The sequence below is a fragment of the Vanellus vanellus genome, assembly GCF_965231255.1.
Source record: "Vanellus vanellus genome assembly, chromosome: 11".
In the NCBI taxonomy this organism is placed as follows: Eukaryota; Metazoa; Chordata; class Aves; order Charadriiformes; family Charadriidae; genus Vanellus; species Vanellus vanellus.
This window is the reverse complement of record NC_138916.1, coordinates 4,779,463-4,901,358: the sequence shown is the minus strand read 5'-3', so window position 1 is coordinate 4,901,358 and position 121,896 is coordinate 4,779,463. Positions and strand designations below refer to the sequence as shown.

Genomic DNA, 121,896 nt, shown 5'->3' with positions numbered 1-121,896 from the left:
ATCTCTCACTGCCTTAGGAGAACTGTGTAAGATTTATTGTATTCCAGTGCTAGATACAACAGTCCTATGGAAGCCTGTGTGTAGCCAGGATTAGAAGCGATCTGATTCAAAGGCCTGTACTTCAAACTGTAGAGGAACTCACTGCTTCTCCTGTAGACGAATGTATGGTGTGTGTGCTGTCTGCTTGTTCCTCCTATTGTCTTTCATCCATCTTTATAGGAAAAGGGAGGGCCACAAAAGAAAGGCACAACTAGAAAAATGTTTTGCATTACATTGGGTTCTCTCTTGGTATGGCCTCTCTTTTATATGATACTGCTGTGGAACACAGACCTGAGAGTATTATTTAACTCAGCTGTTTCCACAACAAAACTGCTTTCTCTGAAGGCTGAAATACAGTGAACAGCAATACTGAAACTCTCTCTGTGGAGAAACTGCCCTTCACAAAAGTAGCACAACCGGAGGTGTCTTTCACAAAGGACAACAAGCGGGTCTATGATGGTGCAGAATGTCCCTGGAGAAGCATCTTATCTGAATTTGTCAAGAGGCAAAGCTGCCATCATTTGTCTGCCAACACTTCATCTGCTTGTCACCGCATCTCCCAGCACTGACCCCAGAAACTCCTGCCAAAGTCCTCTGGGAGCAAATGCGTAGCCAGCACGTGTGAGGCAGCCACGCACCCTGGGGAGCAGAGGGTAAAACTGCCCTTTGCGGCAGGAGATTAGGATGCAGCCCTCACTGCTTCTCTGAGCTTCGTAATGAAACATGACTGCACCGATCCAATAAGGGTAAAAGCTATAAAGAAGATGCCACGCATAATTAATCTGTTCAAAGAAACAGACAGCTTTTGGCATCCTGAACATGCTTTACACAACTGAACTGGGGGACCTTCTCTAGGCACGTCTTGGCCACATCCTCCACCACCTTCCTTCTGTCTGTGGTCTCTCAAAGATATGCCAGACATCACTGCAGTCTAGAATAGGTAAAAAAATGCTATAATTCACAGAATCATGGAATGGTTTGGGTTGGAAGGGACCTTAAAGATCATCTGGTTCCAACCCACCTGCCATGGGCAGGGAGACCTCCCACTACACCAGGTTGCTCAAAGCCCCATCCAGCCTGGCCTTGAACACCTCCAGGGATGGGGCATCCACAGCTTCTCTGAGCAACCTGGGCCAGTGTCTCACCTCCCTCTCAGTAAATAATTTCTTCCTCATATCTAACCTAAATCTTCCCTCTTCCAGTTTAAAACCATTAACCCTCGTCCTATCACTACACTCCCTGATAAGAGTCCCTCCCCATCTTTCCTGTAGGCTCTTTAGGTACTAGAAGGGGCTATAAGGTCTCCCCGGAGCTTTCTCTTCTCCAGGCTGAACAACCCCAACTCTCTCAGCCTGTCTTCATAGCGGAGGTGCTCCAGCCCTCTGATCATCTTTGTGGCCTCCTCTGGACCCACTCCAACAGGTCCATGTGTTTCTCCACAGCTGGAGGCAGCACTGCAGGCAGGGTCTCACCAGAGTGGAGTAGAGGGGCAGAACCCCCTCCCTCGCCCTGCTGCCCACACTGCTGGGGATGCAGACCCGGATGCCGTTGGCTTTCTGGGCTGCCAGCACACATTGCCAGCTCATGTTGAGCTTCTCACCCACCAACACCCCCAAGTCCTTCTCCTCAGGGCTGCTCTCCATCCATCCTCCACCCAGCCTGGATTTGCGTTTGGGATTACCCCGACCCACGTGCAGGACCTTGCAACCACCTAATTATGGTTGCTCATGCCGTTTTGAGTATAAATTTTGCAACCGGTGTGTCAGTCATTCTGTCACAGCTCAGGCAGGCAAGGGCAGGGCAGGTCAAACAGATGCAGGCAAAAGGGGAAACGGATCCATTAGAGGCTGTGTCATGGGCATGTTTTTGGCAATCTTCTTGGCTGCCTGAGCCTGCTGGTGAGTCCTGGCGGCGTTAGCGCCTAAACCCTAGATGTTATCTACGCCTTATAGCCTGGAGAAACTAGTATTGCTTGACGTGGTCACCACTGTGAGTGAGACATCATGGGCTGCCACCGTTACACTGGAGATGGTGAAAAAAATCAAACTCCATCGTCCAGATGAGAAAAAAAGAGCATCATTCGAAAGCAAGAAAAAATATGAAAAGAAAAAACCCTCCGGAGGTAATCTATCATCACAGCCTGCGACCAGAGCAAGGCTCAGGCCGGCTGACACGTCAGATGACGACACCACCTCTTGGCGACGTCACGCGGGGCGGTGGCCAATCGGCAGTGCCCGCAGCCACGCTCGCGCAGGGGCCGCAGGCGCCCCCGGCTCGGAGCGCTTCCCCGGGGGGCAGCTCCGCCCCCGCTGCTCTCGTCATCTGCCTCAACAAGTACCGCGAGAGCAGACCGCCTCCCTCACTCGGCTGACTTCCGCCCTCTTCGCAAATTCTCGCGAGATCTCGGGCCCCTTTCTCCTCTGCGCCACGGCGGGGCGGCCCCAGCTCTCGCGAGACTGCGCCCAGCGTCCCGCAAAGGCGGGACGCTGGGCGCAGTCTCGCGAGAGCTGGGGCCGCCCCGCCCGGGCCCACTCCCCCCGGCCCCCCGCTCCCCTCCCCGCAGAGCTAATATGGTCGCCAGCGATGGACCCTGTCAGGCCAGGTCAGTGGGAGTGGGCCCGCCGCTGCCCGCGGGGACTACCTTTGGCTTCGGGGGACCCCCCCTCCCCCCCCCTCGGCCTGAGCCTTCGCTTCGCCCCCTTCCTCCGCGCCGGCCGGCGGCCGAGCGCGGCCCCCGGTGGTGTGAGGCGTTTCGCCTCTCCTGCCCCGGCCCTTTGTGCGGCAGCGTTGCACCGGGCCTGCGGCGGGCGGGAGCGGGTCGGCCTCGCACCCCCCCTCCCCGAGCCCGTTACCGCCCCCGGCGGCGGCTGCCCCCGCGGCGGGAGGCGCTTTGTTCTCGGGGTCGGCTTCGCGGTGGGCCCGCCCGCTGGCCGGCGGCCGTAAACCCGTCCCGCCGGGCCTCCCGTTATTCCTGACGACCGTTTTTGTCCCTCGCAAACGGTGCGGCAAACGAGGGGCGTCGAGCCCGTAAAGGTGCCCGCTCGTAGGGCTGAGGCCTAAGCGGTGCTCGGCTTAATTTGGGGGGCCATGCGAATTGTTTGGGTGCACGAGTGACGCAGTTTCTGTTAGCTGTCGGTGATGCAGCGTTTGCTTTGCAGTGGAACTGTAACTGTGGTGTATTAAGATCAAAGCAAACAGTGAACAAAGGGTAAGTGCTGTGCCGCAGATCCAGCGGTTGGGATTCGCGATCGCAGGAGCAGCTCAGTGATGTCAGAACTAACACCATTTTCCCCACTGCTTGTAATCTACATTTTATTTCCTTAAACTTTTACTATATGAAGCTCTCTAGGCTTGAGGCAGTATATCATTGGCACTGTCCCTTTAGTTTGCTAGCAATTGAATTAAAACAGTCTTTTTGTGAACCACTGCTTCTCAAGAAGCTATTATTCTCTCCACCTAATAGCTGTTAGGAGGTTTATTTTGTTTGTCATTAGTCAAGGCACTTAATGCTGTATGTTTTCTACTATAGTAAGACCTGTATCTCTTATCTGAGTTGGTGAGGTGCATTTATCCTGTTTTGTAGATGGTAAACTGAGACAATTAAGGTCAAATGTATTCAGGCAGGTGACTGTGCTGATTACTTGCATGACCTGTATGTACCTACTATTACAGATACTTTTAAAATTTCTCTTAGTCACACATCTACATCATTAGGTGTCTCAATACATTCAGAAACCTTTTCATATTATGATGTACTTACAGTCCTAGAGGAACATTACTCTTGGTAAAATCAGCTCTTATGAGTTTCCTATTAGTGCTCAAACCTTCCATTTTTTTCCTCTGTCAATGCTCAAACCTTCCATTCTTCTATGGCTGTAACTTTTTTTTTTTTTGGGTTTATTTTTCCCCCCAGGAAGCCCTTACCAGCCCGTAATTGAAGCATTAGAAAACTATCCACAAAAGAAGTTCTACAATGTCTCAAAGCTTGGAGGCGCCAAGTATGGTAATGATACTTTTTAGTTGTTTGCAATTAGGATGGTACCAGCAGTAAACGTGCACCGCTTACTGCTGTAAAATGTTAGGAGATGCAATTGTGAATACGTGAATTCTTAATAGGTATATTTGAAAGCTTATAATTTTCCAATCTGTTATTGCTTTACAAAGTTGGTAGGGTGTAATACTTCATGTACCTGCTTTTCAGTAAGGGAGAAAGTATCGTTGTTGGTAGAGTTTTCAGCAAAACCAAATCACAATAATTTCTCTTTTGGAAACAATGAAGTGACAGAGAACTCCTATGTAGTACTTAAAAAATAAATACAGTTTTTACTATAATTTTCTACTGCTTCTTGGTGTTCTAGCAACTTCAGAAAGTGGGTAACTGTTTACTAGAACATAACTTCTAGTGCAGTTGCTGCAGAAAGATGAGGTTTTGTGGTGTTCAAACGATTGCTTAATCTCAGCATGTCATTAGTATGTAATGTAACGTAACACTAAGTGGTATGTGCCAAAATGGCTTTTATTGGATCTCTGTATCTGGGTGCCTTTTAAAAAATAAAAAGTGTGTGCATATGCGATGGGGGAGGGGAGTACACACAGATGGAGAGAGCTATAGATCAGTGTCAGCTGGAATAGGCTTTGCTCTTGCAGATAATCAAAACATACTTTCATTATTCTCTCCCTTTGCTTTCATGTTAAACTCCTAAAATACTTACTTGAGGTACATATTAAAGGTATTTGGGACCTTTTTTTTTTTTCAGTTTCACTGGTTGTAAAGTCTGAATTACTCTCCTATATTCACAGAATTAATGATGTGTTTCTTAACTAAAAAATTACCAGTGGGTATTTCACTTCAAACCCATATTTGACAACACTAATTACTTCCCTGTTGTTTGAAGGGAAGAGAGAGGGTAGCTGGTGCACAATGGCTGCTGAAACTTTGGTGCAACAGCTGTGTGCTCTTGTGAATTTCTACAACTTGTGATAATGAAGTTAATGTTTCAGATAAGCACGTAAGAAGGAGGTAGAACGCTTCTGTTTGTGGCTTTGTCCAGGAAGAAGCAGTAGTGTGGTAGGAACAAAACCGGTCAGTTCTACAGCAGTTTTTTGGAAAGCCTCGTGACAGGAGTGGAAATATAAACAGAAGAGATTACTTTCTGCTAAGATGTGCCGTAAAGCTTGGAGCAGTAGCGGATATTCCTGAAAATATTTGGAGAAGGAGTCTAAATAGACTAGATGAAGTGTACAATAGAAACTTCTGTGCAGAAGTTGGAAGCTTCATATTAACTACATATTAGCAAGATATTAAGCAAAATTCAAGTGCAGTGTGGGACAGCACTGATAGCAAATCCAGCATCTGGAATTGCTCGTTGCATTTGCTCCTAGAATATTAATTTTGAGTTTTACCTGTTTGCCCTCTGCCTTGGGGCTTCTGACTATAATCTGACAATAAGTGCCTGTTTAAGTCAATCAGATTACTAATGTAGATGTTAATTGATTTATTTGCAAAGCCAGGGAGAAACTGATTTTCTAGTGTTAGGAATAGTATTCAGTTATGGGGAAAATGGTAGCTAGAAAGAGCCCAGAGGGATTTAGGGCCGAGGGGGCAGCTGGAGATCTAGTCCAGCATCTTGCTGGGAGTAGAGTTAGCTTGGAGAGCCTTTCTCGATTGAACTCCACAGATCTGCAAGGATGGAGGTTCCACCACCTCTCTTGATCCTGTGCTTAACCACCTTCCCTGTGAACTTTTTCCTTCGATCCTGTCACAGTGTTCCTGCACCATGTTTTTTTGTCCTTTCACTGTGCACTTCTCCGAAGTCAGTCCTCACCTTCTCTGCAGTTCCTATTAGGTTGTGGGTGATTACAGTTAGCTGTAGCTCAGCTTTCTCTTCTCAGGGTGAGCAGACCCAGGTCTCCCAACTTAAAAGGCCCTTTGCTGGGTGTGATCTCATTTCTTGAGATCTCCTGTATCCTGGGAGGCACAAAACTACCCACAAGATTGCAGATGTGAGCTTGCTAGTGCCTAATAGAGAAAAGTAGTCGCTTCTCCAGAGCTGATGGCTGCTAAGCAGCCCATTGGAAAGTCAGATTTATTGCTGTACAGATCTGATGCCTATACTTTTTCTTGGATTACAAGTAATAACAGTTTTCTTCTGGTAACTTGGCTTTTAAATAAAGTGAGGGGTGGCATTACAGCTGATTAGACATGTATTTGATGACATTCTGATATTATTTTGGGTGATTTGTCTAATTAGACAGCAATGGATAATATCTGAGAAAGACAGACAATGAGAACAGAGTCAGTAAAGCCTATATTACTAGTTTGTGGACAAACCTCTGGATTAGGTTGAGACCACCAAATATGAACTTCTTTTGTTAAAGCCTGAACTTCGTTGTCTCACCCTCTTCCAACAAACTTTTTTTATATTTCTCACTGTTCTCATAAAGTCATTTGCCTGCTTGAATGGTGCTGAAAATAATGGGGTTTGGGGAGAAATGTGATTTAATCTTGATATTTTTGTTTGCAGTGAATAGTGACATCTGCTTCTCTTTTCTCCTCCTATTTTTTACATTATCACTTCCAGTTCCCTAAATTTTCTTGTGCCAGAAAGCTGCCTCTAGTCAATACCTTAATCCGGATAACAAACTAACTAAAGTTGTGTTTAGTGAAATGTCATTCTTCTCTATAATTTATGAAATGTGTTTAATTTTAGGGCACATGGCAGAATAGTTTCTGGTCTTCATATAACTTTATTTAAAAAAAAAAAGACAATATTTAGCATCGGGTGCTTTTGGCTTGATATCTCAAGTAATGAAATGGTGAAATTTACAGTTAAAAAATATTTTTGACTATTCTAATTGTTGTTGCTTTTCACCCACTCTGATCAGTAGTCCCAGCTCTACATTCCTTGTGTCTCTCTCCTGCCAGCATAGCATACCTTCTTAAATGTCACTGTCATAACACAGGGCGGTCAAGCCATTGGTATCTTCTGTTCAAATCCCATATGATAACTCATCTTCTGCAGTGTATACATTATGCAACTCGCTGTTCCATATTGTGTAATGAAGATCAAACCCAAAGGCAACTGGAAAAGCAGGCTCCTGTAGCTCTCATCCTTCCAATCCCTAGCTAAGTGGAATTTGTTAGAAATGTGAGATTGTAATTTAAAAAAAAAAACCCAAACAAACAAAAAAAACAAACAACAAACAACTATGTAAACTGGAAGTGTTGCACTAATTAAGTCAGTTACTTTGCTTTACCCTAGATACTCTGCCTTATTCCATACGAGTGTTGTTTGAATCCAGTATCCGTAACTGTGATGGCTTCTTAGTGAAAGAAACAGATGCTATGAACATCTTGGACTGGAAAACAAAACAGAATGATGTTGAAGTGCCCTTCTGTCCTGCCAGAGTTGTTCTTCAAGACTTCACGTAAGTGTGTGTGTGCATGCACCAGAAACTCTGAAATTATCTGTGTAAACTCGCTGAGTTGTATGTACAGTTCTTTGGCTTGAAAAGAAATAGCACCTAGCCTTTTGGTACTGAGCGATGTCTTTTTCTCAGTAGAAACCCGTACGCTGCTTCTGCTGTCCAGTAGATTCCTCATGATAATTCCCTGAGATGCAAGGGTAGGAATTGTTCCATAGGGTACCCAGGTTTTAGTGCAGGTTGGCAAAGCTGATGCTGTTGGCCTACAAGGAACGCTTTACAGGCTGAGAGCCAAAACACAAATGGTAGGGGTGACATTTTGGCTGTAGCCAGATGACTGCCAGTTCATTGAAATATATAGAATTCTTGCTTGAGTTAACTGAAGATTAAGTATTGCTTACTCCACAAGTATATGTAAGCCAATTGAATCCATAAATAATACATGTATTTAAAAGAAGTCTCTTAGGATATTAACTTTCTTTCTGATTCAAGTATGGCATAGCTAAAAGGGCAGTCCTTCAGTAATTTGCAAATATTAAATTTAAGCTGTTTTGCTGACTCACTAACTATATATTTATCAAGAAGCGAGATAATTTAAAAAAGGAATTGTCATAATAATAAAAAGGAGGCAGTTTCTGCTTAGCAAGCAAAGTCAGAGAGACTTAGATAGTACTGTGTTATATAAACAGCGTCCTTTCAGTTTTGTACTTAGGTACACCTGTCTATGTAACAGCAACAAGAATATTTTTGTAAAACGCAATGAGCTTCAGAAATGGCTGGCTCTGTAAGAAGTGTAATAATACATGCTAAGGTGTTAATATGTGTAGCATGAGCATTGTTTGCATAGCAGGGTTCTATTTTAAAGGTAATAAGTGTCTAAAAGTTCATTTTGTAGTAAAATACCATCACACTTCAGAAGCGTAGCAAGACAAAAGAGAAATTTGTCATCTTTGAGATGTTCCTGTGTTCTTGCTTGGTATGTTATCTTCAAACATGTTGTTGCTTGTTGTGAATGAGTACCGATTCCATTAACTTCTAAAAGTATTTCAAGTTGTTTAAAATTTAGACAACAGAATAGTAGGGGTTTATTATATGAATTAGAAATTAGGTAGATCTAGACTTAAATAAGGTTAAAATGAAAAAGAAGCTTGTATGTTTTAGTGTTAATGTCCCATGTTGTTATACTACTTTGTTTTTCTGCCTGTTAGTGGAATTCCAGCAATGGTGGATTTTGCTGCCATGAGGGAAGCTGTGAGAAATGCTGGAGGAGATCCTGTGAGAGTCAATCCTGCCTGCCCAACTGATCTCACTGTTGACCATTCTCTTCAGATTGATTTCAGCAAATGGTAATGTACCTCATTTTTTTGATGAACCGTACATTTTTGTCTGATACTGAAGTACGGATTCACTCTGGTCTGGGTACTATCCCATCAAATCATTTGTCATGTGTGGATCCCTGAAACTATACCTGATGGTATCTGAAAGAGGGCTGGATAAAAATGGATAAAGTAACACTCTTGAAGGAGAAAAAGAATGGTGGTGAAGGGTTATAGGTGAAGGTGACTGACAACCCAAATTCTGGGCAAGAGATTGCTGAAATAACTGGATCTTTCATGGTTTCCAGAAAATAATATGTCTTAAGAGAATGAAGCAGAGAGAGTTTGTAATTTTGCTTTGCCCTGTTCTTACTGTTAAGGTTAAAGACAACTTTTTTTTTTTTTTTTTAAATGTGACTGCCTTGTCACAGCTCCAGAGAGACAGCTTGCAGTCCTACTGGACATATTGAAAGACTGTCACATCAGCCCATAGCTTAGGACTGATTTTTTTTTTTTATGGGCCTGGATTTTACAACAGATTAAAAAAGGCTGCATGTATTTGGAGAGAGAAAAGTGTACTTGTAGGAGTCTGAAAAAAATATTGGGACTGGAAAACTAACAGCATGCTCTTCCTTTCCTGACAGGCAGTAATTGGATGAAAACCGCCTGGGGCTGCCTTTTGCTAGAAACATAGTACTATAGAAGGGGAAAAACTTGCATTTTATTCAGTGTTTGCTGAAGTAAACACTGAGTGAACAATGCAGACCCCTCCACTGTCTCCCCCACCCCTCCATCATGGAGCCTTTCAAACTCATGCAGAATGGTGTAAATTACTCAAGTTCTTTGGGAAAGTTCATGGGGAAGAAGCCAGTGGTCACATGGACATGGTGTATGAGTCATTTCTGTAGAGGTTCCAAATACATACAGGATTTCAGTTTGGTTAGCGTTAAAAGAGTGAAGAGCAGGAAGCTACAAATCATGTGTTGTGTTGCATGTGTGTTGTTTCGGTGCTGTGGTCTGTCCATTCTTGTGTCTGGAGGGACAGCTGATTCGATTGCAATTAGGCTGACCTAAAATTATCAGAAAGACCAAGTGTTGGCAAGAGGTCTCAACATGCTGCTTTGTAATGATAAATCCGGCTTCTGTGGTTTCACTTTTGGAAAGCTTACAGGATCTCAGCAGCTGCTGGCCTATGATAAGAAACCCTCTGCTACAGGATGGTTTGTGCTGCTTTTATGCAGCTTCCATCTCCTGCTGATCAGGGGCTGGTGGACTAAGTTGGGATTTAGACAAGGTATCCTCTGAGGCCATGCAATATCCTGCAATTTGATAACATAAGTATCTTTCTGTGTTACTAAGGCAGAAGAAAGCAGCAGCTTTAATTAAGAATCCATGATTTGGTAAATAGTGAGAGGTAACAAGTCATTCATTTTTCACAAGAAGTTTTTTTTTTGCTCTCATGTGTAGACTGAATATTGTACAAATAGGGTAGCATGCTATATAGACTTTATTTTAAAAAAAAAAAAAACAACTTTCCTGTCTTCTGACTGACTTAAATAGTGCATAAAATTTATCTGAGCCTTTGAGAATTTGTATAAAAAGCCTAATTAAATAATAAAGTTACGTTTCTTTCCTTGAGAAAGCTTTGTAACCATTCCTCTGTGGACTTAATAGCACACATACAGCACTGTCTTAAAAAGAAACATGTTCAGCAAGTCCACCGCTTGGATGAGGCTTTACCCATGCCTTGGAAGTTTTAAACCCTGAGTTTAGCCTTTGCAACATTGTTTATAAAGATTTCTGGTCTGTTGTGAACAAATTGAAGGAGTTGTTTGTCTGGTGTTCATCTTTCAGGCAAGCCAGTTCTGTTCACTTACTTGTTACCACCCTACATTACTTAACTAAGGTTATCCAGTTGTAGTTTACTTTGCAACAGGGTTGTGGTAAAATAATTTTTTTTTTCAGATATTTTATAATCTGTTGAAGGGATTGTAAAAAAAAAAAAAAAAAAAAAGGGGGGGGGGGCAAAATTCCTAATGTCTAAACTATTGTTCTGTTTAATGTTACAGTGCAATACAGAATGCTCCAAATCCTGGAGGTGGTGATTCACAGAAGCCGATGGCAAAGCTTTCTCCACTTAAAGCACAGCCTCGGAAGCTGCCTTGCAGGGGTCAGACTGGCTGCAAGGGACCCTGTAGCACCGGAGAGTCAAGTCGCAACTCAGGACAATTTTCTGCCCAGATTGAGAACACACCTATCCTCTGTCCTTTCCACCTTCAGCCAGTGCCTGAGTATGAAAGCTTCCTTTTTTTAATTATTTGCACCCTTCTGTGTTGTTAAGCACTGCCTGTGACAGTTGTTTGTTGTGTTTTTTTTTTTTTCTAAACATCCTTCTGTACTCTTCTTCACATGTGCCACAGACAGGTTTCAGCATTTAGAAGAACGTCTGATGTAGCAGATTTGAATTAGTCTAAAATAATATGGTTTGGTTTTTGTTTTTTTTTTTTTTACAGGAAGGGCTTTACACAGTGCAGATGGCCAACTGTGTGACTCACGGCTGTGATTTTTTTAAATTAAATTTTGTGACTTCCCTTGTTTCTTTACAAGGACAACAAAGTATAGGAGTAATCCAAGGCTCTGGCTCGTATAGAAGAATTAAGAACTAGCCTATACATTGTCCCCAGCTTCTATGGAATCTCACAGTCCATCTGTTACTGCATTGAAATGTAATGAATATCCTGCCTGTACATAATGGCCCAGGGGAGCCTCATCTATCTCCCTTTTCCAGATTTTCAATATTATTAACTGATCATCACATACCATTCCAGCTATGACAATTACATGTAATCATCCTCCTCTTTCAGCTGCCACCTCTTTTGTCTGATAGGTTGTTCAGTTCCCTATCTTCCTGGGCTGGACAGGTGTAGAATCTAAAAGCTGATCAAATCTGTATCCCACAGTGATGTGATATGCTGATTGTCTTGGTGATTTTATAGATATGCAAATATTTCTGCTCAGTACAGGCACAGGAATGCAAAACTAGTGATGTTTTCAGCAATATTGATATTTCTGGCAGCAAAACCACAGTGATATTTATTAAGCTGCAGCGTGAATGATGACGATCGTGCAGGGCTTTGCAAAGCAGTATAGTCGCTAACCTTCTGACACTGCAGAGAAGAAAAGGAAGGGTCACGAAATAAAATACACCTCTAGAAAATTGAGGATTTCCTTCCTGGTATAAAGCAAGTGTGTTCCCTTCCTTGTCCACCTTCTCAAAGCAGAGGTTATTCCTCTTAAATTGTGGGTTATTCCTTTATAATGAGTATCAGTATCTTGATAAATAACACTTATTAAGAAAAGGTGGCTCATTTTATGAGACTGTGCTAATGAGTACTTGTGAAGAAAAAAATTGTGGTTTGGAGGCAAGAAATACAGAAGTGATAGTTACAATTGCCCTGATGTTCTACTCGGTTGCCAAAGGGCTACTACAGAACATGGAGAGTGAGTTGCGCAACCTACTGATTAGGAGGGGGAAAAAAGCTTCTGTGTATTGTAGTACATGCCTGGAATAGATCTCTTAAAATGAGTATTTTTGAGATCAAATGCTTTAGGCAAACTATACCTAGAATAAACATGTTCTTAAGCAGAGAACAGATAAAATCAGTTATTTTTCACTGTTTACAGAAAGCTTGCTGCAAAGAAGGAATTATCTTTGTTCTAACAAACTGCTTCAAATTGTGCTGCAGGCTTAAATGAGTCTTTCATCAAACAAGCGAAAATAACTTATTCTTCTCTAATTTGAAGTAGATTATGACAGTGTTTGTAATCTTGATATCTTCCTAGGCCTGAGACAGTATTGAAAAATCAAGAGATGGAATTTGGCAGAAATAGAGAGAGGCTTCAATTTTTTAAGGTATGTCTGTGTACTTGTGGACTTTGTATTTTGTTGTGTTTTGGTTGTTTTAAGAGCTTGCTCCCTTTGTCTGTCAGTGTTCAGGGTTAGATGACTAATGTAATCATTTGGAAATGTCAGACTCTCAAATCTGAATTCATATGGGGACAGAAAATTGGCTAATAACATGGCTTGTGACTGAATCTAAAAACTGTTAGGCAGCAGAAGTTCTAAGTCTAGATATCACTTAAAGGGGAGATAATTCTTTGTATTTCTAACTTTAAAAAATTCACACTGTTTGATTTGGTTCTTGCCAGTGTGAAGGTAGTGGACAAAGTAGGTATTCACAAAGCATTAGTCTTTTTAAGGCTTTTTAGTGAGCTCAGTGCCTTAGGTCACAATGTGTTTCTGAATAAAAGGTTCTTTTATCCATACTTCTGTGACAAATCTTACTGAAGTTGGAAGTGTTGAACAGAGGCTGGTGTTGAGACGTTGCTGCCCTCAAACTAGCCAGCAGTGCCAGTAAACTTACTTTTGATGGAAGTCTTGTGTGGCAAATATCGGCAGCTTTGTTGCTAGCCAGGGATTTGCAACGCTGGTATTTGATCCTCACCCTACATGGTTTAGGGATCCGATGCAGTGCATTAAAAACCTTTTCATACAGGTAGACTAGGAGGTTTCTTTCTGAAAGTTGCAAATTAGCTTTTACGTTATTGAAGAGGGAAACTGCCAAGCTGAATCTTGTTACAAGTTTCCATGTCAGCTTTTTTAAATCTAGCATCCTGAGTTTGCGTGTAGCAAGACACTTCTAAATTGCATCTTCAGTCCCATCCAGGAGTGTGAAACCTAAACTGAATTCTGCTATAAACACAAGTGCTTAGGTTCTGTTGTCTAAATAATAGTCTTAGCTGTGCTTGAAATCAGTTGTGTGAACTGGAAGGTAAGATTTATGCAGCCCTGCTTTTGACAGGTAAGTATGAATTATTGATCCAGCCTTCAACAGGAATGGAATGAATGGTTTTGTGGGTGATTAAGAATGTACAGAATCCAAGGCGACCACATACCTCTGTTTGACAAACGAGTAAAAGCCACTATTGTAAATAGCAAGTACTGATTTATTGCATATTAGTTTTGTCTTTTTAGTTATGTTCTAAGAATTGAATATACCTTTGGAAAAAATGCACCTTTTTTTTTTTTTTTTCTTCATTTTGGAAAACTTCCAGTGGAGTTCAAAGGTTTTCAAGAATATTTCCGTAATTCCACCTGAGACTGGAATGGCGCACCAAGTTAACTTGGAATATTTGTCAAGAGTTGTTTTTGAAGTTAAAGATTTCCTATATCCAGATAGCGTGGTTGGCACAGATTCTCATACAACCATGGTAAATGGCTTGGGTATCTTGGGCTGGGGTAAGTATGCTAAGAGTAACTTGGTAGCACTTTGAAAGGCGTACTAAAGCATTGCTGAGAAATACTCTCTTCCCACTGGATATTTCTGTCTTGAGCATAACAAACTCTGCCTTGAATTATTCTTCAGAATGTTTTTTGTCTAAAAGTAATTTCAACTAACATTTCTTCCCATTGAGAAACTGCTTTCTGTAATTTAAACAGAAAATAGCCAAAAACCCAATTGATATTCAAGTAAGTGCTGCTTGTACGTGCAGTATAAAATTTGTATGAAGGCTTCTTTTCTGTTGGACAGTTAATTTTAGATATAAAATATTTTCTAGTTGACTGTGAAATCTAACTTCAGGAGTAGTCCTCCTTGATTTTATTTTTCATGTACAAATACTTAACAGAGAACTTCTACATTTCTTGCTGTAGCCTTTAGGCTTAATAGGAAGGGTTTTATTAGATTTTTGGGACCTCAACATATTTAGTGTTGGTTACTGAACCTAATATTCTCCTTCCAGGTGTTGGGGGCATTGAAACGGAAGCAGTGATGCTGGGGATGCCAGTTACCCTCACTTTGCCCGAGGTGGTTGGGTGTGAACTGACAGGCACGGCCAGCCCGCTTGCTACATCCATAGATATTGTGCTAAGCATTACAAAGGTAAGAGTTCGATGCCTTTTCAAACAAAGAAAAGGTGATTGCGAGTTTTACCAGTGGTTTTTGAAAACTGAATTAAATGCTGGGAGTATTTTTAGTATACCTTTAATCATGGCAGCGCAGAGAGATACAAATATCTCTAACCGTTTTTATTTAATAGTCCTCCAAAGTAGTGTGTTCTTCTTTTCCCACTTTAGTGGTTTATTTACAGGCCCTTTTTCCACTAAAAAAATAATTGAAAAAAAAAAAAAAACAAACCCACAAAACTGTGTGCAGAGTTGAGGCCAGGGGAGATAAGCCCTGTTCTCCATTCTTCTCCTGCTGACAGCATGTAGGCTTCTTCTCTAGTTCAGAATTTTTTTCTGGATACCCTTTTTGTTCTGCAGTACTCCTGTTGGACACAAGGCCAACCGATGGTTGCAAGCTGGTATAATGTGAGAATGTATTTTCTGAAGACAGGGTTCTGCCAGGGTGGCATGAACTGTCACTGCTGTAGGTGAAGAGCTAGTGTCAAACTATTGAAGAGCTGTGATTGCTTTGAAAGCACATTCCTTTTTTTTTGTAGCATGACACTTTAAGGAGCGTGTATCTGTTCTCAGCCAGGAAGTCTGAAGAGCTCGGTTGCAGGTGGAAGCCTGTTTTATTATTTAAACTTCCAGTGTAGATCTTTAGAACCCAGTATGTTAATGGGGCTTGGGTTTTTTTTGCAAACGTGGACCTTAAGGTTTCAGATTTTGTTTTAAATGTTCATGACTTGCTAATTGCGAACTGTTGCAACATACATTGCTTGCATTGTACCTCTTCACATAACAATTGTTGTTGTGTGTTCTTTTAAACAGCATCTTAGGCAAGCTGATGTCGCTGGAAAGTTTGTTGAGTTTTTTGGGAGTGGAGTTTCCCAGCTGTCTGTAGCAGACCGAACCACAATAGCAAATATGTGTCCAGAATATGGTGCTATTCTGAGCTTTTTCCCTGTTGATAATGTGACATTGAAGCACTTAAAGCATACAGGTAAAGGTGAAATTAAAATAGTGGTTTATTGTAATAGTGGTTTAGATGTGATCAGTGGCAATACGTTTTTTCGCTTGAAACTCCGTAGTTCTTAAACAGTGTTTTGCAGAGTTCTGACATGGATTTAATGTGTAAAATTCTGCTGTACAGTAAGGGGCTGTGTCATGGGATATACTTGGCTGCAGCTTTTATCCTGTAGAATCCCATACAGCTGAGTACTACCTACCTCAAAAATTGTACCATACATATTTACTGTTGGCTTAGTGTGTGGCGTCTGGGTTATTTACCTGCGTTATTGACACGGGTATTTTCTTGTGGCCTGTCTTGTCTTCGTGTATCCCATGCATTTAAGTGAGGCTGTAGTCTTTGCACGCACAGCTCTGGCATGTGGATGGCTGGCTTGCTCTTGAGGTTTGTGACCAGTCTGGTTCACCTGTCTGATACCTGACTTACTAATGTTGAGTAACTTTTCAACATCCAGAGTCTTTGTTTTTGAAAGCATAGGTAAACCTTTAAAAGAAAAGCATTAAGAATATTCTCACTTATATTTTGAAAAGTGCATAGAATATAAATCTTCTCGATATGCAATGAATATCTTAACTACCTGAAGATTCCTTACAAAATCAAAATCTAAAATGATTACTAGAAATAAGTGAAACTGCAAAACAAATCACAACACGTTTCTGATTTTTTTTTCCACAACGATATTTTTTCTGTTGAAGAGCATTATTTCACTGACATGTCCAGCTAAGCTAGAAGGATATCAATTCCTTATTAAGCTACTGCAAATAGAGAAAGCCACAGGGTAACTGATATAAAAAAAATCTCATTCATGTTAGTAAGCCTTTCTGACACTGAAATCTGTCACTTTCAAATAACAGTTAAACATTTTTAATTTAATAACAAACATGTTTTGTCAGGGCAAAGCAAATGAAACATTTTCTAACAATAGCCAGTAATACTGGCAGTTATCAACTAAGCATATGATCTGTATTAAACAAGTAAATCTTAAAAGAGAAAAGCTTTATGAACTTCAAGGACAAATCTGTAAATTTAATTATAGTTACAACTGCTGAAGTTGGAACTACTTATTTTGTTCTTTGATATAAGAAGGAAAGTTAAGCTAATCTACAAAAAAAAAAATTAAAGTATTTTAATTTGTATATAATTTCTGAATAGCTCCTAGGGGTTGGGTTATGCAAGTAGTGTGCCTTGAAAAAAACACTTTGGATGACATGCTTAAACAGTCTTAATTTCTGAGAACTGTGGGTTTTGTTTTATTTTTTTAATGTGACTTTTCTCATGTTTGAAATAACCTTCCTAAGGTTTTGACAAGGCCAAGCTTGAGGTCATGGAAGCATATCTTAAAGCTGTGAAGTTATTTAGAAGTGATGAGAGTTCTTCCAGAGAACCTGAGTATTCCCAGGTACGCTTGAAATGACTTGGTTCTGTGTGTTTGATTCTCATAATAAATAACTGATGCTGATTTAACAATTTTGTCTCTTACTGCAACTTTTCATTGCCTTAATAAAAGTTGTATTTATTAACTCACAATTTTGAGAAGCTGAGTATGTTTGCAAAATATACAGGAGGTGGGGGAAAGAAGGGAAGTACAATGACGTTCATGTCTAGTAACATACTGAACTCCTGTCACTCCTGAGTGATCAAGTAAGTCTTATGGATGGTAGAAAAGTTAGGGATAACGTTCAAACATTTTGAATATGATGAATAGCCTTTTACAGTGGGCAGTCTTGAGAATGGAAGCCCAGAGTTTTAATGTCTCAGAACATTCAAATTTTAAACAAAAGAGGAAAAGAGGTCCTGAATGTCTCAAGAGTATATTCAATGTAATGTTGGGCTGGGATTGATAACGCATGCTTTTCTGTTGTGTGTTTTGTTTTTGTGTTGTGTTTGTGTGTTGTTTTTTTTTAGGTAGTGCAAATAAGTCTAAGTTCTATAATTCCATATGTCAGTGGCCCCAAGAGGTCCCAAGACAGAGTGGCTGTTAATAACATGAAAAGTGACTTCCAAGCCTGCTTGAATGAAAAGGTTTGTACAGCTGATGTACTCTTCAAAAGGTATTTCTTATAGTCTACATGAATAAATGTTATGTTAGTTACACCTTGCATACCTGCTGAGCCCTCCTTATCACGATATAAACAGCTTAGCCAATGATGCTCTTTTCTTGCCTGACAAGTGGCCCAAGGATAGTAGCTGATAAATCATAGGTGTGTCTGTCAGGAACATGAACTTCCAAAAATCCTTAATTTCACAGTTTAGACTTCTAGGGATGAAAAAATTGAAGTCATAAATAGCATAAGCTTGGGAAACACTTTCTCATTTTCGGAGTTCTTTAAACAGCTGTATTTTACTTAATTTCCAAAACAGAATTACCGTAAGAAAAGAAAACTTGGCATATCTTAAAGGAGATGCAGAAAGACTTCCAAGGTTTCTAGCTAATCAGTATTCTAGGTTCTTAACTTAGCGAATGATTTTTGCTTGCAGCTTAACTTGAGGAAATGTTAGCATGAGGAAATGAGCACAAAGGAAATGTTTTTACTCTGAAGGTGATATTTTTTGGTTAGGTATATGCATAGGTATCTAAGAATGCAGCTGATAAAGGAATGCATCTTCATGTTTAGTGTTTATCATTAAAGTTGAAGGCTGGCAGCAGTAGTAGAAACATATGCTTAGACACTGTAAAAATTCTGTTGGTTTTAGCATGTCTGGCTTGTGATGAGGTGTATAATACAGAATGATCAGTTGTGCTGGAGAGAGAAATCGTAACTGATCGTGGATCAGTTGAGGTTGAAAGGAACCTCTGGAGGATGACTTAGGTGCTGAAGAGCTGGAGAGTGAGAGATGTTAATTGATCTAGTCTGCTTTTAGTTAGTATCCTCTTCCAATTAAAATCTTGGGTATGGTTCTAATTCGGAAACAAGTATTGTACAGAACTAGACATGTACTGCTAAGGGTTGTTCTTTTGTGTATAGCAGGAAACGAGCATAGAGGCATGAACTGAGTACTGCTTTTAAAATCTGTTTAAGGGTTCCTAATGGGACGGCTGAATATTAATTTAAAATGAGGATTTGCTCGTTCTTGGTGTAATGTCATACTTTCTGTACTTTAATAACTGCTAACATGTATTTTTGTCATCTAGTCTGGTGTTAAAGGGTTTCAGATTGCAGTTGAGAAACAGAATGACATTGTACCAGTTCAGTATGAAGGAAACGAATACAAGCTATCTCATGGCTGCATTGTCATTGCTGCAGTAATCAGCTGTACAAATAATTGCAACCCATCTGTCATGCTTGCTGCAGGTATGTTGTGACTAGTGACAACTAATGTCATCTTAATGGTGCTCCCATGTTTACACAGCCTTTACTTTCGCTTTTGTAGGCTCTGTGTAATGACTTGATCTAAAGGTTTGAAACTGTAAACTTTTAGCCTTAAACTTGTTGTATATTCTGGAGGTTATATAATGAAAGTTACTTTCTAATACAATCTCAAAATTTGTGTCATAAAGCAATATTAATGCTAGTAATTACAAAATCTTTATATTTGGTAATCTTTCAGCAGGTAACCAGTTTTAGGGTAGGAGGTGGGCTTTAGCTTTGGCTCTGTCCTGGATGACAGTAGCTTGAACTATAGCTAGCTGCAGAGTCTGGAAAGACAATCCATATTGCTGAACAATTGACCTGTCCTTTAGCCACTAGCTCAGGAGTATGTGCTGCACCTTCTCAAGCTGCACACAATTCTCCCAGAACAGCTAATCCTCTCTCAGACCTTGCTTTCTTCTTTTGATGTTCTCTGTGGCCAAGGCAAGCTTCCCTTTGAGGCTGTGGCCTGTGTTAGAAGAAGAAGAAATTGGATTTGCGCTGTCAGCTAGAACATGGGAAAGAGATTTTTCTTACAGAAAAAAAAAATGGGTATCTGAACTATAGGAATGGTCTAATATCTAAACTGTAGTAGTTGCTTTAATAATTTTAATAAACTGAAGGTCTACTCATTCTTGGGGGGGGGGGTATGCTTAATTTAATTAAGGTACCATCATACAGACATTCTTTTAAGTAATATACAAAACATAAGCTGTTTGTTTCTTTTTTGGTAGGGCTGCTGGCCAAAAAAGCTGTTGAAGCTGGCCTAGTGGTTAAGCCCTACATAAGAACAAGTTTATCACCGGGCAGTGGGATGGTTACACATTACCTCAGTTCAAGTGGAGTATTACCGTACCTCAGTAAGCTTGGGTAAGTTGTGACTCCTGCTTCATTTGTCCTTTTAGGAAAATAGTACATGGGGGTTTTATACAGGTTGGTAAATATGGTTGCTGTTCATTTTGGATTAGCTAGTTCTTAACTTACTAGATTGTAACTTTAACTATTTGCTGACTTAAAGTTGTGGTTTACTCCATTTCATTCTCACCTTACAATTTACTATGTGTAGATCTCTCTCATCTGAACTGTCTTTTTTCAGTAGTGATCTACTTAATTGTAAGTGTCTTACAAGACAGGATGCACTTGTTTATATATTTTAGAAGTGGAAGCTGGATGTAAATTTGTCAAGGTAGTCTGAATTAGTCTTTTCTTGACATTGCTGCTGTTGTGGGTTGTTTAGCATGTTTTTAGTTGCTCTGTAGCAATAACAATTAGGTTATGTTCATAATTCAGCTGTGCTCTGTGAGGAACGTTACTGCCTTTACTTTGCCATTACTTATGGAACTTAAAACATCTTGAGATATTTTATCTTGATCGACTACAAAAATGTTACCTCGTATTTTCCTGCTTGTGTCAGTGAGATGTAGTGTATGCCGTTCACTTCCTAAACAGGCTAATTGTCAAAGGAAAAAAAATTCATAGTGATTGCTAATAAAAGAGAAAGCTGTTTTGCTAACAAACTGCTTGTGATCATCTAATTGCTACTTGATTGTTTTTTTCCAATGTAGGTTTGAGGTTGTCGGTTATGGGTGTTCAACCTGTGTTGGAAACACTGCCCCCTTGCCAGAAGCTATCAGGAATGCAATAAAGCAGGTAAAGCTCTAAGGCTTGTTGAATACAGAAATACAGTTCTCACCCAGTTAAGCGATCAAGAAATACAGTAATCTGTGCAAAATATACTTTATTGTTGGTTTGGTCTTTGCATGACATTTCTGCACGTCTGCGTGTCAGAGAGAGACCGTGGTAATTCATTGCTATGTGCAATAAACACAATAAACAGTATTTGTAGCCGATGGATATAAATTACAAGATAAATACATAGGGTCTAATCTTACGGAGGATGCAATGTGTAGATTTGGTGTCATAAATGAAGAGGAGGGTTTTGAAGAGCCATATGCCTGAGTGATTTTTCAACCAGAAATGTCTAAACTGCTGCAGCATTTTTTTCCTGTGAAGCAGAATTAAAATACAAGCAATAAAAGGCAGGAGAGGAGCTCACTGAAGTGACTGGAGGACACATCCAGAGACTCAAGTGAAAAGGAGGAGGAGAAAGGGTAGCAGGAGAGAACAAAATGCCTTTATGTTGAAGCGTTAGAATAAATATTTGAAGTGGAATGCTGAAAGTGCATCTGACTTACTTAGTCAACAAAAAATGGCACAAGCTGTTGAAGTACCACGAAGCCCAAGAAAAATATGTATGGGTCTGTCTTTCAGGGTGATATCATTGCCTGTGGAGTATTGTCTGGAACAAAGAACTTTGAAGGACGTCTCTGTGACTGTGTCCGTGCCAACTACCTTGCTTCTCCACCGCTAGTAGTTGCTTATGCTATTGCGGGCACTGTTAGAATAGACTTTGAAACTGAGCCTTTGGGTAAGTATTTCCTTACGTCTTCTATTTCTGCATCTGATGCATACATAGAAGAGGATTCCTCACATGCGTTTCAGCATACAAAACCAGTATGTTTGAAAAGAAAGCACACTTATATGTGGTGTTGCTCATAGCTAAAGCAAAATATCCATTAACTGATGAAGTTCTTTGCATGTCTGGTACCATCTCTGAAGACTTGAAGAATAAAATATTAGACTTTATATTAGAATATTAATATGTATATATTCAAAATTATTATTCTGTTTAAACTCTTACTCAGGCACTGGCTTTGATGGCAAAAGTATTTACTTACGAGATATTTGGCCCACCCGAAAAGAACTTCACACAGTGGAGGAAGAGTGTGTGATATCATCCATGTTTAAGGAATTGAAAGAAAAAATGGAGGTAAAAATGGTCTTTTGTTCTACATAACTTAAAGATTGCATTTCATTGTAGCTTTATAGTATCTTCCAGTTGAATGTGATTGGTTTGTCAGTTATTTCCATTATTGTGAAGGAGGACTTAACTGAGATGAATGCTTCTATTAAATAGTGATTCTTAAGTAATATCCAATGAGGTAACTTGTAGTATATAATAGAACTTAAAAAGAAAATCACCAGTTAGTCTTTGCTTTCAGAATGTAAAAAAAAATCATAAACCAATTTGTCTGTTCTTTTTGGTTAATCTTCTTTTTTTGTAGAAAGGAAACAAACGATGGAATTTACTGGAAGCACCTGAGTCAACTTTATTTCCCTGGGATTTAAAATCTACTTATATCAGATGTCCTTCCTTTTTTGATAAACTTGTAAGTACATTGGACCAATACACCAGATTATATGCATTACATCTAAGTAAAGGAATAGCTATTCCAGTAAAGCTTCAATGTTTAAGTAACAAATTTGATTAGCAGTAATATTTTTCAGTCTTGTAAATGCTATTTGTATATCTGGAATGAGTGGAGCCTGTACATTGTGTGCCTTCATGTATTGCAGATATGGTTTATGTCTCTAAGGATCTTGGAAGAAAAACGTGTTTCTTATTTTTGTTGTTGTTCCCCCCCACCCCTTCCCTTTTAGGCCAAAGAACCAGTTTCACCACAACTGATTGAAAATGCCCATGTCTTGCTCTATTTGGGAGATTCTGTAACAACAGATCACATATCCCCTGCTGGAAGCATTGCAAGGAGTAGTGCTGCTGCTAAGTATCTGACCAACAAAGGGTAAGGACTTTGCGTATTAAACAGCTCTAACAGTATCAGAGGACTGCTTCACACTGATCAGCACCGTTGCTTTCCTTTATAAATGCCTGGCTGCATAAAATGGAGATTATACGTGGATACGCAAAACAGTAACTGTTACTCGCGTTCGGAAGTAATCGCCTGGTTTGCGATCCCTGTAATCACCTTTCTTGCAGTCTCTGTCTAAGGCTACAACCAACAGCTGAGACCTACTCTTAAAGAGCTCGTTCTCATAGCTGTTGTTACAGTAACGTCTGCTGCCCAAGTGCTTGCCAAAGCAAAAATAATGTACTAATTTACAAATCAGGTGACTGATCTTCTGTTAATGTGAGGTTAGTCACTGTTACGGTCGTCGGCCTCAAGAACAGTCAGATGCACAGAACAGATCAGAAGCTCTAGAAACATACAAAGTTTAAAAAAAAAAAAAAAAAAAAGCCCAGTTTTATAAATGAATGCGACTGGTGCTCGACTTACCTCTGCAGCAGTAAGCATCCTGCAGCAGTAGTGGGTGCCTTTCACCTCTGCTGAAATTCTGAAAAGGCACAGAACACAACGTGGTGCTGAGCTATTCAGGATTATGCCTCTGCTGAATATTTTGGAGATTATATTGTTGGGTTGTATTGCAAAGGTGTATTATTATTACAGTATCAGTGAAGCATGACAAAATAATAGCCTGTGGCATGGACGCTTCTTTCTGACTGTTGCATTCAGTCTGAATGAGTAGCATTACAAGAAAAAAAGAAATAATGGGCCCTTAATCCCAGGATAGTCGTTTGATTTATGAGTAAAGCTCTCATTTTGGTATGCTTGTTAATAAATATGCTGGTTGAGGTAAGAGGATTAGTAAACAGACTTATTTTCTAGAACAGTCTCCTCATATTCTTCTGTAAGTACCATAATGCTCATAGCATTTTATAATGAAGTCATAGAAAACTAATTTAAAATGGCAGCTTTCCTCATGAATAATCTAGCAATGATTTGCATATTTTGTTCATAATTTCCAGTAATTACACTTGTTGGATGAATAGTTCTTTACATCTTGTGCTGAAAACTTAGAGATGCTGCAATAATTGTAAAAGTCATGCTACTGCTTTAAGATGGGTAATCTTTAAAAATAACTGATTCCCTTTTAAATATTCTTTTTGTTCTAGACTCACACCTCGTGAATTCAACTCTTATGGAGCTCGAAGAGGTAACGATGCTGTGATGACAAGAGGTACCTTTGCAAATATCAAGCTTCTGAATAAGTTCATAGGAAAACCAGCTCCTAAAACAATTCACTTCCCATCAGGACAAACGGTAAAAATACATTAGCTTGCATAGCTACTCTGAAATTGTGATGTAGATTTGGAACTCACTCAAGCTGTTTCATTTTGTTATTCCACAGCTAGATGTGTTTGAAGCAGCGGAGTTGTACCAGAAGGAAGGCATTCCTGTAATTATTCTAGCAGGAAAGAAGTATGGACTGGGTAGCTCAAGAGACTGGGCTGCAAAGGGGCCTTTTTTACTGGTACTGCTGCTTTGTTTGGGTTTGGGGGTGTGGTTTTGTTTTTTCTGGAAATACCTAAAACCACATTGTTTGGTTTTGGGCATGAATGTGTTTAGAAACTGTCCTCAGTCTTGAATATAATACTTCTCAATAATTTCTTTGCTAGAATCTTCGTAGAAGAGAATCACTAGTCAGGATAAATCTGAATTTCCTAAGTATGTAACTTACCATTTAGACTCCAGACTTTGAGGTAAATTAGACATTTATCTAGTGCTGACCTCTGTTTAGTCTCTGTGGGGTATTAAATATCTAGCTATTGGAGACTAATTTCCACTAATACTCAGAGTATGTTCCAGGTCAGCCATTTATTCATGTGAAGTAATGGAAGCAATTTCATTCGGTCTGGGATTTTCTGCCTGCTAACTACAGCATGGGCACTGCCTGTTATAAAACTCCACTTCATACTGTATGGGCCTGCTCTGGCTTATTTGCTTTCATCTAGCTGTAAGGCTAAAAGATGTTATCTACTTACAGGACTCTCTACTCTTCAGTTTGAATTGCAAGATTTTTGGACATAATATATATTTGAAGTTTACTTTTGCATTTCACTCTGAAACACAGAAATACAAATACACTTGTGTATTTGAAATGTAAATACAAAATCACTTGTTTTTGCAGGGTGTTAAAGCTGTCCTAGCTGAAAGCTATGAGAAGGTTCATAAAAGTCAGTTGATTGGAATTGGCATAGCTCCACTTCAGTTCCTTCCTGGGGAAAATCCAAGTACTTTGGGTCTCACTGGCAGGGAGCAATTTTCTATAGTGTTCCCTCCAGAGCTGTCGCCCGGAATGACTTTGGATGTTAAGGTATCTTTGCCATTTTTTTTTTTTTTATTTCTCTCTTGAATGCACTGACAATTGAGAGCACGGAAAGAAAAGTTAATCCTGATGATGGAAAGCAGGAAAAAACAAAACTTAATTCTCTTTGAACGTAAGCCTATAGTCTTGCCTGAAGTTCATCATGGCTATTGAAGTTTCTCAAAGTACATACGCACATGTTCTTTCTAGACAATGTATTATGCAACCTGAAATTCTTGATTGTTCTTTTGGGCGTTGTTTTCCCCCCACATGGGCACTGTATTAGGGTAGAATTGAGTCTCATCTCTCATTCAGGCCCTTTTCAAGACAAGGGTACAATTATTTGAGCAAGGCATCAGCTGTTCCATTCTGCATAAAGGAACTGTATGCCCCTAATAACATACTTTATGCCATCTTAGGGAAATGGTGCTTTCTGTTACCAATAGGTACGTAGCATGCCGCCAGCTGGGTCTAAACTGTGCCGTAAAAGAAGCCTTCATTCTGTTCCCAGCAGCATCTTGGTTCCGCAGTGGCAGATAAGCAGGTTGAATTTACTTGTGTTCAACAAAACTTGGGGTTAGAATGTTAACTGAGAATAAGCAAGGGGAAGTGAAAGCAAAACTCTTAACTGGTCTCTCTTTTTTGTTTTTGTTTTGAAGACAAGCACTGGAAAAGTATTCAGCGTGATTGCCTTGTTTGAAAACGATATGGAGATAACTTTATACAAATATGGTGGAAGTCTAAACTTTGTGGCTCGAAGATTCTTATAGTAGCTACTGACTCTATGGGTACCTTGCATAATTGGTAATTTGAAAATGCCTTGTGTGAACCCAGGAATCTGTACTGTGGAACTGCAAACAGTCCTAGTGTGCTCAAAGTTACTTCGTCCATGGATGTAAAAGATTGTGAATCATTGTAACTGCAACAAGATCCTTCCTGATTTTAAATAATATTCTAATGGTGCTATTAAACATTGCTAAAATCAACATGTGTGTTGTGGCAGAGAGCTGTAAGTATGGAGGGGATGTTTTATCAGACCATTTTGTAAATAAACTATGCGAAATCTGAAACTGATTGTGCTGAAGATTATTATGTAAGAAGATTTTCTGCAGTTGTTTCCACTGTAAATCTGTGTACTGCTGTTTATTGGTTTAAAGGTAGCACATGTATGGAATGTTAAAGGCCAAACAGATTTTTTTTTTTTTTTTCTTTTGCATCCAGCGCTTAAAACAGATATTCAGTTTTGAATTTCTTGCTCTTTAGATTTTGTGCTGAACAAAAGGCAGTCCACATGAGGCCCATGGTATCCTGTATTACAGATCATGACTTCCTTACCTTTACTATGGGATTATATTTCATCTGGATCCAGATTTAAAACTGCTCATGCTATGAAATACTGTGTGCTTAGAAGTATGGGAAACATCTCTGCATTTAAAAAAACGCTCCCAATTATTTTGTTCATGCAGATTAAGTGTAGCACCCTAGCTTCTTGGCAAGCTGCAGCATCCTTTGATTGAAGTGTAATACCTACTTCAAGGGAAACAGTTTGTCATTTCCGACATCAATTTTCACTGTACTGTCTGTGATATCATTAGACAAAGCACCTTCCCTTAGTATTTTAACCTTTAAAAATCCTTAAAACCATTTATTAGAACTGTTTAAATGTCTCTGCTTTAAATACGGCCTATGTCTAGTAAGTTATACTTACGTGTCAAATGTTAAAGAGCAGAGGCAGACGTACTGCCTTTTTAATGCTTTCTAATACGCTGTTAGTTTACAGCTCTTCCAAACAGGCATCAGATTCTTCTGCTGAAGGTCCCAGAATACTGTACAAATCTGGCTCTTTTACACCATTGGAACTTCTATAAATTTAATTGTCAGCACATTGATGGTAAAAATCCTGTTCTGTGTTTAATATTAACGGAAGATGCACAGTTTCTGCAAAAGTGCTTGTTTCACCAATTAACTAAGCACTGACAGCTTCTAAGCTGTGCAAGTGAGTCTTCAGCTTCAAGATGCTATTTCTGTGCTCCTGTGTCTTGCAGAGCTTCATAATACGGCTTATGGTTTATGTAGAGATTAATTTCTTTTGGAGAACAAAACTGCACTAACTTGCCTATGAATTGTCAAGATTCTGCTTTAAGATTTTTTTGCTCTTGATAAACATTGTCTTAAATATCAAAACCTCCAAGAGGACTTTATTAGCTTTACTACATGTGCTTTCAATTTATAACCAGACACAAAGCTAGTTGACTTGCAAACTAACAGATGCACCATTCACATCTTTAAATAGTATGTTTCTGACATTCCATAAAAAAAAAAAAAAAACAACACTGACATAATTATATCATTACAATATATTAATTTTTTTGACAGTTCAAATGCCAAATTAATTTGACTTCACTGGCATAAATTTGATACACCTTTTTATTTTATTGGACAAAGTTCCCTAAAGTGTTAAATGCTGTGTAATCTGTTTGTATATTTCACTAGTTTTGCTGTGGTTTTCTTTTAGTCAAGATAAAGACCATTCCAGTGACTCCAACCACTGATATGGGCGATAAATCAGTGCGTTTTTCAATGCTATATTCAACTGAATGCCGAATGAGTTTCTGTTCTGTGGTACACTTTTGCTAATTTTATCCAGTTATTGAGCAAATCTTATTTCTTGTGAAAGAGTGTCTAATACTATTTTGTTTTCCCCAGCTCAAAGGCATATTCTTGATTTCGTTCAAGAAAACACATGTTCGTTGCTGGGGAGCAAATAGGAATTTAGTGCTGGCACATAATGATGCCTTGTGCAGATGATAAATAAAAACACAACTACAAGCCTATTTAAAACTTGTGTAAATGCTGACGCTTGAAGGGAACACGGCCTCTTCCCGCCTTCTCTAGTGCAGTAACACACTCCTTGTTTCAGAAGGAGACAGTGATCCAAGCCATGTCAAGGTAAATCAGTATTGTGAAGTTAAGTGCAATTTCAAGGGATGCGACTTATCTGCAAGTTGTCCAATAATGCTAGTCATCTCTTTTAAGAGATGTGATGGGTTTCATTACCATAGCAACTACTTTAATTCTGCTGCACTCCTATGTCTTAAAAATCAATGAACGACAGCTTTTGAGCTGTGCTCCGGCACAGTCGCTGTTCAACTTTAGGCTCCTGCTATTGCTGCTGCAGCGGGTCTGCCCCTAAGTATGCCGAGGTCAATAGCGTCTTGGTGAGTTGTGCAGACTGACTGCTACCCTTGACATCTGTATGCCTGAAGCATAGTGGGTGCTGCGAGGAACAGCACTGCTTATGTACCCATCTGCTTCTCACCCACCTGCGGAGGTAATGCCTGATTATCTATGGTAACCTGCTCATCCCCTCTCCGTTGTGCAGCAGTGAATGTTGCAATGTCCAGTTCAACAGCCCCGTGGCAAAGGGAAGACATTTAACTTTGGCCACACTGCTAGGACCCTAGGAGCTTTAGATGGGCAAGAGTGACATCTGCTTTCTGGCAGTAGCAGGATGCGGCACAGTCGTGATTGCTGTGATCACACACAAAACAACATTGTCCAATTAGACCTCTTTGTAGTATCTTAAAGCATAGGAGGAAATGTACCTTTTTGAAGAAGTGACTCAGTGTGTTAGACATATTTACCCTAGAGTTCTCTCTCCGGTTTGATTCGGAGAAGAAACTGTTCCAATTTTTCTAAATGTTTTATCTCCTTGTGCCCCTCTTCCTCTCTTCCCCTCCCAAACTACAAAGCTTTGGGATAGTGTTGATGTTTATACATTTTACACCTAAGTATAAGGACATGAAACTATGTATATTAATCATATTTAAGCAACTGCAAATAAATGTCTGCTGTTTAAAGCCAACAGAACAGTGTAAGTTTTAAGTTCAGTAAGCATTGTATAGAGATATCTTAAGTTCAATTGATGACAATTGTGCATAAAATGTTACCAATGCTGTAAATTATTTTTAATAAAGAAAATTGTATCACAGTTCTCGTACGTTACAATCTATTTTGAATAGCTAGTAAGGAATACACTTTAAATGGTAATATAAGTATTGTAAGTATGTATTGAAAGGGTGGGGTGAATAAAGGAGCGGGTCTCATTATGCATGTTTCTTTTTCTGGTTAGGAGTGTCTCACACGGGGGCTTCCAAAGCATGTTTAGTTGGTTTAGAAAGAGGTTTTCTGTGTTAGCTGAGCTCCAGATACTAGTCTGGGTATTGTAACTGAATCAAATGCTTTTTGAATAACCTTTTTTTTTTTTTTGTCAAGAAAATGTCTAATTTAGAATCAAGATCAAGTCCTACATTAAAGCAAGCTGTTGACCAAGGTTTCATTAGCACATAGAGCTTACAGACATGACAAGGGCTTCAAAAGCAATTTGGGGGTGTCTGACACTGACCTGTCTCTGAAGACTTGCTTTCAGAAGAGGCATTAGGCTTGCACCCAGCACAGAGATGCTAAATCATTCAAGTCTTATTTTTCTTACAGATAAGAGAGGCCAAAGTACAACTGCAGTCCTGTGTGTTGCCTCCCAAACACAGTGTGCTGGGCAGGCAGGAGAAGCGTGGAAGTCCATAGGTATCAAGTCTTGGCACTATTGTCTGGAAACTAAGGCAAGACTAACAAGGTACAGATCTGCAAAATGCATTCTAATTTTGTTTACAGAGAGAATGAGTATAGTCTGTTTTTTTTCTGTAACCTGCTATGTATCTTGGAAGTCACAAGCATAGCAAGAATGCTTTCCTGCTATATCAGTTTTGTTCCAGTGAACTAAACCTTCAGTCAGCCTCAGAAATCAGGAGAGGGAACCCTAAATATTTTCAGGAGCTCTTTTATTCTTGAAAAAAGTTGCTTGTGTGATTTCTGGGAGGGGGGAGAGTGAAGTAGGTAAAAATATGTACAAGTGTTCAGTAACATCTGTTCTAAAACTGGGGGGGAGGGGGGAATCCAAGGAACTTATGCTTGTTTATTAGGGAAATAGTTTCCCTTTTCTAAATTGCCTATTAAATGTTAAAATAATGTTTTCAAATTAATGTCCTTATTTTACCAATAACACTGAAATATTGGGACAGAGGATTCTTAATAACTGGTTTACTTTAGACCAATATTCTTTTCTTTCTAACATCAGTCAGCCTTTTCTAAATCCTTTTTTCCTCAGATTCCTAATTCTGTCTTAGTGGGACCTCAAATATTGCAGATTACTTTTTCTTTTATTAGGAATTTCAGAATAGATTTATATATTGATCTCAAAAATTTAGTATGTGTGGGGAACTGAGGTTTGTTTAAAATTCTCAAGGACTGGACAAGTGTTCCCAATCTGAACTCTGGTATAGTCTAAAGGACATCCTGAGAAAGGTGTCTGTCTGTTATGGGTAAACGATCCTCGGTCAAAACGGTTTGGTAGAGTCTTTGATCTTGTGTGCTGACAAAAGGATTTAAACAAAATAATCACGTGTAAATCTCCGTTTCTCCTGATAGCAGTGGGAGCACTTTTTTGTTAAAGCGTTTTCCCATTCCAGCAGGAAGCCGTGCCTTTCCTTCCCTCCCCGCTCTTCGCACACAGGCAGCAGCGCGGCGCTGCGCGGCGCAGAGGCAGCCGCCGCGCCGGCACCCGGGGCTCGGCCCCTCTGCCCGGGCCGCCCTGCCCACGGCCCGGGGACCGCTGCCAGCCGCCGCGCACCGCAGCCCCGGCGGGGCCGGCTCCCGGGGAGGCTGCCGGGGCCGGCGGGCGCGGGAGGCCGCAGGCCCGGCCCGGCGCGGTGGGCCTCCCCGCGGTCCAGCCGGGCGGCGGCGGCCCCGGCAGCCGGGGACAGAGGCGGGGCCAGGGCGCCGTCCCGCTCCTGCCAACGCGAGGCGCTTCAGCCCCGAAGCGGGCTGCGAGCGGGCGGGCCGGCGGGGGCCCCGGCGGGCGGCAGCCCCCGGGAGTGCCGAGCGGGACAAAGGTGCGGCGGCGCCCGCGAGGTCCAAGGGTCGCTCGGCCGTGCAGAGCTGGAGCGGGCCGGAGCCGGGCGGGCGCCTGTGGGTTCGTTCTGCCTTTCCTAACGCGGGAGTGCTGAGGATTACAGCTACTTTAACACTAACAGCTACTAAAACGTTTCTTGGTTTTTGCAGCCGTGAATTTAGAAATTCCTGGTCAGGGACTCAGCAGCCCTGTTCCTTAGAAGATCGTTCCTGGTTAACAACATACCAGGTTAGGCTGTTCTGGAAATTAGTTAGTAAAAATACTCCTAATTAACGAGTTTTTCATGTTTACTTGTTCTGAACAGACTGAGTGCACCTCCGTAGAAGACCCTCTTGTGGGGGGCTACAGACTAAGTAGTTGACAAGAAGCCGCGATGTAAGAAGCCTGGACTGGCTTAGTGGGTGTTCTTTGCTTGTTTCGTAAGCGTAGGAAACTCCTCTCTGGTATCCAAATGCATTTTGTTGCACTAATTACTGTTTCTGATGCCAGAATACAAAGAAGATCATCCAGTTTCTCTTTTTCTCCTAGAGACACAATGTCTTCTGGAAACAACTGTCAACCCCAGACATTCACCAAACCAGCACTCGGTGAAAAAGAAGCGATGGAATTGGTTGACAGGGTGTTTGGATTAAAGGTGTCTTGGATCAGGCCACTCCCCAGTTACGACGATCAGAATTTCCACGTGCGTGTTTCCAGAAACAAAGGTGTGGCTGAAGGCACTGATGAGTATGTCCTCAAAATCACCAATTCGGAAGACAGCCAGGAGCCCGACCTCATTGAAGCGCAGACCCAGGCCATGATGTTTCTCAGCGCTGAAGGCTTTCCTTCAGCTACGCCTTGTCTTACAAGAGATGGTAACATCATGTCTCTGGAGTCAGGAGGTGAGCAATTACGAGCACCTTTACTGCCCTGCAATCACCCTTAGCTCGCTATATGGCATGCCATATATACACTAAAGTCAAACTCTAGGCTTATTTTTAACTGTTAGGAAATATGTATCGGGTGACCTGTATGCCCAGCCATAATAGTCCAAACTTAAAATACCAGAAGCAAAGCAAGTCAAAGAGACTAATAATTAACTCTGAAAACACTTAGGAAATAACTTCAGTATAATGAATTGGAGAAAACACTGATCCGATCTGTCTGTGCACAAGAAAAGGGGGGAAAAAAAGCCTCATTCCCTAAATGATGTTACAAGTTATTTGCCTACAGAATGGTGTAAAATACCGTTCTAGCCTATCTATGGTGCCAGAACAAATTGCTTTAACAGTGCTTGGAAGAAAGATTGTGTTGGCGTTTTGCTTTTATTTTCACTGTCATTTCCATACAAAAGCTGGGGTTCCCGAGACCTCCTGTTCTGCTGCAAAACTGTGTGAACAGGTGCCTGCGGGCACCGGAGGGAACATGCTGTGTGCAGGGTCAGTCCCAGGCACAAGGACAAGATGTCCAGCACAGATTGCAAGTGTGTTAAGGTTTGCACATCATCGTACAACATTCTGGTAAATCAAATCTTTGAATCTGATGACTTCTGCACTGGGATAAACCTTTTTTGCCTCTTGCATTAACTAATACTCCATAGCGTATATGGAAGTGACTGACTGCATCTCTCTGCTTGTCAGGTACTGGACCTGGGAACAAAAAGTACATGGTCAGACTGCTGACGTACCTGCCAGGCAAGCCGGTAGCAAAAATTGCTACAAATGCTCAGATTTTCTATGAGATCGGTAAGCTAGCTGCCAGTTTGGATAAAGCTCTCTCAGAGGTGAGTTTTCATTGCTCCGGGCTCACAAACTTCTTCCTCAATTTCTCCTCTGTATTTCTTCTTGTGCTTGCTGTCTGCTTTCCTGATCTGCAAAATTCAGGTTGGTGAACGTAGATGTCAGTTTAACTCATCTTTCGGGTGCCAACTTCCAAGCTGGCTGTTACTAAAGCATTTCCCCAAGTAACGTCCCCAGTTGGTGCTTATGGCTTGGTATTGGGGATCCTTTTGCAAAGCATTTTCATACAATGAACAGGGAGATAAGGATTTCTTTTTACTCATGCAAAACTCCCCTGTTTGGTGTTTCAAGCCTGGCAAATAAGGGGAGGGAACCCTAGGCTGCCCAAATTAGAAGTACATAAAGCTTGTTTTAAAGCATTTTTGCTTTAGGCACAGCTGGCTGATCTATTATTTTGAATTCATTTTGACTTGCTGTCTTTCTCCTGGTCATTAGAACTATGACCGTTTAACATTGGTAGCAGTTGGTTCCTTCTCTACAATGCCAGCCGTGCTAATAAACAGAGATTTGTGACACTTCTATGATTTGCACCGCTTCCAGTCAAATGATCCTAATGCAAAGTGAAAGTTCTTTCTTTACGCTGTAATTATATAGGATAATAAAGCTGATAAATCAGCCTGTAATTAAGTTTGATACATAAAAGAACTCTTGCATTATTTATTGCCTTTCATTAACCTTTCCTTCTCAAAGTTGTGGCTAGCGGCTTTAGACAATTATGAAATGTGAACTGCCAGCTTTACTAACCGCATTCTTAAATTACAAGACCATTTTTCAATTGGGAAAGATAATTTACTGCTGCTTTCCAACACTGGTCATGCTCTTATAATGCGATTAAAACGATTTATATAGACCAGCTAGTCTCAAAATATGCCTGTGATTTGTCCTGCCAAGGAGGAACCAGTTGATGAGAAAAAAAATTTTGATGGCACAGGCTCTTTATGCCCTTAACATGGATTATCATCTACCAAGGTCTGTCATTTAAAAGAAAGAAAATTACAATCATTACTGTCAAAACTTCAAAATATCATTGACATTAAAAAAACTAAGGCATTAAATTTTCTGATGACAGATCAGAAAATACAGCCTGTCTTTTCTAGCCAGTTAATTTACTTTGCCATGTTTTGTTTTGTGCACAAAATAGTATTCCCCCACTTTCTCTGTTGGAGTCTCCTTTTGCTTGGATGTGCCTCACATCCTTTGAATGGAAATAAGTTTATGGCTGTAAAATGACTGTCTATGGCTTTACAGTAACAAGGGCTCGTGACTTTTTATTACCCTTCACACACCTTGTAACCCATTTATAGCTTGCTGGAATATCTGATTTGTGCTGGGAAGATTGCAGGCGTTGCTTACCAGATGGCATTCTCCCTACCAATGTGGTGCTTGACACAGCACTAGGGAATCCTGTATTATGATTTTTAGTTTAGGCTTTATCTTGTTCCTTACTTTATCATACATGGTTCCAGTATTGACTATGATTTAGCTATCTTTAAGAGCCTTAATTACAAGCCTGGGTTTCTTTTTAAGAGGACGCCAGCTACTCAGCGGTTTTTATTTGCCCTATGCACTGGTAGAATGCAGCCCACAAGCTGCCTTAATAAGCATTAGAGGATTCAAGGATAAGCATGGTATGCAGTGGGAAAGAGGCTTTTCCTCTCCCTTTTCATTTGCTAGTGAGAGAGAAGTTAGGGACCTTGAGTTTTTTTTAAATATTTAGGCTACCTGGATGTACAAAAGCAAATTTTCATAAGAATAAAGTACTTCTGTCCTCAGGATTTTTCATGTACGAGCTGATCCTAAGGTTTGTCTTTAAATGCAGCGTGCCTGTTGCCGGCACGTTGGCAGGTTTTGTGCCTCTTCTGCTCTGGCAGGTTTCTGTAGTGCCAGCTGTGTCATCCGGGCTCTGCCAGTGTGGGACTCTGGCCTTGGCAGGGCCTCAAAGGTGCTACATAATGGCACGGTACAGAAAGTATCAATTTTACATTATTTAAGTGATGAATGACTTAAGACAATCTTTTTACCTAAAGAATGGGGAAAAAAACATTTGGGTTGTATGTAGATATCAACACGCTTGCCTTAATCATTCTTTGGGTTATTCTTGTTGATACAATACAACAGTCAAAATCATGATGCTTTTCAGTGAGTCTCGTTAGGAACCTGTTAAAGTTAATGGGGGCTTTGAATCAAGCCCTTTAATCATAACCCCAGGATTTTTACTTATGGCCTATTTTATCTTGTGCTTTTTCCAAAGAAATTCCATCACCCATCAGTAAAAAGTCTGCATCGAGGTCAGTTCATTTGGAACCTGGCAAACGTTCCCCTTCTAGATCAGTACATTTATGCCTTGGGCCAGAACAAATACCGTGAAGTTGTGGAACAAGTTATTGAGCAGTTCAAAGGGAAAGTAATTCCCAAGCTAAGCAGTTTTCGAGCCTGTGAGTATTTTATTCTCATTGTAATTATGTTGAACTGAGACACAGAAATTTCTTACAGGAGTTTGGGTCTGTGGAGAAGGCAAAAAGAAAAAGAAAAAAGTCTCCTTTATCCCTAGTTAGACATGCGCAAATATTGTGCTGAACGAACACAGCGCAGAATAAGCCTGGAGGATCTTTTGATAATTTGAAAACTGCTATTCTGTGTTTGGAAAACATGTAGCGTATCACAGGTAGTACGAGCCCAGAATAAGATCTGGTAACGCTCCCTTTAGCAATTGCTTGCTGCTCACCCATTAGTGGAATGGAGGTTCCTCAGAAGCAGTAAGGCCGTGAAAGGCAATGCTTGATGCTGAGGGAGACGAGCATGGTTTGGTACTTGAGTGTCAGTTTGAGCCTCTGTGCATCTTTTCACTGGAGGGGGGAAGGTAGATGTTGCTATTTAATAAATACTGTTTCCGTTTATTCTGTGTTTAGGTATCAATCATGGAGATCTTAATGACCACAACATTCTAGTAGACTCCAGTTCTGCTTCCCTGGAGAATCCTCAGTACAGGGTGTCCGGCATCCTGGATTTTGGCGACATGAGTTATGGTTATTATGTATTTGAAGTTGCAATAGCCATCATGTACATGATGATTGAGAGCCCAGATCCTCTGAGTGTGGGAGGGCATGTTCTGGCAGGGTTCGAGAGCGTCCTGCCCCTCACAGAGGGGGAGAGGGGTGCCCTCTTTCTCTTGGTGAGCGGGAGGTTTTCCCAGTCCCTCGTCATAGCAGCCCACACGGCTCTGCTGTACCCAGAGAATAAGGAATACCTCATGATCACGGCTAAAACCGGATGGAAACACTTAATGACAATGTTTGAGATGGGCCAAGAAGCTGTAGAGAGGACATGGTTTGAGACTGCCCAAGCATATACCGACCGCGCGCCCGCCCAGTACATGGATGGCTGCTGAGTGAGGCACCTGCACGGTGACACCCGACCCTGTTGCAATAAAGGCGACGCTGCCTGTGCCGTAGCGCATCCTCCGCTGTCTGTGCGCGCCATCGGGGCAGGGGTGGCGCTCTCCTGCTCGAGGCGGTGGTCCCCGTCCCCGCTTCACGGCTCTCCCTCGGGGCGGTACCGCCCGCCTCTCCTGACAGCGCCGAGGGGGCGGGGCGGGGCGGCAGGGCCCGCCCCTGCGCCGCACGGGGCAGCCGTTAGGGCGGGCGCGCGGATGACCCGTGAGAGCGGTGCGGGCCTGTCCCAGCGGCGCGCGGGCACGAGCGCCCGCCCCCGGCGGCGGTAGCAGGAAGTGGCGGCCGGCCCCGTCCCCGTCCGGCAGGCGGCAGCGCGCAGGCGCGGCGGCCATTTCCGACGCTGCGGCGAAGTTCTGGGCGCGGCCGTAGCGCCCGGTTCTTCCCTGGCGGGCGGGACTCGCTCGCCCTCCGCGGCCGATCGGCCTCCTCCGGCCTGCGGTGAGTGAGGGCAGGCGGGCGGGAGGGCGGACTTGGGGGAGCGGGGCCGGCCCCGGCGCGCCGCGGGAGGCGGCGGGGCCCTCGTCTTCCGCCGCGGTGAGGATGACTCTGCAGTGCGGCCGCGGCGGCAGCGCCCTCTGGGGCTCGGGCCGGGTTCGGGCGGTGCTGGTTAACGTGCGTTGTGCTGTCTTGCAGGCCGCTTCCCTTCTGCCCGTAGCGCGTCCCCGGCACGATGGTGAGTGGTAGCCGCCGGCCGGGACCGCCCTCCCCGGGGCTTTGCCGGGCGGCGGGGCGGCCGGGGCGGGGGCGGCGTAGGGGGACCGCGGTCAGCCCCGGCGGGGCGAGGGGTGTGGGCACGGCGGGGTCCGCGGGCCAGGCCCCGGGTACCAGACCAAGCCATTGGGGCTTTTATGTGCGGTTCCGAGCATCGCTAGTTTTAGATTGTTGCTTTCTGGCAAGAGAACGATGATATTTAATGAGCTGTTGCTTTTTGCAGTCTCGAAGATATGACTCCAGAACTACCATATTTTCTCCAGAAGGTATTCTTTAACCCCACACTTTCAAGTAAACTCTGACTGTTCTATCAATTCTCTCCAAAATAAATAACAAACTATTTGTATAAATGTTGGTTGTTTATAGCGTGTTTCCATCAGTATATCCTTTACAGAAATCATATTTACTTGCTAGAAGTAGTGCCTAGTTCTGTAAGGACACCAAGGGTCCAAAGCGGAGACCTCCAAATTCATTCTAATTCAAGCAATAATGAGACCCTACCCCATTCGTGAGTAATACCACCTGCCATGTTTTGCAATAACTTGAGCAAACCTTCACCGTTCATCTTTTGTTTTGAGTATGGCTGGATTTTGTTACTGCTCCTCCCCTCCCCCTGAGAATGCATCATGTCCCTCTGGTGCAATCACAGCTCTCCTTGTTATTCTTACGCACGCTGAAACAAGGACGTACAAGCCATGTTTCTCTGTTTCTTAGATGGGATAGACTCAAAGTCTAGTATCAAATATTTTCTTTGATTATTGAAAATCCATTTTGGCTCATTCTAGTGCAGCAGAGTTCTGTAGATATTCTGTAGATATATTTTTCCCTTTGGTAAAAGAAAGTGTTTTTTTCCACATTGGCAATGTCCTCCAAGCCTTATCAGATTTGTCGATTTTCCTTCTCTGACTCCTTCCTCCTTTTTAACCAATTCATTTACTATCAACTGGTAATAGACTGAAGAAGACTAGGTTGTACGATGAGCAGCTGTCAGATTCTTGAGAATTTAAGTCACCTTGTGTGCTTGGTCTTGTTCAGTGTTAACTTTTTTGATGTTACTACTTTAAATCCTTCCCTAGGTCGCTTGTACCAGGTTGAGTATGCAATGGAAGCAATTGGACACGCAGGTACTTGCTTGGGAATTCTAGCAAATGATGGTGTTCTGCTGGCGGCAGAGAGACGCAACATTCACAAGCTGCTTGACGAAGTGTTTTTCTCGGAGAAAATATACAAACTTAATGAGTAAGTTGAAATGATGATCAGATGGCCAGTGACGTTATCAGTAATAAAACACTGCGGTTACTCAGATATTTTAACACTGAACCTGGTTTTGTTTTATTTAAAGTGTTAGTATTCTTTTTGTTCAGTGTTTTAGACAGGTATGACTATTTTGTCATTGTTCGCTTCAGTAATTCTTCTGAAGTGGAAACGTTGCTTTTTTTTCAATGTCTAAAGAGAATTTTCTAGGTGAAATAGCTTGTTTGTTGGTACTTCCCCATACAAGGTAATGTTATTGCAGCACTTAGGAAAATTGGGAATTCTCAGTTCCACAAAATACCATTTGGTGGGGCAGAATAAAGAATGCACACAAAAATCCCCATGCAATTTCGGCACAGCATACTATTCTAAGTCTTTGGTTTTCTTTTGTGATTCAAAGACAAAGAGATAATTAGGTAAAACATGCCTTAGGTTGCTTTGCCACAGTTGTAGCAGAAAGGATGTATCTCATTATTATGACTTCCTTTTTAGCTCTCTGGAAGTTAAATTTGTGTTGTCAGAGCGGAGTGTTACAGATTGCGCTCTCATGCCTATGAGGGAGGTAGAGCTTCGTCCTTGCCAGAAGGTGCAAACAAATAGCTTTCCATCCTGTCAGCCTCCCATTCTGTGTTGATCTTGCAAGCAGCTAGAACTGTAGGAAGCGCTGGATTTTCAAGGAGGCTGCGTAACAGCTGCTTACTTTTTGCTGTCCGCCTCTGCTCTTATAAAAAGGTTACAGAATATTTTTGTTGTACCCTAAAGGCTCATGAACCTCTTTTATATGGCAGCTATGAAGTTTTGCTCAGAAAGGCCCAACAGTTGGTGGTCTTGAGCTGCTGTATGAAGATGTGACTATTTGTTGACGATTGACAGAGAGTCAGTTAATTTGTGTGCTTCTCTTGCAGGGATATGGCTTGCAGTGTTGCAGGAATAACTTCAGATGCCAATGTTCTAACAAATGAACTGAGACTGATTGCGCAGAGGTAGGTCTGCTTGTAGTTAACATGGTTTTACTTGCCTGCGATGTCAGATTCAGTTCTGTTGATATATTAAATCAAAATGAACATGTGTTTAGAAGGGCAGAAGTAGATTGTTTGAAATAAACCAGCTAGATCAAAGAGGCTCTAACTTAGGAGCTTGTTTCTTGTTAAATGTGGATTAGGATACTGTCAGCAAAACAAGTTTTGAAAATGTTCTTTTTCTCTTTCATATTAGGTATTTGTTACAATACCAAGAGCCCATTCCTTGCGAACAACTGGTAACAGCACTATGTGATATCAAGCAGGCTTATACCCAGTTTGGAGGTAATGAAGCGTGATGAACCGTTGTGCTTTTAAATGTCTAAAGAATTATTCTGTTACATAATTTGAAGCATCCGAGTCTCTGGACAGTTCTACGAAATTCTTCTGTAACAATTTACACCGGGAAAAACAACAGCCAAATTTAAGAGGTGAATGGGTAGTCATGGTTACTGTTTTGCTGCTGAAGGTGCTACTTTTTAGTGATTGAGAAATTGATGGCTGAGATTCCAGCCCACTGCATAGAATGCTTTGAGTACTCTTTGATTTAGTGAATGCCTTGAAAAGATGGGTAGAGAATTGTTTGCTGTGTTACCTTTTAACATTTTGGGCCCATCTGGCATAATGGCACAATGAATCACAAATAAGACTGTATGTTGGGGTATCAATATTGTAACACTTTGAAAAATACTGTTTCTGTGGATCAAGCAGTATGTTAGAAGATGATGATGTTAGTAGTGTTCCTTAGTATGTGAACTGATGATTCTCGTATTTTACTTACATGTCATGTGAAAGAATGACCTTTTTACGTACCTGGCTTTTGACACTGTTAAATTATACACTTTAACAGCTAAGCTACGTACTTTAAATACTAAGTTTTGATTTAAAGTCGTGAGATGATAAATTACAATTTGTGGAGACAGAAATCGGCTGCTCTTAGGGTTAAATGAAATAAACCTCTGCTGCATGCCCCCCTCCCCGCCCCCGCCAATTTAAAAAGAAATGCTGGTGTGCTTATCTCAAGCAACAGAAGTGCAGAACAGTCTGTTAAATCCTAGTTCATAGGAATAGATTTGAAAAAGGAAATCAAAGAAAATAATTGTCACTCATGACCAATCTTGTTACTAAATTTAGATTGCTAATTGCCTTCTTTTCAACAGGAAAACGTCCTTTTGGTGTTTCGTTGCTGTATATTGGCTGGGATAAGCATTATGGATTTCAGCTGTATCAAAGTGATCCTAGTGGAAATTATGGAGGGTGGAAAGCTACATGCATTGGGAATAATAGTGCTGTAAGTTCTGTTGTTTTTTTTTTCTCTCAAAGTCAAGCAAAAAAAAAAGGTGTAAATTGCACTGTACTAATTAAACTGAGTTGTTGATTACTAGTGCAGAGCACAAATAGGCAGAAGCACTGCTGTTAATCTTGTATTGATACTGTCTGGCAAAAAGCAACTGTTTTGTTGATTACCCACAGATATTTTAATTTCTGTGAAATTTATAGGCAGCTGTGTCAATGCTAAAGCAAGACTACAAAGAAGGAGAAATGACCTTAAAGACTGCACTTGCATTAGCCATTAAGGTTCTAAACAAAACCATGGATGTTAGCAAACTCTCCGCAGAGAAAGGTAAGCAGTTTGCTAATCCAGGATAAACCTGTTTCTTAAAAACGCGAATATATGTACAGTAGATGTGGTTTATTGGATTATTAGTTTTCCTGTGAAAAATGTGTTTGGAAGATGCAGCAGCTCTCAACCTTAACCTTTCTAAGAGGCATACGGAGTTGAGGTGCTCCACCTTGGTCAGCCCCAGGGGCAGACCGCAGTGTAGGGATCGCAGCGATGGGTGTGTGTCTGGTGGAAGAATCACTGGAGAGGCATTAATGTGCTCGTGTATGCTGCTGCAAGAGAGGACTGCTGCCGTCTGGCTGGCCAGCCAGGCGTCTATGTAGAGGCAGGACGAGAGCCTTCTGCTTCATTTTCAGTTGTAACCACAAATCTTACCCTTCTGATGATTGCTCTGTCTGAAGGACAAAATGTAACGCCGCTATCTGTTCCATATGTTTCAGTTGAAATTGCAACGCTGACAAGAGAGAACGGAAAAACAGTAATAAGGGTTCTGAAGCAAAAGGAGGTGGAACAGTTGATAAAACAACATGAGGAGGAGGAAGCAAAAGCTGAACGTGAAAAGAAGGAAAAAGAACAAAAAGAGAAGGATAAATAGAATATGAAATCAAGTGTTCTGTAGATAATATAGGACCTGCTTCAGTAAAAGATAATCTGGATTTCTGTTGTGTAGAAGCCTGCAACTATGCCATGGAAGACCTAGAATTACTTTTGATGAACCAGGTCCTTAATCATCATTCAGATAATTAGTTTACTGCTCCTTACATTGACCAATAATTGCTTTTATTCTTGAACACTCTATTTGTTTCATCTTCTATTTTTTATTATGGAATAAAATTTAAGAAGAATAGTGATGAGTGTCTTTATTTCCTCAGTAATGCCTGGATATGCACAATCTTGACGGATTTAATCGCTTTAAACCATTAAAACAAGGTATACGCTAGTTGGTAAAGAACAAATACGGTGTTAGAATTGTTAGAATTTTGGGTGTATGTGTGGGTTTTCCTTTTAAAGTAGTAAAAAGGGCTCCTAAGTTTGAAAAAATCACTTCACAAATACAGAATTAAAGTGTGCTGGCATGCCAAGTTTTAATTTTGGCCTATTTTGTTCTCTAATGGGCTATGTCAAACTGATGGTCTTGCAAGCAGTAGCGTTTTAAACATGTCCTGTAGCAAACATGTTCAATTTATCATAGCCTTTCATAAGTGCATGTGTTTTTGAAGAAGTTAATCATATAACACTAGCTATGTTCACACAAACTAGAAAGACATTCTACAAAAGCCATGTGAAAATATTAAGCAATCTCCTCAAAATACAAATAGGTAAATAAAATAGTGCATGATTTTAGGCCATGTTGACTATTTTCCATTTTACCCTGAAAGGAAATTGAGATGTTTGTTGATACTTCCACAAAGAATTCGGTTCCCTTCTCTGACAGACAACAGTCTAGAAAACTAAACAGTTAATCACTTGAGAAATCATAATATTTGTGCATGAACTGGAAATTAGTCATTTTTGTTCAGATTGTCCCTATACTGAATGCAAAATAATATGGTTTTCTGATAAACAAAAATCTCTTCTAGTTCTGAAAAAAAAAATTATCTGGATTTAATAAAGGAGATGAAAACAAGTTATCAAAAGCAAACTGAAAAGCCCACTCGAGTGAAATGCTTAAACGAGAGGCCTTACCTGCTGAATTTCAAACTGTGCCACTGGTGATCCAGTCCCTTTGTGCCGACCCTGGATTGTGTCTATCTGTAGCTGTTTGGTTTTTGGTTTGTGGGGTTTTGGGGTTTGGTTTTGTTTGTTCTGTTTTTCCCCCAAAGTATATCTGGTGTTTACAGGATTTAATATGACCATTTAAAGAAACGCAGTGAATCCGTATTTTTAATTCATCCCACGCATTTTTGACTGAGAAAATGTACTTTGTCAACATGGCCAGAAATTACCCTTAGTCTCAGCAAAACCCATTTTTGAGCTCATTGCTGTAAGATTCACTGTTGAGAACAGAGGAAAGAATCTGACTTGAGGTGTCTGTGCTGCAGCTTGGGTAGACGTACTGCACTGGCTTTGGCAACCTGTGTACAGACAGGGGGGTGGGATGGCATGGGTTCTGTGCAGGCTGCAGGACCTGCTTATTAATTTTCTAAATCTCGGTGCAGGCCAATTGCTTTAGTCTTTTGTACTAAACTTAGACAGTACTTTGTTAGTATTCAAATTTTATAGCTAATAGAAGTTAGACTGAGTTTTATTTGCACCTTGTGCAACAGTAGATTTTCCAAATAATAACATAGGAATGATATTTCACGTAACAAGTCCTGAATAGTGGCAGACAACAAGCAATGGGGTAAGATTTAATCTCCATTATAAAGGGTTGTATAAATACCTCAAGCTCTATTTTTATGTTGAAAGTTCAGTGCTCAATCTTCTTATTTTTTGATACCGTGAATGCAATATATCAGCATCTTTTGCAGATTCCTCGATCACTGATGATGGTTATACAAATACTTGGAATATGCCCTAAAAGCATCAATGCCAAAATGGAGTTTTTCCTAACTTCTCAAAGATCACTTGAAACAAAATGTGACAGACTTTAGCAATGCTTTCTGTCTTCTAGGAAACGGTTACAACATCTGAGTCTGGGTTCATCAATGTATATAAACAGGCAAGGCAATTTGTTTAGTGTACTAGTAGAAGTATTATTAGATAGCTTAGGTTATAGATTTGTTAAAATATTTTTTCTTAAATACTTCTGTTTCTAACAAAGGGGATAACAAATATAATTGCATCTTTGTTTAAAGAATTACCAATGGCATTTCTTTGCCAAGCACTGCACCGTTTGCTGGTAAATGAGAACTCTTTAGATACTGTAATAATCAAAAGTTGGTATGATTGAAATAATTTTCTGATCTGTACTCCATTATGTATTGAAGCGTCGTGATAAGTTGTGTAGTTACACTACGTTTTGATAGATCTATTTATTTAAAGGCTTTGCTTACCCAAAGTAAAAGCATTGTCAAACATTTTATGAGTATGATCTTTGTACAATAATTACCAATTTAATTTAAAAAATGCCATCTCTACTGAGTGCCGTTAATAGCTGAGTGTGAGATGAGCGTCAGTACTGCCTTGAATAGGCAAGTAACTCTAGTTGGCACTCATATCCAAGATGTACAGTTAAGTTCTGCTGAACTAAATTTAATTTCTTATTCTTTTCTGTATTTGAACCTAGGACAGTAAGCAAATGCTGGAGATCTTTTGTAGCCTAGAATCTTCCTGGGACATCCTTACACTAATACAAGTTCCTTACTTGTTTTTCCTAGAAATAGAGCAGCATTTGGCTGCACAGGCCTACTGTGTTGATTCTGGCTTTGTGTGTTTAAAAAAAAAAAAAAAAATCACCACTATCTGTGCCTTTACTGGGAGTGGTTTGGGGATAAGTCGTAAGAACAGAAAAATTATTTTGGCAATACATTTTAATTGTCTTTGCTAATCAAAATGATCTTCCTGTTCTTTGTATGTTTTTTTTTGGTGTATGTAGAGTTTACAGTGTATTACATAAGTATTTAAAATATTCAGCTATTGCTGTGGATGAAATGTTATTTTAACACCAGAACTTCATGTGGTGCTGTAGAAGGTGACAGAATTTTCAAATTAGGTAAAAGTATTTACTTGAAACTGTTTGCGTAATATGATGTCAGTAAACTTAAAGACTGGATAGTTTATATCTCACTTGAATGCATGATAGAACTTCTTAGGGCAAGCATTCACAAATAGGTTGTCCTAATAAATTGTAATGTGGTTTGTTATTCTAAGTAGTTTAAGAGATAATGAAACTACTGCTGCTTTAGTAATACCTGTGCTGTGTCTTGCATCTGTCAGTGTTTAAAAAAAAGAGTTAGCTTGTTTTCTAGATGACTGTGTTCCATTCAAATAAAGTCAAATTAACTTCTAAGGCGGCTTCTTATGAGACTTACTGTCTTGTGCACTGTAAGACAGAAGATTCCTTTAGGTATGCTTCCTTATTAATCCAAATATTTTTATTTGTCAGAGTTATAAAAGCACCCAAATTAAGATGATAAACAAAGTACTTTCTGTGTTAAATTTGACGGCTGCTTCTGTTTTGTTATAGATTCCCAAGATATTTATTCTTTCTGTTCATAATCTTAAAATTAGGGACAATACTTCTTTACTGTGTTGTGAGAATGAATATGTAAATGATTACAAGGTGTTCAAATTAATGGTTTTGGAGGCCACAGAACTGTATGTGATATGTAGATAACATAGCTAAGTGTATACAAGACATCTAAGTCCAAGAAGTTAATGTACTCGTGTGAGAGAAATGACATAGCTTCAGACTAGATGAGATTCTAGGAGTTATTTAAATGTCTTTCATTTTCTTTAAAGAATATTTTCCATTACAGTTTTTCTGTAGTAAAAGTTGTCCTTGTTTTCAAGTTTTAATTGCAGTTATTTCTATTACAATATGAAAACCCGCTACAATAACTTGATCTGAGAGTACCCTTCACTGGTTATACAGCTCTTGGCTTTAATGTCTAGAAAATTCAGCTTCACAAAAAAATTTTTAGAATATTTCCGATTTTACAAAGAGACTGAGCAGCTTGTCTATTTTTATCTATGATTAATTTGGCATTTGGCTTTCCAGTTAAAGTACTCTTCAGTGTACAGTAAAAGCTGCCATCAGCCAATTTACTGGAGGTTCTCAGAACATACTTTAGTGCGGACCTTCAGATGTCAACTCCTGCTGAGAAGGACCTTTTGAAAGATAGCAGACATTACTCATGTAATTGTTTAGGCTTTCACCTAATGATAAATATTAAACATAACATGCTGCTGTTCATATTAACATTTTGCTCCAAGTTCAAAGCAGCAGGAAAAAATGGCTTCTTACTTATAACTGCTATTTTCTAAAATAGTAATAATACAACATAATTAATGTGTGCCAGATGATGCTACATAAAATATTTAGCAAAATGTTGGGCATGTAACCTAGACAGTTTAATCCTTTTATATCTTACAGCATCTGTTTTGCCTAGCTAGGACCCAGCTGCAAACAAATTCCTAGTTATGTAATAAAACCCGTTTGCTGTGTTCTGCACATTCGAGTGGCAACTCTGTTTAATGCTGTTAACTAGACATTATGGCTCTGAAATGCATTTACTGCAATGCACATACACTGCTAACAGATATATAGATTTTACACGATAACTTTATGTTAGGAACACCAGGTGCAGTGTGGTGGTGGACCAGTTGTTATCAAAAACTACAGATTTGCAATTTCAGTAGAAACATTGCCTAGTAATTTTTGGAGCACTTGAAAACATTAGAACTCCAGTGTAACACAAGAGAATAAAATAGGGGGGTTTGTGCCATGCTTTGGGCTAAAATATATTTTTATTTACTCTAAAATGTTGGGTTGATCACTGCATACACACTAAGCATTTCAAAGTAAGAGTCACACACTGCATCCTTTAACACATATATTTCCATTGTGGAGGACATGCAGTATACAAATGGATTCTCAAGATATAAAATGACCATATTTACTGCAGAGCATTCAAATCAATAGAGCATGTCACTAGCAGTGTGCTGGAAGAAACTACTGTGTAAGCAGCCTTTTCTCAGATGGCTTGTACTGACTGCATTATGTCTTGCACAGACAGGCACAACCTAAATATGGCTGCAGGAGAAGATAATACAGAAAAACACAAGTTTAAAAATTAAGAAAGGCATTGAAATGCGTAAGTGCTCTGGTCATTGAAAAGATTCATGATTTGCACAAACAGATACACTATTTTCCAGTGAAATGAACACTTGATATAAAAGGATTTTGACAATTGACAATGTGCTTAATGAAATTACTACTTTGGGCAATGCTCATTTTAGTGAAGTACTAAGTTGCTAAAATTATTTGAGTTGAGTAAGGTCCATTTTTGTGAGGAATCTGGTATCTGGCACGTTTCCTGTAGCAGCTGATTAACCATGTGTAAAGGCATTTAGCCCTTCTTTGCAAATCTCTTCCCTCTGCAAAAATCTTAAACATCATCTTAAATATAAAAAATGCATTAATGCCAGCTGCTTCTATTTTCTGCGGCGACATCTACACTCTACATTTCCATTGGGAAAAAATCACTTGTTCTGTTTCGCAGTTGGTGCATTTAAAGTTGTCTTTAGTAACAGCTTTTTATTTATCTGATGTAGAAAAAAGGTGGGGTTTTGTACAGAGTATTCATTATGTATGTTATATATCTATAATATGCGTAAAGATGGAAATATCCTAGGTCTTTTAAGCTTGGCATCAGTTTATTTTTGATTAAAAGTTCCAAGACGTTCTGATTTAGAAACTTAGGAAAAAAAACCCCAAGCTACCGAGTGTTTCGTATGGAATAGAAGTTAAAAATTAGGTTGTTTAGTATTTTCCTTTTCACTAAAATTCACTGCAGCTTATACCCTCCCCAAAACGTGGTTTAAAAGCAAACAGGTGCATTTACGGCTGTTATTTAAGGCTTAACGCTCTCCAGGAGCGGCGGCCCAGCTCCCCGCCTACCTGGGCAGCACCTGCGCCTCTGGTGGAGCCGCGGCCGGCTCTGTGGCAAGCGGCGGGACGGTGCACGACGGCTGCCTGTGGCTACAGCCTTCCCTCCGAGGGACCACCTACCTCCCTCAGGGGGAACCTCTCAGCTCTGAGGGGGAGGCGATGGCCGTCGCCCGCCCGAAGCAGGGCCGCTTTGGCAGGCAGCCCGCGGGGGCCGCCGGTCGGTGCCTTATGGCCGCCGGCGGGAAAAACGTCCCGGGACGACACCGCCTTTGCTGAGGCGGCTGCTCCCCCCCCCCACCCCGGCAACGGTTCTAAGGGTTCCCGCCGCGCGCGCTCCTCTCCCGCCCCTCGCGCCCCCTCACGGCTTCCCGGCGGGGCGTGGCCAACGCCGCCCGGTCGGAGCGGCGCCCGCTGGCTGCGTCCCGTCCTCGCCGCGGGGCTCTGAGGCAGCGGGGGCCGCGTCCCCAGCCATGGCCGAGCTCGGCGCCTGGCCGCGCTGCCGTCGCCCCTTCCTCCTCCTTCTCTTCCTCCTCCCCTGCCTCTTCGCGCCCTTTCTCGCTCAGCCCAGAGGCGGCCCCCCCGCCCGCGCCCCTTACGCGGGTAAGGCGCCTGGGGGCGGCCCCGTGTGGGTGAGGGCCGGCGGGGCGCCCTGCCGGGGCCGCTGGGGAGGGCCGGGTGGCGGGCAGGGCGCCTCAGCCAGTGGCTGGGAGGGAGTCTGAGGGGAGGGCACGGTCAGCTGGGGGTTACGAGCCCTCTTGAACCCCGGCGTTGGTGTAAACCCGCCGTTGTGTGGGGCTGGGTCGCCGCCGGGGGAAGGGGGAGGTTGTAGCGGGGCCCGGGAGGGGGTCTGCCGGCAGCAGGGGGTGGCGGGAGCGCGTTTCGTGTGGAGAAACGAGGTGGGTTTTTTGCGTGTGGGGGGAAACGCTGCCGGGGTTGGGGCGGGCGGGCGTCGCGCTTCGTTTCCCCCGCCATCAACTTTTGCCAAGACGAGGGTGAAATAAGGGTGGTCTCAAGGTGCTGCGGGGCTCTGGCGGGGGCGGAGGAGTGCTGAGGTAGGGGTTGCAGGACTTCGGCTAGTTTTTTTTTGTTAAAAATCGACGTGACCTACAGAGACCGTGGTGAAACGGGCTCGCCAGAGCTGCCCCTTTCACAGAAGAGGGGAAAAACGCCTTTGCCAAACCGCGGCTTTTCGGGTGCGTATCAGTCTTGACTGCCAAACACTTCATTACGCAGCTGTTACGCTATTTAAACGAATATATAACACACTGAAGATGTGAAGTGTCCCAGCTTTCCATTTTTGCTCCGTTCGCTTACTCAGGCGAGGTGGAGTTGTCGATCTGTGGTTGCGTGCGCTTTGCGCTTGCAGCTGGCGTAGAGGTAAATTTACAGAATATATTTTAATAATTGCAATATCGCATATGGATCTGGCCGCACATAAAAATGTCCCTCTGAAGAGTTTATAACAAAATTCCTTTTAGTTGGGTCATGCCTTATTTCTTTGACTTCAAAAGAGTCAGTCTCCTAATTCAATCAGGATGTAACTTTCAGAGTTGAAGGATGTAAAATAGCATGTGAAGCTAAAGTGTTTATAATATTACACAAAGATTAAAGGAGCAAAATCAATGCTCCTTCAAAGAATTGTTTAGAAATAGTTGTTTCAAAACGTTGCTTTTACATAATTTATGGGTACATTGCTAAGAGTTCTACAAAACTTCTTACGGTCATAACTGCACGATTTACAAGCAGAAAGGAAATTAATGAAAAATAAACCTGACTTTTTTTAATATTAGCCCAGAATGGAAAACATGGTTGTAAGTATTGTTTAAGGAAGGTAGACGGTATGATGTCTTGCTTTTAATTCAATATACAAAAAACTCAGTCTGTTATTGCTCAATTAGATTTAAAAGATTATTCTTGGTTTCAGTATTTGGAAGAGTGGTGATTTGCATAATGGCAGAAGATATTACTATGTGAAATTATGTTACATTATATGGTATATAAGACTGTATGGAATTGCAGTCAGGTTAAGTCAAATTTTGCCTTTTGGCACAAGCCAATGGTTTTGACTTCACTGAGAACTGATCGTATATAGTGAGGATACAATTTTCTTTTAACAATTTTACTCTGAAATAAAATTAAATTTTCTATTAAGAAGATGAAAAACATTATAGCTATCTATTATTAAATTTTAGGGCAAACTGAAGTAATAACCTAAATCAGAGTATCATGTACATACAGTTGAAATTATTTTAGAGGTATTGCTTTGCATGTGATAATCATTTTAATGAGTAGAAGTGAAGTATGGATGTGGCTTTGTTTTTATGATACTTCAAGAATGCTTGAAAACTAATTTGGTGTTTCCTTTAGTTAGTAGTCTGGAGGTGAACTAAACCTTTACCCTGGATAACTCTGATTTGACAAGATGTGCTGATCTAAAATACAATCAAATTTTATAAGTTTTGTTCCTTGTTCTGAATCTTAAACTAACAGATGAGACTTAAATGCACAAATTGAATTAACAACCACCTATAGCACTGCTGTGCCATGCGGCAGACCTGTGGTAGGGTTTTCTTGGGAGTTCATACACCTGAATGTTTTCCACTCAGTTTAACAGGTCGGATCCTTCTCCCTGCCCAACAGGAAGCTGCAAACCTTCCTGCTTGTATGGGTTTCTTGTGATTTTTCTCTTAAAATATTTTGTGCTTTCTTCGGAGATTTTTAGGAAGAAAAACATGTGCATTGATTTGTAGAGAAATGTTGTGTGTTGATTTGTAGAAGGAACTGCGGAAAGAAGTGCTTGCATAGCTTCCCACTTTTCAGAATGGTAAAACCTGATTTTTGTATAATAGCGTATGTTCTGGCATCTCCTATGCTGCGTCTGTTTTTGAGCAGAGTTTCTGATTTCTGTGAACCGTAGGAATGTATGTTCCAGTGTATCGGAGACTGGAATCGAACTGCATAAGCAAAATGCTACTGTGGCAGATGTACACACACACTAGTGTGCAACTTCTGCAGCACCCAGGGCTTCACTGGCAACTTGTGAGAAGCCCAAGGGCTGTGTCTTATTTGCATAAAAGACTTATTTAAAAACATTGTGGATTTGCATTTACTTCCACGAGGTGTACCCTATAAGCCTATATGAATAAATACTCAAAAAATATCTTAAGATTTGACGTACTTGTTCTTCCTTTTAGTCCTTGCACTGTCTGCACTTGTATCCATGCTTTTTGCTGCTTGCATTCAGCATTGCTCAGTGCTGTCTTCACAGTCCATTTTTCGTCCTCACTGACAGGTCAACAGTCAGTGAAAATGATGCAGTCGTTAGAAGTGGTATAAAGAGGGATGACGACATCCTGGATCTGTTACAGAAAAAGTCCCTCAGGCTACAGTGACCAGAATTTTTACCCTGAGGCAGCCTGACATGAGGCAGCCTTTTCATGAGCCCTAGCTGTTGGGCAGGGAAAAGGGTCATGGTTCTTCTGTCTGCTGAAAACTGAGTGGAGAATGTTAGTGTCAATGAACTCGCAAGGGCATGCTGTGCCATGCCACAGACCTGTAACGCTAGCGCTGCAGGTGGCTGTTAATCAGGAGACTACTGCTGACAATAGCTTCACTATAGAGTTCAGGAAGCTCTTTGGCATATTGTGTGTCTGTACTGTAGAATCCATAGCACATGTGTTCAGAAAGGAATGGTTTGTGCACCAGTTAGCTCTCAATCTAAAGACTCACTGTCAATCCGTAGCCGATTGTATCTGTTTCTTGATTAGTGACAAGCTACGTGGGAGTATATTACGATGTTATTGATCAAACTTGTAAATACATTCATTAATATGGGCCGTAATTATCCCTTGATGCTAAGCTATTAGGGGATAGTTTAATTCTACTTTCCAATTATCAAGCCGGAAACTTAAATCTTTTAAATTTGACTTGAATGTAAGAAACAACTTCCCTGCTTTCGATGTGCAGCTCTTGTACCTCTGTTCATACTGGTAAGTGCTAAGCAATATTGCAGTTCAAAATCCTTCATAGTTTTCATGTCCACAATATGTCATTTTATTTTGATACTGGTTGGCAGGAGATTGATGTGCTAGGTAAGACAAAAGGCAGAAGTCCTTCTAATAACTTGAAAGCCCTGGAGTAAATGAAAAATCATAAAAGTTCCTGCAGCAGCTAGCAGCTGCCAGGCATGCATTAATACACAGTGATAGAAATACAAGGCTGTCACTTTTTTACTCTCAACCTTTGAAATTCCAAGGCAACCTCTGAACAAAAGAAAGCAAACCAAATTTGCAAAAAAAACCCCAAAAACCAAAAAACCCACCAACAAGAAATGATCAAGAATAGCCACCTTTTCCATGCTTGTAGGTGTAGTGATGGGCTTTGGCTTTACTTTTTAAATAGGGGAGAAAAAGTAGGAAGTACAGAAGTAGACTGAATGGAGTTAGTAATCCTGCTTTGACCTGCAGGCATTGTAGTAAAGATGATTTTGATCTTTGTAAATGCTTACTGTTAACTAAACGCTTGACTGTTAGTGATTGGATTCTTGGGAATTGCTAAAGCACAGTAGAAAAAGTAAGCAAAAAAATTGAAGACCATACAGAAAGTATGACTCAAAGCCCTTTTAAAGGGAGGGGGGAAATCAGCGCAGAAATAAAACTTCCATTTTATATGTCATTTGATACATTGCATATCTTTTCTGCCTAATGAAGTTGTGCTGTGAGATTCTTTAAAATGTAAGGGGAGCCTTAGACAGAGAGAGATCTGTGTAATTAATATTGAACGTGATCTCATTCTACTTTTTTCTGTCTGCTGCAATATAAATATGACTTGCAGTTAGAATTGTCACCAGCTACCAAAATATTCTGATGTCACTAGATTTGTTTGGGGGAAAATTGTAAACTTTAAGAAGGAAAATCACTGATACTCACTCTAGAGTAAGTTAGTTTGTAGGAAAGATGGAAACTTCATTTTTTTTCTCTCAAAAAGGTCACCGAACAATTTTCAGAGTAAGATTTAAGCAGTTACCATTGTGCTTCTAGATTTCAAAATGCTGTTTGTTATAAATTATGTCAAATTTATTACTTTAAAAAAATCACCTATCATCTTAATAAATATACTAGTGTACTGAAGGCAGGTGTACTGTATGTATTCATTCGCATCTGGTTTGTGGGCAAACTATTACTTGTATTGTAGTTTGTAGTAGTTAGATTTGTGGATAACTATGTTATGATAGGATGCTGTTAAAGAATCTAAAGTTAACTACAGAGTATGGATATTTTGCCATGTTTATTGTCCTTAGTGGTGGTCTTTTTCATTATAGTGGTATATGATTATAAATATGCATTAGTACATTACTTCTGATTCTACATCTTAACATTAGGCTTCTAAAAAGTGACCCTTTCCCTTCTCCCATGGACCTCTTGAAAATGCACCAAGTAGTGATTCAAAGAACACCTGAAATCATTAACTCTCAATTATTTGTCAGTTGGAAAATGCTTTGAACTACATTGCTTGAAGTGTAAGGACCAGTGTTATACCTGCAATCCCAGTGTGATTCTTAAACACTTTATCTAAGGAAGTGCAGTGAAATGTATAGAGTTCAAAGAAAGCTTATTCTTGGGAGAAACATAGACTGTGATGTTCTCTTGTTTTAAAAGCAAACAAACATTTTTGAAAAGATATGAGGTATAGCTGTAACACTAAATATTTCACTGATAATTCTTATAATATGATCTAGCAGCAGTATTCTTTTTAAGATCCTAAGACATTTCATCCCATAATGGCACAGTAAGAAACAATGTAAAAAGACAAATTTTACAAAAGAATAACGTTTTTGTAATTTATTTGAAGCATTTAAAAAGTCTGCCATTAGCAGCACTAGTGAAATTTTTACTTGAGGATGTTAACAAAATGAATATACGTCTACTTGCTTTGTCATGCTATTCATGAATCCGAGCCCCATGTAATGCTTCATCTTCTTTTCTTAAAGTACTTTGGAAGAGCTATTTAGAAAAGAAGTTTTCTAAATGTTTAGGACTGAATTTTTAAATACAGTTGTGTCTGAGGTCAAGTGTTTAATTAGGATTTCTACTTACTATTTTTTCAAAAGTGTGCTGCTCCAACTACTTCAAAGTTAAAAAATCATTAGTCTGCTTTGGACATAAATGTTTGTCTGCTTTTTGCAGAATTCAGATTACATCCATTCAGCATTTTCTCATGTGATTTAGGTTTTTCTTGCTGAACATGGAATCACACTGAGAGGGAGTGAGCAGAGACGACTTTCATGTGTAAATTATAAAGTAAACGTTGTCTTTGGGATTTATCACTGGACAATATAGAGAGCTACCTTTGATTTAGACTGCAGAATTTACCTGACCTCAACAAAAATAAAGCCACACAAATACATGCATGCTTAGAATTGCACTTCAAAGGCTACAAATCTTCTTTTTAGTACAGCGAGCTAGTAGCGGGGATGAGTGCCTCCATAATCTCTTACCATCTGATTTAGTATGAGACTTGTACTCTGGGTTGTTTGTTTGCTAATCTTGCTAGTCATAGGTTTTAACCACTTTCTGCTTTTCTCCAACCAGCATAGCCAGTCTGGTGTCTTAAGCCACTAACTGTCGCTTACTAACTGTGTTTACCTCTTTTCCTCTCTCCTGTGCTTTTTTTCTGCTTGCCACCGGTTTTTCACATTTTTTTCTTAATGGTGCTAACTCCAGTAAGTAACTAAGAATTACACCCTTAAAAGCATACAGACACATGGAAGAGAGAAATTAAACACATGCAGTCTGTATAACAAGTGATCTGTGTGGTCCTATTAAATAAAATATGGAAAGGTAAGGGTGGTTATTTATTTTATTTTTGCTGACTCTTACTATATTAGTACCATCTCCAGCTTCCTCATGCAGTTCTCATTTGTACAGGCAGCCTTAAACCAGTATGCCCCAGCTTATTAATAAACAGAATAAGCTAGAAATACAGAAAAAGTGTGGGTATTTCTGTGACAGGGAAAAAAAAGAAAAAAATTAGTTGAACTATATTGTTAATAAATATGGTCATCTTAATAAATCAGTGAGTATACTTAGGTCTGAGCGTAAAATGTTTGAAAAAAATTCTGTAAGTGTATAAAAGTGGTAAAGGAGCATGTCCCCATTTAGCATAGTAGAGAACATACTGTATTTTAAGAGAAGCTTAATCTGGAAACAGCATGTACCCTGAAGATGCTGTATTGCTGTACAGGAGGTCATCTTACAGGAACACAGAAATGGTGAAAGTGCAACTTTGCCTCTGCATTGCTTCAAGGTCAATTAATGGAGAGAGAATACCCAGCTGCATAGTCATTCTCAAATTGTACAAAAAATTCAGTTGAGAGTTGTAACTGTAAAAGGGAAATGTAATTAATGCTAATTCATAAATACTTGATTTTTGTAACATTAGGCTGAAATATACACAAAACCTTTCATAATTCAGGAAATAGGGATATAGAAATAGAGAAATTAAGTTGTGTCTTCAGGAAGCATTCTTTTGGATGTCTGTAAAAAGCAGGACTTGGCAAATCTGTGTATAGTTACAAATAAGAAAAATTTCTTGGCTGATGAGGATACATTGAGCCTAAGGTATCAATTAAAATAAATATATTTTAACCTAATAGTAGTGAAGGTGACTTGTGTGTGTAACACTGTGTCGCTGCATCCTTTTTGGCAGCAATTCTTACATCCTGTGTGTTTTCATTTATCCACCTGAGATGCGCTTAGTGGTACACTGCAAGTTGCCCATCAGTTCTTTGCTACACACAACCCACATGTCAACAATCTTGAAAAGGAAAGATGTTGAATTGTAGAGCATAATTGTACAAATAATACATCTTGAAGAACAATAGTTGGCTAAGTGTTTGCGAATGAATGAAATAGACTGTAAACAGATCAGATTTGTGGTTTGAAACAAAAGGGTGAACTGTCTTAAAACCCAGATGCCGATTTGGCCTTGCCCTGGTTTCAACTGGAATAGTGTTTAATTTTCTTCCTGTAGTAGCTGCTGTGTTTTGGATTTAGTATAAGAATAATGTTAATAACACATGTTGGTTTAGTTGTTGTAGGTAATGTTTGTATTAAGTCAAGGACTTTTTCACCTTCCCGTAGAAGCTGAGAGGGAGTGTAGACAGGACAGGCTGGCCAAAGGAATATTCTATACCGTAGATATCATGGTCAGTATATAAATGGGGGTTGGCCGTAGGGCAGGGATCTGGGATAGTTGCTCGGGACGGGCTGAGCAACTGATCATTGGGTGATGAGAGCCATCGTATTGCATCACTTTGTTTTGTATACTCTTTTACCATTATTACTATTATTATTTTTCTATTCTGTTACTGTTCTCTTAAACTGTGTTTATCCCAACCCACAAGGGTTTTTTGCCCCCTTTTTCTCCCTCTTACTCCTGCCCTACTGGTGCAGGGGGAAAGTGAGTGAACAGCTGCATGGTCCTAGTTGCCAGCTGGGGTTAAAGCATGACAGGCCTGCAACAAGAACCATTCTGCAGGGTTTTAGTGTATGGAAAGGTTTGGAGGGAAGAGGGGTCCTGCTGCTCTCACTTTGATCCTGTTCCTTAAGCTACATTCTGCTTTTGCTCCTACTATAAAATTTCAGAGAAAATCCAGTTAGTATTCATAACAATAGTTCTACTGGCCTGCCCCAAACCTGCAGTGTAGAAGGCAGGGAATTCTCTTGTGGTTGGGCTCTGCAGTGCTTTGGGTGGTTGTCCAAAGGATGTTCAAATGCAGGCTTTTGCAGCGCAGCAGAAAGCCGCTGCTGTCACAAGAGCGCTTGGATGAATGTGAGGGAAGTTAAAAACTTATGTTGCCTTAGTTAGCTAGGCTGCAGTGGTTGCAGTCACATAGAACTAGCCTAGGTCCATCTAAATTAATGTCTTAAATGGTGGTAGGCAAGTCTCTGCAACAAATGCAAGCCATCAAACTGTTGATCAAAATCTGAGGTAGATGGCAAGTTGTGTTGAAATGAAAACTGCTACCCTGTGCAAGTGTGATGCTGCCTGACATAACTGACAATTTAGTAATCCCAGGCAATTGTAAAATTTTAGTCCTTTTCAATGTCTAATAATCTCTGATTTACCAAATGTTGATGGTAATGAACTTCAAATAGAAATTGTGTTTACTGCCTTAATTGATGCTTTTGTTTCCTTTACGTTCTTTTATGAGAAAGGTTAAACACCATCAGTGTTTTTTCTGCATGTGTCGTTCGCTACTTTATCTACTTCTGTTATGTCCACTAAATTTACCTTCTCTCCAAACAAAATAATGTTAATCTTTTAAATCTCTCCTTGTATGGATGACTGTCTCTGGTTTTAATCTGTTTATGACATTCTCTGGTGCTTTTCTGTTTCCGATATATCTTTTTTTAGATGGATGCTGTTCGTGAACACATCATTTCTAGAGAGGTCATGCTATACATTTACATAATAGTATAATATTTTAAATCTGCATTAAAAATATATGGTTGTAAACATCTTTCTTTGGTTTACTCGGCCCCTTAAACTGACTATAATAATTGTTAGGTCTTTTTTCAGCAGTAGGTTCAGTCAGTTAAAGTCTCATCAGTGAGTAGTAAAAATCTCTATCTAGAGCATATGTTCATGTCTTAGGGTGGTTGCTCTGACTTCTCTCTGGGAATTGGAGACACTTTTGGAGCCGTTCCTTTCAAGGTGATGTGTGTAGCTTGTGCCACTTCTTGAGGCGGAGGCCTTCTTCAGGTCTTTGACACAGCTTTGAAAGCTGTTCTTACTCAAGTTACCTAGCTGGACTCTGGTCTTGCCTTTTTCCTTCCCCTGTCTCCATATCTTCCCCACGTTTGTCCTTCTCTTGTTATTTAGGGTGTATGGTTTTTTGCATGGGCTCTCATAGTGGAGAAATATTTAACTTTGCCTTTTTTGGGTAGCAGAGTTTCTACTGATATACTTCAGTGAGACCACATTGATAATTTTTTTTTTTTTTTTTTTTTTGGATTCCCAAAGATAAAGGACAGCGGTTGCTTGATAAGGTGCTTTAGGACAATTTATATATCTCTTTTTAAAGTCCAGGCTGTGCTCTGCCTGCAGTTTCTGCATCTACAGTACCTCCCCCCCCCCCCCCCCCCCCCCCCCCCCTTGACCTCTGTGATGTATTTCATTCTCTCAGGAGAAAAAAAGAAGACATTTAGTTTCCACTTGTTTGTAAGCTATACAGAGATTTTTGGCTGTTCCAGGATATCAGTCAGTCTCCAGGCATTGAAGTGACTCCTTAAGAACTATGAGAAAGAAGTAACTGAATGTATACTATTACTTAACTAGAAAAGTGCCTTCCAGTCAATATAACACATTAGAACAGCTAGATGGTAGACTGATAAATAGATTGGCACACGTGTTTAAGATACAAAACAGTGTTGGGGAAAAAGTGCTTCCCAAGTACTGCAAAGTTTATACATCATAGATGCGACCAAACATTAGAAGAAATAATGTATAAAACATGAAGAGACTGATGTTTCAAACCGGAGCACAAGTTATGCTATACAGTAGAGACCTGATTAGTGTGGTCATAGGTTTTTAAAAACCACCTTGTTCTAGAATGATAGAACTTTAGTACCTCATAGATAAGCTTTCAGCTTTAGAAGAGTTCCATAATTGCATGACACCATGTAAACGGTATAAGTGCATTGTGCTTTCGTTATTACTAAAATTATCTTAATGTTCTTGAGTCATAGATTTTAAAAGTGTGATAGTGGTATGGAGATGCTAATAAAACCAGGTAACTTTATAATCTTCTTCTTCCAACATCTTGGCCATGCTTCCAGAGAAAAGGGGATAAGATGAGAAATTTAGCTCTGCATAACAAGCTCTTTGGACACAGGAATGCAGATGGACACTGTTCCTTTAAATCAATATAAACAAATTACATTTTTATATAGGTGTATCGGAACCTTCTTTTATTGCTAAAAGTGAAGATCGTTTGTTTAAACATTTATTTGAAGACTATCAAAGATGGGTTCGTCCAGTGGAACGCTTGAATGACACAATAAAAATAAAGTTTGGCCTTGCGATCTCTCAGCTAGTAGATGTGGTATGTATAGTAAATAAGTTTGTTTATTTTTTTCCCTAATTCTTAAAATTCTGGAACTTAATGTCATATGAAATAATTGTGCATATTCTAGCTTAAACACAGTAGATTAAACCTCTAAAATTATTATCAGTGTAATAAAAAGTGCATTGTAGATGGGGGCATGAAGAAGTGATTGCAAAGAGGTTGAGAAGCCAAATGGCTCTTATGTTTTGTGGCATTTTCAGAAAAAAAGCAAGTGACATTCTTAAGCCTAAGGAATTGTGGTTTAATTTATTTATTCAGTGGGAAAATAACATATTTTTTAACTTTATCAGTCTCATTTCTGTGAAATTCAGGAACACTCGCAAATACTGCTCTTCCTCCTCCCACCCCCCCACCCTGCCTTAAGCAGCAAAATAAACCCTCTAAGCCTTCAACTATGTCACTTCCATAGTAATGAAGGTTATCTCTTGGTATTACTTGTGATGTAAAAGAGATCGACCAGATTATTTTATTCCCCTGATACTTCAGAATATTCTTCTCAAATTGAATTCACTGTTTATAGCTGTAAGAGTGTTTCTTCTACATGTTGGTTGTTCCTTTATGTTTCCATAGAAAACCAGTAAGACTGCATAAAATACAGTTAAATAGTTTTCATGTAAACATAGTTATCAGTGACAGGAATGCTTTTAGAAGTGTATTTTAAATTACAGACCTCTGTGAATTAAAGGAACTAGTTAATATGAATGTACTGTGCAGATTTTTTTTCATAAAATATGCTTTATTTTTATAGGATGAGAAAAATCAATTGATGACAACAAATGTCTGGTTGAAACAGGTATGTGCAAAATATCAATGAAAAACTCAAGCAAGTCAAAAATGGGAAGAAACTTTTCTAATTAATTGTATATTCAAAAAAACTTAGTTGTTGCATGAATTTTTATTTTACTTAGTAGGTTTAAAAAATGTCCCTGGAAATGCTTTAAAGGATTAATTGTTATAAAACTCTTAAACCCAAAAAGAAACAAACAAAAAGGTAAATTTTTTTTAAATTTCCTAATTAAAAGACATCTGATATGGCATTGCATGGCCGTTTAATATACCAAGGTGCGTGTATCCAATCATAAAAGTTACTGCTTCAGTACATAAGTTTTCTTTCAAAAACTGTATTAAGCAAAGCATGGGTTTGTGTAGTCTTTTGTATAGTAGTTTTAAGATCTTTCTCTTGTGGAGTGTTTGAGATTATTGGATAAACATCACTGAATAATTTCAGGTTCAAAATTGTATATGCTTGCTGTAAAGAACTACTTTTTCCCCTTAAGAATATTTGTTTATGGTCAGGAAAAAGCCTCAAGATTTATAATAATCAGAATCCAGTGCTAAACTTAATGGCCACTATTAACTTGGGAAATACTGCTTACTAATCATTCTTGATTTAACTTAGAAGAATGTTTGCAGACCCTGATTATACTTACTAGCCTACAAAATTATTTTTGTTTGAGCTATTTCCTTTGCTTTTTTTGTCCTTGCTTCCCATTCCCTTCTTTTCCTGTAACTAATTTCAGGCAAATTTGGTTTGGTTTTTTTTTTTCCTTCTCAGGAAAACTTTGAGACTACTCAGCAAGTATGAGATGGTAATATGTTGATGATAACACTTTGTGCCCTCTTAATAGTTTCTGCAGAACTTGTTGCAGTTAAACCAGTTCAAATAAAATAAGAACTGACCCAGATATGCACTTAAAATCCTACGTGATGGGGAATTCTTAAAACTTGAATTTTTCCTCTTGAGCTTTTAGTTCAAGTATAAAATTACCAAAGTACTGCTATGCTTTTAATGGTGCTATTTTTAGCATTGCTGGTAGAAATAGGAACAACTATCTTAAGAGTTGCAGCATGATTTTTTTTTTTGGTGATGAAAACATTTAAATTGCTTCTGATCAGCTTCCAAAGTAATTGATACTTAATCAGAACAAGCTTTTTTCAAATTTAGTTGTCTATATGTTATAATAGCTCCTACTTATGCATACATGCTCTGAAAGAGGATTTTAATATCTTGTTCTGTACAGAAATATTGTCAAGTGGCTCTTTAACAAAACAAATATTGCATGAGGTAAATAGATGTCTGTTCAGCACACTCGCTGTTGTAGGCAAATTTTAGAAGGCTTTTTTTTTTTCATTCCCTTTTTATCTGTTTTCATCCAGTCTTGCCCTGCTTAAATCAACTTCACAGTAATAATGATTTTTACATCTCTCGTATCCACAGGAATGGATAGATGTAAAATTACGGTGGAATCCTGAAGACTATGCTGGAATAACATCTATTCGTGTCCCATCAGATTCCATTTGGATTCCAGATATTGTGTTGTATGACAAGTAAGATTTCAATCTTTTAATATAAAATACATTTACTTTCTAACTTTACTGTCCAAGGTGTTTCTAGGAGGCTCGTTGGATAGATGAGCCTGTATATTTAGTAGAGCTGAGAGTTTGTGGGAGAATTTGCCTCTGAATGCAAATGGATTTTGTTGCCATGTTAAATGCTCTAATGTTTTGCTTTGCTGCTTTATGGAGTTTCTAGTCTCTTTGAAAAGTTTATTTCAATTTCTTTATGTAAACTCTTTTTTTTTTTTTAAATTAGAAAATGTCTTGCACAGTGCTGGGCATGAAACTAATAATCTAGAGCGATGGGAGGGAAGCAACTAATTCATGATGTTCTAAGTCATATTCAGCATGGATTTAAAATGAAGTATACTCAACTGTAAGGCTTTTTGTTGTTGTTTTTGGTTTGTTGGTTTGTTGTTTTTTTTGAGAATTAACAGATCTCAGAAGCAATAAGTTTGGAATTAACCTTTCTGCTGAACTCAGGTGCATGTACAGTGCTCTTACATTTCCTGACTTGTTGAGTCAGGAAAAAAGGCTGTTGCAGTGGTTGTAAATGCAATTTTGGAGGTGGCACACAAGTATTATTTTACCTGTTGTGTGACTTTTTTTCTTCAATAATCATGATTTGGCTAAATTGAAAAGTATTAATGCTGTATTACCTGAGTTTGGTCATGCTGCGAAAGGTCAGTATTTTTACAGTCCTTTCATAAGTCATTGGGATGACAGAAAGTTGCCGAGATGTTTTAATGACTTCAGAATATTCTTCACTCTTCCAAACCTGATTGTTTACCTGTGTAGGATTCAGTTTTAACAACAACAACAAAGTTGACTATGAACACAATATAAAATTTTGGCTATGAAGGGGGAGAAGGCATAAACAGAGGAAATGACAATAACAAAATGTATTTTCCTATTTAAAAATACACTCCCCCCCCCATTGTAATTGCATGCATATATTTCTTTTCTTTCAGTGCAGATGGACGTTTTGAGGGAACATCTACAAAGACTGTGGTAAAATATGATGGCACCATTGCTTGGACTCCACCAGCAAACTACAAAAGTTCTTGTACTATTGATGTAACATTCTTCCCCTTTGACCTCCAGAATTGCTCTATGAAATTTGGTTCCTGGACTTACGATGGCTCACAGGTTGATATAATTCTTGAAGATTATGATGTTGACAAAAGAGACTTTTTTGATAATGGAGAATGGGAAATAGTGACTGCAACAGGGAGCAAAGGAAATAGGACAGATGGATGCTGCTGGTATCCTTTTGTTACGTATTCATTTATAATTAGACGTTTGCCACTTTTTTACACATTGTTTCTCATTATTCCTTGTATTGGACTTTCATTTCTAACTGTGCTTGTCTTCTATCTTCCTTCAAATGAAGGTGAAAAAATTTCACTTTGCACTTCCGTACTGGTATCTTTGACTGTTTTTCTTCTTGTTATCGAAGAGATTATTCCATCATCTTCCAAGGTTATCCCACTGATAGGAGAGTACTTGGTGTTTACTATGATATTTGTGACATTGTCCATTGTGATAACTGTCTTTGCTATCAATATTCATCATCGCTCTTCGTCTACACACAACGCTATGGCACCTTGGGTTCGCAAGATATTTCTTCACAAACTTCCCAAGCTGCTCTGCATGAGAAGTCATGTAGATAGATACTTTGCTCAAAAGGAGGAAACGGGAAATATGAATGGATCAGAGTCATCTAGGAACACCTTGGAAGCAGCTCTAGATTCTATCCGATATATTACAAGGCATGTTATGAAGGAGAACGAAGTTCGCGAGGTGGGTGTATTAGTCATATTACGGTGATTTTGTAAAACTGGAAATTAGAAAACCAAGAAGTGGTTTACTATGCAGTTGCATATTAAGTATGTGCTATGGGATTTCCAGTTCTTGTCCTTTGCTGGAAGCCATGTAATTATTGCCACTGGAAAGAAGTACAAGTATGGTACAATACTGAGAATTCTTAGAGATATTGGGCTGATGCAATACAGTCCTTGGGTTCTTTAAACTCTTTTGCTTTCTTCTAGAAGTAAGTCCATATTGTTAATTACATGTTTTCAGAGATACTTGTCTGTATCTCTGTCTGCTGTTCTGTCTGTAACATCTGTCTGCTGTATGTTATTTTCATGATGAGAAAAATAGGTATTTTTCTTTAATGTTGTACCTGAAGGCTATCTGAAAAATGCATTTGCCTTACATTTTCAGAATAAATACTGCTAAGCCTTATTTTGCAGCTTTCAATTCCAAATAAAAACAATGTTTAGTGCTCTAACTTATATTAGTTTAAATACAAGCTATAGCAATATGTTAGTCATTTTATGCTGAGATTAGACATGGGCTTCTTGAGTGTTCATGTTAGACATGCCTTCTTGAGTGTTCTCTTCTAGCCTTATTATTGTTGTCTCTAAATAATATCAAAAGATGTCAAAGGCTTTTTTTCGGCTTGTACATTTAAACTCTGAACTATCCTTAATGGATATTTACACCATTCGGGTAAGATCATTATGGATCTGTTTTCTTTCCATGCTTTTTAAACTAACACCATTGGAACATCAGAGACTGAAATGCTATTTTCAGGCTAATATAGAAATATAGAAGTCTGCTGCATGGTCTCATGATGCTTTCTGATGGCAAGGCCTGAGATTGTTTCAATTTATACAGAAATTACTGTCTTCAAAAGTTACTGGTTGCTGAGAGCGTGTTCTCAGATGCTGGCCTAGGAGGAAGCTAACATCTCTAATGTACCTTCCCAGGACTTGAGTCTGACATTATCACAAGGGGTCCAGCCTAGATTTTGAATAAATGTATCTACTGTACTGTTTAAACAGCATCTAATACCCCTGCATTGTATAAACAACACAAATAGAATAGTTTGCTATTAAATGCATAATTTCCTGTAAATTAAGGGTTGGTTTTCTTTCTCTTAGTGAAATTGCTGTATTTGCCTGTGAGTGACAAGAGAGGTGATAAGTATTTTGTTTTTCAGGTCTAATGTTGTTGTTACTCTAAACCTTAGGAATTAATATATAGCTGAGTGGGCATTCACTTGTGTTTTGTTATTTGGGCTCCAGAGGATGCAAGCTTTAATTGCAAAAGTTTTTAATAAAAACTACACAGCTAGTGCTCTTGTAGCCTTGCCTCTTAGGAAGCAGTAAGCTTGGGAAATGTGAATAGCTCCAGCTCAAATCAAAGACAGTTGTTTGGCAGGGTTTTTATTTGCTCACAGTTATATCTGCTATACATGCAAAACTTTGTATAGATACGGATAATCCTATCAACAAGGAAAATAGTCTTGAAAGTACTGTGACTATTCTCCCTCGTGCGTAACACTGTGCAGCAGTAACTTCACAGCTTTCAGATCTTGTACGTAATAGAACAGCTGTTGTCTACTGTTAATTCTTTTTCTTGGATGGTTTTGGTTTTGTGTTTGTGTTTGTGATTTGTTTGGTTTTGGTTTGGTCTGTTTTGTTTTTTTTTTCCCCACATCTTTTGCTTCTCTCTCCTGCCCAGGAATTCCACTTTATGATGAGGCTGTGGCATGAATCCTAAATGCTGCAGTATGTTAGAAAATTGCATACCAATTTCATCTCTCTGTAGCTGAGGGTGTTCAGTGCTTGTCAGGGTTAGTTTCTGCATTAAAATCTAGTATTGGTCTAAATAGCTTACCAGTCTTCATAGAGGGAAGTTTATTCCTGCTCTAGCTCATAATTATAAAAAGGGGGTTACCAAACAGACCTGACTGGAAAAAAGTGTAGTGTAAAGTGCTTAAGAATTGCAGGGTTTGGTACTGTATTTTTACCTGTTCTTGCACCTACTCACCAACTCTTATGCTCTTTTTTTTTTTTAGGTTGTTGAAGACTGGAAATTTATTGCTCAGGTGCTTGATCGAATGTTTTTATGGGCTTTTCTTCTGGTTTCAATAATTGGATCACTTGTGTTATTTATTCCTGTTATTCATAAATGGGCAAGTATAATAGTACCTACACATATAGGCAGTACAAATGCATAAAATATTTTTGGATCTGTCTGCTGCTAATATAGCTCTAAAGTTTTTTGCTGTAGCTCTATTTCCATGCACGTTCTTTGTAGGCATGTTTCTGATATAGTAAAAAAAAAAAAAACAAACAAAAAAAAAAACCAAAAAAAAACAAAAAAAAAAAACCAAAAAAAAACCACAAAACCCAGACAATTATGTTAAATTAAAGCATGGCATCCCTAGGACACATAGAAGTCAATTTGCTTATTGCCAGTCTACTAAGTTACTTTTAAATCAGGTCAGAATTAAAAGGACCTTCTCAAGCACTTGCAGGTATGGTATGTCAAAAAAGCATACACTGACACCTACTGTGACATTGAAAGATTTAAAATTTTTTAATGATGATCACTGTAGTCCAATTAATAAATTACTATGTAAATTATTACATTGACTATTAAATATTTGCAGATATTTAAGCAGTAGAGTTGCTTATTTCAATTTACTATAGTATACAAAGGATAATTTTTATCAGCTCTCTTCAGTGTGTTGTAGAGGTATAAAGTTTCTACAGAGCAAATTTAAAATAACAATAAAAGTACCAGTTAAACTTCCTGTATATTCAACCTGTAAGTAAAAATAGCAAATTGGCTACATTTTGACTTTATAGATTTTCAGTGTAATTTGCTGCTAAATTTATAACCTTGTTAATTCTATCATACTAAGGTGAACATTTAATACATTAAGCTTTAAAATGCCTACAGGATACATGTATATCAATATCTCTGTGTCAGCTATGGAAAAGAAGGCAAAGACAATTAAATGAGTTTCCAAGTTGCACAGGTATTCTAATGGACCAGAACATTCAGCTTTCTTTATTCTTGATGAAGAATTTGATACAGTATGTTAGTTTCAAACATGTTAATCATTCCCTGCCTTTGTTTGTTTCTTGGAATTATGTTTTTAAGCACAGGTAGAAGGAATTTGGGGAATGCCTTTCTCAAGGAAACGGGTTGTAAATTATTATGCTGTGTATATACAGATATATACGTCTGTGTAAATACAGATGATTAAATTTTCACACATTTATTAAACCAAACTTAGAAAGCTACCTTTAATAGGTTCTCTCGCTTGTAGAACCATGTCTAACTCTAAACAGGGAGGACTTACAGCTTTCCATACTTTCTTTTTTCTGAGTGTTAAAAACTAGCTTGCAACTTTTAAATTATTCCATTAAAACATATTCTTTAAGTACTGATTGTAAATTCTTTACATTCATTCCAATGTCACCTTTCCTAAAAGCTCTATTTCTGATAGAGACTCTAAAATAGGTGGGGGTTTTCTTACACCAAAGTTTTGTCAGTATACTTCATAACATAGTTGCATCCTGCAGGGCTAATACTGTAATGCCAAGCTAAAGCAGGTCTTGGGACATTTTTATTTGCTTAAATAATATGTTTTGTTGAGAGGTTTAATGTAAATTGTGGTATCTTTGATAATGTTAAGTTTTTATAGTGGTTGTGAATTTGGAAAAGAGATACATATTTCCCCCTCCCTTATATCTCCTTTAGAATAGCACTGTTTGGCACTGTACTGATTATAATACTGATTGCTTATGTCATAAGTTATATATATAAAAATATTGAATATTTATTTCAAATTGTTTTCACCTGAAGGACATTCTTGGGGTTTATGTAGCTTTCTAAGGCTCACAGGCAGGGAAATGATGCCAGGCAAGCCTTTTCTTTTTTTAATACCAATTTATAAATAATTCTGACTGTGAAGGGAGTCACTCTTCCTCTTCAGTTATACAATTACATCTGGCATTGGATATCCATATTTCCTCTATTCCCATCATAATTAATTTTAAAGATGAATTTGCAAAGATTATCTGATTTAATTCATTAATATCATAATTTTAACTTTCTCAGTATTACTAAGATTAAACAGTGCTTCAGTGACTTTCTCTGTATGGAAGCTGCAGAAATACTTTAGATATCTTATTTCTTCTTCAAATGCAAAATTTCTTTATATAGTCCTCCTTGGATTTGGGTTACTGAAGTTTACTCTTATCTGAGCAGAAAACAAAGTAACTAAAACTATAGATTAGCTATATATATATTTTTTTTTAACTCCCCACCTCATCTCTTTACCCTTGTTAAATGATGTCTGTCGACTGTCCATCACAAGGTGATTGGCAGCATATTGGCCAATGGAGTCCCAGTTCTTATACTAGTAACTCACAATTTTTGCAAATGCATGAATTTCTTTTAGTCGTTTCTACAATCTGATTATGATAAATACAGATAAGATAGCTGAAGGTAGAGTCCTTGGGGTCTTCAGTTTATCAGCTGTGTCTGAAACAAAGTAATTTTAATAGACGCAGAAGCATGGACCTTTCTTATGTAACTTGTTTCTGAATGTGTTGAACTGTAGCTAATGCTACCTTATAGGCTTTTGTCACTCAGTCAAAATAAATGGAAAAAAGCGCACAATTTTCAACAGTTTGATTCTCTTTATTTTCATAAATGTTACATCACTTGATACACTGTATTTCCAAAAAGTTTCCTGTTTGGTACAGAGAGACCAGTTCATATTTTTACAAAATATTTTCTCATTACAGTATTTTGTTGAATTCTTTATTCATGCTCTTAAATTATCTGCACTTAATAATCAAAAAAACCCCAAACAAAAGTATGCCTAAGAAGCAATTTTAGCATACTTGACAGGACTATTTTGTATCTATCTGCCTTTCCCTGTCATAAAACACTTTGCTGTTACAGGATGCTTCTGTATCCAAACTATCCTATCAGAGTATTTTGATCATTTGTATAACCTGCGGACTGTATCTTAGTGTGTGTTTTGCACAGTTTTAAACGTTATGTTTGAATAGCTTGTTTTTTTCTGACAGTCTTCTCATTCATTGAAATACTGGGATGCACAGAGTTTACATTATGGTTGCTTTATTACCATCATCTATTATTTACCTATTGTTTTCCTTTTGTAATAAACCTGCCCATGGTCCTTTCCTCCCAACTCCCTGTTGGAGTCAGTTTATACACCAGGTGGCAATGTCTGCGTTCTAGCAATTTGGTAGGTATACTTCCGAAACCATTTCGTCCTCATGAGGGCACTCATTGAACTCGGTATGAAATTACTCCCAGAAGATCCTGTCATGATCTGAAGAGACTTGGCACCAGACTCGTGGAAACAAATCTAGTAGCCCGAAGTGTTCAGCCTGTCTTGACTTTCTGAATATTCATATAATCTTCAGTTTCTTTATCAACCCCTTCTTAAACCATTCCTATAAAGTTCCATGTACTACCTACATCTTTTCCAGTCATTGCAAAAAGTAGCTGTCAAGCATAGCTCATATTACTTTGAGATTAGCTGTCATAAAGGTTCAAAATCTTTTTTTTTTTTTTTTTTTTTTTTTTTTCATGTTTTCACATTTTTAACAAAGCCTTCTTAGTCAACCAAAGTTGAGCCCAAGAGAGATCCTTATTCTACTACACACAGAAGAGACAGCAGGTGCTGGGGTGGGGGTGCAGAGCTGGTTGGAAAAAGTTTTATTTGATTTCACAGCATACTCTTTAATCTTTACATTTCATCTCCAGCCATCAAAGGTTGTAAAAACAATCCTGCTGTTCCTAGAATACATACCAGGATGAAAACCCATAGAAAAATACGGTCGATTACCATGGCAACGTATTTCCAGTCATCCTGAATCTGAAAAATAAATTGAATAGCAAGTAGGCATGTTTATTAGATGAGTAACTTGTATTAGCAATTAGTACCATTTTAGATAGGAAGAACATTTTTTTTTTCCATATGTAGATGTCTTTCATATATGCACAACTTACATATTTCTTTTTTCATTGACAAATGAATTAATCTCGAAGAAGCTTTATTTAAATATGCTATTTGTGGCAAAGCCAAAAGCTACTTCTTCAAATACAAAACGTTATTCACCAAGACACTGGACTTCAGAAGACACAACTTCTCTGCTGTATGCCAAAAATGAAAGTGAAAAGCTTTATGTTCTTAGATGATCATGTTTGTCCAGAAAACTTTACTAAAACAGACTGCTTCTACTGGTCTTTAGGCAGTATGTAAAAAGACAAAGGTTAATTGGTATATAATTATTTGGTACATTTCTTATGTAGTACTGAAATTTGGTTGTTCTCATGCATGATGTAAAATTCAACTCCTTACCTTCCATGTAGAAAGGAGAAAGGCAACCAAGTTGCCAAAAAACAGATTTTTTTCTATTTTTTTTTTTACAGTGGGCATTATAGCAAGAGTGACACTGAAGTATTATGTATAATAGTAACTACATTAGGTGATCATTTTAATTAGTCTTGATATTACAATTTAAATTTTAACTTCATTTTTCTTCAGGAAGGCTAATAAATTAATAATACATTTGTTGTTTTTGAAATTCCGCACTTTTTAGCTTACAGGTTGCTTGTTATGGCAGACTTAAAAAAAAACAAAAAACAAACAAACAAACAAAAAAACAAACAAAAAACCAAAACAAACCCAGATTTTCTATACCAACTAATTCTAAATAAAGGTCTGATTTCAGCATAAACAAAATAACTTCATTCTAACTTCAAGTGCCATACTCAGCAGATTTAAATTCAGTGACAATTGTGGAGGTGTGGCTACTGCTCTTAATATGTTTGAGGAACATGATAAAAAGAAAGATTGGTTTTTATTGCATCAAGATGCAGTTTTACGAAAGAGGATGGACCCCGTCTTGCAACAGTTGTCTCATTTAGCTACAGCACTTTACTCTGCAGTAGCAGAATAAGCAGTATCATCAGTGTGAAGGACATTCATTCTTACATTCTTTGTTATTGACAGTAAGCTGTGGGAGAGAGAATGTAACTTTCTAAAGGCATAGAGTCAGCAAATTCCATTGTTAAGATGATAACTTGGAATATCCTCACTCCAGATCTTGTAGGATGGATACTCAGGTATGTTTCCCTAGCAGTGCTTACTTTAACATGCTTCACTGAGTGTATGTGTTGTCAATAAAGAGAATGTTGTGCAGCAGAGCTGCTCTCCAAAATTACTTGCATTCAAAATTGCACATATTTGTAGTACAGCTTGGGTAATTTACTTGTATAAAATAATGGCCTGTTTTGTCCTTGTTTTCTTTATTTTTGGGGGTGGGGGGTGGGTTGTTTTTTTTTTTTTTGAGATCGCTCTTTCTTACAAAACACACTAATGGCACATGGTGTCTGCAGTTTGAGTAACAGTAAAAGATGTTCTTACCTCTTTTGCTTCATTCTGCATTTTCATATTTTCTGCAATGTATTTAACACTTTCAATAGCATCTCTCATTTCTGGTGACAGAACTGAAAATGAAAACAGAGGATCTACAGACTCAGAGCTTGAACTTCTTGTGAGATTGCCACTGAAATCTGAGAACTTCATTCGTTGATACTGACAACAGGTGCATGCCATGTCTTGACATACAAAGCCATCTTTGCAGCATTTGGCTTCAGAACTATTGAAGCAATTTAAATTTGAAAACTCAGAAGTGAAAAATGGTTTTGGCTTCTGATTATTCGCTTCATCACTAGCGGGCCTTGTCATAAACATGATCCTGGGAAGTAAGTTCAAGAAAATGGTTCTCACCCACACAGGCATTGTGTGTGTCTTGGGTGTTCTGTAGTGCACATTAAGTACAAATACTGTAATGACAATAGATAGAGTTACAAATATCATGGTGAAAAGGAGGTATTCCCCAATAAGTGGAATTACCAGGGAAGTAGAAGGTATGGTTTCTGTGATAACGAGGAGGAACACTGTTAAAGATAGAAGGACTGATATACAGAGTGTCACCTTCTCACCACAGTCTGAAGGCAAATAGAAAACTAATACAGTCAGAAAAGAAATCAGCAGACATGGAATAATCATATTGATAGTGTAAAATAAAGGTAAACGCCTGATGTAAAGAGAATATGTGATGTCTGGATATATCTCTTCACAGCAGTTGTATTTGATGTCATGTTTATACCCAGGAGCTTTAATAATAGCCCATTCTCCACTCTCCCAGTAATCTTTCAGGTTCATTGTAGAGCCAATTAAAACTAAGTCAATTTTGGCTTTATCGTAAGACCAGGAACCAAACTTCATGGTGCAGTTCTGATAGTCAAATGGGAAGTAGGTTACATCTATTTTACATGAGCTTTTAAATATAGCCGGAGGTATCCAGGTCACGTCTCCCGTGTATTTTAATAGGGCCTTTGTCTTGTCATCAACCTGGAAATCCCCAACTGCACTGTAAAGCAAATAAAAATAACAAAAATTAGAATGCAACTACTCCAGATAGTTTCATACATTCAGATCGTATATATTACGATCTTCAATCTGTTTTGGGAAAGTCAGCAATTACATGTTGATAAAGAGCTGAATTGCATGTGCAGGACTGAGTCAGCGGCTGTCATAAATTTGCATAGTTAAACTGAAATAAACAGATGCATAAATTTACTTATGGATGATTTGAAAAGAAATATTCTCCCTGATAATACCATGGCTCAGTGCAGTCAATATTCAAAACAGCAAATAGGATATTGCAAATGGCAGTCTGACTAGATGGTCATTGTAGGTCCCTTCCAACTGAACTGTTTTATTCTATTCTAGATGAAGCACATCAGAACCCAGGGGCTGATAACGAGGATTCCCACAGTACTGGTATTCCCACCTCTTCTGTGGACAGTGCAGGTAGTGACTATGGAAAGAGGGGTTAGGGTTGGGGTGCATCTTTGCATAAGGAGTGTATTTGGTGAGGGGTTCTTTAAGTATAAAAGATACATAAGACCCACGTGACAATTTCAGTTGTTTATATGAAAAAGTAAAACTAAAAAGGTAATTTAAAGTTTTAAGGCCCCATTAGAGAAGGAGCATCGGAACTGTTGTTCCATAGACCTAAGTTTTGGCTCTGTGTAGCTAACTCCGTTTCACTGAGAACTGCTTCCCTAACAGCAGAGGGATCCATTTAGTTAGTCTGGCGCCTCACAGCCTCAGAAACTGACAGCCAAAGTAAACTTTACCTGTGGCTTTTATATGTCAACACTGTTATTGTAAAAGGTGTCAATATGACAGTTAAATACTGCTAAAAAGCTATAATTTGCAGGTTTTTTCAGTTAGAGGTCTGACTCGCAGAGAAGAACTCTGCAGTCTAAGGGAATTTTTTGCCGCCTCCCTTGTAGACAGTGGTAAAAACAATAGTAAAAGTGGGGGCTTGTGAAGCGGAAAAGCAAAGTTCACTTTGGGCTGCCCACATGTAGCTCTGGGTTGGGAGCTGGCTCCTGCCCAGTGATGCTGTAGATGGCACCGAGGTGAGTACACCAGCAGGGAGATGTGGGACACTGGTGTGTTGAAAAGCAGGCCTTTTCAGTTAATTCAGTGAATCTGCTGCTGTTTGTTTTGTTTTGTTTTGTTTTTTAAACTAGTAACATCACCCCCTGTCTTCCTGAGTTAAGAAGATAAATATGCAAGAGTCTTACTTGTTATATAAAACAATATCTGGCTTCCAGATCTGGCCAGATGGTACTCGGATGAATTCAGCACCTCCGTAGTCTGCTGGATTCCACCGAAGCTTGTAATCATTCCAGATCTAATTATGGAAGAAATGAGTCTATGTTAGGTTTGTGAGGAAATTGAAATTCAGTGGACTAGAGTCAAACCAAGTGCCGTCTTACCACTTCTAGGGTTGTTTTATTTTTGATACTGCCAATGATTAGATGTTTCCTTAACAAACACGTCTGGTGTTTATTTGCATGGAGATTGTGCTCCTGTTATGCCCCTTAGGTGTGTGTGACTCCACGTCCCAGGAATGTCTACTCAGTAGCTGCAACAAGGTGAAAGAGGGAATAAGACACTCTCTTGCCAGAGAGTGTAGGACTTTAATAATGGCTAGCTTAGGTTGCCAAAAGCCAGGTATGTGCGAGGTGTCGAGAACAAATTCCCGGGAGGCTGTGGTGCCAGGTGTGTGCCCTGAGCGAGGGACCCTGGGTAGGTGAGTTAGAAGGAGCTGCAGGGTGTCACCACTCAGTTAATTAACACTCTTGTTCATTAGGGCTCGTTAAACCCCAGCTTAACACAGCTGAATATTAAGCTGAAGCTGGGAATTAAGTTGGTTATTAAGATGACTGCAACAGTGAGTAATTGCATTTTTAACCCATAAAGACCCTGTTAAGTGAAGTCAGCATTTTCGGTTGGTTCTCGCTTTCCGGGTGCTGCACAGCACTCAGGGATGCGGCCTCCGTGCCCTGCTGCTCCCTCTGAACGCCGGTGTCTGCCAAGGCAGCGCGTTTGGGACTCTTCACAGCAAAAATACAGTATTTAGCGTGTATATTAAGCGTTAGGAGGGTTAGGGCTGCAGCCGACGGCTCACAGCCCGCGTTTCACAGGCCCCATTTACACGCTGCAGCACCCGCAGTCGGTGAGACAGAAAGGCGGAGGGGTCGGTGGCGGTGGTGTCGTTGTTGTTTCTGTCCGGTCAGTTGACGGGGCGGGAGCTGCCCCGCGGCGGGGGTCCGGGCACTGTCCCGTGGCGGGGGCAGCGGCCGAGGCGCCCCTGAGCGCTGCGCGGCCGCGGGGGGGCAGCAGAGCGCCGGGGAGGGCGCGGCGGCGGCTACGGCGCCCCCGCCGCAGAGCGGCCGTCGCCGGTGAGGGCCTCGCGGATGCCCGCGGCTCTGCCCTGAGGAAAGGGGGCCTGGCGAGCCCGGGGCTCCCCGGGGGCCGCAGACGGCTCTAGCCGCCCCTGGCGCGGGCCGTGAGCGCCGGGGTTCCCCCGCCCGGAGCGCCTCCCGCGCTGGGGAGTAGGTGAGCGGGCGCTGTCGGTGAGCTCCACTTACGTGCTTCAGCCACAAGTTGGTTTCCATGATCTGGTTGACTTCATCCTGGAAAGGAGAGACGTGTCGGGAGGGCGCCGGCAAACGTCGCCGCGGGCGCCCCGGCGGGGCGGGTACTCACCACCTTCACCAGCTGCGACATGGACACCTCGAACTGGATGATGACGGGGTCCGAGACGTTCTTGACGGGGCGGACGAACTGGTTGTAGCTCTGGAAGAGGGCCGCGTAGAGCCGGTGCTCGGCCTCGGAGCCGCCGCAGCCTGCGGAGGGCACGGCGGGGTGAGCGGCCGCGGAGGCGGGCGCCGTCTCCAGCACCCCGTGCGGCCGGAGCGGGGCTCGGTGCCGCCCCCGGTCCCCGTCGGGCCGCGTACTGGCTGCTTAGCACCCCGGCGGTGCCTGGGGAAAGGCCAAGCCTCGCCTAAGTGGGGAGTAGCGTGTCATGACTGGCGTCGGCTTAGGCAGGGAGAAGAAAAGCAAGGAAAGGCAACTGAGATAGCTGTGTTCTCCCATATGTCTCAGCAAATGGATTAAAAAATTAGCTTTGGGGAGCTACTGAGGAACTGCAGGGGCAAAAGCACTTTACCCTCACAGGCCTAGTCCCCTCGACCTGCCGAAGCCGCAGGGGTGTGGGGCAGAGGAAGGGAAAAGTGTAACCTGACAGACCAGGCCACTTGTAAGGTGTGGAAGCGTTTTGCAGTAGGATTCCCAGGAAATGAAAACTCTGCTTTCTAGCCTGAGTCATGCTTGTGGGATTATAGTGATGATAACAGTCTGCTTGTTAAAATATGAAAAAAATAAAAAGGGTTAAAAATTGATTAAGCATTATCTCCAAAGACTTTCCAGCACATTCAAAATATTGTGCTTATTACCCATTTATTAGTCTAAGTAATTTTTATTTATAATATATTCCTCTTGTCCGTTTTGCCACTGACAACTGCAGTTCATGGTGCCTTGTGGCCAACAGAAAAGCTGCAAACTGAAACTCTTAAACAACGTCTTTCAACTGTCTCGGGATGAAGTTTGAGCGCCTGTATTTCAAACTACATTTTTATTCTTGGAGCTAGCTAGGCAATAACCGTCCTGACAGCTGGACACTATTTAAAAGCTCATGGCCTTTTTTTTAGGGACTCTTTCATAAACCCTTTTTTGGACAGCATATCCTCAAGCACTCCAACTGAAAAACAAAAAAAGGCCTGTCTTGTCATTTATGGATGACACTGTGTGAATCTGGCAAAGCCTTAGAACTGAAGTCTGTTGAACACTCTCTACAGTTCCTTTGAAACAGAAATATGAATCTACAGATATTTGCAAGAACATGTTTGTTTTTTGCCAGATAGTAGTTTTTCAGTAGAGAAAGAGATGGGAGGCAGAAGTATCTGCAGGTGACTGATCTGTAGTGTTTCACAAAGCCAATGTTACTTTCTGTTCTTTCTAAGAGCTCTCGTCTCCCTAGGACAAGACGGTCCCCCTCCTGTGAAACTGTATTCAGCTAAAATATCTTTCTTTTTTTTTCTTTTCTTCCTTTTTTTTCCCCCTTTCCCCTTCTCCTGTTCACTTGGAGGGCAATTTCATTTTCAGATTAGTGAAATGATTCAAGCCAACTTGCTAATTAAAAAACGAACACATTTCTTTCACACTTTTTAACTACTAGCCTTGCCCTTATTATTTATTGATATCTCATATCTCTCAGGTCAAGATTTCCTGGAATAAATTCTCATAAGTCTTTTAAGAAAATTATTTTAAAGGTAGATCTTAATGAGTCTCTGGTATAGTCAATCGCAAAATGCCAGCCTTTTTCATGTTACCAGCACTCTAATTAAATCTAGCATCCACCCTATCTAAAGAAGTACATTAATGTTGTCTTTTTTATTCAAATGTTTTGGTGCTTTCCATATCTGCAGAGAGAAGGTACACTGTTTCCAGCTCATATTTAAAGCTGTTTAATATTGTCACTTTCTTGTGGTCTTCTCTACAGTATGTAAACCCACACCTTTACACGTAAGGTGCTTTCTTTCCTTAAGGTTAAAATGGCTTTGTGTGTCCTGTTTGGCATCTTGAATCAGCACTACTTAACTACTTTACAAGGAGAAATATAAAAAAAAAAAAAAGCCAACAACAAACTACATAACAAAAAGAATTGTATTAGGATTCTGTCTAGTTATTCATTAGTTTGGAGCGAGCTTCAGCACCTCTCAAAAATAATTTGCACCAAAGCCATCTCCTGCTCACCTTTTCAACCCTCCCTGCCTTGACCAAGAAAGAATAAACAAATTAAGGATCACTCACCTTGACAGAGAAAGCAAACAGCAGCAGTTAGAAGGAGAGCGTGCATGCTCTCCATGGTGTTATGAATTACTGCCTGTCGACAGAAGCTGTTGAAGATGAGCTTTGCTGCCAGGATCGTAGGAGCATAGGAAGTACGGAGAGCTCCGCTCCTCCGATGCATGAAATGCCTGGAAGCAGCAGACAGCAGGACCCTGAATGCAGTTCTGCGCAGTGAGCTCCCATTAGGTTTGCTGTGCTGCCCCCTTTCTAGCTACCTAGGCTGTCAGAGTGCTGGAAGCAGCAAATAAATTGCAGGCAAAACAGATGTTATTGTAGGCAAAGAGCAGTCTTCTGGCAAGGATAATAGGCAAGAGTCCTTAACCTGGTACACAAATGTGCCCGGTAATCTGACAATGCTGGAGATTTTTCCAGTCAGCTGCTGTAGAGGATCTTTATCAGAAGCTTATGCCAAGCTGCTAGGAGAAGTTTAATTAATAAAAATCTTATAATTGAATTGTGCTGAAATGGATATTGACATTAGGGATGCCTGATTTAGCAGTGAACTGAGATCGTGGGACCTGAATTTCCAATTATGCTGTAAATGTTGAGGTTTTTTTTCCTGCCTGTGTCTCATCATGCAAGCGCATGTGCTAGGTGCTTGACTGTATAAAAAGGATGTGCTATTCCCAGGAGTAATTGAAGGCATGTACAACTGTTGCCAGGATCTAAGCCCAGAGCGACATACATAGCAGCTGGGATCTGGCAAGAGCCAGGGGTTTGAGTTGGAGACCAAACTTAAACAAAGCTCTTGAGAATAACTGTCTTTGGACCATTCCTACTTTCATGGGTTAGAAAGGTGGAATTTGGGAAGGGGAATAAAAGCACAAGATCCAGCTTGATCCCACAAAACCTTATTGTTCAAGGGAAAGGAGAAGGGGGAGATGGGCAATTGTTTTTGAAGTTCAATCACAGAATCATGATTTGCAAAGTGGCTTATTCCCCAGGTGCCTGTCAGCTTCCTTGTTAACTTATATGTCACTTCTTGCCCCCCCTTGAATGACCAGGTGATGCAAGGCTCACGCATGCAGTGGTTGCACTCATTTGGGCAGTCTGTGTGGAGGGAGGAGAGGGAGAGAGATAAATGTGGGATTCCACACTTGTTTTTGGCAATGATGAAGGGGAAGACCTGTGGGACAGGAGGCTGCACCCAATAGGTGCTTCACTCCCTGCTGTTAGGTAAGGATAAACAATGACCCTGTTTGGCCTGTGTTAAGAGGTAGTGCTGGGAGAAAGAACATCAGATTGGGTTCAGCTCAGCTGCTCTTGGCACAGAGCTTGTTTGTGCTGTTAGCCCTGTCTCTCTGAGCATCATTCACTCCATCCCCAGACACATGCTCTTATGATAATTTCTGTAATTCTATTAGCTTGGAGGAAATAGGCTTTACTGTCCATTTGATTTTATTTCTTTTTTCCAGACAACTCGGCTGCTTGGTCAAGTCCTCTGGAAAAGCTTAACCCTTTGTGGATATTTTTGCCTTTCCAGGGCTTTGAGACTAGATGTTTTCCCTTTCTGCCTTCTTGGTTTCCATGTATAAGTAGCATTATAACTGAGATTTTTGTTTGTTTCTTTTTGGTCCCAGCTAGAAATGAGCTAAAGCTTCAAAGATCAGGTCATAACTCCTGTTTCCCAAAAGTGGGTGCTTAAGCCTGAATAATTTGGAAACATCTGATGCACAGAGGCAGCAAAGAGCCATTACATCAAGAGATACAGGTATTTTAGCTTAATTTTCCAAGTTACTGAAATTTTCTGTGGTGTTTGTATGCACAGATATTTTGTTTCTAACATCACATGCTGGAGCTCCTGGTGAAATCAGCTCAGGATTATTTTTATGGCTAAGGAGAGTGATATGATAAGAACACATCACCATGACTGCATTGCAGAACTACATAGAAGAAGAATTTGTATGGGTAGGGGGAAGCTATCTACCCAAGAAGCTCTACAGGAACAACTTACATAGCCCTTGCTTTTTAATGAACATGCCAATTTTAGTGGTGTTTTTCTTTGTTAAGATTTGTTAAGATCAAATCTTAATCAACTCAGGTGATGAGGAAAAGAATCTTTCCCACCTTTGTCTGAGGTATTGATGGTGCCTCTATAAAAATGGAGCACTGCTGGTATTTCTAGTTTGCTGTGGCTGCAGGGGTGCAGAAACAGTCCCAAATAAATCCACCTGGAGGCAGACGGTACATGTGTGTGGTGGTGTTTGTGCTTCTACGTGTTCTGATGGAAGACAGGATTGGTCAGGGTTAGAGGGTATGGTGATGGTAGGGAATGGGGAGGGAGCCAAAAGATGCTTTTCCTCACTAGTATGGAAGCAAAGGCTGGTTGCACACTGCCATTGAAAAAACAGTATTAGTGAAAAATACATTTTGAATGATCACTTTGCTTCTTTTTTTAATGAAAAGCATTACTGTAAAAAAACCTGAAAAGTAGAAATGTTGAAGTTTATTTTGTTTGATGAACTGGGACCTTATCACATTCCTGTTAGCCTGCAAGATGACATTTTTAACATCATTTTTTTGTCATTTTTAATGTAATAATTTTAATTTTCTCCAGAAATCTTTTATTTTTGAAATTTTGCAAAAAAAAATCAAAGCAGAAACCCCTTAAATTCTTTGACAAGTTAAACTGGGAACAGTTCTATGTATCATGTAGGTGGAGCTGCTGAGAGTTAGGCAAAAATAGCATTTCCCATTTTGAAACCACAGTTTTAGGAGGTCAGATTTTTCAAAATTTTAGGACTTTGGGTGAAACTTTCCATTCTGAAGTTTGCTATGGATTGAATTATTTCTGGAAAATTTAAAAAAATACAGTTGTGGTTTTCAAGAGCATAACTAAGGAAGAGTATATTGCTTCACTCGTGATTAAAAAAGGAGTAAGGTGGCCACAGTGTATGGAAAGCACCAGAGCCCACCATTTCTTAGATGAGGAGCTCTAGTTCTGCAGGGAACTCCCTGGGGCCAGGGATGTGCTTTTTGAAAGCTTTTTCTGGGTTTGTCAAGTCTGAGGCCTCTGTCTGCCTGTGCTCTGTGTTAGCTGCTAGCTGAGCTGTCAAGTCCTTTCTAAAACTTTTGGCTATGCTGGGGATAATTCAGCTGAAGGCTGCAGTTAGGGAGCCAAGCGTTATCAGTCATTACTGCTCATAAAGATAAGGCCAGATATGAGATGGGAGTACTGGAAGCCTCATTTCGGTTGCATTCAGGCAGTGAGCAGGAAGATAAGAAGAAGAAGGGATCGGGGAGAGGAGTAATGATTGGTAGGAGGGTGAGAGCAGGACAGAGGCAAAACTGCTGTTGGTGATGGGTGAAAGGCTCAGAGAGAGGGGTCTCTGCTCTGCGCAGGTCCAGTGTCAGCCGGGTGGAGTGCAGGGTCCACGGCTGACTTGCTGCATCCTTGATTGCTTGGCTGGGTGAGTCCCTCTCCATTCTGTTATGCAGGAGTGTGTAGTAGCTCAGAAGAGCGTTTAAGTCTGTGCTGAGGTCTGTGCTGCCTCTTTCAGATTCACTGTTCAGGGTTATTATGGGATTTATAGGGACTTCACCTGCCTGCGCAGTGCTGGCAGCTGCTCTGGCTTCCCCCTGGCTTCTGTCTAAGCAGAAAAAGCTGCTCAGCAGCTGGGGCAGTGTGTGCACCTGTGCTTGTGATGTTCTGTGCCATGTCAGCTCTTGGCATATGAGATGAGCTTCTCCCTGCATGGGTGGAGGCACCCTTCTGCTCCTGTGGGGCTGCCTGTGCCCCACCTCATCTCACAGCTGTTGTTTCAGTTGCCCGCAGAGAAATAGCTCTGCTCTCTAGTTTTGAGAAGCAAAGGAAGACATTTGAGGCGAGGAAAGCAGGTTTGACCCATTTAAACTTTACACCGCCCACCAGTCACCATGGGAAATGTCCAGAACGGTTAATGTTTGGGGAGATGACCAGAGCATTGCCACCCTCTGGGAGAGGAGGTTGTGGCAGCTTCTATGGTCATAGGGCACACCTGCACTAGTAGGGCTGTCCTACAGTCATCCTTCACCTTCTTGCCCTGTCTTTAGCGATGGACACAGTTACAGTGCATAGAGGAAGGGGAATGGAAGGGAGGATGACGGTGTTACAACCATTCCTTCTTCTAGCATACAACCCAAGGGAGATGCTGCTGCTCACATAGCCTCACCCACCTCACTTTTAATGCTTTTTCATTGTACCTTTCCTAGGCTGCCGCACACCAGGCCATGCTGCAGTGCTCAGGCTCCTAGGGGAGCCCTTTCGGTGCTCAGGGGTGTGGGTGTGTGTTGCAGCAATGCTGCGGAGTTCAGCGCATGGGCAGGGAGGGAGTGAACACAGGAATCAGCAAAGGTCCCAGAGTTGCTCTGAATGATTGGAAAAGTGTTGGTGTAGCTGTTTTCGCATGTCTAAATTTATGTAGTTATCTGGAGCTGCCTGGGAACGGTGATCAAGGTAGGGATGTAGCTTAGCTCTGATGCGGGTAAATAGAGCTGGAGATGACTTCATTTGTGGCTTGTTGAAGAGCATGGGTTTAGGTGTCAGCTAATCCTTCCCTGGTACAGGGGACCCTAAGGTCTCCTTCATAAATAGTAGTGGATTTTAACAGTTTGTTCACCAGTCATTAGTTGTGGCTGTCAATGGTAGTAAATTTGTCATGTGTCCTGACAGCACCCCAAGGAAAAGCTGAGGTTGGTTTAGCTTGAAAAATACCAGGAGCCAGCTTCTCTTTTTGCAGGTTACAAACTACCTGGAACAAAGTGTGATGGGATTGTCCTGTGACAGGTATATAGGGCCTTGATCTGTCCTTTGCCAAAGACTTTAAGACTGTACATGCATTATGTGCTTTCATAGATAATTTGTTGAGGATTATACTTAAATCTACATTAAAATCTCCCAGCAATATATGCAGGTCTGTTTGTTCTCAGGTGTCTCCTCTTCATTCGTGCTGCCTTTCACAGTTGTCTTCTTGGGATGCTTTCCTGTGCTCTTGGATTCGTGAAAGTGTATGTAAACCCCAGTTGCATGAACTGTGAAAGTTGCAGGAACATTTCAGGACTAAATCTATATAAAGGAAAATTTTGCCTTTTATTTATATTTCATCATTGAACAGAGTATATAAATGCTTGTTTATCAGATATTAATTTGGCCTCTCTTGATCAATCAGCTATCAGAGATGGCAAGGTGAGAAACCTGTTAGTGATTACCTCAGAAGTATGTCTCTGTTTCTCAGTTCAATTTTAAATATCATACTCAAACAGCTAAACAGTGATTCCACCTGTAAAGTTCTTTATAAATCAGACACAAATAGTTTTGATGCATTTGAAGGAAATAAATGTCATAGCAATACCTTCTTTGTAACAGGGAAATTGCAGTATTCTAAGGAAAGAAAAAGTCTTTCCTGAGGCACTGTATGTAAAATACTTTTTAGATAATAATCCTTGTAAGCTAGGATGGCATATTGTATGGTAAATGCCTTTCTCTGTAATGTTCAGACTTCAAATAATTGAAAAAAGGGCCAAGATATTACCAGAAGTACTGAACTCATTGGAAAAAAATAATAGTTTTCTGTTTGTTTTGTTGGGTTTTTTTCCTTATCACAGTAATTCAAGTTCTACTTTCCATTTCCCTACTCTAAATCTGATGTAAGAGCAACTCAGTTGGTATCTCTGGGGACTTAACAGAGGGAAACTGAGAGCAGAATGAGACCCAACATCTATGTAAGTATTGACAATTTTAAATGACAACTAAGGGTTCATGGCAGCATTGTGGTTTTGAAAAAGTGGCTGCAGAAATAATCCAACAGTCCCCAGGACACAAACAAGGACGAATATCCAGAGAAACAGCCTGTCCACTACCATGGCAACATACTTCCAATCTTCAATGACCTGGAAGAAAAAGCCAATTAAAGATATTAGCAATTTGTCATATTCTTTTGCTCTTCGTCTTGCTAATGCTGAGGTTTTGTTTATGAAAATAAAAGGAAACAAATGTCAAGTTTCAGGGAATAAACTGATGTTAGCTTTGGGAAGGGGTTTTTCTCCTACAACCGTTCTGGTTAGTGGAGAAAAATACCATAAATATTCCTTACGTGTCTTTGATGCATCAGGTACTGAGCATGGCCGCCTGGCAGAAGCCAGTCCGGAAGGACCCACAGTGTAATCCAATTAAGGAATTTTTTTCTTTGATTTTAGTTTGCAGATGCTATTAATCTCAGTGGGCAAAAATAAATGGTGTTTACTGCTGTTAAACAAGGTTAGCTTAAGAATTCTTTTCTTATCAGCAGTCATCTTAATCATGGGTTTTAATGCATATTAATACTCTTGCTTTTATTAAAATCCCTTGTTGCCTTGCATATGTTGTCTGTGAAAGTCATGGGACAAGCCTTAGATTCTGTTCTCAAACCGAAGTGACTATCAGGCTATTATTGTAAAAGGGGACTGTATCAGTCTTCATTTGCATCCCAAGAATGATTATTTTGTCCTCTCTCATTGAGTCTAGTTACACACGGGACACCCTTACCTCAATGACTTTGCCATGCTTGTCAGTTATCTCATGTCTTATATTAGAACATTACATATTTTTCCTTCAGTGCACGCTTTTAATTTCCACAGTTGCTAATGGGAATTGTGCACTTCTGAAATCAGACTATAGTAAATGTACATTGAACTGTAGTTATCAGATCATGATAAGGAAGGAAGAAAGCAGAGATTAAAATTATGAATCTAGAAAACAGTGATATGCAGTATCAGAGGACCATGTGTGAAAACCATTCAATTAGTCTTTAATGTATAAAATACCCTTGAAAATTTTCTTAATATCAAATGGAAGCTTTGTAGATCCTTTAGTGTGCAATACATTCTTGCAAGAATTTCTAAGCTATTAGAAAACTTTTTTCTGCTCTGTGCAGTCTGCTTCTATTCAGTCAGTTTCAATGTTTACAAGCTCATGTCTAATGTTAATAGCTGATCTTCTTTATTTATATTGACAGTAATTTCAGTTAATAGAAAACATGAACTACTCAGCAGCATGCTCCTCAAGGGACTTCTGCAAGATCAGAAACCAGACTTTATTTAATCTGCTTGGCTGAGGGAGGAAGAGCACAACAGGGATCGAGAACCTAGAGTCTGTCTGAGATGTGGGTTGGAGAGAGGGCACTGGTAGGCATGAGGATGATTTTCCTAGCCATGGGTGCTTGTCTAAACAAAGCTCTGAACCGTCGGAGTTTTTCCAAGCATTATTCACAGTGTCTTTATATCAGCTTTACTGTGCTAGCTAGTAGCATGTGAGTAGAGCAAGTGAACAGGGCAGCAGCAGCACTGCTTAAACATGTCCTGGATAAAGTATTTCTCATAGCAAATAACAGGTCTGATTTAACTCAAATGAAAGAAGTGTCAGGTCTGCTGGCATTAGGATTTTGATCCTACCCAATGTGTTTGCCATATATGGACAGATATCTTAGCCCGGGGTGGGTGTTTGCAAAGGCATTTTACCAATTTTGCTGAATCCTTCTCCTATGCCCAGTTAGGTACATAATGCTTGAGCTGCAGATAGATTGTTTCTGGTTAACATGGCCTGGCCATGGGTTGAATCACAGTCTCACTGAATACAATGGGGAAAAATATTCTTTTTCTGACCTGAAACTGAATATTATTTTTTAACCCTGCCAAACACTACTTGAATGTGACAACACATCTTTTTCAAGGACATTTCCTGACTTACTGGGCAATCAACATTCTCTCTTTGTAGAAATAGCCATGTTACAGTCCAGGTGAGTATTGGCAATTACCAAATTGCTATTCATTAAGCTCTTTTAAAGGCAAAAATTATTTCCTCTTATAAGCTATAGCTAGAATCTCTCTAAAAACTTTAGAATAGCTAGAAACTTAAAATGGCCTTTCTGAAGAACAGTGTGTTACAGAGGAGGACAGGAGATGAAGTTTGGAAAGACCGGGATGATTTCTCATTTTCACTTACACTCTGGTCGTTGTCATCACTTTTCATGTGCTCTGCTATAAAACTGACTCCATCAATTGCTTCTTGGACTTCCGGAGAAAATTTCGTGCCTGTTCTTAACCTAAAATCTCGATGACTGCTGACATTGTCAAGAGTCTCAGTGATTTTCATATCATATTTTTTGGCAGAGGCTGTATTCAAAAAGTAGGTAGAGTTCTTGTAGAAGTCAGCTGAGTCCGTACAAGGATTCTCTGCTTTTGTCTTTTTGCAGTTGCACAGCTTTTGCCGTGGAGAATTATTTTCTGGACGCTTCATGAACAGATAGGCTGGGAGTCTTTCAAGGAAAACCAGCTTTACCCAAGGGGGCATGGTGTGAGTACTTGGAGATCTGTGGTGGACATTGAGTACACAGACACTGGTAACTATTGAGAAGGTCACTAGAACCATTGTAAACATGAGATACTTCCCAATCAGTGGAACATCTAGAGATGTTGGAGGGACAATTTTGGAGATCAGCAGCAAGAACACAGTCAAGGCAAGCAACACAGATATACATAAAGTCATTTTTTCACCACAGTCTGAAGGCAAGTAGAACACCAAGATGGCTAAGGATGTAATTAGCACGCAGGGAATGATAAGATTGATGGTATAAAAAAGAGGTTTCCTTTTAATAATGAAGTCATATGTCACATCGACATAGTTGGGGTCCAAAGGATTTACAGTCCTTCTTCCTGGGAGTGCTACAATGTCCCACTCTCCACTTGGTGTAAAGTCGTCCATGCTCGCCATGGAAGTTTTAAGCACCATATCAATTTCTGTATGATCATATGTCCAAGACCGGAACTTTAGTGTGCAATTTTGTTGGTCAAATGGGAAATGCTTGACTTCAATCTTGCAGGCACTCTTGTAAATAGCTGGTGGCAACCAGCGAATGCTTCCATTATTCTTTACAATTGCATTTGTGTATAGCGAAACTTCATATGTGCCATCCGCACTAATGAAACAAGAGGAAAGAAAAAGGAGAGAAGATAATAAAGTATTAAGAGGAAAAACATAGTTCAAAACAGAAGAGCTCTGACATTCTTGGTCTTGTGGGCCTCAGTTGTTTCTAGAATCAAAGTTGAGCAATATTTTGATTTTGAAATCTATGTTATAGGGAGCTATAACTTGACAGGGAGATTAATGTATGCTTTTCTTCCAATCAGAGAATTGGTATGTGACCCAATAATTACCAAAAATATTTTATAAAATTATTATTAAATAATAAATATGCATCTCTATTTTTTCCAAAGAACTCAAAGTATTTTGTACATGTTTGTTAAAGTAATGAAGGCTTACTACATGTATAAAGGCTGAGTAAAAATGAGATCATCCAGCATGAAGATGGAGGTACCTTTGATCTGGAACACAGGCACTGCTAAACACAACAACACTCCTAAATGACTTAGATGAAGAAATAAGGATGAGCGGTGTTAGTTAGAAATGCAGGGAGAGGGTAGGCAGAGGAAATGTAATTATATGGTTTATAATTTATCGTGTCACTCCAGTTAATGTTTACTTATTACAAAACAGAAAAGACAAGATACAGTGTTCTTAGTGCCCCCAAATAATCTTGGCATTGTATCTCTGCCAGCTACCGAACTTTCACCAGGAGAGTCTTCTATGTTATGGTGGGCCCTTTAATTTAGGGGAAGATCACTATCAGTCAGTAGTCAACATCTTCTGTCCAATATTTCTGGGCAAACAACTTGGGGCTGTTTAACCTATGAAGTATCCTGAGGTAGAAATGTGAATTGGTCAACTGCTGATAAATATTACCAAAATTTTGTGTTTCTGAGCATACTCACTGCATCTTCTCAAGTGTGCTATGCAACACCTTTCAAACTCAGTCAGGCTACTAAAGGAAAGTGTAACAGTAGGAAGGTACAACTATTAGTGACTGTCTTTCTTGACAGGTGAGGAAACTCCAAGGTTTGTTCCTATGTCGATCACTTGCTTTTATTAAAAACTGGGTTAGTCATTTTGTTAGACTGCAAAGAAGAGTCTGGACTAGGTGTATCCCGCATGCCTTCCTTTTGATAAACAAATATCTATGTAAAGAAATACACATAACCTAAGGATATTATGTTATCTGCAAAAATATAAGACCAAACTTACTGCAAGTGTAAACAAATGAAGTTCAACTGACTACAGTTAAGTAGCACCCTTTTATTTGAGTGGAAACGGGTTCCTTAATAGTTAAGAAGTCTAATGAATCACTTGTTTGTTGACAAGATATAATGGAAAATAGAGCTATTTCAGTGCTAAGGTTGATTTTTTTTCTCTAAGCAATGGAGTGGTACAGGGATCCAAGGCTTGGCAGATGTGTAGCTGTTCTCCAGATCAGTTACATTTGGCTCTGGAAAGGCCTCACGTTGCAAACGCTGGTGCCTGGCACTGAGCTCAGAGCCATGTAGCTAGTTCACCTACGCAGTGAAACAACCAGATGCAGAAGTGAGTAGCTATAGCATACAAGGGTCATTAGTTCACTGCCAGTAAAATTGCTATTTTGTTTGTAAAAAAATCGTATCTTATTTCTCACATTAGATTTACCCTTACACCATACAATGTACTGGGTAGACTCCTGGGCTGAGAATATGTAGGTTCTTCTGCGGGCTGCCCCTGTCACAGCTGTGGGACAAAGGCTGTGCTGCCCCGGTGCTGTCTCAGTGCTCTCTGCAGTCCTTTGTGCAACCTGTGTATGGACAGAGCTGTGGGGCATGGGATGCTCTTTGTGTTTTCTTTAGCACCTTCTTGAACTGACTGATGCCTCTTCAGCAGCAGGGGTTGTTTCAGGGGGTTGTCCTTTATCTAAAATTTTAATTTGAAGCTTTGTAATAATGGATGTACATATTAGATTCTTATCCAGTATGGTGAGGCTAAAAACTTGTTCCCTGTACACTTAAGAAGCCTTTTAAAACTTTCTTTCCATTCTTAGAATCCATTAAATGGTATCATTAGGGGAGTAAGGGAAAGAAGCAGAGGGTGGGGGGCAATTTACGAGAACAAGATTTGACCAGGCAGAGTACATCCTAATCCACTGGCTGAATTATTTTGTGACTAATACAATAGTTTTAAGTATTTCTCAAATCTGATTTCCAGTAGTAGGATTCCAGGGACTTAACTCAGTTATATATAAACTTCCTAGGTTTCCCATCTGTATACGTTCATAAACTGCCCTGTGTTCGTGAATTCATTGCTTTTCAAAGTATCATGAAAGTATATTATAAGTTTTGATTATTTTTTTTTCCAAAGACTGGATATCATCCACTTCAGAACTTTGCTAGAGACTTAAAAACAAAACAAAAAAACCCAAAACAAAATTGGCAGTTTGCTGTTTGTTTGAAGGAACTGATGTATGGTCTAGCACCAAGCTTTTATTTTTCTCAGTACTTTAAAGCAACTGTGTCAAACATTGACAATTTTGTTATGTATTCTTATAACTGATTTTTTTAATGCTTTATGAAAATAGGACATAACTTGTTTTTGTAAATGAATGTTAACTCATGGAGTTCTGGTACATGTGAACTTTGTAACAGATTTATGTCTTGGAGTCTGTGGTCAAAGGGAGAGGGGGAAGAAGTAGGAGACAAAAATGTAACTCGGATCTAAGATGTCAGATAGAATTTTAGGTGTCTTTTCTTCTTGCAAACATGACCAGTGTGCGGCTGTGCTTGTACCTACAATTCATGGTTTCCATATAGCCTAGTTTGATATAGATCTGTGTCTCAATTGTGAGCCTTATCACAGATCCTCTGGTGTTGTAACAGCTCACGCTGCACTCGTGCTCCAGGTCTGCTGGAATTTCTTTAGCCAGAGCCCTGATTTTACTAAAATTGTCTTTGAGACCAGTACCCCAAGCAGATACACTTGATACCGGCTAAAGGTTACCAAATTCAGGTTTGGAATTTTATCAGACCTACTTCATCGGTTCTGATGCTTGTTTCTTGATACATGGTTAAAATTTCGTTCACTGTCTGCATAAACTACATAAGTTTTACTTACTTATTGTAAAGCACAATGTCTGGCAACCAGATGTGTTTTGCAGGTATTCTCAGCTTATTTATTCCTTCATAGTCAGAGGGCTTCCAAGCCAGACGATAATCAATCCACTCCTAAGAGAAGAATTGTACAGTAGTGATGGGAGTATCCAGACCAGCACTAGCAAAACAATCACTGTGATGGAGTGAAAGCAGTCACATTTGTGGTTTGCCAGAGCATGCCTCTGTGGGTTTGGTTACCTGGTTCAGCCAGACGTTTGTAGTCATGATCTGCTCCCGTTCATTCTGCAGGGAAAAAGAGAGAGAAAAGTTGTCCTCTAAAATGTTTCACTTTATTGCAGTAATAAGATTTATTCAGTGGGCTTTTGAGGATATTTCCAACTGCGCAGCATGATTTTGTCTAGTGTATTGCAAGACAGGCATTTCTCTGCTGGTAAGATGGCCAGTCTTGTGCACATACTGATGATAATTAGTAACCCCACGAACGAAGAGTTCCAAGTGGCTTTTAACAACGCCAGTTGTGACCGGAATGAGTGTGGCCATTTGGGAACAATTACCACCACCCAGCTGAGCTGACTTCCTCCCCCCCCTTCCCCCATGCTGTGGATTTGATTTGAAACAGAAGGCACATTTGACCACCAGGAAGGCCTGGATTAACTTGTTTGAGGTTTATGTACGGTTTGCCATGTAAGCTCTCAGCTGGCAGGCTCTGCTTCGTGGAAGCAGTCCAGAAAAGAAGTCTCTCTGCCACCGATCTGTGTGGCTGGTGCTCTACTGAAGGGACAGGACAAGGAAGGAGGTCAAAGAGTCAGGAGGAATTCTGCAGAAAAACAAGTTAATTCTCTGATCCTGAAGATGCTTGAGGTTATTAGAACCTATAAGATGCCTAATTTTGCTTTCTGCTTGAAGATTGAGGATATAAAGGGATAGGGACTGAGGTGTGCCATTCTTGATCCTTGTTCATTAACCTACTGTGTTTAGGTTGTTGATTACTGTGGCCTGGGGGGGCAAGACACCTTGCTTGTTATGCCCAGAATCCACAATCTGGGAGTGGTGGCAGTGCACTGTGTGAGAAGGCATGTCTGCATCCAGGTGGAATTCTCCAGGAGAGAGGGAGCTCTCATCCAGAGTTGTCTGGTGTACATGACAATATCTCCTGTATAAATCAGCCTGCATGCGTATATGAAAGCTCAACTGTTTGTACAGTTTCCCTTATCTTCCATCAGTGTCTCCCTCTTTTCCTCTTGAATTTCAGAATATAAATTATATAAGTCTCTTAAAGTTTGAAGCAGTCTAGTCACTGGCCCATACACAAATTCTCACAGGGAGGCAGTCATCTGTATCCTCTTTTTCATCCAGGAAGAGACCAGCAGAATTGAAAGCCCTGATTTAGGAAATTATTCCCACTTATGTGCTAGATGTTGTTCCCACTGCAGTTAATGCTAAATCTCCCTTGGCACTGGGGCATGTATTTGTACTTTGGAAGAATTGTAAAACACATTGTAACCTTGTGAATAGAAATGTCTTTCAGACCTGTTGAAGTAATTTTTATTGAACATGAGGAGTTGCTTACGTGAGGATTGTTTTAACCATGTTAAACTATTCCAGCCAGAACTAATGTGTCTTTTTCTTTACAACATTTCAGTATTCTTTGCTGATATGCTTGATATGCCATGAGATTTTGAGCTGGCTTCATAGCTTGTTTTCAGACTATTCAACCACATTTCTTTGGTGCAAGCAACAGAAGATGATTTTGTATTGTGTACCCAGTCCAGGATAGATCCTGACCTGGTGTAACTTACTGTAGCTGTATGGAAATCCGTTGAATGATTTTGATTTTTTGATCAATGGAATTTTATTGGATGATGTCCTTTATTGCTTAGGCATAGGTTGATTTCCCTGTTGTAGCTGCATTCTGAAGTATAAAACCAGTAATTCGCATGTATGAACCCTGCCTACTAACTATGATTATGTAAACTAGAAAATAACAGGGGCATAGTAATGCCCATATGACTTTTACTTAGAGTGCTGTGCAGGTAGTAAATGAATTAAAAGCATAGCCTAACTTGAACTTACCACGCTGATGAGCTGTGCCAGGGAAACCTGCAGTTCTATAGATACCAACTGGGATGAGTTGACAGCTGGTCGAATTAATTTATTGTACCTTTCAGGACTCAGTAGGTGGTTCATTAGCTTTTCTTCAGCGTCTGCTGCGGTGCTTCCTGTAAAACATCATGTAACAGGATTATAGAAGGGACACCAAGTGACATGATGTAGGGATCACAGAATTTCTGTGCATCAGATCATCTTCATGAAATAATGAGGGCTTTTGATTTCCTAAAGACTGTAGCCTTGTGTGAACAGAAGGATATGGTGCTTGCACCAGTATCTGTTCTGCTAAGTTGTCTGTCTTTCACAGAGCATGGATCAAAGCAGATAAATGAGAACCCTTTGGGTTTTTTTCACAGTAAAATGTGAAGTTCAAATTGGTAGATACTTTTGGGAGTACATTCAGAAATTGAAACTGGGAGCGAACCACCTTCTTAATAACAGAGGAAGAATGTTTCAACAATCCAAACACAGGGAGTCTGGCTGTGACTTCTCTCTTTAGTGTCGTAGGAAACAGAGTTGCAGGCATATGTACAAATTGAAAGACACTGGTCTGTGGAGGGAAAACCAGGGGATGAGCTGCAGGAGTCATAAGTGTTTTTTAATGTTTGGGACATCTTTGGTAGCTAGTCATGTTTCTGTTTCCGAATGATTTTATTTGAAAACCTGAGGCAGTATGTAAGCCTTATTTTATGTGGAAACAAAACCTGATTTATGGTCTAACACAAATATTGTAAATCTTAAATGGTCAAAGCTGGAGTTCAGTGACTGCAAAGTATATTATCTGCAGGATACCATCAAACAAGCCTGAACGTTCCCCATGGAGCAGAACAGCTTATGGCACAACCCCAGAGGTAACTGCATCTGTTCCCATGTTCTTGCAGGTGCTTTTTAAAGCCATTCTAGTGGGCTTTTGAAACCACTATTGACCACATAATAATAATACTGATGACTAAGGTCCTGGTAACATCCTGCCAACAGAACTGACCCAGAGAGATTCTGCTGTATGTCGAGTAATTCTGTCTTGTGTTATACAGCTGACAGTGATGGACACAGGTGTTAATGAAAACAGATTCTAATCCAATTGATAGAATGAGTCGTCCATAGGAAAGGGCACCTAACTAACCCTAGATATTGCAGAAATTAGGATAGTGTCCCTAGAGCATACTTGCTTCATTATTCCCCAGAGAAGTTCCACACAGTAAAAACCACTGCCCATGCAAGTAATTTAAATTTGTGGTACATTAACTTTTTCCTTTTTTTAATGTCGTAGCATATCCATGAGATGCAGAGAAAGGCAGACATCAAAAAGCCAGGATCACATAAGCAGCCAAAGGTTGTATGCATTTCTGGAATGTACTTAGTTTCTACGTGAACTGGGCTGTAAGTTGCTAGGGGGAACAAGTTTCTCTTGAAACTTGGCACTTCTGAATTCCACCCAGATTAAAAAAATACTAGAAGAACTTCTTGTTTCTGATCCAGTAAGAAAGTGGAGACATAAAAGGAAACATCATCGAACAGATTTTTCACATCTAAGAACAGCTTTTACTCAAGCTCTGGGGAAAGGTTGAGATAAACACCAGGCTTTTTTTAATTCTTTGAAGACCAGCGTATGCTATGGCATTGGTAGCACAAATTTTGTCACATATACTTAACCATAGCATTGTTCGTCAGAATAGGCTTCTCAAATACTTCCCAAGCCATTCGGGAAAACAATTTTGGATGAATACATTTGTGTTTGTTGGGTTGGTTTGTTTTTGATTCACACTTGCTTTGGACCTCGCTGCAAGTAATTATAAAAGCCCTAGTACCATGTGATATTTTAATATTACATTTATTCCCAATGTAAGCATGCCTAATCAGAGGCTTATCAAGCTAGAGCTATGCTGATCCTTGCTAAGCTCCAGATTCTGGTTTTTTTTTTCTTGTGTATTGCAATCAAGATAAAGCTGAATTTGATACTGTGAAAAAATGGGGCTGCACTCTAGAAATTAATCATTCTGTGTTTATAAGGATGGGTGAGAAGCCTCGTGGTAGCTAAAGAGAGAACCTTGGTTGAAGTTATTTTACTCTGTTGGTTTGGTTTTGTTGTTTGTTTTTTTAACAAACATTCCCGCTGTTGCATATGTAAGTGACATAACCAGATGGCTATAATTCAAATATAAATAAATTGTCATTTGGTTTGTTTCATACAGTGGTCACTGAATGCTGCTTGCAAAGACAGTGAATTCTTGTTTGGGTCTTACTATCTTTTTCTGTCAATATTCTAGCATATGGGGGATTTGCTAAACAGCGAGTAAGAAGTAGAAACTGCAGAATGTTTGCAGAAAGCTAATTCTGAATTTGTAATAAGCCTGTTCCCTGAAACCTGGTTTTAGCAATCATAGTCATCTGGTCTGCAAATCAAAACATACTGTGGGTTCTGCACGTCTGATGAGAACAGCTCAGATTTCAGAGTACTGACTCTGTCAATAAACTTTATGCAGATGAATGACAGGCCACAACTTAATTGTAAAAATTGTAAAAAATTATTTGTTAAATAATGAATCCCTTTAAAAAAATATTATCTATTCTTAGGGAAGGGGTTTCTGTCATGAATAATTCTTTATAAAATTGCCATCCCATTCCAACCTTTAAATAACTTAACCATCAGAAATAAAGATCAAAGGGGCTACTCTCTCATCTCACTCAGGTGCCTGTGTCAAATACCACTAGATGTCAGCAGTGCACTGCCTTAAAGGTTGCTAAAGCCAGTCTCTGTAAATAACGTGTGAAAATGAGTGACTTTTGTATATTTTTTTATAATCTGTTTTCCATTACCAATCTACATATTAACCAGATGACACCTAATACGAACAAAATTACCAGGCATTCAAGTTCATCTTTATATGTATTTCATGGCGTCAGTAGCCGTGCATTTGAAACCCTTCTGTTTTCCTCTCAGAATTGGAAGAAATGGAAGTGCATAGTTTCCCTCACAAACTGGTTTTCCAACGAGCAGTAATCGCCAGAAATGTTGCAGAGGGTAGACCGATGCTTTTAGACAGATTATTTTAACCAGAATGATGAAGCAGTCCTAATTTGGGGATGGAGTATTTTTGTGTACTAAAAGAAGTAATAGAGAAAACCCATTGGGGTGGATCCTGAGCTACAGAAATTGTTTTAGCTTCACTGAACACAGTACACATCTGCTCCATGACAAGGAGAGCAAATTGCCACATAACTTGCAGTACGCTTTCTGCAGTAAGTTTGTTTTCTCTGTGGGAGTATGACCAGTAAAACAAAATTGCATCAGGGTGCTTCCAATTCTTCCAGCAGAAGAAACAAAACGACAGACTTCATTCACTCCCCTGTGCAAACTTTCCCTTTTATATGGTCTAATTTAAATATATAAAATGAAATAACTAGTCATCCTGTGTTACGTTGTTTATTTTCAGTATAATGACAAATATGTTGGAGTGATTTACACAGAACAGAATAAGGAGCAATGCTGACAAATACAGGCAAGTGGACTGTTATCACTGTCTAAAATTGCAAAATTTGACATAAGGCGTTTCCTCTGTTTCCTTGACTTCAATTATTTTAATAAATGTTGAAATAGCATTTGTTTAGAAATAATATGTTGTTGCATATTGTCATCTTTGTTCTTTCTTCTCTCACAAATAACTTATGTGGACAATGGTGACATACCACATTCTGATCCATAATTAGTAAAGAGCAAGCGAGAAGCAGCAATAAGACAATCCCCTTATCTTCTCTGAAATGACTTTGTGATGTTACTTCTCGGCATACTCTTGAGTAAAAAAGATTCATATAACCTCTTAGAACAATGCATGCTAATTTGGAACGCTTATTGTTCCAATGGAAGTAGTGGTGAATTTACTGTATTTTAAAGACTACTTTAATTTCTAAACCACAATTAATGCAAATAAAAAGGAGATACTAATGGGTTTTAAAGTGTGTAATCTAAGAATCTAAAGTAGGCCCTCACTCTTCATTTGTTACAAAGGAGGTGTTTTCTAAAATTGCCTTTCAGTGACTGAAGAAACTAAACAACTGTGGGATGAACAGGTAATCATGGAAAAGATGTGATTTTTATCTCAGTTCAATTTCAGCCAGTTTCACTCTGAACACTTCAGTGGGTTCTCTGCATGGGAAGAAGCTTGCATGGTAAATGCACTATATCATGCTGCTGTCGGGCTGCGCGTGTTGGCTAAATCATATGCAAGAAATCCTGATGGACTAAAGAAAATGTTCTTAATGTATATTTGCCTTTTTTTAGCATCTATTTACATATTTCAACTGAATTTAAACTATTTACATACTAACAAACAATTAGGAAGTATGAACTTTGCAAAATATATGAACTTGAGCCAATAGAGGGATGATATCTGTCTTATTTATGGTTCATGTCATGGTTCATTTTTATCTTTTCACTCTCAACACAATACCTGCTTTCCCCATCACAGATGATCCTGGGAGTATCTAAAGAGATATTATTTTGTCATTATAATTGCCATCTCCTACTGTTCTGTCATTTCATGTCCAACTCACTGTCTGTCCATGTCAATCGTAGTGGATTTGCTGATACTGAGCAAGACAGAAACAACAGTAAAATAATCAATTTCACGCATCCTCTTAAAGTCTGCAACCTACTGAGGTGATAGTTAGAAATTGTCTGAGAGCTTATATCACAGCCCTACCTCCTAGCGCCGAAAGCTATCGCTGTTCTGCAAACTGTATCTGAAAGAAAAGATCACTTACCGTTAAAATAAAAGGAGCCCACTACAAAGAGAAAGAGAGTGTACGTATTCCTCATGGCAGTAACAAGAAGAGGTGGATTACTGTTCTTCAATTAAGACAGCTGGCTCTGTTGTCAGGGATGCACAAGGAAGAGATGTAAAAGCAAACCTGAATCTTGGAGGTATTAAATGCCTGGAAAGAGACTGACAGTAGGACCTGGCAGAAGCATTCTGCAAAGTGGAGTTTTCGTGAGCATAGTGGTCCCTCCCCCTTTGCAGCTGTTTAAAGAGCTTTGTGAAGAGGAAAAGCGCATAAGAAGAGGGAACATAATGTGATAACGTTGAATAAGAGGAAATGAAAGGGCAAGCTAAGGAACACGATCTGCAAAACACAACTGCTTAATTCTTCCTACTAGATAACATTTAGAAGGCTTTCTGGTTAATAAGTGCAATGGGTGGGAATAGCTGGGTGGGAAGAGCTGGATATAACTTTGTGCCGTAAGACTTGTTAGTGAAAGACATGTCAATAAATTAGAGCCCTCGCAGAGGGTCATTTTCTGTGTCAAGAGAAAAAATTGATTGCCTACTGCTAGCTCTTTTCCACTCCAAGGCCCACACATGTGATCTCTCTAAACCAGAACTCCAAAAGGCTTTTGGGGAGTAGCAGGAGACAAACAGAGAATTTGTTGTCATTAGCATTTGACAGGATTTTTAAAAGAAAGCTAAAGCAGCCTGTTGTGAAATAGCAATAACTATAAAGACACTCCAGAGGAGCAAATTAGAGAAATTCTGTGGAAGTCATCTTTTACAGCTGAAGGGTTCAGCAGAGTATACAGTATTATGTGGTTTTGGGACTTGCCATGGGAAGATTTGTGTAGAAGGAAGGGGAAAGATCTTATGTGCCCTTCGCAAGCACTGTAGGACAGGCTGAAGTCTCTGGATAGAAAAAAAAAAAACCAAAAAGTGCTAATCTTCTAAATACTGTTTTGCCTCCATATTGAGGTTAGTCTCTGCTTCAGCTGGCCACAGGATGCAGTTCTGCTCTTGTCTCATCTCCCAAGAGTCTAACACCATTGGCTGAGACGGAGGCATTCCTGATTTACCAGCACAGCATACCAGACTTCTGTGTCTAGCACAGGTGCTACCTGGCTGGAGTTATTTGGAGAAGGTCACCTGCTGCTGTTTGTAGGCAAGCTGTCAGTGTAGTGTTGAACAACTCCTTGCCTTCTCCCTAAACTTTTTAGCCACCTTTATTTTCACTAAATAGGCCAGTATGTTGTAACTTTATTGTCTTTAAAGGAGCTGCAATCAGAGGTAGGCCAATACGTTAAGAGACTATTAAAATTTTTGGTTATTGAGCTATCTGCAATCTATGTAACTCCTCTAAATAGTCTATTTTTTTTTTTTTTTGACTAATTTCTTTAAGGTAAGAGGATGGAGTCAGTGAGACAAATGGAAAAGCACTCGCTGCACGAACTTCTACTAGGATAAAACAAGCTTTTACAAGTCAGCTTTGATGAAGTGGTTTGTGCTGTTGCCTTCACTTACTCTGAAAACTCAAGGTGTGTCAACCATACCATATCCTCCACTGAGAATTCCCAGTAGTTCTTTTAAATAAAGTTCACGGCCTTCTACCATGAGGTGGGTGGCTTGTACATTCTCACCTTTCTTCACCTGCAATCTCAAACAATTTTGTTTAATATACTTTTAATATAATACCCTCAGTTATAATATCTCAGGTTTTATAGTAGGTTTAACTTTAAAAAATGTAAAACTTTGATCTCCTATAACTACTAAACTTTTATACGTATACATAGGTTCACTTGGTTTAGAGGTGGATTTATTGCATTTTAATGCTATGCAAACATCTCATGTGATAAAACGTTCTGTGGACTATGTAGGAATTGATGTCTCATGATTTCTGTATACTTAAAAAATTTTTACAGCACACTGTTGCCTTATTGTTAGCCATACCAACATAAATGTGCTGGTTTTGTTGCTTATCTTAATGATTAGGTCCAGCCTTGTATCAGAGATCCCCTGTGCTAGCTCCTCCCTGTTATTTTAAGTCTTTTTTGGGGGTGTGTGTGCTTTCATGAGTTCCTTTTCCCTCTTATTCACTGTTAGCTGGAATTGATTTAAATTGGGGTTGTTTAGCCTGGAGAAGCAAAGGCTCTGGGAAGACTTAGTGTAGCCTTTCAGTTCTTAAAGGAGGCTTGTAAGGAAGAAGGGGACAGACTTTATTAGGGCCTGTACCGGTACGACAAGGGATAATGGTTTTAAACTAAAAGAGGGTAGGTTCAGACTAGATATAAGGAAGAAATTTTTTATGATGAGGGTGCTGAAACACTGGAACAGGTTGCCCAGAGAGGTTGTGGATGCTCCATCCCTGGAAACACTCAGGTTGGACGGGGCTCTGAGCAACCTGATCTAGTAGAAGATGTCCCTGCTCATTGCAGGAGGGTTGGACTAGGTGACTTGGATGAAAACAGCCAGTGCAATCCTAGTGAGTACACATGAATAGAGTAACTGAATGAAAATATAGCACTATTTCTCTGCTTTCCCCCAGGATTTAATTAACAGCATGTAGAAATGGGGCCTACCCACAGAAAATCACCCTCTTGTAATAGTCACAAACACTAAGAGGTGTGTCTCAAGCAAAGTGTTTGTGCTGAGCCCTCCACTTCTTGCTTTTCACTACAGTGTGCTTGGCTTGTACCTCATCATGGTCAGAGACCTTGCTACACTCTCGAGCCTGGTGGGCAATATTGTCTTTCATAATGTACGGGGAAATGCTCTCAAGGAGCTGTGCCTTCAGTTACTAAGAGTATGTTTGAGCAAAGTACCAGTCTGCTGGGGAAGAAAAACTGCATCTGTTTCTCAGTTTTTACTTTCTGATGCCTGACCTATTTCTCCTCAAAGGCAAATCTTCCATCTGCCAAGTGCTTTTGCAGCAGTTACGGGAGTAACAGATGTATGGACCCTGAAGTCACTGTGCTTGTACCGTCTATACTGCTTGATGCTTGAGAGTTGAGCAGCAGCTCAAAGTATAACAAAACAGCTTGGGATTGCTTCACCAAAGCAGTGGGCCATCACAGAGCCAAAGGGTCACAGGTCAGTCGCTGATTGCACTATTTTTGCTGCTGAAGCTAAGGTGGACAGGGGGAATTACCACAGCTGGCTTTCTTCTCTCTTGGCCATATTCCTTCCTTTGCCATTCACTTGTGTTCATTCATTTTGACAGATCACTGAAGTCCTTGATCGCTTGTGCTATGCAATTGTTTTCACCACAGTGATGCTGCAGGATTCTATTTGTTCATTAAGTTGAGATCCTGAAATGCAAAGTCTTTTTAGTGGACGTTAGCATATGTGATACTCTGGATTTGCATGTTAATGCACTGTGCAAGTACGGGAATAGCGTGGCAGGGAGCCATCCACTGAACTGGCTGGGGATTTGTTCCTGGTACTGTAATGCTTTGCGTGCCGTAGGGTGCAAGATGTCCAAGTGCCCAGGAAAACTGGCCGTCCCCTTTTGTGGATTTATCATGGTGATTTCAAGCTGCCACTTGCATTATGAAAGAACCAGTCAGAAATTCTGGAGCTTCCAAAATGGAAGCAACCTGGGCTGCAGCTGATAGGGAGATTGCTGCAAAAATAAATGCTTCCAGATGAAAATCCACAATTAGTTTCCAGTAGTTGTGACACTGAAATGAAGTTCAGGGCTGAGCTTATGGCTGAACTGAATCAATAAGGGACTGCAGATTAGCTTGTTAAATACTGGCCTTACAGAACATGTAGGACTGACTTACTGTTGCACTAGCAGAACAGCTGTCACTTTCCAGTTGAAAATTGCTAGAGAAAATGTCAACTAATGGCAAATTTTGTTTTTCTAGCACCTTACGTCTGAGTGAACTTCAGTGATACCTGCCAACATCCTGCCTGGCTCATCATCATCAGCAAGGCATACTTTGCTCTCTGATCAGTTGAAAAATGGAACTTCTTACAAGTAACTTATGCAAATATCCAACGAGCCCCCCTGCAGGTAAAATTATAGTTTTCCTTACTCACCACTGTCCAAATGAGCTCATCAGAACAGCTGTGCTGGAGCTAACATTCTGCATTCATGGAATTTTTTTTCCTTACAAATGCACTTGCAGTCTCATTAGAGATGTGTGATATCAAAATCACACCAGATTAGTACCTCAGCCATTCTGGTACTAATGTTTTTGGGTTAAGTTGTACTGCTGCAGCTTCATTTAACAGTGCTGCTGTGTGTCTCAACTTGAAGTCTGCAAGGCAAAACAAAACTGTGGCACTGTAGTTCAAGTAACTGTCAGCTGGATGAGCCTAGCTAGGTCCTCACACAAAGCAACTGTTGGTAGAAATCAGTGGGAAGGACAGGGTTATATGGAAAACTTGGTCTGTTGTAATCTAAAGCTTTGTAATTTAGTAAGCTTTTTGGCTTTGTAGATGCTTTATACTAGAGAACTAGTTTTCACCCAGAGGCTTACTCTACAGTGATGAACCATGTCTGTGTGTGAAATCATGTCATAACGTCCGTTTCCTACAGCACCTCTGTAATTACATTTGCCCTACCAAATGTGTTCTAACCAATATGTACAGGTATTTGTAATAAGCTGTATTCAGGTGAGGTATAATGCCATCATGCTTTTGCAAATGACCGTGGGAAACAGAGCTGTGGATGCTACCAAATTATCAGGTAAATAACACTTCTTCAGGGTTTCAAACGATGATACTATATATTTGTGCCTGATATCTGATCGCATTAGAATCTGCTCCAAACCCACAAAATGTTGCAGAGAGTTGCCACTAATAGCACTGGGACAATGTTAATAACACAAATGATGCATACAAATGACTCAGTAGGAATGGATGCGATTCCAGCTTTCATTGTCAAAATATGAATGATTATGGATCAATGAAAAGCCACATTTCTGCTCTGGAATATGTCTGATTGCAGACAAAGTCACTCCTGGAAAGACAATGCTTTCCTTTTCTGGTTAATTTTTGAAAGTTGTCACCATATGCTTTATGAGCTAGCAGGTGGGTTATGTTTGTAGAGTATTTAAGGCAGTAATATTAAAGCCTCTAACACTCACTGATTATCATCAAGATCTTTAACCTCCAAAGTGCACAAGTGTAGCAAGTCCAGAGAGTTCTCCAAAGCACGGCAGAAGCAGCAGCTGAGGGTGGTTATGCTATTTTGGAGCTGATGCTTTTATTTTTATCAGTCTCTCTCACTTCCTCTTACGTGCTTTGAGATTCATTGCAGGGTAACCTGTTGACTGCCCAATATATGACTGGCAAACAGTCATATATTACTTGAAAACATTGTAAATTAAGCTATAGCCATTCTTGCAATGTCTGTGTTTTGTATGAAATTAATAAAAAGGGGCTAAATATGTGCATATGTAAGAACACATCTTTGCCAATACTAGTGTGTTCTTATATGCAGTGTAAGCATTTTTGTGTGCTCTTACTTTTTGAAGTACAAACTTTAAATGTATATTCCTGGAGTAGGAAGCTCTATTTCTTACCTTTATCTACCTTGCTACATTATTCTGACTAACAAACGGTGCTTCCTTGCCTGCCAAATCACTGTATTCGTTGCCCAGTTTCCAGTTTTTCTGTAATGGCAGAGTGTGTTACATCCCTTGGTAAAGGTCCAGTCGTAAGTTTTTAGTATTTACAATATGTTTTCTGGATTCAGTAGAATTGTCCCTTTTAATCCTAATCACTTTGTTCTGCTTTATCCAACTGAACCTAAGGGTCAGTTAGTAAGGATTTATTTCCAGCTTTTTCAGTATTTGTACCTTTCTGCTGAAACGTCTGGAATGTCCTGTAGCGAAACAACGGCTTGCTATGGGTGCCAAAAATTGTAAAGTGTATAACATTCCTGTGAAATAAAACATAACTATCCCAAGAGTAAAGACAGTAAAGAGTAAGGAGCCTGTGCTAAGGCAAATACACATTCAACTGTGCAGATTGAAATTTTAATACCATTTATTACTACTACTGTGTTTTCTGCCGTAATTGGTAAGCTATTGAGAAAAGCTTTACCATCTACTAAAAGTAGATGCTATGAATAAATCACACATGATGTTTTCAAGCTGTGAGTGGAATTTAATGTTGCAGGGCCAGACCTGCAGGTCTTGCTCAGACTGTAGTGTGATGCGAGTTTTATCTATGAGCTTGGCACATGTTGTACCAAACAGAGTTGTATTAGAAGGATCACTAGGTTTTTTTTGCCAGTAAAATGATTTTTCTTCTCAAGATACCTCTATATACTGCAGGTATGCTGGTGCATACCTGGTCATCTGGAAAACCCAGAAGTGCGGTGGTGCAGAGCACACATCACTGAAAAATTGTGAAGGGTTTTACTTGATATCTAACTATCACTGTTCTGTACTGAGGCAGACATGCACACTGCTACCTCTTTCCTTGCTTTCACTATGTTGGGGCCACGCCAGGACAGTAATGGTTGTTTTGTACACTGGGGCTTTTAGGATGGCGCATTGGCATATGTTGGTTATTCTTCTGTTATTGAGATCACTTGTGTGCCAGAAAAAAACCAAACCCACAACTGTTAGTTGCAGGGTCCAAAGGTTTCTCTCTCACACTTGTGATGGAGGGAATCAGAATGTCTGTATCTGCACATCCTTTCAAAAGGAGGAGTAGAAGAGGAGTGAATGACAATTGCACTGTTTGAGATTAACCTTTTTATTTGGAACTGCTGCATTTCAAAATGAGCACATTTGAAAAGTGCAGGAAAAAAGAAGGCTTTAGAATAGGAAACTGAGAGCCAAAACACATGGGCTTTGTTCTCAGCTCTACCATGAGTCGCCAGGGCTGAGTTTAGATAAGTACCATCCCTGATCAGTGCTCCAGTTTCCCCAGGTGTAAAGCAAAGATAAGGATTTGCAAAGAATTAACTAATGTATGTAAAGGGCTTGAATGGCAAGGGGTGAAAAAGAATCATGAAACACAAGGAAGCCCTGTATTACTGTGGCTTTCACACTTATGCTTCTACTACCAAAGAGGCTTTTGTTTGTTTTTTAACAAGCGAATGGAATGGATACTGGGTTTGTCATGAAGCTTACCTGGCAGTACTGCTTCATCAGGACTAATAATCATTAACATCCTTTTAACTTTGTAATCTTTTTTTTTCTTCTCCTTAAAGACAAAGATCCAGATGCGGCTAGAGTGATGAATACATCTTAAGCAATAACCTGCATCATCACTACCTCAAAGTCAGGATTATTAAAATCCCATGAAGAACTGGCAGAAGCCTGTTAAGGAGTTGGGGACTGGCTTTAAAACTTCCAACTTCTAGTTTTCAGGCTTCTGCAATTTTTAAGTACCCAGACTCTCAGTGCAGCACAGGAGGTTGTTAGTGAGATTCCTTTTTATTCTAGTTGCTTTGAAGGGAAATAATGGAAAATAAAATCTGGTTTTGGCTTTAACAAGGTTTTGCTGGAGGTTGACTTTGTTATGGGTGCTGTCAGTGAGAGCTGGATCCCTGTTTGGAGTCAGTGTTAGCCCAGCAGAAAGCTCAGTCTTATGATTCTCCCGTAAGACCCTCCTGTGCAGAGCTCTTTGGGTTTCTGTAACCTTCTGGTGGTTACACAGAGTAGTGAGAACAAACATGAAATCTACCTAGACTTCCATAAGAGAGCAGAAATGGCTGCTCTTTCTGCTTCCTGGCAGATTTTGAAACTGTGACAGTGCAAACAGTGGGCTGGTTCAGAGAAGAACCAACTGGGCAACCCCAGAACAGTTGTCTGCAGAAGCATGGAAATTCAACGGTGAAACTCTTTGGTCCTATTTTCGGTGGAACAGAGCTGAATGCTTACTGTGATTTTAATGCCAGAGGCCCTGACAAAACTGTCTCTTGCTTGAAAAGTATTTAGCATATAAGGATGTATTTGATTTATCTAAACTCTTTAAAAATTAAACATGTTAATGTAAGGAAACGAGGCCAGAACAGGTGTACAGGGCATGTGGTTCTGTAAATATGGGAGTTCAATAAGCATAAAATCTTCAATGTAAGTGACTTCCCTCAAGGTCACTTAAAAGGTGTTTGGGTACAAGTCCGGTCTGCTGTGGCGCAGAGAGGAGTGGAACTGAAAACACTGGAGGAAAAGGACTCGCAGGTGGAGATGCGGGCACAACCTTAATTTTTGCCTAGAGAGAGACCCCAAACTTAGTAGTTTTAATCTGGGGCTGTTATGCCTGCTTAGCTTGGGAAGCAGCAGGAACTGGGAGACTTGGACCCCAGGGGTCTGATAGCAGAGCAGATAGCTGGGAGATGGGAACCCCGTCCTGGATGGGGAAGGTAGTGGTGCCAGGGCTGAAGTATCTTTTTCTAGTCATGCTCACATCCAGGTACAGGATAGGAGTGAGTGACAGCAGGGAGTGCTGCCAGTCACTGCGATGTTGAGCACAGAACTGGCAACAAGAAAAACAGACTTAGAAAGGCTTTCATACCAATGCCGTAGCCACAAAATGATCTGTAGTGAATCTAGTGGATCTGCTACTACTAAACCTAGACTTCCGACTCCTGCTCAGCATTTGGGTTTGAGAGGGCATCACATCCTCTCCATATGAATAGCTGGGCAGCATTTCACTGAGAAAGCCTTCCAGAACTTTTTTGGTCACTTGTTTCTGGCAGGCTGTGTGTGAAAGCAGCATTTGTGCCTGTTCTTAACAATTCTTTAAGACTCCTTGTAATGACTTGGCCTTGCTAACAAAAATGGTGAAATGTAAACAGAGAAACAGCAGATGGCAACCAAGAGCTTGACTTCTAGTGCACATGGTGCAATAATAAAATGATAATAAAGGAAAATTATGCAGGATAATGAAGTAATTCCCTGTTCTTGGATTTACAAATCAAGTATTTGTATATCAAGCAACAAAAATTTTAGAGAGCCATATGCCTGACAACCTGGGTTTTTTGTTCTGATTATATCGCTTGATCTAGTAAAAGATACTACTACTTCCTGCAAACCTTGCCTCGTGCAGAACTTGTGAACCTTTCTCAAACATGTAACCACTGGCATTTCCTCTGCCCTTCCTTCAACTTTGGTCTACCATGAAAAACTAAAAGAATAGGAAACCATTTAGAAAAACACTCTAAATGCCATTGTATATTCATTTATTTCCAAGCAGAAAATAGACCTCCCTAGTTTGCTAGACAATAAACTATTATCTCAGTATTATACATCAGTATATATTTAATAGGGGGATATGACCATCTAAAGAAAGGCAATTCTACTGGGTTTTTTTTTGTAATTTAGAGCAAGAATCCAAACTTGAATTTTGATTTTTAAGTATGTGAAGCTTTTGAAGCTCCGTCAGTGTCTCAAATTAAGGTTTTTTTCTTTTGCCTTACCCAGCATGCCACAGCAAAATTTGTTATTTCCAAGTCAAAGGAAGCAGTTCCTTCTGTCTCTTCAGATTTGGTTTTTGTAAGCTTCGTTAATGCCTCTGGTTCTATCATCTGCACTGTGTGGAAAGCAGTAATTTGTGCTGACATAATCTAACTGCCCTGAAGAAAAAATATGTTGCATATCACTAAGGAAAGGGAGAAATTTATCTATAATTTAGGACAATAATGGGGTTTAATTCACCAAGTCTCATAGCATCTCACATACTGACAGAGTCTGCTATCATTAGGGATGTCTTGGGATTCTGTTGTGTGGATATAATCAGTTATGACTGAAAGGAAATCATTATGAGGGCCTCAGTTTTGTAACCACTTCTGGGTTCTATTATCCTTTGTGGCAGTTGTTCTTATGAGAACTCAGGATTCTGTTTTTCCAAGCAAGAAAACCCACACAAATTATTGACATTTTGACGGCGGGCTGGTAGTGAGGTGCTGGTGCTGAACAACAGGCAAGGTCCTTTTCGCCAGCAGAAAGCCACTGTGACAGCCCGGATTGATCCGATGGAGTTTTGGTGGTTATTTGTAGTTCCTTAACCTGCCAGGCCTGTGCTGATGGCCCTGCAGACTGCTGCAATGGCCATGGGACACCCATTGACTCTCCGTTTTCAGGCCCGTGTACTGTCCCTAAGCTGCACACAGAGCTCACTTAGGGAGCTCTATCCAGCAGCGTCTGCGTCCTTCCCTTCCCTTCGCTTCCCTTCCCTTCGCTTCCCTTCCCTTCGCTTCCCTTCCCTTCCCTTCGCTTCCCTTCCCTTCCCTTCCCTTCCCTTCGCTTCCCTTCCCTTCCCTTCGCTTCCCTTCCCTTCCCTTCCCTTCCCTTCCCTTCCCTTCCCTTCCCTTCCCTTCCCTTCCCTTCCCTTCCCTTCCCTTCCCTTCCCTTCCCTTCCCTTCCCTTCCCTTCCCTTCCCTTCCCTTCCCTTCCCTTCCCTTCCCTTCCCTTCCCTTCCCTTCCCTTCCCTTCCCTTCCCTTCCCTTCCCTTCCCTTCCCTTCCCTTTCCTTCCCTTCCCTTCCCTTCCCTTCCCTTCCCTTCCCTTCCCTTCCCTTCCCTGTGCACCTTATATCTGTGTTTTTTCCCAGTGGATAGTTAGCATGGTCTTTTGTGCCTCTGCTGCTGCACAGGTGCTTTGTGTATCCAGAGGAAGGATGCTGGAGCTGGGTTTCAGTGTGAATCGGCTTAATGTGGCCCTGAGAAAACACACTAAGTTCAGATCACTAGTTGTGAAACTCCAGACCAAAAGCGTAGGGTGCTGTCTCCTTGGTGTACTGCCAAGAGCTCTGTCCTACAGCTGTGCTCTCCTCTGTTATTCACAGCTAGAGGAGTGCCAGGAAGGCAGCTTTTTGCACTAGTTGTAGAGTATCCCTCCACTCTAGGATATTTTTCAGGTTGTAGATTGTGGGATTTGGGGTAGGATGTGTTGGTTTTTTTGTTGTTTTTTTTTTTTATTATTATTATTGTGTATCAGTTCCTTGTGTTTAGTATGTTTCACATGCATGTCTGATTACTGGGTTTGCTGTGCTATATACAATAACAGCACTATTCGCTTTCATGCTGCGGAATGACGGATGTTAAGCTCAGGCTGGATTACGAAACAGCCATATGCGTTTGGGAACAGGCCACCTCTTCCCTGCTGCCAGTGCCTTGTGCAGGTTGAGTGAGTAACAACATGCTTTGATTAGGCTTTTTAGTCCTGAAGAGCAGAGCCATTTAAGCCCAGGGTGGCTGTTTCAGGGATCTGGTTGTGAGGCTGCTGCCTCCACCTTTCATCATCCAGTTTAGAGCTAAGGGTACCTGCCTGCCTTGGCTGTGTTAGTCAACGCAGCAGCTTTCACTGTAAGGCTTTTCCTTCTACCGGAGGTGAGGACTCCCTGTTTAATACTAATGTAGCACATATGGGTGACCGATACCAATGTGCTTTGCTAGGGACTTGAAGTACTGCTAGTCCTGCTTTACAGGTCAGGAAACAAAGTAAAATGAGATAATGAAATTTAGGCCAATTGTGTAGGAAATCAGTGGTAAGATGAGCATTAAAATATAGTTCTCAGTTCTCAAAAATTCAGTCACATCTCTGTGTTGCTTCCTTAGAGAATGGGATGGATTTATGTCAAATCCAAACCTCCCCAGTATTTGAGAGATGAGCTTCTTTGACTTGTTCCTCAATCTCAGCAGAGGGCTGTGTCTAGTTTCGGAATAGTCTTCCAATAAATAGGTGACAGGTTTACTACCCACTGCAGGCTGTTTGCTGTAAGGTTCAGTATGTTAACATATAGCAGATGGAATGGTCTAGGTTCTTGGTTCCTGTATGTGTTAATGTAGGCACAGGAAGGTTCATTTCGTAAGAATTTAACAGTCATGTACTTGTGTGACGTCTGTAGATAAGTAGACTCTAAAACCAGAACACATCATCTAGCGTGCTCCCTACTACAGATCACAGCATGCTTACCTCTCACACATAATTTAAGGTTAATCTAGAACATAATTTTTAAACTTCACACTGTTAAACTTCTGCAGTTTTGACTTCTTAAGACTTCAGATCATGAAGAATGACTATATCCTTAAGTAGCAGGGTTCTGATGGTTAATTAAATTGTTAAAAGTTTGTACCTTATTTCTAAGTTTCGACCACTGCATATCTTTATGTCCTTGTCAAAGTTCCACTTGCACTCTGAAATATACCCTATTAGATAAGTTTTAAACCCTTGCTTTCTTTTGAATGAGTAAAATAGATTAGGTTTCTTGGTGTCTCATTAATAAAGCAGGTTCTTTTTCCAGACCATAAATCATTCTTGAAGCTCTGTGTAATGTGTCATAGCTCGTGTCCACAATGTTGGGTGGTGGTCTCACTACATGTTCAGTGGATTACTTCCTTCTGAATTTTATTTGATCTTTTCTTGTTTATTAAAGCATCACCATTGTTCTTTCAGTTACTGGCTCATAGTACAGCCTTTATGTCCTGGGATGTTGTCTTCAGCTAGCATAGGTCTAGTAGAGCTCATCATATTATATGACATATAAGGCAATGCATCACGTCTAGTTTAAGAAACTATATTTCTGTTTGAAGAGATGATGTTTCTGATTCAGTAGATAATACATCTGATTCAGCAACTAATAGATCTGACTCACTGGGTCATTTATTCGCTTGGTAAGTAGTACATATAAGGTAATTAATGAAGTATCTGGCTTAGTATATGATCTGTTTTTTTTTATCCTGAATAATTAACTTGAGTATGTGCATGAGATTCATCTCTAGCTGTCCATGAAATCTCTATCAAATTGGTTTTGTGACATGTCTATCGCAGTGCGTGGTCAAACACAATAGTTTCCCTGTTGTCACATAAAATACAGCAGCAGACTCCCTGAATGTGACCATGAGCTAAATATAAACATATAATACATTTGCTTGTCAGTAAAGACAGTGTATTTTTAGAATTCAACTGGAACCTTACAATTTCTTTTATGTGATTGAGAGTCTCCAGAGACTACTGTGTCTTGGATAGCCAAAAATCTATTTTGAGTTCTACCCAGTGCAATCTACACTTCCATCTGCTCCTTATTTGTGGCAGTCTGAAGCATGCCAGCATGCAAGAGAACAAAAGCAATCCCGTTTTGACTAGGCTAGAACCGCGTCTGTGATTTTCTTGGTACAGTCCCATTTGAGGCAGTAGGAGTCATTGATTTAATGGGATTGGCACAAAACCAGACATTTCAGGCCAGATCAATGCTGAACTAATTTCTTGAGAATTTTATGTGCTGAAAATTTTAGAAAAGATTTTGTTTTGTCATCATTCCAAACAAAATGCTTTGATTTTGTATAGGTTGTAAACATCACAGTCACTGAACTAGAGATATTCTGGAGCGGAAAGCTTCCAGTCTCCGATTGCTGCTGCTTTGCTTTCCCAGAGCTTTAAAAATATTAATATTTCTCTCTTCTAATTCTTCTACTTTATATGGCCACTTTCTGATATTGGGAGCAGAAGACCTGCCTGATTTGAAGCATGCACAGTCGTTTAAAATTCAGAGTTAGGTTGGGTATTTCTGCCTGCCCCAACCTTGGGTCATACAGATGTGCCCTGACTTGTTATGATTTACATGACTGTTTATTCTGCCTAAATACCATTTTATTGAGGCTTCAGTTACTTCTAAGTGCAATTAGTTTTTGTGACAACTGTCAGCGAGAGATTATTTTTCACCTGAATACAGCTGCTGAATATGAGCATCTGAGAGAAAGGTGAATCCTTTGTCATCAGAGCTGTGAGGTTTGTCCGAAGGACCACACGCATCCTCCCAGCTGTCCTGGTGACCTGACTTTCTTTACTCTTTGCACCTTTAGAAGATGATGTGCTTGGGCTGCTGTCATTGAAACACAGAGCTAAAGCAGTCTTAGATTGTGAGATGAAAGAGGTTGGAAATCAAGGTGTTGGAAAACAGTTTCTCAAGGGATCAGTTACATTGGCTGAGAAAGGGGGAAGAAACTTCCCAGAGAGCTCATAATGCTTGAGTTCTTTATAAAGCCTTGATGTGTCAGGATGAAGAATTTAAAATGGCTTCAACATAAATGTTTTAAAAAGAAAATGGAGCAAAGGACAGCTTAATCTGAATTTTCTCAACCGTTTTACATACAGGAATTTTAAGCACTCCCTAAAGAATACTTTTATGTCAGTAAAGACATACATACCACGCAAAATGATAGTGCTGTACTGTTGATTTAACACTAGCTATTTTCTTCCCCTTTTTATGGTTTTGGAGAGGGGAGAAAATGAGTCTTCCTTAATTAGTGATCAGGTGCAGTGAGTTTCAACTCATTGACTGATGGATATGATGTGCAGGCAGTGGCTTTTACAGCTTCCGTTTACATGGAGGGAAGGGAGAGAGGCTGCTCAGTACAGCTGCATCCTGTGAAGGTAAATGCTCATGCCACAGGCCCATGGTGGTGGAGGGATAAAGCTCCCAAAGCTCACGCTGTAGGGCTCTGCTTAGCAGGCTGATACTAAGGAGGGGTGTAAGGCAGAGAAAAGAGTGTGCTGGTAGGTTGGGGAAACTGCTTTTTGTTATTGTTATGACAAACATGAATGCATTTTTTCCCTACTGAAACTGGATTTTTAAATTTGAAAAAAAAAAAATTAAAGGAAAGTTGGCTTTTTTTTCTTAGTTAAAAAGCAAGCATATTTTTACTGAATCAGCTATCTTTTACAAAACTTCCCATTTCGCTAAAGAGGTCATGCTCCATCAGAAAAGTGGCTGCTGTTTATTAATCAGGGCAAAGAACTTATCTATGAATGAGAAATATCCAGTGGTCAGCCCTTTCTGAATATGCTTCTTTCCCAGGAACATCCTGTGGTGTATTTGCTTCTATTCTGTGTAAAGGTAGGTGAAAAATCTGAGGAAAAACTACTTAAGGTTTTAAAATAGGGGGAGACTTCCTATTTGTGTTTAATACTTTAAAGTATTTAATACTTTCTGTATTAAATTAAACTCTTTTGTAGCGTGGAAGACTAAGGAAAGCAGGGTACAAGTGAAATGATTACTACAAAGAATCGGGAGTAAGGTGACATAGGACTTTCATTCTGGTTATCTAAAACTAGTTTGGATTTTTTCACTTGTTTTTCTTTCTTTAACTAAACAGTTTGTATTTTGGAGAGAGCACATATAAGTGTGGTATTTGTTAAAGTTCCATCATCACCCTTTAATTTAATGTGTGAGAATGGCAAATTAAGAGGCTGGACGCCTTTCATAGTGCCTCTAGCAATGTCAAGGGAAGCTAGCCTTGATGAAGTATATCCTTCTGAGATTCAAGCATTTTTCTTTCAGGTGAATCCCTTGGGTTTTGCTTAATTCTTGCAAGAAAAAGCTCTTTTTTGATATGCAAAACTTATAATCCATTCATAACCAAACTGTCTTGTGTTTACCTGAGACTAGTGGTTCTTTCTGGCTTTGGGGTGGCAACACTAGGATCAGCGGAGCTGTAGAAAGTGAGTGACGGGCACAGTAGAGCAGAAGTGTGCAGATTAAAAAAATCATGTTGGGAATGAAATTGGATTTTCAAGCCAACAGAATTTCCTCTCTCTTCTCAAAGCAGAATTGTAGGCCTTTGTCTGTTGGAGCAAAAGAGAGAGAGAGAGAGAGGGAGAAGCTGTTCACTAGTGCACAGAGGCTTTGAAGAGGTGGCTTTGGGAAACTCATGTTGTGTGGAACAGCTCTCTGTTTACAGAAGAATTATTCCAGGCTTTCTGTGACCAAGCAGGTCTCTTGGTAAAACAGACAATTTCAGAGAAGGGTAGTCACGAGTGAGCACAGAATATTAGCATGTGATGTAGTAGCTTATTTTGACACGTTTTTCCCCCCCTTACATTCCTCTCTGTCTGGCTGACTGAAGTCAATTGCTGTGTGGCGGGTAGGGAGAAATATCATGTTCCCCAGCTTCCCGAAGTTCTGCTTCTGCCAACTTGTTCTCGGAGGACTCTCCTGCCTGATATCTTACTTCCCACTACTTATCCCGTGTTTGCATGTGTCCCTTTGCCAGGGACACCTCCAAAGCTGCAGAAGTTTCCTGTTAAACCAAGAGCAATGTTACTTATATTCAAGTTATATTCTCCAAAGCCCAGCTGAACTGAAAGTGTAAGTCCAGTCCGTTTGTCCTGGCACGTGTGTAGTGTCTGAGCATAGGGTAGCAAGGTTGTGAGCCTGTAGGGAACTGCAGATCCCACAGGTCTTTTTTTTTTCCTTATGCTTTGCCAAGTAATTATGATTGTCACATTGAGGTTTTGTGTTGGCTTCAGTGCTCTTTTGTAAATTGTCTTTAGGATATTTCTTATTGCCTTATTATGTACACTTGGAAAATACTTCAATTAAAGCAGATCAGTATTTTATTAATATGATCGTATCCAGGCTGTTTACAGGCAGCTGTAATAAGAAAAGTGGTACAGAAGGTAAAAAGGCTCCCAGTTAGAAAGGTTATGTCTGATACTTCACTCTGTATTGCAGTTTTCACAAAAGATAGCTTTGAACTAACTAGTAACCGCAATGCAAAATGTAGAAATTTGCTGGTGTGTTGCTAATCTGTATGCATGTTTGGCAAGTGCTGGAAACGATGCAGTGCTTTCAAGTACACTTGAAGGGCTGTTCATGCATGCAGTCAATATATCTGCAGTATTGTTTCTCCAGGAATTGAAGAAACAATTACTTGATAAAGGAAACCTCATTATTTTGAGAGGTTTTTTAACTGTATGAGGAAACTGAGGTGCAAAGAGGCTCAGGTGCCATCCTGGCAGTCTTCTCTGCCCAGGCAGCTGCTCTAGCCACCTGCTTGTAGCTACTCTGCCACCAGGAGCAGTTTGAAAGATGAGGGTCTAAATGAGATGTGCAGAGGTTTTTGGAGGCTGTGCTGTTGCTATTGAGCTACAAGGCTTCTCCTTGTTGCGGTGACTCTGCTTTTATTTCCTTTTTACTCATAAGGCATGGGTTTTAATATTGTGAAAGTACTTATATTGAATCTTATTTTCCCACCCCTTCCTGTTCTTTAAATCTCTCAGTGTTGGCTAATCCCAATGTTGTTGTGAATTAACTATCCACAGGACCCCTTTCACTGTTTGGTTTTCAGACACATCCTTTCCTTCTCTCTCATCTTCTCTGTCTTTACGATTTGCACCTTCTTACTCCTCCCTTGCCTTTACCCATTTCCTCCTCTTTTGCTTTACACTTCAGCTGTTTCTGCTTCCACTTTTATCACACCAGTGGGAGACCAGCAAGTTGGGAATGCACAAAGCCACTTCCCTGATGGCTCTTGAGATGTTTGCCAGTAGCCAGCTGGAGAACTAAATGCTGGTAAGCCAGATACAGTCTAGTTTCACTGAACTCCATATTACTATGTGATCCAAACCACCCACCCCTTTCCCTTCTGTCAGCTGTTCCCATTTCTGCTTACTTATCTCAGAGCAGCATTAGTGCTGGTTTTATGAGCTTACTGGCTAGACAAGAGACGTAGATTACCTAAGCGTGATCAGGTGTTACATTCTTAAGTACAGCAGAAGTCCAGAGTGTGAGAAGAGGATACGTGGGCTTCTGTGAACCCCCAGCTAAGGAACTGTAGGATTGCCACGTGGCAACTGGAGGACTTAATACTTGTGTTCTCTATTATGTTATATGACAGTAATCCACAGAGATGGGACCTTTGGCCTAGGGCTCCCATTGTGTGTGTGTTGCAAAGAGGCAGAATAGAGACTCAGCTTCCAGGAATTGATAACCTGTAAGACAAGATGCCAAGAGCAGGGTAAATGAGAGATAAAACCAGTGAGTCTGACTGGAGGTGGTTCAGGCTGTCCTGAACAGACCTGAGCAGGCATCGTGTTGGCACAGAACTTAAGGGGAGCTCTTAGTTTTTATTACTTACCTGTAGATTTACAATCGCTGTAAGGAGTGAGACTGGGTTCAGAAAGTAGCAGGTGTAGAATCTGGTAGCTCTCCACTTGAGGAAGGCTGGATTTCACTGTTACTTAAGTGTCAATGATTTCTTCCCCCTCTGAGGTTGCTGATTCTGCAAATGCAGGTCCTAACCTGTGTTCAATCTTATGTCAGGGACACCCTGATCAGGTGGGTTGAAAAATGTGTGCTGTAAGTCTGGCAATAAGATATTAAAACTTCTGGCTACTGGCTTGCTATTTATTGCAAGCATCATTGATTTAAATAATAAAAAAAATCATGTGTGTTTTACTTTTACTTCTGTCACCACTTAAAAAAGAATTTGGGTCCATCATGAGGTTGCTGAAGGGAAAATTTTCTGATGAGTGCAACATAACAATAGTTTGTAAGGCAAAAGACAAATAGCCCAGCTCCTGACATGGGGCTTCAGAGCCAACTGTGTATTGTGCTAGAAAGATTGCTGTTACCATACAGCTCACAGGGAACACAGTTTTGAACCTGTTTCTGGTGCTTGCATTGCAACCAATGCCTTGTGTTATGTGCTTCTGGGGGAGTCGTGTCGTGCTGCTCCTGTTTGGCTCATGATTGCGCACTTTAATTTGGAGATATTTTTTTTAATCTTGCAGCAATTAAAAAAATCAAATTAATCTACCATTTATAAAGAATGATTACCTGGCTGGTTTTTATTGCTGATAATTTACTTAATAAGTCATCTAAATAACAGGAAGATGGGGACAGCCAAAACGTGAGACAGTTCTTATCATTAATTTTTCATTATAGCCATGCTATGTCTTAGCAGCAGGAAAATAAGCCATTCCTCGTAACTGAATTTTCAAGTGATAGAAGAAAGGAGGCTTAGGGGAGACGTTATCGCTCTCTACAGCTGCCTGAAAGGTGGTTTTAGGGAGGAGGAGGTTGGTCTCTTCTCCCAAGTAACACGCAACAGGACAAGAGGGAATGGCCTCAAGTTGTGCCAGGGGAGGTTTATATTGGATATTAGGAAAAATTTCTTCACCAAAAGGGTTATTGAGCATTGGGACAGGCTGCCCAGGGAAGTGGTGGAGTTGCCATCCCTGGAGGTATTTAAATGACGGGTAGATGTGGTGCTGAGGGACATGGTTTAGTGGTGGTTATGGCAGTGTTAGGTTAATGGTTGGAGTTGATGACCTTAAAGGTCCCTTCCAATCTAGAAGATTCTATGATTAGTGTTGGTTCAGCTACTTTCTTGATCTTTCATTAAAAGCATTTGGAGTAAGCCTGAGCCTGGCTGAAATCACTGGAGCTTGTTAGCAAGCAACCAGGAGTCAGAGAGGAGATCTTGATTTTGCGCAAGATCTAGGTGGTTGTGTGATGTTTCCTTATGATTCTCCTTATGACTTTTCCTTTGGATACATGGTTCAGCAGGTGGTTTGGCGCTGTGGCACAAGCACAGCATGCTCTGCACATAGTCATCTGTATCCGAATTTGGATTTGTCTGGATTGGATCCATTCCTTCTTCTTCTCCACATTTTCTCTGTGTGCTTGAACAAGTCACTTAGCTTCTCCCTGCTTCCTCACTGGGGATTTAAGAGGGTAAACGCATTAGAAAGCTGGGAGACTGTTAAATGGGATCATATACATGCACTTAGGTAAACACACATCAGTAAAAATCTCTAGCTGTTACAGTGGTGGTGTTACACCTTCCAAACTATAGGAGGTGGTTTTGCTTGTGTTTGGAGAAGGTGGAATGATGCAAAGTGATACAAAGTCTTGCAGTCATTTCTGTATGGGAAGCTGGCTGTAGTGCAGTGGTGATTAGCACTTCAGCAGCACTAGCTTTCCTATCCCAAACAAAAAGCCTGAGTCAGATGAATGAGTTGATATTATCTATTTTTAGGAGTGGGTTGGGGGGAGGCTATTGCTGTTCTATTTCTTAGTGAAAAGTCAAAGCTGTTCAACCAATTGCAGGTCCACATCTAAAACCAAAGGGTAAGGAGATCGTAGAAATACTCTTTTTTCCTATTTCGGTTTTACCCCTTCTCTTTCCCCTCTGCTCCTTCTGCCTCCCTCTTCCCTTTTTTCTTCCCAGTCTGATGCCTGCATCAGGTCCTAAATTCAGTCCCCATAGGTAACACAGCAAGAGCATTGCTGTATTATATTGCTAAATTACTCCTATTGTTTGTTCTTTGCCAACATCTTGTATAACAAATGGAAAAAAGAAAACATTTAGAAAATAAGAATGTAAATCTGCCAGAATTGCCAAATAATTCATAAGCAAGGTATGCCCATGACAACCAAGAGTTTACATTTTATTATGGGTTCCATATCGAGTATGTGGTTCCCCTTTTTCAGGACAAATTAATGTGAACTCTAACTATTCAGTCACAAGTGGTGTCCCCCAGGGATCGGTGCTGGGGCCCGTTCTCTTTAATAACTTTATCAATGATCTGGATGAGGGGATCGAATGCACCCTCAGTAAGTTCGCAGATGAAACTAAACTAGGGGGGCGTGTTGATCTGCTTGAGGGTAGATTGGCTCTGCAGAGGGATCTGGACAGGCTGGACAGATGGGCTGAGGCCAATGGTATGAGGTTCAACAAGGCCAAGTGTCGGGTCCTGCACTTGGGTCACAACAACCCCATGCAGCGCTACAGACTGGGGGCGGAGTGGCTCGAAAGCTGCCTGGCAGAAAAGGACCTGGGGGTGTTGGTGGACAGCCGGCTGAGCATGAGCCAGCAGTGTGCCCAGGCAGCCAAGAAGGCCAACACCATCCTGGCCTGCATCAGGAATAGTGTGGTGAGCCGGACTAGGGAAGTAATCATCCCCCTGTACTTGGCACTGGTGAGGCCTCACCTCGAGTACTGTGTTCAGTTTTGGGCCCCTCACTACAAGAAGGACATTGAGGTGTTGGAGCGTGTCCAGAGAAGGGCTACAAAGCTGGTGAAGGGTCTGGAGGACAAACCTTATGAGGAACGACTGAGGGATCTGGGGTTGTTTAGCCTGGAGAAGAGGAGGTTGAGGGGAGACCTTATCACCCTCTACAACTACCTGAAAGGAGGTTTTAGAGAGATGGGAGCTGACCTCTTCTCCCTGGTGACAAGTGATAGGACAAGAGGAAACAGGTTCAAGTTATGTCAGGGCAGGTTTAGATTGGATATTAGGAAGCATTTTTTCACTGAAAGGGTTATTAAACATTGGAATAGGCTGCCCAGAGAGGTGGTGGATTCACCATCCCTGGAGGTGTTTAAGAAAAGGGTAGATGAGGTGCTTAGGGACATGGTTTAGAAGTGGTGGTGTTTTTATCAGGGTAGGTTAACGGTTGGACTTGATGATCTTAAAGGTCCCTTCCAACCTCACTGATTCTATGATTCCATTCAGCTTGATTCATGTGCCAGTCTGAGCTTCGCTCACCCAGGATATTCAGTTGCTTTAGAAGTACTTCTAAAAATTGTTTTATTGATGTCTGCTTTGGGTGAAGTTTATGTAAAGGATGGTTTCCATAGCCCAAAAGGAGCTGTTTACAGCAGCTGGAATATCAAGCCAATGAGGTAAAGACTAAGATGTTTTGTATTTAAGGAGAATAGAAATTCCAACCCCCAAACTCATTGGGTTTATTGGAAGTTGGGCAGAAGATTTTGCCATCTTTCTTGCATCTGGTCTGTCAGAGTGTGATTGTTTTCTGACTTTTTAACAGAAAATTTACAAATGTAGGCAGAAGAATAGAACAACAAATCTGAATGCTGGACAGTATACCTTTCAATGATGATATTTTTGGATGCCTGCTCTGGTAAAGGTCAGGTTTTTTTGCTTTGTGAGATTGAGTCACACTGACAGAAAGGGAGAGAATGAATTCCGGTAAGGTAAAAATACCCAGAGAGTTACAGTATGCAGACCAGGCAAAGTGCATCTGCAGATAGAAGCTCCTGAGTCTGACTCTCCATGCAGTCAGCCTCTCATTAGGTTAATTAGCACCTCACTTTATTTGGGCCATAATAATCAACTGGTCTCTACAGAAATTCAAAGTGAGGATCGCTTCTTCTCTCCATCAGACATTTATCAGTTTATGAACAGCGTAGCCTGATCAAGGACTTGAGGGTTGCAATATTGACTGCTTTCGTGGAGGCACAGAAGTGAAGTGACTTGCCCAAAGATGCACAGTAAGTCAGTGATTGAGCTAGGAGTGTGCTACCCCAGCTTCAATTAAAATCGTGTCATCCTGCTTTTCTTTCTCGCCTCACAGAGGGAGCATACAAGCACGTTCTGTTTTGTGTATGGCTGGGTTTGTTCCTGGTGTGATCGGGAAAGAGAAGATGTTGCACTGCACTGTTGGTGTTCCTTTACAGCCTCCTGCTGCTCTACAGAAAAAAAAAATAGAAATTGAGAGGAAAACACTTTCTGTCAGTGCTGCTCACAATGTTGCTAGAGACGATGATTACATCTCTCCTTGCGATTTCCAGAGCAGCAGTAGAGCTCGCATTCAACATTGTGACCTCTGAATAATACCTAGGTACAAACATTTTGGCAAATGTTTCCTGATTTCAGACCTAGGAAGCCTAGGAAAGGAGGAAGTTTTAGACTCTACCTCTTTGTTCTGCGCTTGAAAGACTTGTGTAACTGGGTACAGCAGGGGCTGTGTTCCTGCTGAGAACTCCTGCAAAGTGTATAGCAGCAGCATTTAGTGTCTTAAGTCCCAGGCTGTCTCCTTTGGAGGTAGATCTGCATAAGAAATCTGGGAAAGACCATCATTTAGTTTATATAGAATTACTATAAATGATGTTTTGAAGCCTGTTTTGCTGGGTTTGTCACATACTGTCTTTATTTTGGAGTCTGATAGAGGTGTATAATAAGAGAGATATTTGGGCATGTTTAACAGTCAGTGAGGTCATTCTCGGGGAGCATAGAAACGTACATGATAATTGTTGTGTACATAGGAGAGTGAGGTGGCTGGGGAAGTAATTTTGGTTGTACTTAGGCAGTTTTTGGCAAGAGCTAGGTAAACATGAATTATAGCTAAAAATAAAACCAAACCATCCCTTGCCTGGAAGCTTGGCTGGATTAATTTCTATGCTTCCTGTGTTCTAACAGGACAAAGTCAGGGAAGCCTTTCTGGGCTTGTATGTGCTCCAAGCACCACTCTTGCTCAACCCTTCTCTGTTTCTCCCGCTAGCTGGCACAGCCTTAAATCATCACTATGCTATGCTTCAAGCAGAATTATCCCTCATATAATCTCACTGAGGTCAATGAGAAGATGAGTCCGGATTTCTGGAAATGCATTTTCTGTCCAGCCTGCCTGTATGCATTTCTTCCTCTTGCCTTTGTCCATGACCTCACTCAAAACCAGTGTGGTTAAGTCGGGAGTATTCTGGGACACCAGATTTGTGCAGCACATGCCATGTAAGGCATATAGTGCCGAGTGGTTTGTTTTCTCTAGACAATGTATACATTAAGTACTAGGCTAAATCCTTTCGGATAAGATAAGTGAGAGGAAGAGAGACTATTTCTAGAGGGTATTTTTCCATGCACCTGGTTCTTGTGTACTTACGATTTTGCTCTGAACTGGAATCATCATGTTTGGCACATTTGATTTATTTTTTTTTTCAATCTATTCCAATTATAAATATTTGAAGTAGCAACCAAAAAAAGTGCTGATTCCTTCAGGATGGCACTCAGCAGTCAGCACAGCACTTTGTCACAGCTCTGCTTGCCAGCATACTGCATGCTATTTATATCTCTTCTTATCTTTCTTAAGTCCTGACTGGAGGAGAAACCCAGCAGGTTAGTGTCTGCAGATGGATCTCACGGGAGCCTTGGTGCTCCCATCCACATGACATGTATCCTGTAATAGCAACAGTGTCTTTCACACAAGTGCTCAGACATTCCTAAAATCAGGCATCTGGGACACTCAGGCCTTACTCCTTTGTGTTAATGATGGTCTAAATACCTTTTCTAGTCCAAATATTTTTTTTTTTTTTTTTTACATTGCAATATATGCAGGCTCTGGCATATTTGAACCTTACATCAGTGTGAGAATAATCGTGGAAGTCAAACAGGTTATACCTACACTAGCATAAGTGTGGAGTAAAGGGAGCGAGGTCCAGAAAATTCAAGACACTTTTCCCTTTGGACCTGTTGTTTCACATACACTAAGTCTTTGAAAATGCAGTGGCAGGAGTGTGTGTGCTATTCCTTTTGAGACTTTTTGTGATGAACGAGCAGTCTTGAATCAGATACGAGATGAGGCAAGTGGATGCACAGCAAGAGAGCTGCGAAGCTGGAGGAGGTGTAAATCGGGGCTGAAGGTAGAGAAGTTAGAAATCTGCCTGGGGCACTGCGCAGAGACGCTGTTGTGAATTAGATGTGAGAAGGCGACACCATGAGGATCAGAGAACAGACTTTATAGTCTGTGAAAGAGAAAGGTGAGGCCAGGGAAGCAGCTGAGAGGTGACACGTGGGCCTGAGAATTGGGGAAGATGGGGTTGAGCTCAAAGGAGGGGAAGAAGGACCTCTACAAGCAAATGTGGTAGTTGGGGTCTGGGGATAAAATGACTGAAAATAATGTTGTGACTGTATAGAGTGGGATTATCCTACAGATGTGTCTTAGAAGCTGGATGTGTTTGAAGTAGACTTCATTTTACCTCTGAGAGTGACCAAACTGAGAAGAATGAACAAAAGGATCGGCAGTCTGTGACCTGAGAGAGTAAAGCTGAGAGATAGGCGCCAGGAGGCAGACAGCCTGTGACACTGGGAAGAGGGTGTTGTGAACAGAGCAGGGACAAGACCAAAGGGACTTTGAAAGGGAGGGATAGAGGTTCGGAGTAGAGGCTAGTCTACCTGTCTAGAGGAAACAGCATTTGACCCTAGTAAGTGCAGTACCCAATGTGTGTTCCCTGTTGTTATTCAGCACGCGTAGAACCTTTGTAGAAATGCCTTGAGATAACTTAGGTTCCTGTGTTTCTTCCAGTTTTCCATTCTTCTTTCCTTAATTTGCAATTCCAGCTAGACAAGCTCTCAGCATGAGTGCCTAAGCTGGTTGACAAAATACCTGCTACTTAACTGGGATTCTGCCTTTCCACTTAGGAAAAGTGCTGATCTTTTGCAAGAAGAAAGGACACATCAGAGCCCCAAATGTCACTGGGGCTCCAGGTCAGTCCCACCCTTGCAAAAAGGAGTTTACTGTAAAATGTAGAGTCTGTTACTGACAAAGAGTGGCAAAGTCACTCCTGCTACCTTTTTGGCACATCAATAAAATATCAGGAGAACAACTAGTGCTGAACCACCCCCCCCCTTTTTTTTTTAACAGAAAGAATTACTGTTAGTGAGTACTAAATGATACAGGCTTGTGAATTGACTTTGTTAGGATGTTTAGCTCTCCTCCATTTCTGCTGCCATTATAGACAGTTCTGGCGTGGTTGGATTTGTTAACGGAGATCTGATTTTACATCATCCTGCGCTAGCTGCAGGATTGGGAATGAGTCTGTCCTCTCAACTGCAGTTCAGCTGAGGCTGGAAGAATTGTAAAAGCAACATACTTGCCCTCAGAGAGGACCGAAGGTCCAGTTTGTATCATGCTTCACTGCTTGCTCTCAGCTGAGGCGCAGCATTTGCAGGCTGTGACTCTGTTTCATTTCACAGCTGCAGGGCGAGCGTAGAAACAGCACCTACATGAAGGAGCAGAGAAACATAAAAGGATAGGAAGAGCTGTTCTGTCCAAAGACATGGACCAAAATCTCCAGAGAACATCATCCATCTCTAGTCTTTATCCCACGCACTCAAATACACACATATGCGCACATGCACAGACTGGGAGCCTTCATGCACAAATAAAAGGAATAAAAATCAATATGTTGCTGACATTAGGAAGATAATAGTGGGTTGTACCTTTGGTGCTGGGGTCAGCTCTCTAGAGTGCAGTGAGCAAAGCTGTTTCTAATGCTTTGGAGCAGTAAAAAATTATTAATATTTAAATATATATGCCTTTTCCATTCCACTTTTCCTGAAAGGCATGCTATTATAGATCATGCTATCCCAGAGGCTGTTAAGAAAATGGACACAACTGAGTGTTATGTTGACGTCTTTTTTTTAAAAAAAAAAAAAAAAAAAAAAAATCAGTTTCTTTTACTCTTTCCTGTCCCAGCATTGCTGGTAGAACTGCCAGGCTGTCCTAAAAATTCTGAGATGGAAGAACTGACACCAAGAAAAATAATTGCTACATGCCATCTCTCAGACTTTCGCCTGTTTGCCAGAGCTCCCCACTGCCTGGATTGGAAAGTTGATTTCTGTATAGCAAATGCGGAACCAAAGCAAAGGGGTTTTGAAAGTATATTCTGATATTTTTGGGCTCCTGGCTTGCTTGGATAATGGAATTATTTAAGAAGTCACTGCTGTTTTCAGGATGCTTTGGACTTGTGAGACCCACCATCCAGCTCTGGGGCCCCCAACATAAAGACATGGACCTGTTGGAGTGGGTCCAGAGGAGAGCCACGAAGATGATCAGAGGGCTGGAGCACCTCTCCTATGAGGACAGGCTGAGAGAGTTGGGGTTGTTCAGCCTGGAGAAGAGAAGGCTCATTATAAGGACACCTTATAGCAGCCTTCCAGTACCTAAAGGGGGCCTACAGGAAAGGTGGGGAGGGACTTTTTATTAGGGATTGCAGTAATAGGACAAGGGGTAACGGTTTTAAACTGAAAGAGGGGGGATTTAGATTACATATTAGGAAGAAATTCTTTACTCTAAGGGTGGTAAGACACTGGAACAGGTTGCCCAGAGGAGTTGTGGAGGCCCCATCCCTGGAGGTGTTCAAGGCCAGGTTCAATGGGGCTTTGAGCAACCTGGTCTAGTGGGAGGTGTCCCTGCCTATGGCAGGGGGGTGGAACTAGATGATCGTCAAGGTCCCTTCCAACTCTAACCATTCTGTGATTCGATGACTTACAGGACATTGGAAGAAAAGACAGTAAGTAATGGAAATAGTGAAACTTACTCTACAAATGCATTTAGGTAGTGGGGCACTGCCCTCCTTTAATATAGTGGAAAGTGTTGCAAAAATGGAAGTTGTCTGGTTCCTGCAGTGATACG

The 121,896-nt window shown here is 40.3% G+C and overlaps 6 protein-coding genes across 11 annotated transcripts; 4 read left to right on the top strand and 2 right to left on the bottom strand.

Moving 5' to 3' along the window:
* Window positions 1-2,556: 2,556 nt before the first annotated feature.
* Window positions 2,557-29,104, top strand: IREB2 (iron responsive element binding protein 2). Of its 2 annotated transcripts, XM_082489112.1 has the most exons (22): window positions 2,557-2,641; window positions 3,953-4,042; window positions 7,302-7,467; window positions 8,673-8,810; window positions 10,850-11,071; window positions 12,624-12,693; window positions 13,896-14,079; window positions 14,583-14,722; window positions 15,559-15,730; window positions 17,056-17,156; window positions 17,663-17,779; window positions 18,891-19,050; window positions 19,842-19,977; window positions 20,673-20,757; window positions 21,379-21,535; window positions 21,813-21,937; window positions 22,233-22,337; window positions 22,609-22,751; window positions 23,921-24,068; window positions 24,157-24,279; window positions 24,937-25,122; window positions 25,773-29,104. In XM_082489112.1, the coding sequence occupies exons 1-22, from the start codon at window positions 2,623-2,625 to the stop codon at window positions 25,881-25,883; spliced, it is 2,898 nt and encodes a 965-aa protein (XP_082345238.1). In that variant the 5' UTR covers window positions 2,557-2,622; the 3' UTR covers window positions 25,884-29,104. The 2 variants fall into 2 exon arrangements, with proteins under 2 accessions (XP_082345238.1, XP_082345239.1); XM_082489113.1 differs by lacking the exon at window positions 25,773-29,104 and having other exon boundaries at window positions 24,157-24,227; window positions 24,937-25,093.
* Window positions 29,105-31,047: 1,943 nt separating this feature from the next.
* On the top strand, window positions 31,048-36,300 carry HYKK (hydroxylysine kinase). 4 transcript variants are annotated; one of them, XM_082488619.1, is made up of 6 exons: window positions 31,056-31,141; window positions 31,231-31,309; window positions 31,610-31,962; window positions 32,701-32,843; window positions 35,111-35,294; window positions 35,769-36,300. In XM_082488619.1, exons 3-6 carry the CDS (start codon window positions 31,617-31,619, stop codon window positions 36,245-36,247), a joined length of 1,152 nt encoding a protein of 383 aa, XP_082344745.1. In that variant the 5' UTR covers window positions 31,056-31,141; window positions 31,231-31,309; window positions 31,610-31,616; the 3' UTR covers window positions 36,248-36,300. The 4 variants fall into 4 exon arrangements, with proteins under 4 accessions (XP_082344744.1, XP_082344745.1, XP_082344746.1 ...); XM_082488618.1 differs by lacking the exon at window positions 31,231-31,309 and having other exon boundaries at window positions 31,048-31,061; XM_082488620.1 differs by lacking the exons at window positions 31,056-31,141; window positions 31,231-31,309 and adding an exon at window positions 31,464-31,478.
* A 299-nt stretch (window positions 36,301-36,599) lies between these two features.
* Window positions 36,600-41,766, top strand: PSMA4 (proteasome 20S subunit alpha 4). Of its 2 annotated transcripts, XM_082488517.1 has the most exons (9): window positions 36,600-36,749; window positions 36,945-36,984; window positions 37,246-37,288; window positions 38,099-38,261; window positions 39,182-39,259; window positions 39,492-39,580; window positions 40,456-40,586; window positions 40,796-40,919; window positions 41,360-41,766. In XM_082488517.1, exons 2-9 carry the CDS (start codon window positions 36,982-36,984, stop codon window positions 41,512-41,514), a joined length of 786 nt encoding a protein of 261 aa, XP_082344643.1. In that variant the 5' UTR covers window positions 36,600-36,749; window positions 36,945-36,981; the 3' UTR covers window positions 41,515-41,766. The 2 variants fall into 2 exon arrangements, with proteins under 2 accessions (XP_082344643.1, XP_082344642.1); XM_082488516.1 differs by lacking the exons at window positions 36,600-36,749; window positions 36,945-36,984; window positions 37,246-37,288 and having other exon boundaries at window positions 37,417-38,261.
* Window positions 41,767-47,945: 6,179 nt separating this feature from the next.
* On the top strand, window positions 47,946-65,080 carry CHRNA5 (cholinergic receptor nicotinic alpha 5 subunit; the record flags this gene model as incomplete). Its single annotated transcript, XM_082488884.1, has 6 exons — window positions 47,946-48,075; window positions 58,431-58,582; window positions 59,355-59,399; window positions 60,825-60,934; window positions 61,915-62,746; window positions 64,815-65,080. 6 exons carry the CDS (start codon window positions 47,946-47,948, stop codon window positions 64,974-64,976), a joined length of 1,431 nt encoding a protein of 476 aa, XP_082345010.1. The 3' UTR covers window positions 64,977-65,080.
* Window positions 65,081-68,413: 3,333 nt separating this feature from the next.
* On the bottom strand, window positions 68,414-76,260 carry CHRNA3 (cholinergic receptor nicotinic alpha 3 subunit; the record flags this gene model as incomplete). The annotated part of the gene is made up of 6 exons (XM_082488754.1): window positions 68,414-68,669; window positions 70,224-71,235; window positions 72,464-72,573; window positions 73,817-73,861; window positions 73,935-74,074; window positions 76,101-76,260. The coding sequence occupies 6 exons, from the start codon at window positions 76,258-76,260 to the stop codon at window positions 68,541-68,543; spliced, it is 1,596 nt and encodes a 531-aa protein (XP_082344880.1). The 3' UTR covers window positions 68,414-68,540.
* Window positions 76,261-81,866: 5,606 nt separating this feature from the next.
* Window positions 81,867-95,043, bottom strand: CHRNB4 (cholinergic receptor nicotinic beta 4 subunit; the record flags this gene model as incomplete). Its single annotated transcript, XM_082488755.1, has 6 exons — window positions 81,867-82,007; window positions 84,097-85,069; window positions 88,120-88,229; window positions 88,356-88,400; window positions 90,192-90,337; window positions 94,989-95,043. The coding sequence occupies 6 exons, from the start codon at window positions 95,041-95,043 to the stop codon at window positions 81,867-81,869; spliced, it is 1,470 nt and encodes a 489-aa protein (XP_082344881.1).
* Window positions 95,044-121,896: the final 26,853 nt, after the last annotated feature.

Bases quoted from the DNA above. Each gene is read 5' to 3' on its own strand.
- IREB2 (XM_082489112.1), top strand. The intron at 19,978-20,672 runs GTAAGTTGTGAC...TTTCCAATGTAG, and splicing joins CCGTACCTCAGTAAGCTTGG to GTTTGAGGTTGTCGGTTATG. The intron at 25,123-25,772 runs GTATCTTTGCCA...TTTGTTTTGAAG, and splicing joins GAATGACTTTGGATGTTAAG to ACAAGCACTGGAAAAGTATT.
- HYKK (XM_082488617.1), top strand. From the start codon at position 31,533: ATGCATTTTGTTGCACTAATTACTGTTTCTGATGCCAGAATACAAAGA. The intron at 31,963-32,700 runs GTGAGCAATTAC...TCTGCTTGTCAG, and splicing joins CATGTCTCTGGAGTCAGGAG to GTACTGGACCTGGGAACAAA. The intron at 32,844-35,110 runs GTGAGTTTTCAT...CTTTTTCCAAAG, and splicing joins TGGATAAAGCTCTCTCAGAG to AAATTCCATCACCCATCAGT.
- PSMA4 (XM_082488516.1), top strand. From the start codon at position 37,999: ATGAGCAGCTGTCAGATTCTTGAGAATTTAAGTCACCTTGTGTGCTTG. The intron at 39,260-39,491 runs GTAGGTCTGCTT...CTTTCATATTAG, and splicing joins CTGAGACTGATTGCGCAGAG to GTATTTGTTACAATACCAAG. The intron at 40,920-41,359 runs GTAAGCAGTTTG...CATATGTTTCAG, and splicing joins CAAACTCTCCGCAGAGAAAG to TTGAAATTGCAACGCTGACA.